Genomic DNA, 106,234 nt, shown 5'->3' on the forward strand with positions numbered 1-106,234 from the left:
ATCAGAGGGCAGCACACGGTGCGATCGCGCGACCCTGCCCGTGAGCAATCTCCCAACTCATCTCTGGCGGTAATTCAGTTGCCTTCTTTTTCATTGTCCAAGGGGCATGTAACGCTTCTAATTTGTTCAAAGCTTCAAAAAACACGTAATACACTTTTAGTTTGTGCATATTTGTCCCATATGACACGCATTAGTTTCACAAACCACGTAATGTAGCAAAGCAAACTCTGCATGAGTTTCGTTGCGAGGTCCGACTAAAGTAGTTCCGTGAGTCGTCGCAAGATGGCGTCGGATGGCGCTCACACCTGCCACCTGGGTTCACCTGAGCCTGCCCAACCCCACCACTTCCATCGGGCCCGTTGCCCCTCTCCTGTCTCGTGCTACGTAGTTCAGAAATTCCAAGAGCGCCGTGCGGACGGTCTAGAAGTTTAACTGTCACCTGCGAGGAGTATCTATCGTCGTCCAGGAGTACCCGAAATTCCGGAATCGCGAGCGGGCGGGAGAAGGATATCTATAGTGGGCGGGTCACGAGGTCGAGAGAGACACCCTTAACCCCCGAGCAGCGGTAGTCGAGATCGGAGCGCAGGACGCGAAGGTGAGTCGGGGACTCGGGCCCAAGTTGTGGGTCGTCATCGACGCCCTCGAAGATGCTCCTATAATGGAAGTCGCTTTTATTTGAGTTAAATCGTCCGAAGATGTTGAGGAATCTCGGAGTTCGAGGTTAGACAGGGGGTGCGGACCTCGTGCGGCCCAAAGAAATGGTCTGCATGGCGTCGGCAGACGTCCTGGGCACGCGACGCGGGCCACCCTGCAGGTTCGGAGGATCCTCGGTAGTGGGCGTGCGCGTTCCCAATTACTACATCTCCATCCGTATTCCTCGATTCGGAATTCATCGGGCAGTATTCAGTAAATCGCATGACTCCGTTGCATTAATAATTACGATTCAATCCTGAGCGTTTCAACGCTTAAATTTCAGATTTGCTGGATTTGGATACGATAAATACCGGATTTCAAGGGCGATGGAGATGTCCCTGGGGACTGAGGAAAGAGACTCCGGAATGGGGAATTGTGCATCGAATATGGGATATATAAAATAATTCTCTTTCGGAGAATTAAATCTTATGAGCTTGAAGACCGCCATTGAGATGTTCATAATCACGCGTTGAAGTTTCAAATTGTTCGATGCATCCGGTTTAGAGATAACTTTCATCATTATTTTGATTTTTTCATACGCATCTATGACACTTTCGTAACACCTTAAAGTCAGTAGTGGGCGTGCGCGTTCCCAATTACTACATCTCCATCCGTATTCCTCGATCCGGAATTCATCGGGCAGGATTCAGTAAATCGCTTGACTCCGTTGCATCAATAATTACGAATCAATCCTGAGCGTCTTGATACTTAAATTTCGGATTTGCTGGATTTGGATCCGATAAATACCGGATTTCGAGGGCGATGGATATATCCCTGGGGACTGAGGAAAGAGACTCCGGAATGGGGAATTGTGCATCGAATGTGGGATATATAAAATATCAAATCAATTACTACATCTCCATCCGTATTCCTCAATCCGGAATTCATCGGGCAGGATTCAGTAAATCACATGACTCCGTTGCACCAATAATTACGATTCATTCCTGAGCGTCTTGATACTTAAATTTCGGATTTGCTGGATTTGGATCCTATAAATACCGGATTTCGAGAACGATGGAGATGTCCCTGGGGACTGAGGAAAGAAACTCCGGAATGGGGAATCGTGAATCGAATGTGGGATAAATAAAATAATTCTCTTTTGAAAAATAAAATCTTGTGAACTTGAAGACCGTCATCGGGACGTTCATAATCACGAATTGAAAGTGTAAATTGTTCGGTGCATCCAGTTTGGAGATAACTTTCATCATTATTTCTACTTTTTCATATGCATGTATGACACTTTCGTAAGCCCTTAAAGTCGGATGTGGGCGTGCGTATCCGTTTCAAAGGTCCCTGGGGACTGAGATAAATGAAAAGTCTGGGATAAATACTGGAATAAATAAAACATCTTATTTCGAGAAATGTAATTTCACGATATTCAAGACCTTCTTCCTTGAATGATATAATATATTCTTTCCACAAAAATGATATCATGTAGGCATTATCATCAGGCATTATTCTAAATAATCGTTCTCTTTTAATTATTTAAAGACCTTGTCTCGGTGTAGGAGTGTTCGACGTAACAACAAATTATGGTGTTCGGAACCTTTTTATGGGACCGTTCCGTTATGGGCCCAAGGCCCACGGCAAAGGTCGCCGGATTGGAAACGATCGAGGCCGATTGTGTAGAAGACCTTAAGTTTATTGGCCAGGACTAATAACTTAACTGACCAGTAGTAAATGTTACGGATAATAACGCTGACACTTAAATTTTACACAATCACGGGAATAAATAAAAGAGAGCCGAGAGTAAATCGCAAAGTGGGCACATGCAGGATAAAAAATTTATTCCCTGAAAAAAATCGCTTGATTGACAGCATTAAATTAATTGCAAATAACGTTCTGGCTGTGAATCGAATTTTCACTTAAATTCGTTTCCTTCGATCCGCTTAAGTGTTTTCGCTAAATCGTTTTGCTAATTTCAGAGTAATTTTCAATTTCTTTGAACGGAAGAAAAATTTCTTTATTTCTCGGTGCAGCAAATTATCTTTTCCTATATTGCTGCGATGATGTGCATACCTATGCATAATTATGCGACTAATTAATGCAAATCTATAATATCTGAGGCGAAGTGGGTTAATCAGTTCGACTGTAATTTCAATTAAGAAAAAAGGGATGGGCAGTCATTTCGGTAAAGAAACGAATGCATAGATATTTGTATAAACATAACTTCTAGATCGAAATGTAATAAATATTTGTTAAGTTGCAGACATGTGCTTGCACTTCGTTGTCATGCAAATAAGACTTCTAAATCTGATGTGATGGTATTGATCGGGTACTCATTTGCATAGCGTAAGTGCGTAACAATGGATGCATACCTACGTCTACATTATATTAACTATTGTAGATTTTTATAAAGACCACCCAGATACTTGGGCGGATAATTATTGATAACGTGTATTACATACGTTTAGATTAATACAAATCAGCACGAGTTACTCTTCTTCGTGATACAATAACGACGTGATGATAACCAGCCCGGAAGAGCACCGATTCGACGTTTGTTTAGAAACAAATTAATATATGCAACAATTATCGTCGGTGGATGCTGTATATTTCAGTATTAAAAAATGGTGCAAATGTAAGGCAGCGAAAGTTTGTAAGATCGAATTACAATCGCGGTTGGTCGAAGAGGGACTAGAGGTAAAGGTAGACGTAGATAATACGTAGATTAGATAAGTAGATACGTATATAAAAATATAGATGCTCGAGTAGATGGATATTTCAAGTCTGTGTTCAACCTTCGGGTTAAACCTCGTTTTTTATCCCGCCTTGACACAAGAACGGACGGATATGTCTGCGGACAAGAATAAAAAAAAAATATTATTCTTTCGATAAATTAAATCTCACGAGCAGCACGTGCTTCCTTAGAGCCTCCATAACCACGTGTCAAAGTTTCCGACGGTTCGGTTCAATACTCCTTAAAGGAAAAAAAAAAAAAAGTATCTTATCCGGGACTGTGGGCGGTTTCACTTCACCTTAACCGACTTTATGACGGAGTCTGATAGGGAAATGCTGCCGACTTTTGTCGCACTTCGTACCGGTCATACCACTGTATTAAAAAATGAAAAACCTGACGTCGCGCTTTTTCGAGGAGATTCGCTGACCGACCTCCACAGATTGGCAGATATGAGAAGGATATACACAGCAAAGTGTGGCGTGATAATACGGGAAGAAAGAGGAGAAAAATAATTCCAAATTTAATGGACTATTGTAATAAATAAGGTTAATGAAAAGGGAAAGGAATTCATTTTCAGCGGCTTGAATTTAACGGGAAAAAATTAAAAAAAGAGAGATATAACGATTCCATCTTATACTTATTTTATGTATACTTTGTTTGTATTGAATGTTATGTATGTCACCAGTCATATCATTGTATAAAAATATGAAAAACCTGACGTCGTACTTTTTCGAGGTGGCAGATATGAGAAGGCCATACACAGCAAAATATGGCATGATAATACGGGAAGAAAGAGTAAGAAAATAATTCCAAATTGAATGGACTGTCGTAAAAAATAAGGTTAATGAAAAGGGAAAGGAATTCATTTTCAGCGGCTTGAATTTAACGGGAAAAATTTAAAAAAGGGAGATATAACGATTCCAACTTATACTTATTTTATGTATACTTGGTTTGTATTGAATGTCATGTATGTCACCAGTCATACCATTGTATAAAAAAATGAAAAACCTGACGTCGTGCTTTTTCGAGGTGGCAGATATGAGAAGGCTATACACAGCAAAATATGGCGTGATAATACGGGAAGAAAGAGGAGAAAAATAATTCCAAATTTAATGGACTGTCGTAAAAAATAAGATTAATGAAAAGGGATCGTAAGGAAAAGGAATTTATTTTCAGCTGCTTGAATTTAACGCGAAAAGATGGAAAAAAAAGGGAGATATGTTATAACGATTCCATCTTATACTTATTTTATTTATACTTTGTTTGTATTGCATGTCATGTATACTTTGTCTTGTAAATCTGTAGTCAAATAATTCTGTTAACAACTGGGATGCAAATGAGAAACATAAATCGTGTTTAGGACGAGAATCCTATCGCAACCTTTTATCCGTCACGGTGCAAATGTTATTACTTAAACAGTACTTCTTTTATTAGTTAATGTTAAATAACAATCGGTTCCATGATAGTAATTAATGGAAAAGCAACGAAGTCTTCGCTCGCGGCTACCTTCGATGACATAATGTTAATAACATTGCACAATTTTTCTGCAACGTTGCAAGTGATAAGTGTGACAATTGCAGGCTTGCTGTCGCATTTCGAAAGATTACAGATTCACCGTCATTTTGATTAACAACGAAAGGACTACCTGAACATATTTTTTACTGAAATTCATATACGAATTACTTATCTATATACAATTATTTATCTATACACTTTATTTATCTAGTGCGGAGTATCTCGACTTTTAAGGAAATGCTAAAAACTTTCGTATCAAAGACCCTTTTTTAAAGATGACGTCAAATGGTCTTTCTATATATCAGAACGTTAAAGTATTCATAAAACTTTTCTCCGAACTGAGTGCGTCGAATCATTTGAAATTTCATTTTTCGAAAAAGAAATTTTTTTTATTTATCCTGAAGTAGAACCAAGATCACAGTTTTTTAGTGAAAAATGAACTTTCACGAGCATCGCGCTCTTCCTTAGGGCCTTCATAATCACATGTTAAAATTTCAAATAATTCGGTGTACCCAATTTGGAGAAAAGATTTATAAATATTTTAACGTTTCATATATATAGAATGACCCTTTCATATCACCTTAAAGGGAACGAAAAATAAGAGAAAGAAAATATCGTAGATTGTCGAATTCGTTAACCTCATAAAAGGACGCGATAAAAAATGTGTTCGTAGGAGTATTCATAACTTTAAATTCCCCCAAAAATATGATTTTGAAAAAATCTGCCAACGACTATATCGATTCTTGCTAATGAAATCTCATGAAATTTTTCAATGTATCCTTAAAAATGACGGAGATGATATGGCCAGTCAAGTTAATGGAAGTTGCCTGTGTGCTCCGGCAAAAGTAGAAAATAACCGGAGCTCCTCTCCAAGAGATGCAGAGTAAGCCCCGAAAGATCGTCGGAGGATTCGAGACAAAACAAATATGCTAGGATGGCGCGAACGGCAAATATCGATAAGCGTGATAAGAGGAGACAGCCTTATCTGAACGATAAAGGGACGCGTCGCGAAAGATACGGGGAATGTCGCTTTATAAGGACACCATCAAGAGCAGCGTTAGGGTTGTCGAAATCGCATGAATTGGGCTTCAAAATGGCACATATATCGCTCATCGATTTTGGGACGATGTCTCCCGATTATTTAAAACGACCATACTTCATTTTACCAGTTGACATATTAACTGGTTTATTTTATTCTAATTTATTTTAATTTTCTCAACGTCTTAACGCGGTTACTGGAACAATAATTCTCTTGGTGAAATTTAGGAATTCTCCCATGTTGCACGAGCGGTATTTAATTTTCATAAAAGTCGCTTGATTCGTGTTAATTACACATATCCTTGCCAGATAAAATAAAAATCGACACATTGAAGTGTACCGGAAACGTTATTTGGGTGTATCGAGTTGCGTGGGGTCGAGGTGAGAACATCCCACGTGGATCGTCCTAACCTCACATTCGTTCTACCGGCGTGGAGTGATGAGAAAAATCGGTATAAGTCTTGCAGACTTGGTTTTGGTCTTGCGCTTTTATAATAACTATGGTGGTCTTGGTCTTGGTCTCGCGTTTTTTTTGCAAAAACCATGGTTTTGCAACGTATACAAAGATCTGTTCTTTTTTGTAAAAGAACACTAAGACCTGGCTATTGTTGCAAAATGAAGACCAAGACCTGTTCATTGTTGCAAAATGAAGACCAAGACCTGTTCATTGTTGGAAAATGAAGACCAAGACCTATTCATTGTTGCAAAATGAAGACCAAGACCTGTTCATCGTTGCAAAATGAAGACCAAGACCTGTTCATCGTTGCAAAATGAAGACCAAGACCTGTTCATTGTTGCAAAATGAAGACCAAGACCTGGCCAAAATTGCAAAATAAAAATCAAAACCTGGCAAAAATTGCAAGATGAAGACCAAGACCTGGCCAAAATCAAAACCTGGCAAAAATTGCAAGATGAAGACCAAGACCCGGCCAAAATTGCAAGATGAAGACCAAGACCTGGCCAAAAGTGCAGAAGAAAAACCAAAACCTGGCAAAAATTGCAAGATGAAGACCAAGACCCGGCCAAAATTGCAAGATGAAGGCCAAGACCTGGCCAAAATTGCAAAATAAAAACCAAAACCTGGCAAAAATTGCAAGATGAAGACCAAGACCATAGCCATGGTAGACCATGGTACTCTTGCATTTGCTCGTCACTACCAGCGGGAGTCACTTTCCCCAAACACCCATCGAGGCAGAAATTTGGGTCCCTTGGATCCCAGATCGCAGAAGGTGCACAGTAGGGCCCTTATTTTCGGAACCCACCTGCCGGTCCGAGTAACTTTACCTGGCCTGCGGCCAGGTAAGGCCAGTGGAGATTTACCAGGGAACAAAGGGCCCACTTGGGTCCTCTTGGGTCCTCTTGGGTCCGGTGGGTCCAGTGGACTCTCGCGGGGCCCAGGTGGTCCCCGTGAATACCGACCCCCCTCCTTCTTATGAGCACGGAACACGGAATAAGCACGATCGCAAGGCCCACCGACGCATTCCTGGCTTTCCAAAATGAGGTACCTACTTGGGTTTTCGGAAAATCACTAGGACCCATTACTTGGGTCCCAACGTCCTCGGATACCGAGCGAAAAATTCATTTTCTGGGTGACATTAAGGTGATGTGAAAGAGCCAGCCTATATATGTCTGTGAAGTCAAATCGTTGGGGAAAGTATTCTCCGAATTGTATGTACCGATTCGTTTTAAATTTTACCTCGGGAATATGGAGGCCCTGAAGTACGCCCTAAAACTCAGGAAATTTAATTTTTCATCAAAAATGCATTTATTTTATTTATTTCATTAACGTGCTAAAATTTCACATCTTCAGGGTAAGGGCCTTTTGGGACCTTCTTGTCTATCCTAGTTCCAGGGGTGGGCTTGAAATGCCGGCGAAAAAAAAATTTAATTGCTACTTTTTAATATTATTGAAAATTTCACGTCTTCAGAGTAAAAGCCTACTCTTAGGACCTTCCTATCTATCCTAGTTCCAGTGGTGGGCTTGAAATGCCTGGCGAATCGGAATTTTAATTGCTACTTTTTAATATTATTAATAATTTCACATCTTCAGGGTCTTTATCCTGAAGGCCTACTCTTGGGACCTTCTTGTCTGTCCTAGTTCCAGACGTGGGCTTGGAATGCCTAGCGAATCGAAATAGAAACGACGGTGCAACAGGTTGCGAATCGCTATGTGCTGCCCTGTTTTGCAATGTAGATAACGATAGAGGAATTGTCAGAGGTATAGATCGTTGCTGCTTGAAGGCGATTAATGCGCGAAATAGAACCCGGAGACGCATAAAAGTAGAAAGTCTGATTAAAAGAGAATAATTTCTTTGAATGATGCTCTTTTGGATCAAATAATAGAATTATAGAATTATCATAATAGAATCAAATAATAGAATAATAGAATTATAGAAAATAATAGAAGCTGATTCGAATCAACGTTTAAATTCCAAAACAGTTTGCAACTTTTTGCAAATCCTGCAGCCGGTCTCGCGTCACTTCAGCGAATCGACATTTAAATTCCAAAGAAATTTGCACATTTTTGCAAATCCGGCAACTTGTCTCGCGCCACATCAGCGAATCAAGGTTTAATTTGCAAAGAAATTTGCACCTTTTTTTGCAAATCCTACAGCTGGTCTCGCATCAGTTTCAGCGAACCGACACCAAATTTCTGCAAATCTTGCAGCTGGTCTCGCGTCATTTAATCGAAACGACGTTTAAATTCGAGACAAATTTGCAAATTTCTGGAAATTCTGCATCTGATCTCGCGTCATTTCAGCGAATCGACGTTTATAATTCCGAAGAAATTTGCATTTCTGCAAATTCTGCATCTGATCTCGCGTCATTTCAGCGAATCGACGTTTATAATTTCGAAGAAATTTGCGAATTTTTGCAAATCCTGCATCTGATTTCGCGTCATTTCAGCAAATCGACGTTTATAATTCCGAAGAAATTTGCGAATTTCTGCAAATCCTGCATCTGGTCTCGCATCAGTTTCAGCGAACCGACACTAAATTTGGGACAAGTCTGCAAATATCTGCGAGTCCTGCAGCTGTCTCCGCGTCATTTTCAGAGAATCGAAATCCAGCCGGCGGTGCAACAGGCTACAGATCTGCATACGGTGCCCTGTTTTGCAATGTAGATACTGTTGACGGAGTGACGAAAGCGACGAATGTGGACTGAAACGAACACCGAGATACCGAACCAAGCAGATCATGGGGCAAACCGTTTCCCCACGTCACGACTTTAAGCCATTTTCTTATCGAAATTGCAATAAATATAGGACAAAGAATGGTCCCCTTCCACTAATCAGATTTGACGATACCCAGTACCGAGACTAAGCATTCCAACCGATTAATCAGAAGATTTAAAAAGTGCGTTAGAAGAAAATTCATACCACAAGAAATCGCGGCCATGTTGGAAAGTTCTGTCAGCCTACAAAGCGATCAATTTAGCACTCGTGAGACGCACAATTTGACAAGGAACTGCGAATACATACTCCTCGAATGATCTTCTCTTTGGTTCTCAAAATGTTTAACACTTTTTCACTTTTAATAGTTTAAACATCCGAAGTTGTTACAGTCTTTCCAGAGACGCAGGATGTCGAGACGAAGACTTTTGGCCTTTACTCGTCTTTCTCGGGGTTTTACATAAATGTTACAGTGTTTCTTAGAAATGTTTATATGCCGGAGTTATTTACAAATGATAATAGACGTTGGAAATGTTTTGCAATGAGGACGCCGACGGAGGCGCGTTTACTCGTTCTCATGACGCGTCGCGTCATTTACATTCAGCGACGGGTACGGTTGGTTGACTCGAATCAATTGAAAGTAGGGATGACGAACTCTGAAAATAATCATTATCGATACTTCATCGAGATCAGTATTATATACATACATAGAAAAAAAATGCACGCACTGCATGTACAGTTTGGATCGTAACATATGTCGAATGAATGACTAGAAATAATTAGTAATGACAATATCGAGGCACATATGTAAATGTATAAATATGTATGTATTTTAAAAATATATGTATTATGTTTATGGTATATACTTTGAGTGATAAAGAATTATATCGAACAGGCTTTTAGGCGTGATAGCAGTTACGCAAGTGATATCAAGTTAAGCGTTGCTGGTCTTTGTCAGGACTCGGATGGGTGACCTGGGTAATTGTTTAGGAATCTTCTAGGAACATTTTCCCGAGGCTTCGGTTTGCGTGGATGAAAATTGTGGTTTTAATTGGAACTGAATATTTACACGTGAGCTGGTATAATGAGTAGTAATGAATACTGGACGATGTTTCTCCGTGAAGAATGATTTCCACTTAAACGTTGTTTTCGCTTTTGTAGACGTCATTGGATAAATAAATGTTGAGATCATTCGAATCTGAAAATAATCTGCAATATGTTAGGGGGGTGATGAAGCTTCTCCGAAATTTTCCGTACCTGAAAAGAGAAGCGAACTTCAATTGAGACGAACAAATCTCGAGGATCGTATTACTTGCAATGAGGCGATTTTTCTCCATGAAGAATGATTTCTACTTAAACGTTGTTTTCATGTTTGTAGACGTCATTGGATAAGAAAATGTTCATATCATTCGAATCTGAAAATAATCTGCAATATGTTAGGGGGGTGATGAAGCTTCTCCGAAATTTTCCGTACCTGAAAAGTGAAGCGAACTTCAATTGAGACGAACAAATCTCGAGGATCGTATTACTTGCAATGAGGCGATTTTTTTCTTTGAAGAATGATTTCCACTTAAACGTTGTTTTCATTTTTGTAGACGTCATTGGATAAGAAAATTTTCAGATCGTTCGAATCTGAAAAAAATCTGCAATATGTTAGGGAGGTAATGAAACTTCTCCAAAATTTTCCGTACCTGAAAAGTGAAGCGAACTTCATTCGAGATGAATAAATCTCGGATCGTATTACTTGCGGTCGCCCCTCTCTCATTCTATCTTTCTCTCTTTCTCTTTCTCTACCTTCTCTCTCGTTCTCTCTTCGTGGTCGCGTACCAGCTTGGCGGGCGTAACCGATTCCTCCGATGGCAGATGCTCAACTGCGATCACGCGACGGTACAGACGCTGGGTACATTCCAATTTGCGCTTTCAGTGCCTCCACCGTTGACATTGAGTTTCAGTTTTTCATTATCAGTGATCTGCAACCGAGTTTCAGTTCCATGACGTCATAAAACCTCTCCCACCTCTAAACCGTGGAGGTAAGGCGTTTGCACGGTAACCGGTGCGTGGTTTCCATTCTAAACTTTTTTTTTAATTTAGCCTACATTGTCATTTTAATCAACATTTTTAATGAATGGAGACGTCTCTTAAACACTCACGAGTCGTGTGATAATATTTCAGCTAGCTCGGTGGAATATTGTCTGAAAGATGTGTCTTATTTCTCATACGCACGGTAACCGGTGCGTGGTTTCTATTCTAAACATTTTTTTTAATTTAGCCTACATTATCATTTTAATCGAAATTTTGAATGAATGGAGACGTCTCTTATATACTCATAAGTCATGGGATAATATTTCAGCTAGCTCGGTGGAATATTGTCTGAAAGATGTGTCTTATTTCTCATACGCACGGTAACCGGTGCGTGGTTTCCATTCTAAACATTTTTTTGAATTTAGCCTACGTTATCATTTTAATCAAAATATTGAATGAATGGGGATGTCCCTTATACACTCACAAGTCATGGGATAATATTTCACCTAGCTCGGTGGAATATTGTCTGAAATATGTGTCTTATTTTTTATGCGTTATTTCTATTCTAATCATTTTTTTGAATTTAGTCTACATTATCATTTTAATCAAAATATTGAATGAATGGGGATGTCCCTTAAACACTCACGAGTCGTGTGATAATATTTCAGCTATTGTGTTGGCAACTAAATGATTGCGAATTTTGTAGATAGGTGGTATCAAAAATGGATTTGACTTTTTGTTTTCAGGACGGGAGACCAGAGAGCGACCACGATGGGCAAGGCCATTTTGCTCCTGACGGTCCTCCTGGGGACAGGGATTTCCGTAAATTCGGCGGAAGTCGAAACTACGACGCAAATTGCCCAACCAACCACCCCGGAAGTCGAACCGAAAGCAATTAATAGAGTCGGATATTCACCCCAACAGCAGCCATCGAACGCTACGACGACCACATCGACCACTACGACCACCGAAAGACCATCGAAAGATGTCGTCAATGAGTTGATATCTGCAGGTGATTCCCAGATTAGAGGGGAAATCTATCAGTATCGGGGGAAATGTCTAAAGATACGGCCATGAATGAGTTGAACTACTTAGGGCAATAGAAAGACATGCAGAAGGATTAACCATTTGAATACGAAGCCATTTCGACATACGGGCGAAATTCGTCTGACCGTGCAGGCAATATTGGACCGAACGTCGGGCGCCTTTAGGCGCTCTCAGCAGCCAAAGGATTAAGGCGATGTAAAAGTGGCATCCGAAAGGTTAATCGTTCATGAAACTTTTCGTTTCTTTAGTGGGTGTACCGAATTGTTTCCAACTTTGCAAAATGAATACCGAGGCCTTAAGGTAGGTCCTGAAACTCATAGAATTTCATTTTTTTTTTAATTTTGAAAACGTGTGTAAACAAATATTTGAAAAATTGAAATTTTATGAGTGTCAGGACCTTCTTTATGGCTTTCATATTCACATTGTCAAGTTTGAAACGGTTCGGTGCACCCTGTTCGGAGAAAAGTTTCATAAACGAGACTTCTTCATGCCACTTTCATATCGCCTTAATTAAATATATTTAAAGGAACATGATTGGTCGGACATGGAGTGACTCTGCTGTCGGATGAACTCAAATATATATATTAAATATATTTAAATATTATATGTTACAATTAAATATGTATATATAAAGGAACATGATTGATCAGAAGGAGCGACTAGTATTAGATGAAATTTTTTAAGGCGTTATGAAAGAGCCATTCTATATATATCAAAACGTCAAAATATCTGTCAAACAATTCTCAAAACCAAATCAATTCAAATGATTTCCGTCCAGTTTGGCGAAAAATTTTATAAATATTTTAACGTTTTGATATATATAGAATGAACCTTTCGTAAGACCTTAAATGTCTGAAAATTACTCCTGCACTGAATTAATTTTTATTTATTTTGCTGGGACGTGGTAAATGAAATGCGCCGGGTCTGAAGTTTTGTACTAAAGAGTGTTCTTGTTATTTTCTAGAAAAATAATCATCTCAGTCGTTGAGATCTATCGTGTCCTCGAATTACAATGCTTGCTGCCCACGCGCATTTTCCTTTTTCTGTCGTACGGCACACGTAATGGGTTATTTTATAGTCCATTACTCCTTGTATAACATTTCGCGTTTATTATTATTATTTTTTTTCTTTATAGCGTACATGAAGCCTATTTTCAATCCCAAGGATATCCTTCTGCAAGAGATTCGATCTCTCGATGAGGAGGCCTCCAGCGAAAAGGTGAAGTTTCCTACTTTTTTGGGTGGACATAATTGTGCACAATGGCGTCCTCGTTTTCGATTTGCGTGATTCCTTATTTGTTTATGTAAATTTAGGCGGCGGGAGATAGAAAGGGTTGCAATGTAGGGTAATTATTAGTTTCCACCTTCAAGGTAAGAACCTGAAAAAAATTCCTATCTCTATTAATATCATATTTCTGTTAATTTTACTCGGGGAGATGAATTGCTGTTGATAAAATCCAATTCTTGGAGGTCGATGTAGGTTGATGATATCGGAAATTCGGCGATTCTCGGAAATACAAACTCACTGGCTCGATAAGATTTGACAAACGTGACAGAGCTTTTCCAAGTTCATCGCTGAACTATTTAATTACATGTTTGTGTAATTAGATTTCAGTCATGAGTACCTATTTATTAAATGAAACGTTTCGATACATATTAAAGAACATTTAAATAATACCAATTCCGGTGACAATGAAGATGTCAAAATCATTAAAGACCCACCGACGATAATGCGATGACGACAATATACACTGAACTTCCGCATGTGAAATCGACAATTTCGTATGACATACAAATGTTGACTAAGGACTTCACAACAATGTAAAATTTTGTCATCGGGGAGCCGATTCTCAAGAATATACGAATTTTTCTCATGTACGTATAGATTCGCAAAAAAAAATGTTGCATTGTTACGAAGACGGGAAATTGATCAACGTTTTAAAGTCGCACGCGAAATTGACAATTTCGCGTACAATTATAAAACATTGACTAATGACGCGACTTCGCAACAATGCAACATTTTTTTTGTGCAAATCTCATCGTATGTGAAGAAAATATCGATTGTTGCATAGTCGCGTAATTAGTCAACATTTGAAAGTCGCACGCGAAATTGACAATTTCGCGTACAATAATAAAACGTTGACTAATGACGCGACTTCGCAACAATGCAACATTTTTTTTGTGCAAATCTCATCGTATGTGAAGAAAATATCGATTGTCGCGAAGTCGTCAACATTTGAAAGTCGCACGCGAAATTGACAATTTCGCGTACAATAATAAAACGTTGACTAATGACGCGACTTCGCAACAATGCAACATTTTTTTTTGTTCAAATCTCATCGTATGTGAAGAAAATATCGATTGTTGCATAGTCGCGTAATTGGTCAACATTTGAAAGTCGCAAAATTGATGACGTTGACCAATGTATAAATTGGAGAATCGGGTCCTTGGAGTCATTCCGGGGACTAAAATGTCCCGTAGTTGGTTGCAGCCGGAAACGAGGAAGCATTGTGCACGTTTGTCCGAATTCTTAATCGTTTGTGGTTAACGGTTAACGATATCGCAGATTCAGGAGGAAATGGCGGAGGCCATAAAGGCGGAGGCGCAAAAGTTCAAGTACCACCGACCGAGTACTTCGGCGAACTCTAATTCGCCGAAGGGAAAGTCCCGAGGAAATTCGACGTTCCTGACGTCTACTTCGTTCACCACGTCCGAAAGCCATGCCTTGAAGGAACTGTTGAAGGCTGAGGACGCCACCTTGAACGACGGCCCCACCGAAGCCGGCGACGCCGACGACGAAGACGCCGACGACGAGGATGACGAGGACGACGAATATAACGACGACGACGAAGATGAAGACGAGGACGAGGACGAAGAGGACGAGATGGACGACGAGGAAGACGTTATGACCCAGTGTCCCGATTACTGCAGATGCTCCGGACTGTTCGCCGCTGCAACCACTGCGAAGTATGCAACTTTCTACGCTAATAAGGTGGCGAAGGTCAGCTACTCTCTCGCAGGGCAATTTCGCAACTCAAGATTAGTTCTTCATTTGCAACATCTCGTCCGTTAACTCGATCAGCTGTGTCTAGGGTATTCGATTCGCCAGAAGTTGGATTAATAATTATTAAAAATTGCTAGGGATTATTCGCTCAGGAAATCATGTACCTTGTTACTTGATATTAGGTCGTTTCCCCGCGTATCGGCAAAGACAATGTAACTTTTATTTTTCTGCCAAGAACAATGTAAATTTCATTTATTTCATTATTCAGCTGTATATCGCTGAAAATCGTGGGAAATCATCGAAACATTGTCACAATATTAAAATCTACTTGGTAATCTAAGGTCACTTGTTATCAAGTCGCATAAAATCAAATCGGCTCTCATAGTAGGAAAACGTCATTGAAAGGAGTTAATAAAAAAATGAAACGTCTAGTTTGGATTTCATACTTTACTATTTTAATGTAAAGTACATGATCGATGCAATGCATAAGATATTTCGGCATTTCCTAGCGGCCATATTTCTTTGATTTTATGCTACAGTTTCTTTAACTCCATTAAATGAAATAATATCCTGGAAACGAAGAGGATTTCTTCTCAGGGTTTGTGATGTTTCATTGTTCGATGGTTTGTCCAGGTGCAGCAGGCTCGTCGAGGGGCAGAATTTCGGCCCCGGGATCGCCCATTTGAGGGTGGAAAATGCCGCAGAAGTTCGGCTTGGACCTCATGCCTTCCAGGAACGTGATCTTCAACAGCTGGAGTCCATCTTGTTCGTCGACACCAGGATATCCGAGTTGGATCGCACGTCCTTCGACGGCTTGCGTTACCTCTTTGCGGTGAACATGACGAGGAACGCTCTTCTGGATCTGCATCCCGATACCTTCCAAAACAACACCGAGTTAAGCTTCCTGACCATCTCTGGGAACCCCCTGAGGTACTTCCAGATCAAAGGCAAGGACTACTTGCTGGATGCCCCAAGAGTTGCCGAGCTGGACTTCTCCAACAATGGACTGCCCCGACTCCGCCGAACCGCATTTGTCAAAATGCCGAACCTGGTGTACATCAATCTGAGGAACAATCAGATCAAAACCGTGGAGAAGGCGATATTCGATCCGCTGGACTCCCTGATGGAGCTGGACCTTTCGGATAATCAACTTAGCGTCATTCCTCCTGATTTATTCGAGGACAAGGGGGTGCAGACTCTCAAAGTCGCTGGTAAGGTCCTGCAAATCAATTAAAATTAGTTATACATTGTATAGTTAGTATATCATAGTTATATATTGTCTTTGATAGAATTAAGGTGATATGAAAGTAACGTCAGAGTTCACGTTCATGAAACTTTTCTCCAAACTGGGTGTACCGAATCGATTTTACAATATAAATATGGAGGGTATAAGGAAGGTCTTAAAACTCTCGAAATTTCAATTTTTTAAAAATTTGTTCATGGATATTTTTTTAATTTGTTATAATAATGAAGTTTCATGAGGGTCAGAACCTTCCTTATAGCTTCCATATTGACGTTGTAAATTTTGAAACGATTCGGTATACCAAATTTGGAGAAAAGTGTCATGACCGATTGACCTCTCGGATGCCACTTTCAAATTCCCTTAAGATATCGCGTTAGTCACTTAATATAGACCACAAAAAAAGTACCACACTCCGAGAAAAAAAATAAAAAACTGTCGGAATTATGGATGACTCCTGTGATAATACTTGGTCCTTAACGTGATCTTATGAGCTTGTCCTTTACATTATTGCAGGAAAAGAATTCTGAACACGTATCGACGTTTTATGACTTAAGTTTCCGGGTTGATTTCCTGTACTCCTTTTATGCCGAATGTACTTAAACAGTCAATTTTCAGGCAACAACTTGACGACCCTGGCCACCATAAGAGCGACGAAGTTGACGACCCTGGACGCAGCGAGGAACAGGATCAAGGTCCTTGCCAAAGAAGACCTTATAGGAGTTCCATCCCTGGACCAACTGATCCTGGCGTCCAATGGACTCAAGAGAATCCATCAACATGCCTTCGTCGACCTCAGTCAGCTGACTTATCTGGATGTCAGCGATAACAAACTCACGTCCTTAATGGAGCATCATCTGAGAGCGAATCCTAGACTGCAGATTCTGTTGATGAACGACAATCCTGGGTTGGAATCCTTGCCCGTCTTCAGGACGACGGCTCAAGAATACGAGACCTTCAGGTTGGTATCCTTTGGATCGCCTATCGAAACGAGATTCTGAAGGTTGCGCCACAGAATTACATTTTTAGCCAATTTTAAAACAGTCAATCCTTAAGGCGGCGCGAAAGCGGCTTCAAAGATCTCTCGTTTATGAAACTTTTTGCCGAAACTGGTGTACCGAATCGTTTCAAACTTAACAACGTGAATATGGAGGCTATAAGGAAGGTCCTGACGCCCATAGAATTTCAATTTATTTTTAATTTGTTTATTAATACTTTGAAAATTTTTGATAAAAAATTTAATTTCATGAGGATCAGGACCTTCTTTAGGGATTCAACGTTCACGATGTAAAGTTTGAGACTGTTCGTTGTACCCAGTTAGGAGAAAACCAGCTGTTTTTTTTTTTTTTTTCTACTAAAGTATCTTGACGCTCTCTATTGTTTCAACTCGTGTTTATGTTTGCACTTTGAACGTCAATTTTCATGGGTGAAAAGTGATGGGGTAGGATTATAAATAAGAAATATGGATCGAGATGTTACTTGAAAGTCCCTCTTCATCTGATCGATGACGACAAAGGATGAGGAATTATTTCACCTTGTACCTTCTTTCAGCGTTTATCGTTTGGAATGTTCGAATTGCGGTCTCTACTCCCTTAAAGAGGGTACCTTCAACGCCATGCCAGCTCTGACTCGCCTCATCTTGTCGAAGAATCGTCTGTCGAGTCTTCCCAAGGGACTCCTGGAGCCATTATCGTCTCTTCGGGAACTTGACCTATCCGATAACGCCATCAGGGTTTTGGCTACCGACACTTTCCGGGGAGCAACCAGCTTGTCGAAGCTGAATCTCGCAGGAAACGCCCTGGTGACTCTTCAAGTTTCTCCGTTCCTGTTTACTCCTGGTCTGTCCAGACTGGATGTAAGCAGGTGTTCCCTCGAGAGAGTATGGAGCGAGGCCAGGGTGCCCCTGAGGAGCCTTCGGTAAGGACCTGGTTGACGAATTGTCCTGTCAATGTGACTTTTCACCTGCTACTCTGCTCCAAAATGCACCGATTGGCTCGCAATTCTTTTTCTGTCATCCGTGATGACTTTCAAGCAATCGAAGCATTTTGTTGCATGAAATATTGCCCCAACATCGTAAGGTGACTTTTCACTTGCTGTTCTGCTACAAAGTGCTTCGATTAGCTCGCAATTCTTTTTCTGTCATCCGTGATGGCTATCTCTCGACTTTCAAGCAATCGAAGCATTTTGTTGCATGCAATATTGCAACAACATCGTAAGATGATTTTCCACTTGCTGCTCTGCTGCAAAGTGCACCGACTTACTCGCAATTCTTTTTCTGTCATCCATAAGGACTATCTATTTTCTACCAATCGAAGCACTTTACTGCATAAAATATAGTAACAATGCAGCAAGTGAAAAGGTACCTTAACGAGTAACATTGCACCATTCCTGACTGATCCTATCATTGGACCTTAATCGAAGAAATCCTGTCATCCACTATGTCCATCTGTCTACTTTCTACCAATCGAAGCATTTTACTGCATAAAATATAGTGACAATGCAGCAAGTGAAAAGGTACCTTAACGAGTAACATTGCACCATTCCTGACTGATCCTATCTTTGGACCTTAATCGAAGAAATCCTCATATGAACTCGCTGTTTGTTTAAGATTCTTATCCGTTCGCGGAAATCGACTCCGTCGATTCACCGTAGAGGAGTTGCGAGCAACTCCGAAGTTGTCCGGGTTGGACATGTCGCACAATCCGTTCAACTGCGACGAGGACTTCAACCAGGCCATCGAATGGCTGATGGAACACAACGTCACACCAGCCGAGTCCGTGAAATACGCGAACGACTTCGGAAATGCTGATGACTATTCCGAGGGAGAAGGCATCAACCAATGGAGCGACCTTGCCAAGATGGTCTGCGAGAACGCGGATGCTGGACCACCTCCAAGACCAATTCCACACAAGACAAAGGACTTCCCCCACATCGTCGTGGACTTCGATATATCCAGGCAATCGAATCAACTTCTCGAAGACGATATCGATGGGAGCCAGGTACATAGGAAAGAAAAGATAAGGGGCGGAGTTATCACCGGGAACTCTTAGATCTCGTCGTAAATCCTTCACTCGGTACATCGTGAATCAGAAACGTTTCCAAGACACTTATTCCATTGCGGTGGGAATGTTTCATCGCTTAAGGCGATGTGAAAGTGACGTTTCATTTATATGACTTTTCCCCGGATTGGATATACCATATCGTCTGAAAATTGATCACGTAAATAGGGAGGTCCTAAATTTGTTAATATTTTGAAAGTTCTGTGTAAAACAAAAAGAAATGGAATTTCAAGGGTGTCGAGACCTTCTTTAGAGTCTCTACATTAGTGTGGTAAAATTTCATTTTGTTTCCATTACGGTTGAGATGTTTCATCGCTTAAGGCGATGTGAAAGTGACGTTTCATTTATGACTTTTCCCCGGACTGGGTGTACCATATCGTCTGAAAATTGATCACGGAAATAGGGAGGTTCTAAACTTGTTAATATTTTTAAAGTTCCGTATAAAACAAAAAAATGAAATTCCATTGTGATAAAAATGAAATTTCATTGTGATAAAAAATGAAATTTCATTTTTCATCACAAATTGTTTAAGATATCTATGAAGAAATTTGAAAAAAATGAAATTTCATGAGTTTCAGGACCTTGCTTATACCCTTCATATTTGTATTGTAAAGTTTGAATCGATTCAGTTTAGAGAAAAGTTTCATGAACGAGAATCCCTTGACGGCACTTTTGCATCGCCTTAAGACCTACTATAACTTCTCATAGGAACTTAGACATATGAATATGTCTTGTTTACTGGAAAATGAGTAGAATTGTCGTTAATGCCGGATTTTTTATGCTTTTGACGCTACTTTCACTTTACCTTAAGACCTACTATAACCTCTCATAGGAACTTAGACGTCTGAATATGTCTTGTCTGCTGGAAAATGAGAAGAATTGTCGTTAATGCCGAATTTTTTTATGCTCTTTCAGCTGGACCATGGTCAAGGCCACGACGACGAGGCCGAAGGTGCGTGGACTGCCGAGGATCAGAAGGAATATGAAGATTACTCCACCCTGGGACCTACTGAAGAGTACCGACCTTGGTACGGAGGTGCCATGTGGTCGGTAATCACCGTAATTCTGATTACTTTGGCGGTTCTGTTAATGGCATCCCATATAGCTGTGCGCATGGCCAGACGTAAAGGTCGTGGGCCAGTGATCCGCACCCCGATGATCCTCCGCCAAGGTCTTATCGATAACAAGAACTGCGGATTGGTCTACAAACCTCTTCAGGAGGAAATCCCGACCCCTCGCATGCCCAAGAGGGGCAGCTTCTATTCGGTGGGCACCTTCCATTATGATAAGATCGTGCCCGAGAGCGTGTAATCGGCATATCATTATCGCTACTTACGATACAATACGAACGCATCGGTGATGCCTTAACATCTTAGATTTTAATGGGAGTAACCTATGATCGTTACTACGCGGATTAAGGGGGTATGAAAGTGGCGTCTAAGAGGTTTTGTTTATAAAACATTTCTCTCGACTCGGTTTACCGAATAGTTCGACAAACCTTACAACGTGAATAGGGAGACTATAAGGAAGGTCCTGAAACTCATGAAATTTCAATTCTTTTCAAATTTGTTTATACGTATTTTAAAAATAGTTTATAAAAAAGCGAAATTTCCCGAGTTTCAGGACCTACCTTAGGGTCTCTATATTCACGTTTTAAAGTATGAAACGATTCGAGACATGCAGTTAGTAGAAAAGCTTTACGAAAGATTGAGCTTTCGGATGCCACTTTCACATCCTCTTAAGGGGGTATGAAAGTGGCGTCTAAGAGTCATTTATGAAACTTATCCCGGAATCGGGTGTACCAAATCGTCTGAAATTTCACCAGTTTATTTGTTAAGCCCTGGGGAAGGTCCCTACACCCATGGGACGGCATTTCTTTTAAAATTTGTTATAAACATTTTTTATGTTTCTGTACTGAAGTTAATTCCATGGAAGTCGAGACCTTCCTTAAGGGTTTCATGTTTGCGTGGTGAAGTTTTCAATGATTTTTGGTTACACTTAGGTCGGAGGAATGTTTTGTTAACGATTGACTCCTCGGATGCCAATTTCATATCACCTTAATGGATTCGCTCGGAGTGAGGACAGTTAACAGCACCCTTAAGGTGGTATCAAAGGCCATAAACTGCTTTCATAGAGGACCGATCGAATGCTTTTCGCTCCTGACTTGTCCTGAACTGAACTTCCCTAGATCGCGACACTTCACTGCGAGCATGAACGAAGAGGCGGTATTCTGGAAATGGGTGGGATATTTATGCATAGGAACAAACCATTTTGGGATTTGTCGATGATTCATTCTTGGTGGAATTCCTTTACAAAGTCCTAGGTACTCTGATGGACACGAAGGCTTTTCTTGCGGATATATTAGGTCGAGGAATAAATTCCCGCCGTTTTAAGGTGACATGAAAGGGTTATATATCTATCTACACACATATACCGTATAAATATTAAAAAACACTTTTCTCCAAACTAGGTGCGCCGAATCATTTGAAACTTCAACACGTGATTATAGAGGCCCTAAGAAAGAACTCGATGCTCTTGAAATTCCACTTTTCACAAAAACAAAAAAATGTAATCTTAATTCCAGTCTAGGACAGATAAACAATTTTTTTTTGGAGAAAAATTAAATTTCACGAGCATCGCGTTCTTCCTTACAGCTTTCATAATCACGTGGTGAAGTTTCAAATGATTCGGTGCACCCAATTTGAAGAAAAGTTTGATTAATATTTTCACTTTTGAGATATACTCGTATATGACACTTTCATAACACCTTAATTACGTTACGTTACGTTAAACATGGCGAGAATTTATTCCTCAACCTAATTGTGACGTGTATGACGGGAATTCATGTCCATCGGCATACCAAGACCTTAAGGAATGGTATTAGATCAACCGGAACTTGGATTGTTAATTCTTTGGAAAATAATTGGAGGACTTGAAATACAGTGGGGAGGAACGACTTGCAAATTCGTGGTCATTTATTAATGCCTAATTGTATATTCCTGACGCACTTCAGATTTGTAGATTATTCCGTTCTGAATAGACTTCGCGTCCAAGTTTCGGGCGATTGATTTAAGGCGGGGTGAAAGTGGCGTCAAAGAGGTCTCATTTATGAAACTTCTCCAAACTGGGTGTACCGAATCGTTTCACACTTTACAAAATGAATTCGAAGGCTACTTAGAAGGTCCCGAAACCCACCTTTCAATTTTTTTTATTTTAATATTTGTTTATATATACTAAAAAAAATTGTATAAAAAATGAAATTTCATGGGCGTCAGGGTCTTCTTTATAGCCTTTGTATTCACGTTGTAAAGTTTGAAACGATTCGGTACACCATGTTCGGAGATATTTTGTAAGCGAGATTTCTTTGATGCCACTTTCACACCGCCTTAATTACTTAAGGCGGGGAAATAGTTTGAATCGTTGTTGGTTCTAAGTGGCGGCATTTCGTCTTTTGAATTACCTTAAGATTGACTAGGGATCCTTGGTTGACAAGGGTGTAGCTCTTAGAGAGGTGCCGAATAGTCGCACCTGACAATCTTATATGGAGACATGTAACTATGTAACGATGTTAAGCGATTCGTGCACTGAGAAATATGTCCTCTATATTTAAACCAATCATCTGGAATTTGGATGGGGAGTTTTTTTTTTTTTCAGTGTTTTGTCATCCCCGTCGACGATTGATGGGTCCGAATTGCTAATTTAAAGGGTTAGGACGAAATGAAACGTTTGTCGATGTTCAAACGCCCTGTATGCAGTCACATAATACCTATAAGTACATGCTGTAAATAATGTAAAACGCCTTAATAAAGCCTTCTCTATTTAGAAATGGGCACCAAAACATTTGGTTAACCTCTGAGATATGTAACAATGTAGCAAGGCAGCAGGAAGGTAATTTGAAAGTGGCGTCAATGAGTTCTCGTTCATGAAACTTTTCTTCAAACTGGGTGTACTGAATCGATTCAAACTTTATAATATAAATATGGAGGGTATAAGGAAGGTCCTAAAATTCACGAAATTTCAATTTTTTTTTTAATTTGTTCATAGATATTTTTTAATTTGTTATGAAAAATGAAATTTCATGAGTGTCAGAACCTTCCTTATTCTAATGCTTATTTATCATTACAGTTTCTTATCGGCAAATGTACGTCTGAAGTGCAGCAAACAAAAATGACGTTTCTGCAAATGAAGGCGCGAACAAGCGCTCGTTCTCGTTTTCTCTCCCATTTCTCACACCACGTCGATATTGTTATTCAGAAAAATTATCGAACGTGTTTAGCGTCATTCGTGACGTGGCTTGATATTTAATTCAGAATTCAAATGCTTATTTATCATTACAATTTCTTATCGACAAATGTATGTCTGAAGTGCAGCAAACAAAAATGGCGTTTCTGCAAATCAAACCGCAAACGCTCGTTCTCGTTTTCTTTCCCATTTCTCACACCACGTCGATATTGTTACGCACAAAAGTTATCGAACGTGTTTGGCGTCATTCGTGACGTGGCTTGATATTTAATTCAGAATTCCAATGCTTATTTATCATTACAACTTCTTATCCACATATGTACGTCTGAAGTGCAGCAAACAAAAATGGCGTTTCTGCAAATGAAGGCGCGAACAAACGCTCGTTCTCTTTTTCTCTCCCATTTCTCACACCACGTCGATATTGTTATTCAGAAAAATTATCGAACGTGCTTAGCGTCATTCGTGACGTGGCTTGAGATATAATTCAGAATTCTAATGCTTATTTATCATTACAATTTCTTATCGGCAAATGTACGTCTGAGGTGCAGCAAACAAAAATGGCGTTTCTGCAAATCAAACCGCAAACAAGCGCTCGTTCTCGTTTTCTCTCCCATTTCTCACACCACGTCGATATTGTTACGCACAAAAGTTATCGAACATGTTTGGCGGCATTCGTGACGTGGCTTGATAGCAAAAGAAGAGGGGATCGAGGTCGTCCAGAGTCTGTTCATGTTAAAGCAAGCCAAACTCTGTGGCTCTGTAGTAGGAAGTCAGTCCACACCAGTCGGACCATAAATTGACTATACTCTCTAAGGGACCATTTCTAAACACATCTTTTCGAGTATTTTTAGTTGCTTTTAGTCCTACGGTGATAAGGATGTTGCCGAGAAATCGAGTGGTAGACCTTCTACGAGTCATCTCGTCGCAGTCGTAAGTTGTTTCTTCATTTTTTTTTTTTGGAGTGAAACTTCTTATAGCGTGGTATCACGTACAAGTTCGACACTTATGAAAGCAGCCGCAAAAGCATAATTAAGAATTATTAATAACGCCGAATAATTCTCTTTGATTTTGAAGTGTCACTTCCAGCGCCATGATTTTTTTCATTACATGTAGTACTTACTTTCATGATTTTTTTCATTACATGCAGAATTTAATTTCTTGACTTTATCACTATGTGTGATATTTAATTTCATAATTTCTCTTGTTAATCGTTTCTTGTAGAGTACTTGGAGTTATTCGTGTACAGCTTTTGGTTGTACAGCGTTGAATACATAAATTTCTATTTTTATGTAGATGCAAATGTCCTGCCCATGGAAATCCTGGAATAAATTCGAATCATGTTCACGGTAGAGTTAACGTCACAACTGCGAGTCCGTCGACGTCCAAAGATTACGCGTTTGAGGTAAAAATCTTTATTTTCCATCCTTCGGTATGAAGCATCGCTTATTTACTTATTTACTTACCAAGAATGCAAGAAATATTGTGACGCTATTTCGGTCAACTTTAAAAAAATTCCGATGCTAAAATTCCACCCTGAGAAGCAGAAGAATTCATGAACCAAAGAAATATTTTTATCGTTCAAGGAATAAATTATTTGACTGAAATAAATTGTCAGAATTCCCAAAAAACAGGTTGCACCCAATGCGAGTTAATTTGTGTCAAATGATTATTCTATCAATTAACCCTTCGGCTACTAAGAGCGCCTAAAGGCGCCCCACGTTTGGTCCAATATTGCCTGCACGGTCAGACGAATTTCGACCGTATGTCGAAAAGACTCCGTGTTCAAAGGGTTAATAGAATGTTTCATTGGTACTATTCAAAGAAATATCTCTTTGGTTCAGCGATCTTGTTTTTCTCAGGGTAGTTCCTGATCTTTCTTCCGAATTTTTAGAGTTTCTCATGCATGCCTCTTTTCAGATGGCTTGTTCAACCATAAGGTATGGAATCGGAGTGACAAAAGAACTTGGGATGGATTTAAACAATATGGGCGCGAAAAAAGTGTGCGTAATGACCGACCCGAATCTTTCGAAATTGGCAGCCATGAAGGACGCCATGGACAGTCTGTCAAAGTATGGTGTCAATTTTGAAGTCTATGACAGGGTCAGGGTGGAACCAACCGAGGAGAGCCTCCAGGATGCCATTGCATTTGTCAAAAGAGGACAATTTGACGCTTATGTCGCGGTAGGCGCAAACACGTGCGTGTCAAAAGTGCTTAAGCTGATATGAAAGGGTCATTCAATACATATAAAACGTCAAAATATTAAAATTTTCTCCAAACTAGGTCCACCGAATCATATGAAACTTCAGCATGTAATTATGGAAGCCCTAAAGAAGAACGCGATGGTTGTGAAATTAAATTTTACAAAAAAAAATTCTTCATTTATCCCAGACTAGAACCAAGGACACACATTTCTTTTTGGGAAAAGTGAAATTTCATAAACCTTGCGTTCTTCCTTAGCACCTCCACAATCATGTTCTTGTCCGAGATAAGTAGGAAATTTAAAAAAAAAAGAAGGAAGAAATTTTACGAGCAGCGCGTTATTCCTTAGGGCCTCCATAACCACGTGTCAAAGTATCAGCTGATCGGATGTAGGTGCAGCTACTTTGTAGAAAAGTTTTATAAACACTTTGACTTTTTGTTATGTATACATCACACTTTCATATCACCTTAAAGGATCGTTAACGAAGTTCCTTTTCCCAGGTCGGAGGTGGGTCCACGATGGACACCTGCAAAGCCGCTAATCTATACGCGAGCGACCCAGAAGCCGACTTCCTGGACTACGTTAACCCACCGATCGGCAAAGGGAAGCCAGTCCGAATCGGTCTGAAACCATTGATAGCAGTCCCGACAACTTCCGGTACGGGTTCCGAGACTACCGGAGTCTCGATTTTCGATTACAAGCCATTAAAGGCGAAGACGGGGATCGCGAACAGAGCCCTGAGGCCGACTCTTGGCATCGTGGATCCGAAACACACTCTCTCGTTGCCGGAAAGAGTCTGCGCCTTTTCGGGGTTTGATGTCCTTTGCCACGCGTTGGAGTCCTTTACGGCTATTCCCTATACGGAGAGGACCCCATGTCCCACGGACCCGATCTTGAGACCGGCTTATCAAGGCAGTAACCCCATAAGCGATGTGTGGGCACGCCATTCCTTGGACGTCATGAGGAGGTACTTCGAAAGGGCTGTTTATGATCCCGAAGACTTGGAAGCCAGGAGCAACATGCATCTGGCCAGCACTATGGCTGGTGTTGGCTTTGGAAACGCTGGGGTGCATCTCTGCCATGGATTGTCCTATTCCATTAGTGGAAATGCACGAACTTTTCAGCCTAAGGTGAGTTTTATGAACGTTTAACCGAACGATCTTCTGAACACGCCTGTAGCAACGAATGTGAATGTCGGTCCAAATATCTCATTCGGGATTTGTTACGTATTTTTTATTTTTATATCCATTTCATGAACATTTACCTGAATGATCTTCTGAACACACCTGTGGCAACGAATGTGAATGTCGGTCCAAATATCTCATTCGGGATTTGTTACGTATTTTCATTTTTATATCCATTTCATTAACTTTTACCTGAACGATCTCCTGAACACGCCTATGGCAATGGATATGAATGTCCTTTCAAATGTCTCATTCGGGATTCGTTACGTATTTTTTATTTTTATATTCATTTCATGAACATTTGCCCGAACGATCTTTTGAACACGCCTGTGGCAATGGGTATGAATGTCATTCCAAATGTCTCATTCGACATTCATTACGTATTTTTATTTTTATATTCATTTCATCTCGCATGGATTCATAATTTCGGGTTCTGCTTGTCATTAAATAACGTTCGTTACGTATTATTATTTTTATATTCATTTCATCTCGCATGGATTCACAATTTCAAGTTCTGCCTGTCATTGAATTACGTTCATTACGTATTATTATCATCTCGCATGGATTCAGAATGTCATGTTCTTCCTTATAATTAAATTATATTCCTTGTTAACTTGATTTCATGTTTCAGGGATACAGCGACCATCACCCTATAATTCCCCATGGTCTTTCGGTGGTAATATCCGCACCAGCAGTTTTCGCATTTACGGGAAATGCATGTCCAGAGAGGCACCTTGAAGCTGCAAAGCTTCTCGGCACGGATGTTTCCAATGCGAAGAAAAATGACGCCGGGAAGATCTTGGCAGATACGGTGCGGAAATATATGCAAACGATGAAAATTGAAAACGGGCTCCAGGAGCTCGGCTTCCAGAAAGAGGACATCCCGACATTAGTCAAGGGTACCTTACCTCAAGTGAGTACTTTATATTCGAGCGAAAAAAAAAGCGAAAAATCAATTGCGCCTTCCGATTCAAGATTGCGGAATAATTTATCGCTATCTACTTCTTGGTAGATTAGAAAATATTTCTACGTCCCGATAATCGTTCTCTTATCAATTTTGTGCAGCACCGCATCACCAGATTGGCTCCACGAGAGCAATCGGAAGAAGACTTGGCGAAACTCTTCGAGGACACCTTCAGGGTTTATTAACCGAATTAATTCGTCAGCAAGCGATCTACGGTATCATTCGTTCTTTTGTCATCGAAAGAATTTATTGTTTTTCAATCTTGATAAATTATGGAATATGGAATACGTTGGCTCGACGACAGCAATCGGAAGAAGACTTGGCGAAACTCTTTGAGAACACCTTTAGGGTTTATTAATCGAATTAATTCGTCGGCAAGCGATCTATGGTATCATTTGTTCTTCCGTCATCAGAAGAATTTATTGTTTTTTAATCTTGATAAATTATGGAACATGAAATACGTTGGCTCGACGAGAACAATCGGAAGAAGACTTGGCAAAACTCTTTGAGGACACCTTCAGGGTTTATTAATCGAATTAATTCGTCACCAAGCGTTCTATGGTATCATTTGTTCTTCCGTCATCGGAAGAGTTTATTATTTTTTTAATCTCGATAAATTATGGAATAATTTTATCTCATGATAATTATTTTTCTTCCATTTGAAGCATCATCACCAGGCTGATTTTCAGGAGTCTATTCAAGATCTTCCTTAAGCGTTTATTAATCTAACAAAAATGTCATTTAGTCATCAATGGCGCTATTGATCTTTCCATCTTACACGAAGAATTCATCCTCCAGTTCTTGGCAAATTATGAAAGTCCTGTGATAATGGAGATAATTTGGTAAGCATCATCGGGTTGATTATGAGTCCGTGGAAAACTCACCGAGGCTCTTCAGGGTTTATTATTCGAATAAATACGCCAACGAGCATTAGGTAGTATCACTCCTTTCGTCGTACTTTATCGCCACATAAAAACATGTTGCGCAACCTGAAATACAAAGATACGTTATCAGCCGTCAACTGAGGCCGTATCATTAATCCGAATCCTAAGGCAAACCTAGAGAAGTGCAGGACTTAATGTCTTGGTTGGAAAGAGCAAACGATATGCAAATCATGAACATACATCAGGAAACATCGTTGAATCTGAACACGTGGTCGTATTTTTTATCCGAATCTTTCAAGATGCACGCGAGCTGTAAGATAATGCTCGCCGTTATCATAGAGCTTCCAAAAGGACTAAACAGGAAAAATTGTTAACGAGCCAGAAATTATTGCCAAATGTCTCGGTAATCATATTGGGCATATCGCATTTTGAAATGATCTGGATTATCTTACGCTGTGTGGAAACAAGGCACGGTTCATCACAGAAACATCTTTTATTTTTTAAAATTATGTAAATAACAAATAACGCAAACAATCATGCAATCGCCAGATAATACGAACACGCGGCCAAACATTCGGAGGAAAAATTTAACAACTTAGATAACAAATTCGGGAATACGGTCGGTCATTTACAGAGATGTTCTGCTCTTAAATCGAATAATTGCAATTGATTGTTATGTTAAAAAGCGTGCCGATGCAAATTGTCTGGCACACTGTGTATAGCAACTTTTTAAGATATACAAAATTTAAACAAGACGACACATCAGTTTTGATAATCCATCATTGTATCGACTAATCATATGTTAATATCTCAGTTTATAAATTTTCCCAATAGAAGTATAATGTCGATGTGAAGAGAAACGTAAACAATTTTTCTTAAATTATTAATTAGCAAGAGTTCGAAAGAAGAGAAAGGAACTAACAGAGGTTCTTTCCCGAAAACACATAACAGATAACATTCCCTTTCTTGCAATTATTTCCTGTCAATTCGATAATAACAAATTACGAACTTACGCTAATAATGTTAAAAATCCTTAATCTATACATAATACACAATATAAACCTTTTCAAAAGACATAAACAGAACTATAAAAAAACTAGACAACAAATTTCCATCAGAATATCTACTAATAACTAAAAACCACTTCCTAACAATCATAACAAATTGGTCTTAACGACGTAATTATTAATTCATTCATGACTCTCTTTCACTTATCAACATTCAAACGTTATCCTTCCCTCTAATTATCTTTCAGTACATTCTATATATAACGATATAATTTATTCTTCGGTTTCGTAAGGATTTGGATTATCTTCCGATTTCAACATTCGAATTGTATTTAGTCGCAATAAATTTATCGCTTTTTTGCGACCAGTTTTGCTCCAAAGCACGTGGGCGGACGAACATCCGGAAACCATTCGAGCTTCCCTGGAAAATAAAAAGAATATATATATAAAAATAAAATGTATACTGCGATTACTTTTTACTTAAACACTTTAAGTGAATACTTAATCTTAAACATATAGAAAAAGTTATGTTAACATTTGAAATAATTTGTAGTCCGTGCTCATATTTTTGCCAGTGAATGCCGTGAAAAAGTCAATCAATCTATAAGCGCTCTTCATTTCCTTGAAAGTTGACCTGCAACTTATGCTTTTTATCCAGCTGTTAAATCCAAGCAAAGTGTTGAACTGATTAGGATGACACATTAATGAAATATTTGCTAATGGCGGAATCGTACAAAGGGTGATGGTCGACTTAGAGAAGCCGAATCTATCAATACAAAGTTCCAATAACGATTCCATGTCGGATATCAGTTGTTCCCTGCTGCGTTTCTACAAAGAAAAGCAATTGTTTCATAAATTAAATGACAATACGGCTTCGGTTAATATTTAAAATAAAATGCCGAATGTGGGACGCAAGACTTAATAAGAGGCACACTTTTAATTTCTCTTTTCATTCACTATTTCTCTGACTCATTTTTATAAGTATATGGAATTAATTTAAGGAGCAATCCTTTCTCCTTGAGTTGTTCATACATATTTCAGAATTTTTAATCGTGTGAAATAATTATAAATATATGTAGATGGAAACTATGGGGATTAATTATAAAAGCGTGCATGGAGATTATGGATTTTTTAAAAGTTAACTTTCCTTCTAATTGAATTATTGGTTATGTCCGAACGGGTTTATTTAATTTTGCTATTTTAACACTAACCATGTAAATATCAACAGCTCCGAGAAGAATAGTTATTCTATTTGTTAAGGATTTCACTTTCTTCAATTTTTCAATACATCCTGCAATTGTTTGTCCAGATATACAGAGACCGCTATGAATCGGAGATCGATCTGAAAATTGATCACAATGTTTATATGAAAATGAATTAACCAAAGTATATATAAAATAAGGCTTAATTACAAACGTTAATAAAGTATCGAGTATTGGAATTTCATTGTCTACTACTTACTATCTTCTCTTATTATTTGGGCATCTGGAATATTTCGAATTGTTAATTGCAGGAAGAAGTCATCGCCAATTAATTGTTGGCCGTAAACAACAGGTTCGAAAATCCGATTCTAGAGAAATAATTAATTACTCAAATTTCTCTGTACCTACTGTAGTGTACTTAAATCCATCAGGGTTTTCTCGTTTGATTAATCCTACCATTTTCATTGAATTTCTCTAATTGGCTAATTAAATTCTTACCAAATCGAGGATTTTTTCAGCGATCACAACCGGATAGCTGCATTCGTAAACATCGATTTCATAATCTATCAAACTCTCGCCATGTTCATAGCTTTGCAACTCGGACTGCTCTGAATCCCATAAAGAATTGAAATCACCAAACTCTATGGAAAAAAAAAAAAAAAATGCATATCGCATTTTACCTTTTCCTCTACATATTACAAAAATCTATTTCCTCACCTTTCTCATAATTTCGTCGGCGTCCTAGGCTTCTCATTCTGTTTTGACTTCTGATTTCATTGTTCACGTCTCTTGTCTTTCTTCGCCGTTGAGAATTTCGGTCTTCGCTAGAATTGCGCCACCTCGAGCTTAAAAATTCATCTCTTTTTTTATTTCCGCTTTTCTTTCTTCCGGCCTGCAAGAAAACAGTATCAAATAATATCCACTATCGAGCGAGCCTCTATTTATTATTAACAAAAAATAATTTACAGCAAAGGCGGATTCTTTTCGGATCTACCTCGACTTTTCTAACTGAATGATCAAGTCTGCAGTTTCCCGAATTTTACATGATTATCATTCAAAGGATTCACTTTAACGTAATATAAGTCATTACACTAAATTGTGTAACATATCGATTAACAATCTCAGTAAACTTTTAGGAAAGCAATTCTACATTTAACTGAATGAAACTGAGTGAATAGAAATACTGTATACATTTTGGGACATTGGATGAAATACTGATATTTCTAAGAAACGAATCAATGAAGGACATTTTTTTACCACATGGGTAAATAAACTAATAAATAGTAAAATATGTGATCATTGTCTCAGGCAGTTAGTCACCTCTTGCGCAAATCGAACGCTCTCCGCACTCCTTTGTTTATTAACAAGATGTTGAATATGTGCCGTAGCCGAATCCACGACTTGAAAGAAATGCTCGTCTTTTTCATTGCGTTTCGTGTAAATGTCCGGAATATTTCGCAGCAGGTCGAACAGAGAAGTAAATCCAAGTTTCATGTACGGTATTGATCGTCCAACAAGTTTTTCATATTCACCTTAAATGAAAAAGTGTCAGTCCAGCAGGTAAATGAAATAAATTAATTTAAATCGAAAAACGTGCAGAAGGGACCACAAACAATACACGAGAAAATTTCCCGCATTTCCACATTTGTTCAATTTTTTTTTTTTTTAATTCATTGTTATATCGTAACACTGAATATCAATTATAGCTTACTATTTATTTCTTCTAAGGGTACTCCTCCTTTTCTGGAAATAATGCATGCTTTCAAAGACGCCACCGTGTCTTCGAACGACATTGTTGCAACGCCGTAATAGTTAATAATATTGACAATTCGCAAATAAATAACGTCCTAAAATTTTACATACACATTACCAAGAGTCTGCGATTTAAATTAAATTAAATGAAAATTAAATCAATCGTTAAATTAAATCCATTTGCAATTCCGGACGGACCTCTAAAATTACGATTTTTGCCGATATGAAACTTTAATGTTACAATTCTTACAGTCTCGTGTAATAGAAATTACTATCCGACTAGATTTATTTATCACACTATACGGTATAAAAATTAAATTAACAATACATATTACGTGAAATGTTAGCGACTTCGAGTCGTTTCTGTGACTGAGAGTTAAATTACTATTTCATGAAACTCAATCGATGGACTGTCAATTTGTCAATATACTGTCACAATACGGTCAATATAACTTATGCGTATTCGGTGGTAAATATGAGCGTAGATTTCCACGAAAATGTCGATTCGAGGCACTAATATTCAAATTTGATTTACGATAAGCTATCAAGACACGCGATGTGTTCGGTTCTTGCGGCCTAACGAAATTCTAGTAAATTAAGACGATATGAAAGGATTAAGACGATATATATAATTATATATAAAATAATATAAATAATTATAAAACTTTCCTCCAAGCTGCGTACACCGAATTATTTGAAGCTTCGGGGATGCTTTAAAAAAAATTGTTTATTTATCCCTGACTTATGGAGGTCCTAAAGAAGAACGTGGTGCTCATGAAATTTGATTTTTCAAAAAAATATGTATTCTTGGTTCTTGTCTGGAATAATTATAAAAATGTTGTATTAAAAATGGAATTTCATTAGCATTGCGTTCTTCCTTAGGGCCTCCGTAATCACATGCTGAAATTTGAAATGATTTTGGTCCAGTTTGGCGAAAAGTTTTATCAATATTTTGACGTTTCATATATATATTATTCATATTCATATATATATATATAATGACCTTTTCATATCGTTAAGTGAATTTCTTCACGATTAGTCCGAAGTTGCGATTATTTCTTGCCTTAATTGCGACAGTACAATTACGAAAAGAACCCTGTACAAAAATTGACTTCTTCAGCTCCTTCTTCTGTCTCTAGACTGAAAATGTTTGCCAGTTCACGTAAAAAAGTGACAAGGCGTTCCTGTCACTTTTCTATGTCATTTTCGGTGTCATTGATTGGGTTATCAAGGAATGGCGACCATAGGAATCAACGGATTTGGCAGGATTGGTCGGATGTGCTTGCGAGCTTGTATTGAAAATGAGTTGGACGTATGCCTAAAAACCATGAAAAACAAGATTTTATTGTATTCTTTAACCCTTTGAGCGCTGTCGACGCATATGTGCGTCCGACGTTTGGCCCAAGATCGCGGGCACGGTCTAAGGAAATTCGCCCGTATGTCGAAAGTGCTTAGCGCTCAAAGGGTTAATCTAATACTTTATGCCTTAAACGCTTTTCTCATTCACAATGTATTTGGCTCAAAACATTGTTTATTAACCCTAGAGATGAATTCCCAGAGAAAATTGGAAATTTTTTAATATTTTCCAAATTTTTATATTTAGGTGAGGCACATAAACGACCCATTCGTGCCATCCGATTACATGGTGTACCTCTTCAAGTACGATTCAACCCATGGTCGTTTTCCTGGTGACATAGAATGCGACGATGGGGCCTTAGTGATAGGGGGACCGGAAGGTAACACATTGGTTAATTAACAATACCATACTCTAATAATAATCCGCTATCTGTAGATTAATTCCTACGTAATCGATATCTTCAATCCATATCTTTAAGGGAAGAAGATAACAACCTCCCAGGAAAAGGATCCCTCGAAGATAAGATGGAAGGATGCTGGAGTGGTCTTCGTGATAGAGGCGACAGGTGTCTTCACCACCTTGGAAAAAGCCAGTGTTGGTATTACAAAACATTGTTACGCACTCCATAATGTTTTTTTAATACCGAATACTCTACGTAAACACATATGAACTGCCTCGATTAAATTAAATACAAATGAGTTTAAAAGACAGTAATTTATAAACACCTTTCTAACGAAGGGAAGAAACTCACTTGTTCTAACATTCTTCATATATGCCCATAATTATGAAAGTGGTCTAAGTCATATATTTTTTGTTTCGAAATTACATTGAATTAATTTCGTTTGAAATAACGTGGCGTGAAATAACTGATAAACTCATTTTTTTTCAATTTTGACTTAGACCGCTTTCATAATTATGGGCACATATAGTCTGAACAAAGGATATGTACAATTTTCATTACTAATTATTTTCACTTGGAGTCTGGATTTCCAGTTTGTACAATTATGTCGAATTATTGTTAAGTAATTTCTCCTTGTTACTTCTTAGCTGCACATAGATGGAGGCGCCAAAAGGGTTGTGATTACAGCGCCCTCGGTGGACGCTCCGATGTACGTCTTCGGGGTCAATCACAAATGCTACAAATCATCAAAGAATGCCGTTGTGTCGGCAGCTTCTTGTACAACTAATTGTGCAGCTCCTCTCGTCAAAGTGATGCACGACAATTTCGAAGTCATCGAGGCGATGATCACTTCCGTGCATGCCATAACAGCTACTCAGAAGACGTTAGATGGTCCTACTGGAAAGGTACTTCTTTCATCGAACGATCTCCACCCCCCATTTATTACGCGAAATGGTTATTAGACGATCCGAACAAAAAATATAATTTGACCAACTGACAAATCCCTCGTTTCAATTTAATTACCTTGTCTTATTTTGTTTTTATCCTTTTTAGTTATGGCGGGATGGTAGGGGATGCAGCCAAAACATCATACCAACATCGACCGGCGCAGCAAAGGCACTTTGCAAAGTAATTCCAGAAATGAAGGACAAAATCTCTGCAATCGCCTTTCGTGTACCTGTTGCGAATGTCTCACTCTGTGACGTCACCTTCAGGTAAATCCCAATTAATCCTAAAAATCGCGAGTAATTAATAACAAATAAGAAATTACTTATTGTTAGTCAAAAGTAGAAGGGGTTCCTAAGAGGTCGGACATTGCAAATTAATAATTCCTCTCGATTTAGAAATACAAATTTTAGAAATCTTAATTTAGGATTGACTTTGTTTTCTTTTTTTTTTCGTTTAAAGAGTTCAAAAACCAACAACATATGAAGAGGTAAAAACGGCAATGAGAGAAGCTTCTGAAAAAGGTGCGTTAAAAGACATACTGGCATATACCGAAGATGACTGTGTGTCTTCGGATTTCAATCATACAACGTACTCTTGTATTTTCGACGCAAAAGCTGGAATACCGCAAACCAGTACTTTCATCAAAGTTGTCGCTTGGTAAGTATTCCTAAATGTCATAATTAATGGAAAGAGAATATATTTTGTATAATTTTGTTGTAATGGGATATGAATACATCTACTTTGTATAGGAACTGTTTTAAGGATAGAATATACTGAAGCATAATTTCAAATATGTATTAAACAGGTATGACAATGAATACGGTTATTCTCACCGAATCACAGATCTTATCCAGCATATGTATAAAGTTGACCAGGGTCAAGTGGATGACACCGAAGATAATGACGATGAGTGAAGATGAATAATTAGATTTTACAGTGATATTTTTGTACATAAACTTCCTTTTTTGTACTGCTTATTGTCTTCGTCAGTCTTTATTAGCGATATTTATCTCATATCAAACTGCGCGCGCATCACCGCCGCGCCATCTCTGAGAACTCTTCAGAACTACCTCAAGAATATTGTTAGTCACTGAGAAGTGTAGCACACCAAATTAATTGAAATTTGAAATGTTAGATGGATTAATATGTTTAAACTTCGTTAAAGTCCCAAAACAGTTTGATGCGACCTCCCCTTGTGAGAAGTATGCACGTGCTACGTTTTAATATATTGTACTATTATCAACATTTTAGGCTATTTAGAGTGCTGGTTACGGCATTTTCTCTTTACAAACGTATTTTATTTCTGTGGATGCCGTGGCGGCCTTTCTGCATTCCTAAAATAACGCTTCAAACTCTTAATACAATTCAGAGATGGGCTACGGTGCGATGCATTAAGTACTCTGTATAACTGGCAGATGGCGCCACATCACTGTCCCATTCCTGAAACGATGGTTCAAGTAATCAGTTTGAATCAGAGATGGGGCTTCATCCTTCGTTCTATATTTGAAACCAGAGATCTCTGATACACCTCTCCGAGTTTGAGGTTAGGGACTCGAGGCCGGCATCCCTCGGCGCCAAGTCTGCGTAGGTACCGAGAAATTCTACAATACCGACACCGTGGATTCTCCGACACCTATTCAAACCAGGGACAATCTTTCGTTTAGACGTTCAAAATGAGCCCTGCGACTAATATCACGAAATAAATCTGATTTCTCGGCGCCTAGGGTCGTTTATTTTCCCTTATATGATGCAACAAAGGAATACCTTGCATAGATGCACCGCGTGCATCCTTCTTTCGCGTTCTCCCATTTACATGCGTTATCGATGAAGAAATATCGATATGTCGTGCCGCACGTCTTGTTTAGTTTCTATAGCAACCTCTGGGCGTCGGTTTGCCGAGATCCGTGACTACCTTTGTCCTGATATCTGGGTTACGTCCACGATAAGGCCGGTCCCCTTTCGCGTTCCCTTCCTTCGATCGAAGTCCTCCGCGTCGTTTCGGGAATTCTTTACGTCTTTATCCCGCGTCCGCGAATCTAAAAGTGTCCCGAGATATATAAAAAAAATGGCAACGAAGACGAGCCAGCAGTGTCAAATGTGCAACCAAGGAATGAGGCCCTACAATATCCCATCCGGGGGCCCGGAAAAATCGGAGACCTATACTTTCGTGAAAAGTCCCAGGGCCATTCTTCACATTCAAAAGAAGTACCGAAACCCGCCGCTGTTGGTATCAGTTTACACGAAATTTAATATTCCCCTTTATTTCCTTCCGCAATGTAGTAAATTAAGACCAACGCACAAGGCATCGAGGAACTTATTGACATTGTTGAAAAGCGGGAATAAATTCAAATTGTCACCTAGCTTTTAATGTTTGTCTTAGGTCCGAGGTAGCAGATAATCTTGTACATGGAGCATACGCGAAACGAAGTGTGCTGTGACATTAGAGAAAATGAAAATGAAAATTTCACCTGGGATTTTAATGGAATTAATGTTGTGCTACATTTGGCAAAGATAATTGAGCTTTCCACGGGGTAGCAATCTGAGATACTTTTGCAATTGAGGAAGCATAAATGTCTTTGGCTACATTTTTCCACACCGAAGGGGTGTTTCGAGGGGGTAATTATTTACAGGACCCTCCATACACGTGCTGCCTAATTTTATCTATAATCTCTGATAAAATTGCGCAACATTCGAGGGGAGGATAAATCTACAGGCTATTTTGACGGTGCACTGATAAAAGTCTATCGAAGTTTACAGCCACTTCTTGCAGAACTTCCGAACTTAAGTTGCACGTGATAAAAATAAAATGGAGGAATTACGGAATAGACAGGGTATAAATACACCTGACACGTTGAATGTGATATTACGGAGGGATTTTCTCGCGGCATTGAAATAACCAACGATCTAGTATGCAAATTAACAGGGCCATTTTTATGAGCGTGCATTCAGGAATACAAAATGGCGCACCGAGGCTTTGGAACGTTCCACTTTAGTCGGGAGGGAATAACCTCCTACGACTGATTTTTATCCGACAGAAATACAGGACACGAAGTCGTGTGTTCCAATTACGGCTCGATATTCCAATAAATCGATTGCCCACGTGTTTCCGATCAATCGCGAGCGAAACTAGACCGTGTATTTTTACCAGAGAGGTAATCATCGGGATTACAGAAATTAGGGTTAATGAGCCTAGCGCGGTCGCTTGTAAACAGAAGCTTATTTAAACACAAGAAGAAACCACTTAAGGGGTTATGCCACTTTGAAATGTTCACAAAATGAAACAAATTTTTACGCGTTCATTTTACGCGTTTATACTTTAAAGGCGTTTTTCTTAAAACTGCATTTTAAAAATCGGTGGGCACTCTAGCTCCGCCAATTTTCAATCAATCGTCTTGAGTCTTTTTTATTTTATTCCTGATAAGTTTATCTAGCGAAATACGTATGGTTTTTTTCAATGTATTGATATTCGCGCTTTTTATGCAACATTAATTAACGAAATTTAGGGTAAAATACGTATCTTTCCTTCAAATCGATGCCATTTTGTGAAAAATCCATACTTTTGAAAACGGCTACGTACTTCGCTAGCTTTTGGGCTACAGAAACTAATTCTTTATCGTTCATTGATCTACCTTAAACCTGGACTGAGTTATCGTGCCCACCGCACGATCATCGATTTTCGCAGCGCTCCGGTAAATCGCCTATCAAGCCGCCATTTTGGTAAATAAAAAAAATACAAAAAGAATATTTTGCCGTTTAATAGTTGTATAATACCTTACTGTACTTTAATTCGGATAAAAACGTTTTAATTCTTAAAAAAAAATTCTTGAAAAACCGTAAATTCTGGGTGGGTCAAAGCGGTGTAACCCCTTAACGAAAGGCCTCGAGCAGTAATTCCTCCCAAAGTCGCGTAGAATTTCTTTCGCACGGCTCCGAGCACGCGAATACTCGGGCAAAGTAATCCAATAGGTTCTTGCACCCAGTAAATTGCCCCTGCATTAACACCTGTGTAACGGGTGCAACCGCAATATACGTCAAGGTGTTTCTACACGGAGGCATCCATAAAGGTCCCGTCCACCCAGCGACCTCCACCGTCGAGCTGGCGATAATTTTCCAGAAACAGTAGCGACTGTATAACCCAATTCGAATTTAGCACGCTCTGCAATTTCCCAGGGCCGGTTTAAAGGACTACGAGGGAAAAGTAAGAAATTGAAAACTCGGTATACCTGCTTAAATGCGTAATTTGAATGCGATTTATCCCGAAAGAAAGGATTATAAATGTTAACTAGCATTTCTCTGGAGTATGGATTTTCCAAGATGGCGGCGGCCGCTTCCTCGCGGCTCGAGGGGAGCTCGCTTCAAGGGCAATATCCTACACCCCGAAGACGCGCCCCCAGGTATTGGGTACTTCACCTTGAAGTGTTGCTAAGGGTTGTAACCTCTCGCCGAGGTTGTGACCTCGTCTTCTAGGCATGCGCGGCATGGCCACTGGTCAGTGGTATTGAGTTGCCGGCTATCAGAAATATATATCTACCCCAGGTCCGCGGCATACAGGGAGAGGTACAGGACATTGTCCAGTGCTCGGTGAGAGGCCTGCCGGTGAACGTCGACCTCGAGGACAGGAAGCACCCCCGGGTCACGAGGAAGACCAAGAAGAGAGGAGTCCACGCTCCCCTAGGAGTCTCTCCAAGAAGTATGAAGAAATTTCCGCAGACATAAAACATAAGACTGCAAAGACATGCAAAGACATAAGTAAAGGATAAGGAAAGGAGAAAAGAACCTCGGTAGAGTACCGCGCCAAATACATATCCAAGTGATATGACTGAATAAGAGGTATCGGGAAGTTCCCCGAAGATGGGGTCCAAAGATCCCAGTCGGCGTGGGCGACGATCTTGGTGACCTCCAAGAGTTGAGCTGCGAGTCCTCGATCCAGGACCTCGAGGAAGAGGTGACCAGAAGTGACCATGCCGGCCGGAGTGTCGACCCTGGCCATGAGCGAGGGCATCAGCTTCGACCCGAAGGGGAAGGCCTTCGCGATCCTGCGAAAGGACCTGGACTCCTCTCTGCCGCTGCTCCACGTCGACCAGGACGACTCGCAGAGTCCTAAGGACGACCTGGAGAAGCCGGAGGTGCGTCGCAGTCGACTCGGCGAGTCGAACGAGCACCTCGTCCTGGCGAGCCTGCAGGGGCACAGGACGAGCCCCCTGACGAAGGAGCGCAGCAGGAGCCAGGGGAACCTCTCCAAGGAGAGGGCCGAGTCGAAGCCCGTGTCCTTCTCGACGGAGGACCTTAACGAGGCCCTGAACGCGAAGCTCGGCAGGATACAGGAGGAAAGAAGGAACGAGAGGCTCCAGGGCGGGTCCTTCATCGGCAGGAAGCCCTTCGTCACGACCGTGAAGACTGGGGAGTTCTTGATGCCGCCCCCGGAAGTGGCGGCTCTCCTCGGCATCGCGCCCTACGCCAACGGCGACGAGGTCCCCAGGTCGAGGTTCAAGCCTTTGGCCTCCCTGAAGAGGCCGGAAGTTCGTCATCAGAGCCACGTCTCCAGGTGCAGGGCCGCCCTCAAGGCCACCGCCGATTTCGGGATCAAGCTGGTCGACGCCATCGGCACCAGGTCCTCGGTTGAGACTCTGCCGTGAGTTCTGGCAGACTCCTGAAACGAATCCTCCGTTGATCCATCGATTTGACGACCCCAACTCTGTTAACCCAGCGATTAGAAAAATCGGCAACGAGCAAAACTCCCTGTACAATTTTCTGCAACCCCCGCGCTCGCAAAAGAAAAAGAATTCGCAGTCGTAACAAAAGATTTTGCACGTTAACTATTAAACAATGGGTTCGCACAATTCCTTTCCAAAATCATTTTTGATTTTTGATAATGATGTTACATAAATTCCATTCCGAGTTGGGATATTCCTCTATAGATCAATTGTTGTGACTACAATGTTTCAATATTAGCGATTGTTCCTGCAGTATAACTTAATTTTTTTTTATATATATGTAGATATAAAAGTGCAATTGTATTTTTTTTTTCCCGCGTTTCGCTCGTTGCCGCTCTCGGGGTCGGATCGGTTAGCCTCCTCGGAGACTGCGCGAGGTCGTACCTCCAGGAACTCGCTTGTAAGCCCGGGGAATTGTTCTTCTAGCCGAGTTCCTTGGACACCCCGGGGGTTCCCGAAAAAGTTGGAACCGATCGGTGCCTTGGCATGCACGCCGCCTGACCGGTAATTGGAACACATTCAACGACATCCCTCTTTGATGCCGTGAGAAGTCTCTCTTCCTCTGCGACCCCTCGAGTCGATCGCGGTAGAGCTTCCCCGAGAGCCGATTTTGGTAGCCGGTCTTCGAGGCCGTTTCGCGGCACCGAAGAGGGGATCAACGTCCCAAAGCTTCGAAGCCCTTCGGAACGTTTGTCGATGCCTTCCTATGCCGCCTAGACGGGGAATTACCGACCAGTTCTCTCGTTTTCCAGCTCCGACCAGCCCCCATCTTTCGGGAACATCATGCACGATCGGAGGGTCGTCCGGGGTAGCACCTTCGCCTCGGCTCCGATCCTGGTGAGCCTTTTAAAAAATCGAAAAAAATCATTAGCACGCCTTCGGAAGCTTCATTCTTAAAGACGAAGTAAACGAATTACATTTAAAGCTTAGAACGCGACTGTGGAGGTTATAAGGAAGGTCCTGAAGTGAAACTTCAATTCTTCAATAAATTTCTTCATGGGTATTTTGTTAAATTTTCCGGTAGCACCTTCGCCTCGGCTCCAATCCTGGTGAGCCTTTTAAAAAATCGGAACAAATCATTAGCACGCCTTCGGAACTACGATCCTGGTGAGCCTTTAAAAAAATCGGAACAAATCATTAGCACGCCTTCGGAAGCTTCATTCTTAAAGACGAAGTAAGCGAATTACTTTTAAGGCTTACACCGCGATTGTGGAGATTACAAGGAAGGTCCTAAAGCCCGTGAAACTTCAATTTTTCAATAAATTTCTTCATGGGTATTTTGTTAAATTTTCTGAAGGAAATGACATTTCATGAGTGTCGGGACCTCGTTTATAGACTCCATATTCACGTTATAAAATTTAAAACCATTCGGTACACCCAATTCAGCGAAAAGCTTCATGAGCGATCCTTCACATGCCACTTTCATGGCCTTACGAAAGGAGTTTCATTTGTAAAACTTATCTCGGAACGGGATAATCCGAATTATTTTAAATTCTGCCGCGTGTACGTGGAGGCGCCAAAATTTCAAATTTTTCAAACATTGTCTACATACATTTTTTACTTTCGTATCACCTTAAAGTCTAAATAAATTGAACGAGCTCTAACTGGTCTCTCCTTTGCAGATAGATCCTGATCGATCATACGCAGATGCGAAAAGGAAGCACATGGCGAGAAAACGAGCCCAATCCCAGGCTGCGAGGTCTTCGGCGATGAGGCTGGGATCTCCACCTCCTGTTCCTGGCCGGAAACATGAGCCCATCCAGACCGAGATGTTCCTCGAGGAGGTACCACGAGTTATCCTCGGTTCCCTAAACAAGGATGAGTTAAAGTCAGATTGGTCGTTTCGGTAATCTGGTGACAACTTTCAAGAAGAACTGACCTACGATTCCAGCTCTTCGAGAAGCCGATCGAGCTGGACGTCTCGACCCAGACGGACTACTTCCTGGACAGGCCTGCGACGCCTCGGTATTGTCCTGCCAAGGTGGGCCAGGATGCCAGCACCCAGATATGTCCTGGGGACGTTAGTAATTTCCTAACACCTTTAGAATTAATCTCCGCTTCCTGGGGGAACTCCAACGTGCATTTCCGCAGCTCTTCGACTACGACGTCGAGGTCCAGCCCATCCTTGAAGTGATGGTGGGGAAGACCATAGAGCAGGCGCTGGTGGAGGTCCTGGAGGAGGAGGAGCTATCAGCGTTGAAGGAGCAGCAGAGGAGATTCCTGGAGCTGCGAGCCGCGGAGAAGGCCGAGCAGCAGAGGCTCGAGGAACAGGAAAGACGTCTGCGGGATGAGAAGGTAACGCTTACCTTAGGCACCCTTTTAACAACTTAGATCGAAACTTCTCACCCTTGAAGAACCGACGTCTTCGGCAACACGAGGAGGCGGCAAAGACCCAGCAGGAAACGGAAGACAGAGTGGCCGCTGCGGTTCTTCTCACAGGATACATTGCGGAACTCCTGCCATCCGTCCTGGAGGGCCTCAAGATGTCCGGCTTCCTCCTGGATGAAATCAAGGCCGGTTAGTAGATTATCAACCAAGATAACAATTTTTATTAAACAACAATTCCTCAGAGTATCGAATTTTCCCAGACGTCGAGGAAGGGTTCATGCCTTGGCTGATGAAGGAGGTCAAGAAGGAGATGGGCACCATGGTGGAGAGCAGGGAGATCCTCATGGGTAAACTTAACATTAATAACACTTAAACCTCCCTCCGAGACTGTTAATAATTATCAATTATGGGAGAGGATCGATCGAATACGCAAATGTCCATCGAGCCTACACGTAGAAAACTCGTTCGACTTTTCTTTCAGACATCGTGCAGGAGATCCTGGAGAACAGGGCGGAAACGTACAAAAGACTGGGGGAGGAATACGACGCCTCGAGGGAGGCGAGGACGCCGAGGGTGGAGGCGCAAGAAGAGGGTGGACGTCGCGACGTCGATTTCCTTAATTACGAGCCACCCCTTATGGAGGGCGAGCATGTGTAGCGAGGTATCGAGAACCGATTCTCCAGATTTGCGATTTGCGATACTTCGACTAGTTTCGATGGGTCGAAAGATCCCCGGGTTAACTCTGGACCAGCGTCGGGACTTGGACCAGCTATGGACGCCGTCGCGGCGCCGTCGCGCTAAGCAGTGTACACAGCTGCGAAACAAATCCATTCATCCTATTTCCACCCCTGGGGAGGATCCCTAGGACAAACATAACTCCCCGGCCTGGTGGTGGACTATTAAAAATTAATTATCGATTTTCTAGCCAGAATTCGCGCAGAAAAGTCGAGGCTCTTCCATCCGGATTTCTCGAACACGTTCATGCCTTCGTTATGATGGATGGAGTTCACGTCTTTATCATCATGGATGTTCATGGATGGTGTTCGTATCTTAAAAATCATGGGTGGAGTTCATATCTTCACAATCATGAATGGAGTTCATATCTTCATAATCATGGATAGAGGTCATGTCTTCGTCATCATGGATGAAGTTCACGTCTTAATCATCACGGATATTCCTGGATGGAGTTCATATCTTCAAAATCATGGGTGGAGTTCATATCTTCATAATCATGGATAGAATCATGTCTTCGGCACCATGGATGGAGTTCACGTCTTTATTATCATGGATGTTCATGGGTGGAGTTCATATCTTCACAATAATGGATGGAGTTCATATCTTCATAATCATGGATAGAGTTCATGTCTTCGTCATCATGAATGAAGTTCACGTCTTAATCATCACGGATATTCCTGGATGGAGTTCATATCTTCACAATCATGGATGGAGTTCATATCTTCATAATCATGGATGGAGTTCATATCTTCATAATCGTGGATAGAATTCATGTTCTCGTTATCATGGACGGAGTTCACGTCTTTATCATCATGGATGTTCATGGATGGTGATCGGATCTTCACAATCATGGATGGAGTTCATATCTTCATAATCATGGATAGAATTCATGTCTTCGTCATCATGGATGGAGCTCACATCTTTATCATCATAGATGTTCACGGATGGAGTTCATGTCTTCATCACCATGGACGTTCATGGATGGAGTTCACATCTTCAAAATCATGGATGGAGTTCATATCTTCACAATCATGGATGGAGTTCATGAATGGATGCAAGATTCCTGTACGCTATCTCCTCAAAGAAAAAATCGAACGAAAGAAGACCTCGAAAGAATCGCGATTAATTCCCGATTAATCTCCGATTAATCCAGGGCTAATTCCCTCCTCATGGCGAGCCTGTGGACGTGCAATAAATGACCATTACCGGGTCTCAGTGCACCCCAGGAAATAGTACTCGTGCCTCGCCTGCTCCTCGGCGGAGGCAACGTAGCATTAAGTGAACTTAACCATTAAGGAAGTAACCTGACGAGGAAGGAGGAGCCCCGAAACGACGGAGAGGCCTCCTTCTTTCGCACTCGTGCCCGTTAATTGGTCGGTATCGAGGGCGTCCGATCTTTACGAGGGAACGAGCCACGAAACGATAAAGCCTTCCCAGGACAAAGCGTCCTTCCCCGAGGAGGCGCCTTTACGACCCACCCGATCAGGGTCGGCGATCTCCCCGACCTCGATCCACCATGTCCTAATTACATTTCGGGCAAATCGGCCGGTCGCGACCGCGAGCTCGGTCAGGTTGGCTTCCCAGAAGAGGACCCCGAAGAGCGCGTCCGGTACCGGGGGCAGGTTGCCCGAAATCCTGTTAATCCTGCCGAACTTCCTTAACAATCCCCCAGGACATTAGGACCCGCTTCCTCGGCGGGCCTTCCGATCTCCGGAATAGACCTGGAATTATTTCACATAATTAAAAAATATAGTGAAAAAATATTAAGGCGACATTAAAGTAAAGCCAATCGTCACTAAGTCGTTTTTCAAGCATTCCCCTGGACCGAGTGCACCGAATCCTTTCGAAATTCAATATGGGGATGTGGAGGATACGAGGAAGATCCTGACCCCCGTGAAAATTTCTGTTCTTTAAGGTGATGTGAAAGTAGCGTCGAAGAGGTTTGGTTTATGAAACTTTTCTCCCAACTCGGTTTATCTAATAGCTTGAAACTTTACAACGTGAACAGAGAGACTATAAGGGAGGTCCTGAAAATCATGAAATTTCAATTCTTTTCAAATATGTTTATAAGTATTTTTCCCGAGTTTCAGGATCTACCTTAGGATATCCATATTCACGTTTTAAAGTACGAAACAATTTGAGACACCCAGTTCATGAAATTTCAATTCATTTCAAATTTGTTTATAAATGTTTTAAAAATAGTTTATAAAAAATAAAATTTCCCGAGTTTCAGGACCTACCTTAGGGTCTCCATATTCGCGATTTAAAGTATGAAACAATTTGAGACACCTAGTTCGTGGAAAAGTTTTATGAACGATTGAGCTTTCGGATGCCACTTTCACATCCCCTTAAGCCTGCTTTGATCAGGACTTTTCAGGATTTCAGATTGTCAGTCGTTATGGGGGATTTTTTTAGGGAAGACATCGCATCGGTACTCTTCTCTCCGGACGCGTTGGGGACGCCTGGAAACCTGTCCGATCCAATCCACGTCGGTCCGTAATGGGATGAGGTTTCACGGTGAATTGAAATCGGTACAGTTTTAAAAAGCCACCCCTTTACCCGGGACCGCGGACATATTGTGTTGGATTAAATTAAGCGGCGGGGAGCGGACGAGGGCCATTATGGACGAACTCGTGTGCCAAGTGAGTCGTGCCACGGTGGACGAGGGCGAGGGTGCGAGCTTTATTTTGTCATGTGACCCGTGTCACCTGCACCACATGAGATCGTAATCCCGAAGGAGGACGATCTGGGGTACCGGGAAAAAATTCTCGCATCTCGGTACCCGAATGGAAATAAAATAATAAAACAAGAGGAAATAAAGGTAAACCCCGAGGAAGTGGCCATGCCATTTGGCTACGATTACCTAATGAGGTAAGGACGATCAGGGATGCCTCAAAAAATCTCTCCGAATTCATTTCTTCTATAATATGTTATAGTATACTAAAAACTAAGCGACACGTATTTTTTTTTTCATCTGCCATTAAACACTTTAAGGGGGTGAAACCACCATCCAAAGTAAGGCATGTCAAGGGGCGATTTGGCAAGAGCATAATATTTTTTAACCAATCCACCTGGAAAAGCTTGCTCGTAACGAGAAATGAAAAATATAATTTTCTCAATTAAACAAAAAAAAACTTAAGGGGTGAGCCACCCCTCACAGTGGTGGGCGTTCGGGGGTACTTGCCCCGGCTATTATTTCTTTTTCAGGAAAATCCATAAACACGTCGTATTTCCTTCGTGATCATGCACAACATATATTTTTTCCAGATTTTTATACTTGAATTTGATCATTTTTTTCATAAATGTAATCATATTTAGGGGTGGCTCGCCCCTTAATTTTTTTTTGTTTAATTGAGGAAATGATATTTTTCATTTGTCGCTATGAGAAAGCGTTTCCAAGTGGATTGGTTAAAAAATATTATGTTCTTGCCAAATCGCCCCTTGACATGCCTTACTTTGGATGGTGGTTTCACCCCCTTAAAGTGTTTAATGGCAGATAAAAAAAAATACGTGTCGCTTAGTTTTTAGTCTATTATAACATATTATAAAAGAAATTAAATCGGAGAGATCAACCCGGGATACCTTCCTTGTTAGATAAGAACGAAGGTACGATCCGACCTCCTCACTCGCTCAGATAGGAGAAATAGTTTAGAGATCGACTCTGAAACTCGAGCAAACATATCCTAATGGTCAAACACACCCCCGGGGATGGGGTAGGGTGAAAAGTCTAACGCGTGCCCTGGGGATGGCCCTGGTCGCGTGTCGCGTTACAAACCCATGAGTTTCCATGGTGGGATGACGATACGCCATCGCCACGTGGCCAGCGTGTGCTGTCAAATTCCGGAGAGCCAAACATCCGGAAATATTCCGTACAATTGTTTCCGGAAATACGCAAAGTGTACGCAAAAGTCCCTCGACATACGATGAATTGTATCGCTTGTTCGCATTGTTCCTCGATATCTTGACATTTGCCCGGGGTGTGATAAGATTTAAGGTGAAGTGAAACCCCCTTCAAATCAGTCGATTCGAGTACAACACTTTTTTTTAAAGGTATTAGACCAAACTGTCCGAAACTTTGACACGTCACTCCTGATCATCTAAGAATTGTCCTGACACACTCAAAATTTGTATTTATTTCTTTAATTTTTTAACTCAGCCCAAATGAGTAAAAGCATGAATCCGGAGGATTTCTGGAGTTTTACTTCGATTTCTTTGTAATTATTGTAGGAAAACGACAGGTGGAGTATGCCATTTGGTACAATACCCAATATAATTCTACCCAGCTGTCAATATAAAAACGAACGTCGGCAACGTGGGCATTTAGAAAAATCTTCTTCGTCGACGTCGATCAAGTTCCTCGACGTGTTTCACTTCACCTTAAGAAAGAGCTACTCGTCGATTTCCCTTCCCTCGAGGAAGCCTCTTTTAACGAGCAGAGGGAAGAGGCCTTTCGGAGCGTTCGGAGCAAATCTCATTGTCGGGCACCCCCGAAAACGCCGCATGCGGGGAGCCGCAACCATAAAGGCGATTCGTCTCGGTCATGCAAGTGTCAAAAGTTGTTTCGAATGGCCCCACGTGGCCGGTCTTCCGCTAACATCCACCACCGAGACGGGAGCACGATACGTCATCGATAGCCCTCTTACATTATTAGAAATAAAAGTAGCCCTTGAAGAGGAAGAAGAATAAAAACCCCATTTAAAAGATCGGAAGTAAAAGCATCCCCGCAAGAGAATCAAGAGTAAATCCATCCTAACATCCTCCATCGACCCGGGAGCACGATACATCACCGATAGCCCTCTTTCATTATTATAAATAAAAGTAGCCCTTGAAGAGGAAGAAGAATAAAAGCCCTATTTAAAAGATCGGAATTAAAAGCATCCTCGCAAGACAATCAAGAGTAAATCCATCCCTCTTAACACATTCGCGAGCGGCAAATTTTTTCCCTTTCAAATACTGAGTACCAACGAAAATAATGAAATTCTGAAACTGGTTGCCGCAAACTTATATCGTGTATCGTTATGGACGTGATTCACGTCAGCGGCAATCAGGAATAGAATTTAAAATGACGTTAATTAACGTCAGCGGTCGCGAATGTGTTAAGGGGATGTGAAAGTGGCACATAAAGAGTCAATCGTTCATGAAACTTTTCTCCGAACTGGGTGTACCGAAATGTTTCGAATTTTTCAACAGGAATATGAAGTCTATAAAGAAGGTCCTGACACTCATGAAATTTCATTTTTTATGCAAAATTTTAAAAATACGTATAAACAAATTTTAAATACGTATAAACAAATTTTAAATACGTATAAACAAAGATTAAATCCACTCCTTTTAAAACTATTAGGATTTATCCCGTTCAAATGCGAGTTTATCGATTATATATCGATATACCAGAGTGTTCTAAATTGTCGTAAAATTGTCCCGACCCTTTTGTTTCTCATATCAGAGCCTTCAATAATTGTATATTGATCGGAATATGAGAGCGCGACGCCATTTTGGTTCTGGTCTGGACTAAGTTAAGATTAATTTTTTTCCAAAAATCCAAATTTTAAATGTGTCAGGACAATGCTTAGATGATCACGAGTCACGTGTCAAAGTATCGGACAGTTTGGTCCAATACTTTTTAAAAAAAGTGTGGTATTCGAATCGACTAATTTGAGAGGGGTTTCACTTCACCTTAAGAGGGAAAGAGGAGGGAGGTAAAGATCCAATACCCTTAAAAAAAAGTGTGGTATTCGAATCGACTAATTTGAGGGGGTTTCACTCCACCTTAAGAGGGAAAGAGGAGGGAGGTAAAGGAAACACGAGGGGCAGCACGTGTAGTTCTCGGAGGGGAGTCTGGTGACGCCGGTCCATTCGGACCACCCCGTGATCCCGGCTCTCGGGGGCCCCGATAATACGCAGATGATAATCGCGATATTAATATCGCATTGGGAAGCGCACACATGCGTGCAAGCCCGAATTGGCCACGGCGGAACACTTGCCGGCTTGCTGGCCCGCGGTTTGCCGTGTTCTCTGAATGCACCCTGATTTCCAGGGGTGGCCGCCCCTCGTGGAAGGCCTCTCTGCGTCCATCTCTGTCTCGCTTTGGACATTTAAAAAGGTACCCACAAACGGAGGAAATTAATTTAATCAGCGTATTGTTAAAACACGAGTCGATTAAAATCAGAGATTAAGGGGCATCCGAAAGCTCAATCGTTAATAAAACTTTTCCACGAACTGGGTGTCTCAAATTGTTTCATACTTTAAAACGTGAATATCGAGACGCTAAGGTAGGTCCTAAAACTCGGGAAATCTCATTTTTTATAAACTATTTTTAAAATACCTATAAACAAATTTGAAATAATTGAAATTTCATGAGTTTCAGGACCTTCCTTATAGTCTCCCTGTTCACGTTGTAAAGTTTCAAACTATTCGGTAAACCGAGTTGGGAGAAAAGTTTTATAAACAAAACCTCTTTGACGGCAGTTTCACATCACCTTAATAGATAGTATTAAACAGATAAGGGATGACGTCGGACAACCGATGCGGTTTTGGTTGAACTTCTCGGTGTTTGGTCCAACACTTAAATAGTGGACGCCCTTTATCGAGGGATGAGCAAAGAGCGGAAGATGGAGGTGGTGAACAGGAGGCCCTGGCACTCGTGCTCGAGTTTCGAGGGGCCAAGGATGGTTTGGGGATGGTTCAGCTTGTGAACACCCGTGTCATTCCCTGGTCCCGGTCGTGGGGTGAATCACGGCCCGTGGAAAATCCCGCCACGAAGCCACCCTTCGCATCCACCTCGCCTAGCTCGTTCCTTGCTCTTCGACACCTCCAGGCGCAGGTGCACCCCGAAGAGACGTCGAAACCTGGGAAGAGTGGAATGAAAGACAATTAAAACGGCGCCTCGGTCTCGCCTCTACTTTTATAAGACAAAATCACGTAATACCCCGTTGAACCCGCTTGCAAATGTTTCATGACACTTTATAGATCTTCTGAGACATCTTGCAAAAATGGCGGTGCACAGGTGCATCCTTGTTTCATGCTCTTCGACATCTCCAGGCGCAGGTGCACCCCGAAGAGACGTCGAAACCTGGGAAGAATGAAATGAAAGACAATTAAATCGGCGCCTCGGTCTCGCCTCTACTTTTACAAGAGAAAATCACGTAATACCCCGTTAAACCCGCTTGCAAATGTTTCATGACACTTTATAGATCTTCTGGGACATCTTGCAAAAATGACGGTGCATAGGTGCATCCTTGTTTCATGCTCTTCGACATCTCCAGGCGCAGGTGCACTCCGAAGAGACGTCGAAACCTGGGAAGAATGGAATGAAAGACAATTAAATCGGCGCCTCGGTCTCGCCTCTACATTTACAAGAGAAAATCACGTAATACCGCGTTTCATGCTCTTCGACATCTCCAGGCGCAGGTGCACCCCGAAGAGACATCGAAACCTGGGAAGAATGAAATGAAAGACAATTAAATCGGCGCCTCGGTCTCGCCTCTACTTTTACAAGACAAAATCACGTAATATCTCGTTGAACCCGCTTGCAAATGTTTCATGACACTTTATAGATCTTCTGGGACATCTTGCAAAAATGACGGTGCATAGGTGCATCCGCGTTTCATGCTCTTCGACACCTCCAGGCGCAGGTGCACCCCGAAGAGACATCGAAACCTGGGAAGAATGAAATGAAAGACAATTAAAACGGCGCCTCGGTCTCGCCTCTACTTTTATAAGACAAAATCACGTAATACCCCGTTGAACCCGCTTGCAAATGTTTCATGACACTTTATAGATCTTCTGGGACATCTTGCAAAAACGACGGTGCACAGGTGCATCCGCGTTTCATAGATTTATTGTGGATCTTTAGAGCGGTGTCTTTCATTTAGGAGGTCATTTCAGGCGCCCTGAAGGAGGACCTCAAATCCGATTCCTTCTCTGTTGTGGCCCCGTAATTAAGGACTTCCGGTAGGTGCGAAGAAGCAGGAACGGTCTCGCAATGGGATGCGTCAACGTAGTTTTAGGAAGGCCTGATCCGCAGTTCCGAAACTCGAAGACCGGCCGGGTCAATGGGACGAACAGTCGTTAACGTCCGTACCTGGCGGCCTAGTACTACAAGGGGAAATGAATGGGCGAGTTTACGAGAGGTACCGTAAGGACAACCGGCCCAATTAGCAAGCACTGGATACCTGCCGGGTACTACCAAGTACCAGGAAGCGATACCGATATTCCTCGCACCGATACTACGTCGCGGCAGGGGCGACGCGCCGAGCGTTCCTCAAGATAATCCGAAATTTCCCTGCGGAATAGAAATAAAATCCATCGTCATCCCTTGAAATATTATTTAAAGATTGATTTCTGTATACATCCATACCTCAGATCGAGTTTTTACGGAGTTTCTCCCGGATTTTCGGCACCGCGTCCCTGAGAGAGCGTGGGCGTCCAAGATGGCGGCGCGCCCTTATCGGGAAACCTCGCGATCTATCGGTGGTTTTCTCGATCTACCTATCAGGACGGGGAGAAGAATGAGCCATTTAATTTCCTAATCAATCGTTGATTCAGATGCACCTTTCGAGTATGCCGATAGATCCCCGAGCTCGATTGGACGCGCGTCGGGCCGCAGCTGAGCCAAACAATGTCCTTTCACATGGGGCTTTTATGGCCCCACTGGACGTCGGAATCACGTGTCCCGACAAATCGGCGTTCCCTGGATATCCCTCTCTGGATGATGCCCTCTCCCTTTGGTTAATGAAAATCTCGAGGAAAGCGGAATCGGCTCTGGCGTTCCGCGGCGACTCGTGGAACTAAACGGCATGTATTTCTTTCGATCTTAATGGCGTCGGGGGAAACTACGAAATGTTTATGAAAATAAATACCGAAGCCAGTACTCCCGAAATCGAAGACTCGCCGGTTTATGAATGGCGAGTAATGGCCGTCGCTAGGAGTACAACTTCCATTGACAATAAGACCGGGTGTCGCTTACTCCGCTCATTGTCCGTCCTTCCGGCCTCGGAATGCGCCGAGATATGTTTCCCTCTGACCTGAAACACCATTAAGACACTTGACTTACCCTCCAACCTTACGTTTCACCTAATAGGCGTCTTCCGCGAATCGCCACCCCCGACCGGTAGGAAGTGCCTTCCTTCCCTAATTACCGGCCAATAGAAACCACTGTCAAAAAAGACCGCAATAAATCCCCCCAGGGTCCTTACACTGCAAAACTTCTTCAAATCCATCGTCTATTTACCGTGTAATTTTCATTTAACTTCCCATCCTCATTACTGATTATAATAAATTAACAGGTAATTTTAACAGTGTACACATAAGGATAGGAAATTAAAAAAAAGCGAGCGAAATCGACCAACCATTTTTCCCGATCGAGACGCAAGGGTCCTTACACTTCAAACTTCTTCAAACCATCGTCTATTTACCGTGTAATTTTAATTTAACTTCCCATCCTCATTACTGATTATAATAAATTAACAGGTAATTTTAACAGTGTACACATAAGGATAGGAAATTAAAAAAAAGCGAGCGAAATCGACCAACCATTTTTCCCGATCGAGACGCAAGGGTCCTTACACTTCAAACTTCTTCAAACCATCGTCTATTTACCGTGTAATTTTAATTTAACTTCCCATCCTCCTTACTGATTACAGTAAATTAACAGGTACTTTTAACAGCGTACACATAAGGGTAGGAAATTAAAAAACGGGCAAAGTCGATCGACGATTTTTCCCTGTAGAAACGCTAACGAGCACTTCCCTCGGCCAGGAGGAAACTCGGAGATGGATCATTTCCCTCGGCATGGTATTAACGTTAACATCAATCGGCGATTAGGGACCCCCCCTCTGGTGATACGACCGGTGCACCGCATCCCTTGCACCTTGCGGCGGCACGGGGGCTGCATCATCCCCTTTCATCGGCTGCCACCCCTGGGCAGGGCCAGGGCGCTCGCAGGGGGTCCAAGGGCAAGCCGTGTTGGCTCCCTGAGCACGATTACACATACAGAGGCGCCACGAGGGTGGTGCCTACCATGAAGACACCATAAACCAGGAGAAGGGGTGCACGGTCAAAACCGAAACGCCCCCTGGCCGAATATTTAAGCCACGTGCACCGTGCAGGTCGCAGTCAGTGTACAAGTTATTACCAGGTCGTCGCAAGTGCCGAAGAGTGTCCTAGTCGACCTGGACCCTCGGTCTTGAATGAACTAGGAGTTCGCAACAGCCGAGCTTGGACGTCAAGTCTTCAGGACAGGTCCTGAGCGGTCCTCCGGGGTCTTCAAGGGACGACTCGGAGGATCCTCTAGGAGGGTGTTGATCGGTGATAAGAGTGCAATCTCCGAGTTATGCATCCGATCATTCCTGAGACCGCTTTGATCATGAGCATCAAGGCCTTGGAGATGGCGACCATCTCGCGAGGAGCGCGGCCGCTGGTCAGGGCTGCGACTCTTCTGGGTCAGGACTCCTCTACGGAGATCATCGACGTCAACAGGCTCTCGCAGAAATCCCCGTCGATTATCCAATACGTAAGCTAATTTGTATATTGTATATTAATATGTATTATAATTATTGGAAGGTGATATAAATACTAATGATGTACTTTGCGTACTAACGACTGGTGGTGGATTTAACTCTGTACGGGGATGGCGTCTTCCACCTCGTGGAGGAGTTCTCATTATCGATGCGACTTCCAGGTGGAGGTCGCCGACGCCGACGGTCGACTGTACTGCGTGGACGGGATGGTCAGCGCGTCTTGCTGGGTGAAAATCGTCACCCTGGCGAAGGACTGCCAGAGCTGCAACGTCCTGCTGATGACGACGGAAAAGGGCGTCGTCCTGCGCGCCATCAGGAGCATCACTCCGGGAGAGCCGCTCCTGATGTGGTTCACGGAGAACACCCTGGCCTTGATGAACATGCCCTTCCTGACGCCGTCGAACATCCAAGGTGAGGACCACTGTCTCCCACTCCACCCTGAGGAGAGATATCAAGGTATTAACGCGGTGAACTCGTTCCAGGGCAAAATCGTTACATCTGCCACATCTGCAACGACCACTTCGAGTACCCGAACCCTCTGAAGATCCACCTGGCCCTGAAGTGCAACCGGCTGGACAGGAACCACCTGTGGAGCGTCCTGGCGCAGGAGTTCAGCGTGATCCCCCGGGAAGTCCACGCCATGGGGCTGTTCCCTCCGAAGGTGAGCTCCTTCAAGTTCGAGCTGAGCTCGCCGACCAGGTCGCCTCCGGTCGTCTCCCCTCCCAGGATCTCGCCGATTCTGGTGGAGACGAAGACGGACCCCCTGCTGGACTCGGGCATCTCGTTGACGGTGACCTCGCCGCTCTCCTCGACCCAGAACTCGCCCACCTCGTCCGCCCAGGTGTCGCCCAGCTCCTCCACCCAGGTCTCACCGGTGCGAAGAGGCCTCGGCCACGGGCACTCGGCGTTCAAGCCCTACGTCAACGTGCCCAAGGTCCTCCCAACGGTCCTGGACGGTCACCGGGAGACCTTGATAAGCCAGAACCCTTATCACGTCCCGCAGTCTTCGGCGAGGACGGACGTCCACGCGGCACAGATGGAGACCATCGTCAGCAACCTCGGGAAGTCCAAGCAAGGACACCTCTGCATATACTGCGGCAAGGTCTACTCCAGGAAGTACGGCCTGAAGATCCACATCAGGTAGGTTGCGCTTATCCTACGGTGATAAGAAACCACGGAAATTTACAGTCAATCTTAACGCAGTAATCTCACCGCACTCCTTCGCCGCGTCGAAGTAACCATTTCCCACCAAACACGGTTACATAACAATAACATAACGTTTGTAACATGTAATGTAACAGACATGTAATATATAGGTCAGATTTTTATTACTATATCCTCCGCGGGTATGTAAAACTGTTATGAAACGATTAATGTAACATATACCCATTTAACACCAAACCTAACAGTTACATAACATCGATACATATGCCTAACAATTATATAACAATGTTCATTGGGTATATTACATACCGGTAACATGTTATATATTATATTAACATTATTATACAGATTTGTTATATAATACCTAACTATTGCCAAGTGCCAGAAAATACTACAAAATAAAAAATATACATCTTTTTTTTCATATAATTACATTATTTTCTTACTAAACGTTTGTAAAATATTATTTTAAGCTAACTGAACTTATAACATTAATATAACATGTTACCTTATTCCGTGGGAAATAATAACAAACATCTAACTTCCATGTTACTTATATGCTACATAACGCGTTAGCTTCGAAACCATAACATATACCTAACAGTTATATAACAGTGTTCATAGGATATATTACATATCGGTAACATGTTATATGTTAATATTTTATAATTGCAATGCTAAAGAAATTAGTAACAATCTTACCGAACGGTAATAATTCGACGTTATACGATATTAATGTATCTTTTGAACATTCGACATGTATCATGTTAATCCAGTAACTGTAATATAATGTCTAGCGGGTTGTTATTCGAAGATGTTGAATGTTCACTTTCATTGGTACACCGACACCCTGAAGACGGTGGTTCACGTCTCTCTTCTTCGTTTCAGGACGCACACGGGATACAAACCGCTTAAGTGCAAGTTCTGCCTGCGGCCTTTCGGCGACCCCAGTAATTTGAACAAGCACGTGCGACTCCACGCCGATGGGGACACTCCTTACAGGTGCGAGCTCTGCGGCAAAGTCCTGGTGAGAAGAAGGGACCTCGAGCGGCACATCCGCTCCAGGCACCAGAACGGAGTCGACCAGGTCTCGGACACCTCCTCCGATGGCATGGACGTCTGACTCTGGTCCAAACTCCTCGTGTACTCTGTAGACGAAGACATTATTTATTCTTTACGATCGGTTAAGGTGAAGTTAAACCCCCCTCAAATCAGTCGATACAACACTTTTTTTTTAAGGGTATTAGACCAAACTGTCCGAAACCTTGAGACATGACGATCTAAAAATTGTCCTGACACGTTCAACATTTGGATTTTTGGAAAAAGAATTTTTAACTCAGCCGCGACCAGAATCAAAATGGCGTCGAGCTCTCATATTTCGATCAATGTACAATTATTAAAGGCTCTGATATGAGAAACGAAAGGGTCAGGACAATTTTACGGTAATTTAGAACACTCTGGTAATCGATAAACTCGCATTTGAAGGGGATAAAGGCAAAAAAGTGTCTTATGCGCTTATATGCTAAAACGATGGTAATACGAGGTCTCGGAGTGAAAATTTAAGTCACCTGAAAATCACAGATGGCGCAGGGGGTCCCTCTGCAGTCAATAGGGCTCCAGAAAGCATGAATCCAGAGGATTTCTGGAGTTTCACTTCGATTTCTTGATAATTATTGTAGGAGAACGACAGGTGGAGTGTGCCATTTGGTACAATACCCGATATAATTCGACCCAGCTGTCGATATAAAAACGAACGTCGATAACGTAGGTATTTAGAAGAAATTTCTTCATCGACGTCGATCAAGTTCCTCGGCTTGTTTCACTTCACCTTAAAAAGAGAGCGTTTACCTCGAGTACCTGGCCGACGAAGGGGTCAATAGTTCGTGAATCTTTTCGCGCGCTCCATTAGGCATAATTAGGACTAGACATGCGAGAAATACTTTGTTGACATAGTTTGTATACCGACATTTAAATAAAACTGTTATCGAAACGTTCTTCGGGTTGTTGTGCTCATGGGCACCTCAGCAACGAAGACTCCATGGATTCTCTCATTGCTTGACTTCCCTGGGAACTGATTCTTCAATTTCCTACGATTAAGGTGATATGAAAGTGCCATATATACATATACTTACCAAAAAGTCAAAATATTTATAAAACTCTTCTCCAAACAAGGTGCACCGAATCATTATAAACTTCATCACGAGATTATGGAGGCCCCAAGGAAGAAAGCGATGCTCGTGAAATTTAATTTAAAAAAGAATTTTCTTTTTCATTCAGCCTAGACTAGAACCAAAGTCACATTTTATCTTCTTTCTTGTGAAAAATCAAATTTCACGAGCATCGCTTTATTCCTTAGGGTGTTCATAATCACATGTTAAAGTTTCAGATAATTCGCAGTTTTTCACTATTAATACCCAGTTTGGAGAAAAGTTTTATAAATACTTTCACATTTTTATATATGTACATATATATAGTCGTACATGATATTATATATATGTTTCAAGTGTTGACCAATGACGCGACTTCGCAAAAATGGCAATATATTTCACGCCATATATTTGTGTGTGATAAAAAGAAGAAAAGTCTTCATTAACTCGAGATTTCACATTTTTATATATATACATATATCCTGCTCATCTCTGCATATATATATTCGTTCATGATATTATATATATTTCAAGTGTAGACCAATGACGCGCCTTCGCAAAAATGGCAAAATATTTCACGCCATCTATTCGTGTTTTATAAAAAGAAGAAAAGTCTTCATTAACTCGAGAATCGGGTCCCAGATCGTCAACTTGTCCCGAGGTCGTAGGATGTCGCGCTAGGAAAGATGAAGAGGTAGAATTTCTCTCGAAATTCCTCGAGTTAGGTATAGAGGGATTTAGAGTGATACTCTCGCAGATACCAGGCACCATGATAGACCTGGAGAACTTCAACCAGCAGTGCATGATAGTCATGCTGACGTTGCACACGCTCCTCTGCCTGAATCTAATCTACACGAAGGCCTCCACATAGGTTAAGGTCAACATCGAGGGATTCTCCAGGTCCTTAGATAAGCCATAATTCATAATCGACAAATGTCAAGATCGCTCTAATCGGCGGTAACTCTAGTTCATCAGAGATGGATCTGAAATTCTTCTCTGGGAGAGAGAAAACGGAGAACGAGGAAAAGGACGAGGAACCGAGCGAGATAGCGGCGACTAACGTGAACAACGAGGAGAGCCTGAAACCGAGGAGCGATCCAGTGCCGATATCAAACGAAGCCGCTATCGAGTCCCCAGACATGGGAAAGGATGATAAGAAGGAACCAAGTCCGTGCGACGAGGAAGCCTTCGTCGTCCAATTCTTCAAGAAACTGACCGGTACCAGGCAGTCTCTAATTTCGGAGTACACCAGAGAGAGCCCAGCAGAAAGGACGGATAACGCAAAAGGAGGCCCGTGAACGATAACGGCCTTAACGTGCTTAAAACGGAGACTTTATTTCCAGGCACGGCATACTCAAACTCGTCAGCGGCACAATCAATAAATCCCCAGTACGACAACGCTGTCCTTTATTTTGGAAAGCCGGTTAAAACTCCCAGGAAGAGTTTCCACTCATCTCCAGTTTCCGCGGGGGGGTGGCCTAAAATATGCGAAACGAATCAAGAAACCAAAACATCGTAAAGCGCACCATTAACGATCATCTACGTCTAAGAAGCGCGAGCCATGCTCGTTGCGAACAGAACCGTCTCCTTGGCCCTCTTCTTCTTCTTCCCGCCGCCCTTGGTTTCCCCTTTCGCACCTGAAATGGATACATGTAAGTCAGGGGGCAATTCGAATCTCCAGTGACATTATTATTACTCTAACCAATGGAATAAAGTTAACTCGGATCCTTCGGTAGTTCTGGAATAGTTAATATTGACCTGTGTCGAGTATCAGGGACTGCTCCAAGGCCTGGGTCAACGCATCGTTGAAGCTCTGCCTGTAAGAGGGAGCCGCGACGTACTCCTCCGCTTCATTGTCTTCGTTCCCCGTAGTAGGTTCATTCTCTATCCGCATATGACTGGGCTGTAAGGACTTCATGTTCCTGGCGGAAGGTCGGGTCGATCCGCTGGACGCGTTGCCAGGATTGCGCAGCATTTGTGCGAAAGAAGGGCCCAGGTCGTTCGACGAGGAAACCGCGCAGTTTTGGGAAAGCCCCAGCGCAGGTTCCGCCTCTTCGAATGCACTCAGAGAGGGACTGCTGGCAACGCTCGAATTCGCCACGGACTCCGAAGGAGAGGGTATATTAATTCTGGAAGGATTGAACGCACATCTCGGGGTCATTATCCACGTATATCGAGTTTCGGCACTTATATTCTAGGGATCCCTTACTCGGCCGATTGCTGTTCCGGTTGCCATTGCGGGAAATGTTGGTCCGATTCGATGTACACTCGGGGCGAGGGGTACTTCCCCATCTGCTTGTTCTCCTCTTCCCGTATCTTCTTCTCCCTCTTCCTCTCCTCGCGTTCTCTCCGCTGACGTCTCCTCTGGCGCGTCTCCAGTTGGTCTGGTAATTCGTGACGCGTTACTCGCAAAAGCGGATCTCAGATGTAATCCTCGGTGTTAAATGTAATTATGCGTACCGCGAAAGTAGTCGAGCACTTCCTCGGATATGGTGGGCGGTGTTATCTCGATCTCGGCGATCTCGAATTGACAAGTTACCGGCAAGTGACGCAAGTATCTAAGGCGACGCCTTAAGTCTTCCGAGAAGCTTCCCACTTCCTTTTCCAGGAGTTTACCGGTGATCGTGCGAGGGCAGTTTTCCAAGCTACCGTATTGCACTTCCAACATCCGAATGTTCATTGCATGAAGGTAAATATGTTGGCCATCCTCGACTGTTGAAAGACAATGGAAAATTCAAGCAACGATCCGAACAAATTTTACTATGTAAATGTACCGCTGAAAGGTAATATATAATAAAAGCCACGTATTAATATTAACACTTGTCTTGCCTTGGTAAAAGTAGAAATATTTGTTAGAAGCAGAGCAGTCCGAAGAGTTGTCGATGCCATTATCCATATCTTTTTCAACGTCAGCCTCCAAGTGGTAGTTTGGTAGATCTTTGCTGTTCTCAATTTTCTCTTCTTCCTCTTTCTCGAAGCCAGAATTCTCTTCAATAGTTGATTCTTTATGTTCGTCGGTGTCCTTCGATACTTCTTCCTGGACTTTGAGATCAGGAGTATCATCGGGCTGGGAAACTTGATCGGAAGTGGGTAGTTTATCTTCTTCCTAGTGGAGAAACATGTGTTAATATTTGTCTTAGTTTAAAATTAATAATTAAATTAATACTTCACCTGTTGAAACAGTTGTTTTTCTCTTGACATTAGTTCGCCGAGGGCTTGCTCGATGAAACAGTTTTCCGGTGACTGTGGGTTCTCCATTAATTCAACACTCAATTGTGCGCGTTCGCACTCGATGATGTCCATTATCTGCACATGTATTACAATACTAATAAGTATTACCACAGGATACATTTAAATCATAACAAATCAAACTTACATCTCCACTAGCCCCCAGTAGGAGTTTGGAGTAAATCTGGCTGTGTATGTTTCTGGAAAATGGAACGACCGTATTCGGTGTACAAGCATCCAATTCGTCAACAGGCACAGGAAGCAGAGAGTCACGCTCCCGGCGCATCAACCTCAGATTCACAACATCTCCGATGTTATGCACTTTTGAAGTCACCTCGACCACGCTACAAATAATCACTAGTTACAACTTTGGAATTTTTCGTACATTTTCTGGATGATGTAAAAACAAAAATTGCCAAGATCCAATGAACAATAAATGTTTAAGGACACAAAGAACTTTTCACGCCACCTTTTCAGATCTGCCTTGTGGATGGACTCGTAGCAGATGGGACACTTGCGCCACGATTTGTCAGAAAGAGCCAGATAATGAAGAATGCATGGCCAGCAGAATACATGACCACAGCGTGTCATCTTTGCAGCAATTGGAGAATATAGACAGATGGGACAAGATAGATTCTCGGTGGTATGAACTCTCTGCGGAAATAAATCACCCACTGTATAACACCATTTAATCCTAATGTCATTTCCTATCTTATTACGATACGAACTAAATGAACGATAGTACCACCACTTTACTATTGCTTTCATCGCACTTACAATCTGTTCTATCAGACTCCAATCGACTAAAATGTCAGGATCGGCGAGATAAGCGGTGTAATCCCCTTTTGCAGTCACGACGAACTGGCAACTGAAAAAGACATTAATTAAGAATACAAATTATCCTAAGGCGGTCAAGTCTAGGAGAAATACATACTTAGCCTGCAGGAATTGTTCTTTATTGTACTTATGACGTTGGACAGGTGGAAGCCAACGATTACTATTGCGACTGTAGCCTGCGACCATTTTCGAATAATTCGAGTTCCACGTTCCTGAACCTCCTCGACCATCGCGTGGTGCATAATGAAAATTCAGCAGATGATTCAAATTCTGCTTCTTACTTCCTTGAGCCACAACTGAGCCGTGCTCAGCGGATGCATTTTCCACTACCTAATTGAATTCAAGGTAAGACGTATAACTAACTAAACGTTACAGGAATCCATGCATACATAAAAGCAATTCAACCATCAGCGCACAGAATAAATGTTTACCTTGGTATCCTCCGTTGAACGGCCATGATACTGTCCTTTAGGTTTCGGTCTCTTATCAATACTTTTTGCTTTCTGTACGCCGGACTTTCTCGATTGTTCATACTTGGGAACATTATTGGTACTAGCTGGTTCTCGTTTACGTGAGGTCCTCGGCAGGAGTTTAGTACTAGCAACATCTGCGACATAAGACCATATACATTGACATCGAGCAAGATCGCAGTTTCAACGGCAGGATCGTATCAGTGGTTTGATTACGCCCAAGAGCAGAAAATCTCGGATTTAAAATAGAGTCGTCAAACAAGGAAATTGCACGGACGGTGACGTCAGTGAATGACTTCCCAGAACAACAGGACGAACCTTGATTTTTTTTGGCGTCAGCAGTGGCCCCCTTAGCAGAGGTCTGCTGAAATTTGACCTTTTTGTCCATAATTTCCTCGGCCGTGTCCGCCGAAGTCGTTAAAGCAGTTAGAGACGAAGTGTCCTCCGTATGGAGAAACGATATCTTCCTGCAGACCCTTCATCTTTTCAGTAAGCCATCTTCGACAATTTCAAAGTGAGAAAATTTCCTTCCGGGAACTTTCTTACGATCCAGCTGAGCTAGAGCGGCTTCCAAAACTCTCCAACTAATTCTCCTTCCAGGGAGAAGTCGTCTCCCTGGCGCGGTAAACCAAGATTTTAATCCGACCCACCTCAACCGCGATCTTCGTCGCTGTAATGGCGACGACACTCTGACCGGAAGGGCCTGCGACCGGAACCACGCCGGAAGTCAATCAGAGTACTCTTATTAATACTCTCTACTGTACTCGAATTTCCAATCCGATCAGTCACTAATTCTAATATTCATTTCCCGATTTTGCGAAAGTAGTTGCTAACGTTAACCTCTATGAAATAAATTTCCATGCAGGTTTAAATATTACTGACTCTACATAACCAAACATAACCTAACCAGTTCCGAACCGAATACGAGTCACGCGCAGTCACGCGTTAGCTCTGTGTTTGCAAATAGCTCTAACATTAAAATTAGCATGGCACAAGGTAAACTCAAGGTAAAATCGAAGCTACCACCCTCGTCAAAGACGAAGTCGAATAAAAAAGCAAAGGGTCCACCGGTTCACCGAAGAGATAGTAAGCTTTGATTTTTAATGCATTCGTACCACTTATTTACTATGTACATCATTTCGTAAAAATGTTTCTAGATGCGCCCGTCAAAGCGAAGAAAACAAAGCTTCAAGAAGCGCACAAGTTGAAACAAATGATTTCAAAGAATGTTAATAAATCAGTGGAGACTGAACTTCGACAGAGGGCTTTAAATGGGAAGCAATCATTGACGAAGAAAGACGCTAAGCCGACGACGGAAAAACGACATACCAAGTGATTTCTGTAACAAACTCATCGTGAGTATATTTCTCTATGATTGTGCAATTAAAACGGATACTGGCTATAAAAATATTATCACTTCCCATTGTGTATTTAAAAGTTTTAAGTGAGTTTCATTTGTATCCCTTAAAGAGTTGTGACTAAGCTAAGCTTTCTAATATTGTTCACTGATTGTATTAGTTCTGGCAGCAATGTCAGTAATTTATTATCTTTTTACAAATTCTTTTGGTACAGTTGTTGCATATAAGATACTTGTACCATTAGTATTAAAAATATTTTGATGCTCTGCTGACAATTTTACATTATTACTAGCGATGTCATTGCATCGAGATAATGGCACGTTAAACCACATGTTGATTTGTAGTAAAGAATTGATACGCAGGAAGGGAATTCATTGTACAGAGACAAAATTCAAGAATAGCATGTAAAAAATCTAAAACAGTGTTTTGGTAAAATAGGTCTCGATTTGTGCAATTAACATCCTCCCGGAAGTTAAAAGATCGACAAGCCCTTTCCTAACTCCGATAGTGCATCTCTTTCTGCTGCTTAAACATGTACAATTTATAACCCTAACATCGCACAATGTACACGACTAAGGCACACGCCATTTGATGTACTGCTTAAGTACAATTACTTAACAATATATTAATTCTTCTTAATACTCTTCTTCGCTAAATCACATCGTTGTGGCTCACTCGGTAACGGTGCTCGCACCCCCGAGAACACTGCCAAGAGTAAATTAATTTACCCTTCCCTTCGATTTTACGGAGAAGCGACCTGAAACCAGGCAATTGTTTACAAAAATATTCCACAGGTTCCTAAATACGATCGACCTACCACAAGAAGGTGGCCATTTTGTCTGCTCTTGCTGATCGCAGGGTTAGGGCCTCTTTTAAATTCAATCGTTCCTTCCTTCCCGCTGACTAGCTTATGTGAAACTCTGACAAAGAGAATACATTTACATGAAAAGAGTCAACGATACCACCAAATCCAAAAGAGGATTCAGTTAATCCAGACATGACGCATCCCAATTAATTCTCAATTTGAACTTACGATTCGTTGTTGACGATGTTAAGGATTTTAGGATTCTGCGTAATATCGATCGCTTTAGTCAGCGCTTCAATGATGTGAGGCACCTCGAGAATCAGATCGCCCTAATTTCGTAAATAAACAGTCAAGATTAAAGAGCCGATGATCCCGAAGTATTGACTATGCTGCGAAAGCCATCGATCCTACCTTGTCCTTCTTAAGTTCCGGAGGTATCCTCATAATCAGCAGGTTATCCGATTCCCCGGTGACAACCAGCTCTTCTATCGACTTGTAAGGCAACCGGTGTTTCGACTTGAAAGTTTTAGTGTCCAATATGTAGACCGCCTTCTCCGTAAGAATCAAGGCTCTCTCACGAGGTTTGTATCCGTGTCTATCATATTTGATAACAGGAGTAGCGTACTGGAACGCAATTAACCTCGTTAACCCCACTCAACATACACAACCACCCACAATCCTTACCTTTATCCTCTCACCGTTGGGAAGTATATTATTAATGAAGCTTTGTTTAAGCGCCATATAATCCTCGCCCAACCGGTCGATACGGAATCTGGGGCCTAAACTTCTCTCATAAGATTTCTTCTTCCCCTTGAAGAGACTTTCCGCCAGGATTTTCAATTCAAAATGCTCCTTCTCCTCCTTCGAGAGACCTAACCTATACTTCCTCGCTTTCCACCTCCTGTGCATCTGGCGCAAAAGCTCGGAGGCCTGAGAAGATAATCAAACATTTCGTCTCTTCTAGCCAAGGAGAAGAAAAACTCATCGAACCAGGATTTACCTGCTGACAGGAGTGAGGACAGGGTGGCCAGTTGTTGTTTAAAACACCCTGCGGAAGACTTCTCGATAGCCTTAGAAGCCACTGAGCCTTCGCTAGCTCGATAAACGCCACGTTCTCCTCATTAGGCGGCCCATTTCGCGTGATAAATCCCTTGATGAACCTGTGACAATTAAAACACTCTAAGAAAACGGACACCCTCACAATCTTTGATTAAAAATAAAAAAATAAAACAAAACCACAGAAAGTAAAGCTTGCCAAATAAAAATCTTAAATGAAATAATCAGAATTTTTCGCACCTTCTGATCGCGATTACCGCTCTTCTCCTCTGTGCAGCTTCTCGTCGAGCCTTCCATCCACGAAGATACCTCTGCAGGGTGATCGTCGCCGCCCTCGTCTTCAGGTATTTCTGCCTCTGCACGTACCCCTTCCACCTGCTCTGTATTATCGCCGCGATATCGTGCTGCCTTATCTGGAAGGCGTCCTCGGTCTCGAAGAGCGTCTTCGCGGACCTTATGAATATCTTCGTGCTGGGGATAAAGGAGATATCGGGGTAAGACTCAGCGTTCCTGGGGCGATCGCGATCCTCGGGAATCCGGTGGAGACTCACTTGCCCATCTTGTAGTCCTCAGGGTCGTATCCAAGGTGGCATACCAACACCTGGACGCCGTCCTTGATCGAGCCACGATACGAGGGCCAGGTCTGCGGACACAATGCCTTGTATCGCTGTAGGAACTGCTCGTAGGGCTTCCTGTAAGCAAACCCGGCTCGCCTCACCCGCAAGTTCTCCATAAGGCCTAAGTACTTGACCTGGTGCTGAACGATCTTCTCGTCAAATCGACCTGAAAATTGTCACCGCTACATCCACGCCCTCGGCATCTCTTCTCTTATACAAGAATGTATTTACCATGAAAACTTGGCCAAAGTCTTAATATCACCTTAACGCCAACTGGATAATTGTTAATCCACGATCAATTTAATTTAAATGGAATAAAAAAAGCAATGTTTACTGGTGGACACGTGCTCGTAAGGAGAGATAAGAAAATCTATGCCTCCTGGTGAGACCTTTGGCGAAGTCGAGTTGCGGCCGAGTTTTTAATAGTAAATACTGATATCAATGCCGAGAACTCTTTTTACCCAGCATCTTGAAGTCGTTCGGCTTGATGCACCTGATGTACGAAGGCTCCTTGCCCATCAGGATCTCCATCAGGTTGTTCAGGCTGTTCTTGAACTGGGTTACCGCGGTCTCCGGGCGTCTCTTGCTCGACAGGTCTTTCACGTGGAACACGGCCTTTAAAACGGAGCAAAGGACAATTAGAATAATTGCATCGAAGGTATATATATATTCACATATGTACCAGGTCGGCGTTACCTTCGTGATGGAGTTCGTGGTGTTCGACATGGCCTCGCGCAGGTCCCTGAAGAGGAGGTCATTGTTCTTCTCGAGGAATCCGCGCACGTTGTACGTCACGTCTCCGGCGTAATGGATCAGCCTGAATTCCTGAGAAAAAGGAAAAGGGGGTACGACGGATTTATTTATATACTCAGGGGAATAAACATTGAATTAATTGACAGAGTGGGTCTTACGTCGCGACCCAGGGTCTTCTGGGTCTGAAGATCGGCCTTCATGTGGCTGATGTAGTGCTGGTGTCCGAGCAGATTCGAGTTCATCTTGTCCAGGAAACTGATGTCGGTCGGATCACCAGGTCTCAGGCACTCCTCGTCCATCAGCGATATTATCCCTGGACCGAGGTCAGGGTAGTTGAAGAGATCAAAGGCGGACCGGGTAGAAGAAGAAGAGGGATGCCGGGAGTTTACCTTTGTACTTTTCCTCGATCAGGTCGCAGATGACCTTGTTGTTGAAGTAGGACACGTTCTCCCAGGTGATGCCCTCTCTGAGGTACTCCTCCTGCTCGGACTTGAGCGTCAGCTGGATGAAGAGCTGTTGGAGCTTCTCGTTGCAGAAGTTAATGCAGAACTGCTCGAAACTACCGGGATTAATTTTAAGGTCGCGTTAATGTATATATATATATATATCTCACCGATGAAGGTCCTGGGGAGGGGCTCGGGCCTTACCTGTTCCTCTGGAAGATCTCGAACCCGTAGATGTCGAGGATCCCCATGACCACTTTGCGATGCCGGTACTTAGGCTGAAGGGACTTGTTCAGTCTGCTCACCAGCCAGGTGAAGAGCCTGTCGTAGACGGCCTTCGCCAGGGCGTCTCGGGCGTAGATCGCGAGTTCTCGGTTCAGGGGGGAGACCACTACGTCACCGTGGGCATCTATCGTGCGATGAGTAAAGGCCTTGGCCAGGCTCTTCGTGTCGCAACCCAGGAGCTGCAAAGGAAACGTCCAGTTAGAGGGATACTCGGCCCTGCCTCCGATTCGCCGTTTCCAAACTCCTAGACACGTCAACCCGACGGGGAATCATTCGCTCAGGAAGTCATCTACTTTAACCCTTTGAACACGGAGCCATTTCGACATATGGGCGAAATTCGTCTGACCGTGCAGGCAATATTGGACCATATGTCGGGTGCCTTTAGGCGCTCTTAGTAGCCAAAGGGTTAATCAAAATCGCAAGACCACTGGTAACCGGTGTTAATCACCGAAACATTGTTACAATCTCAAGGCCGAGCGTCACTTGTTACCAAATTCTGTTACCATTTGTGCCCATAATTATGAAAATGGTCTAAGTCATATATTTTTTGTTTCGAAATTACATTGAATTAATTTCGTTTGAAATAATATGGCGTGAAATAACTGATAAACTAATTTTTTTTTTTAATTTTGACTTAGACCACTTTCATAATTATGGGCACATATAACAGTGTTCACTGTGTACCGAGTGAACATCCCTTCTTGTATCTACCTTGGAGACGGCGTCCACCGACCCCGGCTTAAGGATCTTGGCGACACCCTCTTCCTCGGTGAACCCGACGTTCCCCATGTGCAGGACCGACGCGACGATGGCGAACAGGTCGTCCTGTTCCTGCTGGGTCATCTCTACGGTCTTCATGGCTTCGATCACGGACCTGTACTGCTTGGCATCGTCGATGGTGTCCACGGTACCCTTGGTCTGCTCTCATCGTAAACAAATTAATGAAGGAAATTGATCGGTCAAGACTCAAATCGACCTAATAAACCCGAGGAGAGAGAGATATTCGTCACTTACGCCGCTACTTAAATAGTAATACGTGTCCAAATTGCGCTTCAGGAACAGCTTTCGGAGTGCCTCTTCACTAGCCCCCGCCAAGAGTTGGTAGAAGATGTGGAAGTTCCTCTCCCCGACCGTCTGGTTGACCACCCGAGACTTCTCCAGCAGGTAATTCAGGATGTTCCCGCCTATAGGGTCGCCCTGGCGAATTTCGAAAAATAAATAAATAAATAAATGGACTCATAACCGCCCTCGATTTTCCCTTTCCAGGGTACAACTTACGTGGAAATTGAACTGGATGTCCATGTACTTCCCGAATCGCGAGGAATTGTCGTTGCGGTTCGTCTTGGCGTTGCCGAAAGCCTCGAGGACGGGATTACTGCCTATGAGCTTGACGTTGACCTCTTCGACCTGCTTCTTGTGTCCGGTCGCCGCAGCAATGTACTCGAGCACCTTCTTCGAGGCCTCCGTCTTCCCGGATCCGGACTCTCCTGCAACGATTAGGGGCCATGTAATACCTGGTGCCCGATGTACATATGCAATACATGGTACCTGGGTAATACCTGAAATCAGGATACACTGGTCCCGGTTCTCATGGGCGAGAGACTGGTACGCCGTGTCGGTGAGAGCGAAGCTGAAATCTCGACATAGTCAGTCCCCAAAATGCCCGACAAGGCGGTAAAAAAGATAGACTTGATCAAGAGGGGAAGAAGAAAGAAATGTGTATCACCACTCACATGTGCGGCGGGGCGTCGAAGAAGTGCCTCTTCCGGTAATACTGAATCGTCTCGTGGTTGTAAATGGGCAGCTTCTTGTACGGATTGACGGACACCAGAACCTGGCCTATGTAGGTCTGAAATGCGAGGGGAGGAGGAATAAAGAAAAAGAATGGCAAAATTAGAAATTGATGAGCCAGCGAGTGTGAGAAAGTGCAGTCGGCACTTCCTGGGCCGAGCCAAGGCCGATGGAAATGCGACGTCGAGGCGAGAGGGAGAGAAAAAAAGGGGGAAAAAAAATAGGGGAGGACATCCTGACAATCGAGGACCGTTCGATTATAAATTTTTGGGCTCACGTAGATCAGGTCTTCTTTGAAGCGCTTCTTCAGGTTCTCGATGAAGGCGGCGATGCTCTCGAAGTCCTCCAGGAGGACGCAGTCCTGGACGCCGACGCGGTCCCTGTCGTGAAGTCCCCTCTCCATGGTCGTAGGAAGTTCCAGGGGAAGCTCTCGAGGTTCCTCGTTCCCCTCCTGGCTGGACCAGGACTCTGCACCAGCCCCCTTCTCTCTGAAAAAAACCGGAACGGGTATATTTTAACTGGGACCAGCCTTCCTTCCTCGCCCTTTCGAGGCTTTCGCCATTTTTCATTGCTCCGCCGGTTTCTGCACCTCTCCTGCGAGGAGTCGACGTTCTTAGCTGAGAGAGAAAAATAAAAATAGGGATTCCCTTCAACCGGAGGAATAAATGCGTATATGATATCGAGGGCCTAGCGAAGGCCAAATTATCCTCCTAATATGTTGGATCGAATTCTTTTGTTTATTAAAGAAAGGTTTTCGCCCTTTTTCCTTGCTCCGCCGGTTTCTGCACCTCTCCTGCGAGGAGTCGACGTTCTTAGCTGAGAGAGAAAAATAAAAAAGGGATTCTCTACAACCGGAGGAATAAATGCGTATATGATATCGAGGGCCTAGCGAAGGCCAAATTATCCTCCTAATATGTTGGATCGAATTCTTTTGTAACCTAACCTAACCTAACTTGGACCGAATTCTTTTGTTTATTGAAGAAATTAATTTTAAGACGCATTAAGGTGATATGAATGTGGCGTCGAAGAGGTTTTGTTTATAAAACTTTTCTCCCAACTGGATTTAACCGAATAGTTTGAAACTTTACAACGTGAATAAACAGACTATAAGGAAGGTCCTGAAACTCATGAAATTTCAATTCTTTGCAAATTTTTTTATAGGTATTTTAAAAATAGTTTAGAAAAAATGAAATTTCCCGAGTTCCAGGACCTACCTTAGGGTCTCCATATTCACGTTTTAAAATATGACACGATTTGAGACACCCAGTTCATAGAAAAGTTTTATGAACGATTGAGCTTTCAGATGCCACTTTCACATCCCCTTAACACATTCACGACCGCTGACGTGAATTCACGTCATTTTAAATTCTATTCCCGATTGCCGCTGACGTGAATCACGTCCGTAACGATACACGATACAAGTTTACGGCAACCAGTATAAGAATTTCATTATATTCGCCGGTACTCAGTATTTGAAACGGAAGAAAATTTGCCGGTCGCGAATGTGTTAATATGGGTGTAAATAAACAAATTATACTACTGCTACCGATTCTCGTCCGATCACCGAAGTTAAGGGACGTTGGGCGGGGTCAGTAATCTTCGCGGTACCGAATAAGTACTTTGTCAATTTCTTTCATTTCCCTCGGCGTAGATTTCCAGCTTCGAGGGCGGGGAAGGACTCGGAAGGACTCTCGGGATTTCGCGAGGATTCTCGATTTCGGAAAGCGAGGTATCGATCCACCAGCGCGAATCGAGGCTTAGCCTTCTAGGTCGCCACGATAAGGCCCCGATTAGATATCGAAAACGCTCGATCGGTTTGGAAGAATTCCGGCGATAAGACGTCGCAAGAATCCACGTAGCATGGCCGAGAGTACGTCCCTCTTCCTCTCGCGAAAAAATTGTCGCAATCCTGTCGCTAAGTCCAGAACTTGGCGGACCATCTAGTACGCCCATTCGTGAATCGCGTCGATGTAATGATCAGTATCGAATTAAAAAATATCGAATCAATAATTAATAGTATCAAACTAATTAATTAATAGTATCGAATGAATTAATTAACAGTATCGAATTAAAAGGAAATCTCCCCAAAAGTTTGTCGGGCTAACAAGTACGCCCACTCGTAAGACAAATCGATGTAAGGATTGGAGGATAAAATTAAAGAACCTGTCTCGCAAAAATCTCGCCCTGGCAATTTAAACGACCGCGTACTTATTCCAAGTGGCTTGTCTGGATACCTGCTAAAGAAGAGAAAAAAAAAAATCCGACTAGGAGACCCTGCAAAAATTCGAGCCTCGCTACTTAAACGACCGCACATACTCTAAATTCGTTGTCTCAATGTCGAGCGAAAAGGAAAAAAAAAAAACACGTGACTCACGATAAACGACCGCGCACTTACTCCAAACTGCTGATTGCGATATCTGCTAGGAACAAGAAAAATAACAATAATAATTTGAGACAGGAGAAAATTCGCAAAAGAAAAATTAAAAATAAAACAGAAATTCAATTCCATCCTGCAATCCCTACATCGAAAAATCGCAGGAACAAGAAAAACAATAATAATAATAATAATTTGGGACGAGAGAAAATTCGCAAATGTCCGAACCTTGCGATCTAAACGACCGTGCGCTTACTCCAGATTAGTTATCGCGATGTCGCGTTGAAAAAAAAAAATAAAAAAATGTGTGACCCGCGATTTAATCGGCCACGCACTCCCTCGCATCTTGGACGTCCTCCCGCAGTGTTTCGCGTACTCACCCCATAACGCGATCGTCACTGTAACCTGAGGAGGTACCGGTCCTCTCTCTCCGGACAACTGGGGACAATTGTGGAGTCTCGGCTCTCCTCGACCGGACCCCGAGATAAGATAGCGGAGCTTCGCACTAAGAGAAGGACTCCCTCCCCCTGGAGATCGTGGGGATAATCCGCGATCGACCCCGAGATCCCCAGAGGTACACCTGTCGCTTCCCAGGGCCACCTCTCGGGGGGCCACGTGGCACCCGACGACGGCGACGACGCCGACGACGCGAGGGAAGGTCGCGGTCGCTCCGAAAATCCCATTTCCTACATAAATTCCCGCCGAGCGATCGACCTTATCGCTAACGAGTGTAAAGTTCGAGCCGCGAGCTCCGTCTCTCTTATCATCGTTCGTGCCGCTCGTGCCCCCCCTCCCATTTATTATGCCACGGCATAAAGAAACAATGCCGATTCCCAGAGAAATATGTTCCGAAGGAAAATGAAGAAGGGAGAGAGAGAGAAAACAAAAGAAAAATCGAACACCCGGGTATTATGTACAGTGGGGGACATGAATGCCTTCCCTGCAGATATGGTGTGCCGATGCAAGGTGGAAAGGCATTCATGTACATCAGTGTACGTACCCTCGATTTTCTTCCAGGAGGAGAGAAAGGAAAGGAGAAGAACCGAGGGGCCATTTTTATACAAACCCTCCCTTTACAAGAGTTCGATATTAAAGGATTAGAGGATTTCTGGAGTTTCATTTCGATTTCTTGATAATGATTGTAGGAAAACGACAGGTGGAGCATGCCATTTGGTACAATACCCAATATAATTCTACCCGGCTGTCGATATAAAAACGAACGTCGGCAACGTAGGTATCTAGAAAAGTCTTCTCCGTCGACGTCGATCAAGTTCCTCGGCGTGTTTCACTTCACCTTAAATGGTGCAGTTCCAAGGACTCCTCGAAATGGGGAAACGACTCGGCGGAATCGGCGCTTCGTCATCGCGTCGTTAATCCTCGCTCCAATAGTTATTCTTTCGTATGACGCAAAGAGTGACGCGACGCGCGAACGTGCGGCGATACATCGTAAACAGAGGGAAAGCGCGGCTCGTCGCTTGCGCATCCCGCGCCCGTATCGGTTTCGACCAATCAGAAGCGAGCGCGCCCGCATCGACCAATCAGAAGCTCGCGCGCCCGCATCGACCAATCAGAACCGCGCTCGCCGGCGTCGACCAATCAGGTGCGAGCTCGCCCGCATCGACCAATCAGGACAGCGCGCGCCGGCGTCGACCAATCAGAAGCGAGCGCGGCCCGCATCGACCAATCAGGACCGTGCACGCACCTAGCGGCGACCGTCTTCCCTCGTTTGGAATTAGGGTCAGCCGCGGCGGCGTTCGCGGCGATGATTCACGTCCCGCTGACTCAGGGATGCCGACGCCTCCCCGCCGTAGCCGTTCAACGGGCTTAACCTTCTTAGCGCCTCTGCTTCTCTCCGATCGACCTGTCCCCGGCGAGGCTCGCTCCTCTCAGACTCCCCGGCGAGGCGCAGGTGAACAGCTGACCGGTGAGCCACCTGGCCCCCGATGCGCGCGCCTCCGCCTCTGCGCCGCGTTTCCGTCGCGGCTATCGGCAGGGCCCGTTATCTCTCCTATATCAGCGGGGCTCGATATCGTCCCCGGCAGCGGTTTCCCGCCTCGCCGAGAGTCGGTCGACTCCACCTTCCTCTAACGGCGACGAGCAACGGTAACCGCGCGTCCGGGACTTTCCCTCCCAGGACGTGGCCATCGCCAAGGTCGACCCTGGGAACGTTATTCGGCATCTTCTCGACTCTTCCCCTAATTTTTTTTTTAGCTATTCCCCGCACCCTCGTTCCAAGGGGAGCCGGTTAGAGCCAGGGTCTTCCCCGATACCCTCGCAAACCATCCCGACAACTCTGCACCGAGGGGCATGAAAGAAAGGCATGCACGTCCACCATTAGTGCGCCAGCGAAGCGAGGTCTTCGGCGAAGACCAAACTTCGCCTTCGGGAGGGGCCTTTGTTACGACTGGTCGCCGCTAGCCGTTGGTAAATTTCCTACGTTTAGAGTACACTAGGTCAGGGTTGGGTAATTTCGCGTTTTTTTTTTTTTTTCTCTCCAGGTTTCTTACGTACATCACGTTAACCATGTAGTTACACCGTGGAAAATCAGTAAACTACGTTTCCCAATGTGAAGGATGCCGCAGACGCACGATATATGTATACGCTAGGTTTATAAACGTCTTTTAGCGCACGTAACGTTTTCTACGCTTTTCTTAGACGATCACGAGTCACGTGTCAAAGTTTCGGACAGTTGGGTCCGATACCCTTGAAAAAAAAAAAGTGTATTCTAATCGACCGATTTGAAGGGGGTTTCACTTCACCTTAAGCAAAGGTGGATCTTCCAGTTTCACCTGGCCATTCTTCCTCGCCGTCTCCAGGTAGGGCCGAGGTCTCCGAATCCGAAGCGATGGCGGCCAACCGGTTTTTCGAACGAGACAAAAGCGATTTTTTCGCGCGCGCCCCCCCTCTCCTCTCGGAACCCCCCACCCGACGCGCGAAGGCCAAGTCGGTAAGGTAGGCGTCGACCTTCGTATACCGAAACGGTCCGAGGCTCCTTGCCCCCCTCTCCTCGAGTTTTTGCGCCTCGACGGCGACGTCGGCTCGCGAAAACCTCGCCCTGCCTTTTCTCTCTTCCTTTCCATTTCTACCCCGGCCCTACCGGGCCGCCTCGAAAGATTTCTTCGCGTTGACTGCACTTTTTATACTCGAAGGTAACAAGGGTACTACACTTTTCTTGAAAAGTGCAGAAGGGTAGATACACTATCGTCGACGTCCCGAACGCCAGCAGCCTCACGAATGACCGATTATAGAAAATTTTCCCGAAATTTTCCCTCCGAGACCTCGTATTCCCATCGTTTTAGCAAAGAAGCGCACAACACTTTTCTTGCCTTTATCCCGTTAAAATGCGAGTTTATCGATTACCAGAGTGTTCTAAATTGTCGTAAAATTCTCCTGACCCTTTTGTATCGCATATCAGAGCCTTCGATAATTGTATATCGATCGAAATATGAAAGCTCGACGCCGTTTTGCTTCTGGTCTGGGCTGAGTTAAACAATTTTTTTTTTAAATCCAAATTTTGAATGTGTCAGGACAATTCTTAGATGATCAGGAATGATGTGTCAAAGTTTTGGACAGTTTGGTCTAATGCCCTTAAAGAAAAGTGTTGTATTCGAATCGACTGATTTGAAGGGGGTTTCACATCACCTTAATAGCCAATGAGAATCTCTCTTAGTGGTAAATAGGTGGACTCTCATTGGCTATTGACGACAATGCCAGCGTAGAAAACAAGGGACGTAGTATACGTATTACGTATACGTATATAGTTGTATGTACCTATATACGTATATAGTTGTAATATACATGTAGAAAACCACGTATACTACTTCACGTACCACACTTACACAACCCCGGTTCGATGCTCGATAAATAGTACTTTAGCCAACGGATGGCGGCGCTGTAATCGTCTCTCCGTCTCTCTCACTCTTACGGCGACATATAGGGAATTGCACTCTTTCTCTATCTAACCCCCACACTCGCCTCTCTATATGCGTCCCTCTTCCTCCCGCACATGAGATATCGTTGGCTAACACGTGCGATCTCCCTTTTACCCCCCACTTCTTTTTTGTCAGCCAACATTTAGAGCATCGAGCGTTAAAACATAGGACCTGGGCTTCTGTGAGGGACATCTGAATTCTTATCCGAAGCTAACCTCGAAATATGAAATTCGCGCTCCGTGAGTTCATCGCGGCCAAGGACCTGCGAGAAGGTGGGGGGGGGGGGGCTCTTCGGTTCGCGGAATCCCTTTAAAGTTTACGATCCACTTGTCGGCGATCTCGCGCGAGGGACGGAGGAGAAATCGGCCCCGAGGGACGGCGGGGATCAACGAAAGTGCGGCGAAAAGGAGAAATCGCTACGGGAAGAGGCGCGAGGCGGAAAACTTAGGGAAAAGGATCGGTATAGAAAAAAAAAAGAGAGGGAGAAGAAGAAAAAACAATCCATCCAGTTCGCGTTACATCTCGCGCGGGGGGGGGGCGGGCGGGCGGGAAGGGGGAGACGGCATTTCTCGCGGGAATCGGCGACGCAGGAAACCCGAGCCGGTTGTCGGGGAAAGGCGGCTCGCCGGCTCCGGGAGGAAGGCAAGGAGCCTACCTGGTCGTACCTGGCTGGAGACGCGAGGGTCGACAAACTCACCTGGGCGCAGACCTGCGACCTTGGCCGAGGGATAAAAGAAGGGCCGCCCCACCCTCTGGGGGAGGGAAATGTTGTCGAAGCTCCGCGCGATTACCTCCCCTTACGAGGTGTACCGGTCGAAGTTTCCACGTGATTCCCTCCCCCTTGCGAGGGATATTTAAGGGTGGGCAGGGAGGAGGAGAGATTATCGAAGTTTCACGCGAGGTATACTCCAGGGCGAGAGAGGGAGGAAGGACATCATCGTGGAAACTTCACGCGATTCCCTCCCTTAGAAAAGGATATTTTAGGGTGAACGCGGAAGAGGGAAGGTTATCGAGGTTTCAAGCGAGGAATATTCCAAAGCAAACGAGGGAGGAGGGAAAATCGTGGAAATTTCACGCGATGCCCTCCCCTTTGCGAAGGATATCTCAGGGTGAGCGGGGAGGAGGAAAGGTTATGAAAATTTCATGCGAGGTATATTCTAAAGCAAACGAGGGAGAAGGGAAAATAGTGGAAATTTCACGCGATTCCCTCCCTTTGCATAGGACATTCCAGAGCGAAAGAGGGAGGAGGGAAATCATCGTGGAAATTTCTCGCGATTCCCTCCCTTTGCATAGGACGTTCCAGGGCGAAATAGGGAGGAGGGAAATCATCGTGGAAATTTCACGCGATTCCCTCCGTTTGCAAAGGATATTCCAGGGTGAGCAGGGAAGAGGGAAGATTATTGAAATTTCGCGCGAGGAATAAAAATTGAGGAAATATCACTCGATTCCCTCCCTTTGCATAGGATGTTCCAGAGCGAGAAAGGAGGAAGGGAAATCATCGTGGAAACTTCACGCGATTCCCTCCCTTTGTATAGGATGTTCCAGAGCGAAAGAGGGAGGAGGGAAAATCGTGAAAATTTCACGCGATCCCCACCCCTTGTGAGGAATATTTCAGAGTGAGCGGGGAGGAGGAAAGATTCTAAAAGTTTCATGCAAGGAATATTCCAAATCAAACACGGGAGAAGGGAAAATCGAAGTTTCCCGCGATTCCCTCCCCCACGAAGGATATTCCAGGATGAGCGGGGAGGATGTAAGGTTATCGAAGTTTCAAGCGAGGAATATTCCAAAGCAAACAAGGGAGGAGGGAAAATCGTGGAAATTTCACACGATTCCCTCCCCTTTGCGAGGGAAATTTCAGAGTGAGCGGAGAGAAGGAAAGGTTATGAAAGTTTCATGCGAGGAATATTCCAAATCAAACAAGGGAGGAGGGAAAATCGAAGTTTCCCGCGGTTCCCTCCCCCACGAAGGATATTCCAGGATGAGCGGGGAGGATGTAAGGTTATCGAAGTTTCAACCGAGGAATATTCCAAAAGAAACAGGAGAAGAGGGAAAAATCGACGTTTCCCGCGAGAGATATTCCGGGGCGGGTTAGGGAGAAGCGAAGGTCGTCGAAGTTTCCCGCGAGGGATATTCCGGGGCGAGCTCGGGAGGTACCGAACGGGACTCGACACGAGTCGCGAGAGGTCCTTGCACCCGGACCGAGTAAACTCGTTCCTTCGGCCGGCGGTAGACGCAGGGAATAGGACGCGCACCCAGGTGGCTACCGCGTAGCGATAAATCGATTAAAGATGGATCGATAGATCCGCAATAACCTAAACTCGATTTAACACGGTCCGTGGGTTACGTGGCTTTGTGTCTTTATATGCTTACTCTCTCTTTCTCCGTTCAACGACCGACTCCCTATTTGGCCGGGCGCATTCCTCGTCCCCTTTCGGGCCGCCTCGGAGGTCGGACTCCTCCTTTCGGGTTGGGTTAACAGTTCCTCACGACCTTACCGAACGCAGCCGGGACCGTTGAAACTGATGGTCGTTTCCAACGTACCTCGGCACCCTGGTCACGAGCGACAGGTGGATCGCCGAGCGAAGACCGCGTGGCCCGCGCGCCGTCTCGACTCGACAGAGCAACCGCACCGTACGCCGCGCGTCGCGATCGGTCGCGAACTGAGCGGCTCGGAGCGGCTGCGCGCGCCTCGCCGCGCTCGGGGCCCGCCGGCGGGCCCGAGTCCGCCCGACCGCTTCCGAACCCGCCCGAGCCCTCCCGACCGACGCGCTCCGACCCGCCGCGCGGCCGATTTTGCATTCTTTCACCACGAAAAGCGATATTCTTCTTTTCCTTCCAAAGTTATCAACCAAGGTCAGGTATTCCAATCCGAGCGCGTAACCTGCTACCGATGAGGTCTACGGTAAGTGCGAGTCTTCGCGGAGGTGCTGCTCGAATTTTTCTAGGGGTAGTAAGCGTTTTTTTATATCCACCGCGTGGACTCCGCCGGGCGCAATAATATTACTCATCTTGTTTAACGAGCGTTATTGCATCTCGTAAATTTTCAGGGTCGTCTCGGACGAGCAGGTGTGGAAATTCCTAGGTTAACCCGCTGTGGGAGTGTGAGGTGGGTCGAGGGACGCGACCTGGGTTTAGATTTGTCCTAGAGAAGCGTCGTGTCTAAAGAGGACAACGCGGGAAGCCAAAATGTGCTCTAGGAGTACGATTCGGTCATCGATCGGACGTTAAGCCGGATTCGCTGTCCATAAATCTTCCCATAAGATAGGCACTGTGTTCCACGTCTCGTTAGATACTTCTCGAGGTGGGCGATTTGCAGAAGGCGTTAACTCGAAGTCGTAGAAACGTAATATTAAAGCCTCTCTGTGATATAATAAAAATAGCCTCTCTGTGATATAAAAAAAAAATTACAGAAGGCGTTAACTCCAAGTCGTAGAAACGTAATATTAACCCTTTGCGGACGAGACTTTTCCATTATAAAAGCTTTTGGGCGGCTATTTGCCGACATTCGTCCGCAAAGGGTTAAAGCCTCTCTATGATATAAAAAAAAATTGCCGAAGACGTTAACCCGAAGTCGTAGAAACGTAATATTAAAGCCTCTCTGTGATATAATAAAAATAGCCTCTCTGTGATATAATAAAAATAGCCTCTCTGTGATATAAAAAAAAATTGCCGAAGGCGTTAACCCGAAGTCGTAGAAACGTAATATTAAAGCCTCTCTGTGATATAATAAAAATAGACGTGGACGAGATCCAGAACATTGTAGACGGGAAGGAGTACGGAAAGGACGACTCTTTCTCGTAAAAACTTATAATGGGATGTATACCTAAAAATGCTTGTAAGTTTCTTGATATTTTGCATACGAGTAACAGCGAAAGTTTTCGGAATTTAATTTCGGTTTCTTTATCAGGTGCAAGGCGAAGAAGGTGGGGCAGATGATAGGGAAGGTATGCCAGAGCGTCACAACGAGGAAAAAAATGGAAATCTATTAAAAGTAGTCTATTTCAGGAGGAAAACTCGACGTCTGAAAGGGAGCGAACGAAGAACTTATTACCGAGGAAGACACGAGTTCACTTGGCCGACCAATGGGCGAAAAGCTCCCCTTGATGTTCAGCTCTCAGTGTGAGTGCTTTCTAGTCAGTATGCGATGTCCATGATTTATCCATAAGTCCATAATCCTGCGTCGGTGGTGCCACAAATCCGATCGGAAGGCCGAGGTGGGTTAATCGGTCACGGAGAATCGTCACGCGAGGCGCCGCGTCGAATGCCAAGTTTACTTGGCCAAACAATGGGTATAAAGCACCCCTTTTGTCAGTCTTTCAATTTAGTGGCCTCCTCCCCAGCGGACGATATTCCTGATTTGTCGAAAAATCCATACCTCCTTAGCAATGGTACAGACTGACGGTGCCAAAAATCCGGCTGCCAGGTCGCCGCAAAGCGTCACGTTGACTTCCAAATTCACATGGACGGCCAATAGGAAGCGACCAGAAAGAAAGCGTCCCTTACAAAGGGTCTTAATGCAGTCATCTTATCATTAGATATGCACGATTTGTCTAAAAGTCCTTATCTCCTTTATCAATGATCCAGGCATACTAGCAAGCCAGGGTTAATCGGTCGCCGCAAAGCAACACGCGAGAAAGCGTAGCGTCGAATGCCAAGTTCACCTGGACGGCCAATAGGAAGCTACCAGAAAGAAAGCGTCCCTTACAAGGGTGTCAATGCAGTCATCTTATCATCAGATATGCACGATTTGTCTAAAAGTCCTTATCTCCTTTATCAATGATCCAGGCATACTAGCAAGCCAGGGTTAATCGGTCGCCGCAAAACAACACGCGAGAAAGCGTTGCGTCGAATGCCAAGTTTATCTGGACGGCCAATAGGAAGCTACCAAAAAGAAAGCATCCCTCACGAAGGGTCTCAATGCAGTCATCTTATCATCAGATATGCACGATTTGTCTAAAAGACCTTATCTCCTTTATCAATGATCCGGACATACTAGCAAGCCAGGGTTAATCAATCGGTCGCCGCAAAGCAATACGCGAGGAAGCGTAGCGTCGAATGCCAAGTTCACCTGGACGGCCAATAGGAAGCGAGCTCGTGGTCGACCAGAAAGAAAGCGTCCCTTACGAGGGTGTCGATGCAGTTTCCTCGTTATCAGATATGCACGATTTGTCCAGAAGTCTTTATCAATGGTCCTGACCGATGTTACCACAAGTCCAGCCAGCAAGTCGGGGGTTAATCGGTCGCCGCAAAGCGGCACGCGAGGAAGCGGAATGCCAAGTTCACCTGGCCGGCCAATGGGCGGCAGGCTCGGGGCCATCCCGGCGATCGAATCGAGTAGCCACCCCCGAGCCATCGGCCACTCGGCCAGTCGGCCGCTCGTCCGCAGCCCGACACGTCGCGGCCCCGCTCGCCCTGCCGATCACCGACCACGCGACGACCCACGTCGAGGGTCACGTCGAGAATGCCACCTAATGTGCACCGCGGGTCAACCGACGCGTAGATCGCCGCAGGTCGAGGGATGGTCCTGCCGAGGAGCACGACGCCCCCGCGGGGCGAGACCCCCCGCAAAGAGGCGCCCAAGCCCGGTCGCAAGTCGCGCGGGAACAGCCCCGAGAAACCCGTCGTCGTGTCCAAGAGCAAGATCCCCGGCTCCCTGGCGAGGTCCGGAGGAAGCGAGTGAGTGTCCATCGACGATTTCGAGCTCCACCCTGAAGACGGTCGACTCCGGAGCGACAGGTGCTGGGGACCTTCCAATCGGGTCGATTCGAAATCGAATCGAATCTACCCTCGGTAGCGATCAAAGTGGGCACCCCCCTACGTGGAAGCGTCTCCAAGCGTCCAACGATCCTCTTTGCGCTAAGAAAAGAAAAATTGTACAAATTACCGGTATAATTATATAAAATAGGCGCCAGTACCTGCGAGTGGTAGGACACTATAGAATAGCAATAACGTTGCAAATTGTATTTTTTCTATGATTGCATTTTATCCGCCTGGGTAGAAAAGTTGGGTGTCGTGTCCCTTGCAGGGAGTGGCGCCTATTTCCGGAGTATTTCTTTTTTTTTTGCCATTTGCCGTCTCCAAGCGTCCAACGATCCGCTTTGCGCTAAGAAAAGAAAAATTGTACAAATTACCGGCATAATTATATAAAATAGGCGCCAGTACCTGCGAGTGGTAGGACACTATAGAATAGCAATAACGTTGCAAATTGTATTTTTTCTATGATTGTATTTTATCCGCCTGGGTGGATGAGTTGGGTGTCGTGTCCCTTGCAGGGAGTGGCGCCTATTTCCGGAGTATTTCTTTTTTTTTTGTCAGGGTGGACCAGCTTGTACCTGGACGCGTCGATCTACACCCTCGATACTCTATTCGACGGCGATATCGATCGAGCTAGACCTTGTTAGGTCGTCTCCCGTTGTCTCTCGTCTCCTCGCGATGTCACGGGGCGCTCGATATTCCGATAACCACCCTTGCACGCGCGACTCGTATCTTTTCCCACCCTCTCCTCGTTCTACGTAACCGAGGGAGGTTCTTCGAGTATCCCCCAGCCGAAGCCATTAGCGAAGGCGAAATAAACGAGTGCCGATTGTTGCGACGATTACTCTAGGGAACCGCAAAACGGGGTTTGGTCTCGGCTGATGGGCTGCGCCGGCTCGTCAATTATTAAACGGCCGAGAAGCGATTAGTCGGCACCGATTGACGGGTGACCTCGATGCGGCGATTTCCCGCAAGCGCGGAATTTTCCCCCCGTAATTTCTTAACCGGTTGGAAAGTCGAAAGGGAAAAAAGGGACCTTCGGCGGAGGAGACGAGGAGGGAACCCCCTAATGCGTCATCCTTGACACCTGTCGCTCTTCAGAGGACCCGGAACGATCCTCTCGAAGATGCTCTCCTCTTAGGACTGATTGATTCATTTTCATCCCCAGGACAGGTAGCATCGAGCGATTAGGGGATGGAGACAAAAAGGTGATAGCATCGCGCCATATTCTTCCCGAAGACAGCATTAATGTCGTCGTCAGGTACTCCGCACGTTGTCTTATAATCCTGAAAAGAAAGAGAGAAGGTGTAATCTCTTTAAGGTGATGCGAAAGTGGCGTCGAAAAGGTTTCTTTTATAAAACTTTTCTCTCAATTCGATTAACCGAATAGTTTGAAACTTTACTACGTGAATAGGGAGACTATAAGGAAGGTCCTGAAACTCATGAATTTTCAATTCTTTTCAAATTTCTTTATAGGTATTTTAAAAATAGTTTAGAAAAATTGAAATTCCCCGAGTTTCAGGACGTACCTTAGGGTCTCCATATTCACGTTTTAAGGTATTAAACGATTTGAGTCACCCACTTTGTAGAAGAGTTTTATGAACAATTGACCTTTCGGATGCCGCTTTCACATCCCCTTAAGGTGATGCGAAAGCGGTGTCAAAGAAGTCTCTTTCATGAAACTCTTTACCGAATAGTTTCAAGCTTTGCAACGTGAATGTGGAAGCAATAAAAATGGTTTTGACAACTCTGAAATATCAATTTTTTTTTCTAATCTACTTACAGACGTTTCAAAAATCTTGTATAAAAAATGAAATTTCATGGGTGAGTCTGGTGAAGTCCTCTCGTTTGGCCTTTATATTTACATTGCAAAACGAGACCGATTTGACGTCGCTTTCAGGATCACCTTAAAAGAGGGCTTCTGTAGACGGATTTTCTTTTTTCTTTTTTTCAGAGTGAGACCTCTGAGCGACAAAGAGGCGAAGGCCGGCGACGACATGGCCGTCCAGTTCCCTGGGGAAGGGCAGATATACGTGAGTATCGGCCTTGCTGGGCAAAATGCATGCTAGGAGTGTAAAAGTACGAGGTAAGGGTGAAGGAATGATCTTGAGCGTTGTCTTGGCCAGTGCGAGGTTCCGGCCAGCGGTGGGACCGACAAAAGAGCGAAGGTCTTTTCTTACAACGTCGTCTTCGAGCCAGCAGCCACGCAGGAGGACGTTCTCCAGTATTCGGGCATAAAGAAGCTCATCGAAATGGCGACCGAGGGCTTCGGCTGCACCGTCTTCTGCTACGGCCAGACCGGAAGCGGAAAAACCCACACCTTAACTGGACCCCCCGGCCTGGTACGTCGATCCCCGATTTTCTTATTTCTTTTCTTATCTTTATATTTTTTTACATGGGGAAAATCTGCTGACCAGACACCCCCGCTAAATTCCCAAGGACGGAAACACTGCCCCAGCCCAGGGGCCCGATTCTCGAGTTCATATGTGCCCAAAATTATGAAAGTGGTCTAAGTCAAAATTAAAAAAAAAATGTGTTTATCAGTTATTTCGCGCCATATTATTTCAAACGAAATTAATTCAATATAATTTCGAAACAAAAAATATATGACTTAGACCACTTTCATAATCATGGGTACATATGGATTTTTTTCGCATAGGAATAGATTCGCATGAAAAATTTCATATACGAGGGGTAAGACCAACTCTTGAGGGCTCTTCTACAATCAGACCTGTTTTTGTGCGGTAGATAGGGCCCGCAGGAAAAAAAAAATATTCAGAAACTTCATAAATAGCTAGAAGAAATAATTTTTCAGAACATATTAGAGAGAATTTTTTTTATGCAGTGAAGAGGGACCGCAAAAAAAAAGTCGATAAAAAAAGATATCGAGATCGACCTTGGCTAGGCCGAAGCTCGAGCTTCGATTTTTACCCGGCTCCTATTAATGGCCGTTTACCGCGCAGTTGGGTCGATATATAGCTATTTCCGCCAACGGACAGGCCGCTGAAGACGATCTCCATGCTCTCCATTAAGAGCTTTCGCGTCCCTAATTACACCTCGAATGGGTCGAGTCGAGTTGACCGCGAATCGACGCATCGACCATTAATGGAACTCACAAATGGGAACGTCCACGCACGGCTTCCTACCAAATGATCCATGTGCCCCTTTATCGAGCGTTTCGATTATTCCGCGTGATTTCTCCGAGACCTAGAGCGATTCGATTAATTCCTTGTGATTCTTGCGTGACTTCTTTGTAATTTCGTCACTTGGAGCGGTGAAATGGCATTTTTAATATTTCATAAAATTCATGACTGATCCGTTTAGCCCCTCTATTTTTTTAATCGAGTCGAATTGACCGCGAATCGACGTATCGATCATTAATGGAACTCACAAATGGGAACGTCCACGCACGGTTTCCTACCAAATGATCCATGTGCCCCTTTATCGAGCGATTCGATTAATTCCTTGTGATTCTTGCGTGCCTTCTTTATAATTTCGTCACTTGGAGCGGTGAAATGGCATTTTGAATATTTTACAAAGTTCATGACTGATCCGTTTATCCCCCCTATTTTTTTTAGTCGAGTCGAATTGACCGCGAATCGACGCATCGACCATTAATGGAACTCACAAATGGGAACGTCCACGCAAGGCTTCCTACCAAATGATCCATGTGCCCCTTTATCGAGCGTTTCGATTAATTCTTTGTAATTCCGCGTGATTTCTCCAAAACTTTGAGCGATTTCATTCACTCTTTGTAATTCCCGCGTGATTTCTCCGAGACCTAGAGCGATTCGATTAATTCCTTGTGATTCTTGCGTGACTTCTTTGTAACTCTGCCACTTGGAGCGGTGAAATGGCATTTTTAATATTTCATAAAATTCATGACTGACCCGTTTAGCCCCTCTATTTTTTTAGTCGAGTCGAATTGACCGCGAATCGACGCATCCATCATTACTGGAACTCACAAATGGGAACGTCCACGCAAGGATTCCTACCAAATGATCCATGTGCCCCTTTATCGAGCGTTTCGATTAATTCTTTGTAATTCCGCGTGATTTCTCCGAGACCTAGAGCGATTCGATCAATTCTTTATAATTCCCGCGTGATTTCTCCGAGACCTAGAGCGATTCGATCAATTCTTTATAATTCCCGCGTGATTTTTCCAGGACCTAGAGCGATTGGATTAATTCCTTGTGACTCTTGCGTGACTTCTTTGTAACTCCGCCACTTGGAGCAGCGAAATGGCATTTTTAATATTTCATAAAATTCATGACTGACCCGTTTAGCCCCTCTATTTTTTTAGTCGAGTCGAATTGACCGCGAATCGACGCATCGATCATTAATGGAACTCACAAATGGGAACGTCGCCGCATGGCTTCCTACCAAATGATCCATGTGCCCCTTTATCAAGCGTTTCGATTAATTCTTTGTAATTCCGCGTGATTTCTCCAAAACTTTGAGCAATTCGATTAATTCTTTATAATTCCCGCGTGATTTCTCCGAGACCTCAAGCGATTCGATTAATTCCTTGTGATTCTTGCGTGACTTCTTTGTAACTCCGCCACTTGGAGCAGCGAAATGGCATTTTGAATATTTAGCAAAATTCATGACTGACCCCCCTTTTCTTTTCAGTTCGAGAGGATGAATCCCTACTCCGAGGACCACGGTCTGGTGTTCCGGTCGTTCGTTCATCTCTTCAAGATTCTTCAAGAACGGCGGGATTGTAATTTCGTGCTGAAGGCGTCCTTTTTGGAGATCTACAACGAGAAGGTGAGCGAGTCGGAAAAGTCGGTTTCGAGGGAGTTTTATCAAGGTTACGGGGGGTTTTATTCCAGGTCATAGACCTCCTGAATCCAGGGGCCTCCAGGAAGCCCTTGCCCGTCAGGTGGAGCAAGAAAATCCGCGGATTCTTCGTGGAGAACCTCTTCACGGTAGAGTGCGAGGAACTCGACGACCTCCTTGCGGTTCTCGAAGAAGGTACCCTGCCTTTCCTTTCTAGATCCATTGTCTGGAAGAGGAGAAAGGGAGTTTATTTTCATTCGTCACCTTTCCTGCCTACCCGGAAATCCTCGAAAAGGGGCTCGACGTAAATATTGGGCTGCTTTCAGGAATGAGAAACAGATCCGTGGGCGTGCACAACATGAACGATTACTCCAGCAGAAGTCACACTATACTCACCGTTCACATCACCTCGGAACAGCAGGTGAGTCATCTCGTTTGTCATCGATTCGCTCGATTCGACCTCACATCCAGGAAAGAGCGTTCCTTCGCCTCGCCTTTGGTGCCACCTCATCCGTTTATTCATTTTTCCCCGTTTCCTCTTCCATCCTCTGATCTTCCTTTCCCCGCACTGTGAAGAAAGAAAGATCAGTTGACCTATACAAATATATATATCGTAGCCTAAGGCAAAGTGAAACCTTCAAATCAGTCGATTCGAATACAACACTTTTTTTTAAGGGTATTGGACCCAACTGTCCGAAACTTTGACACATGACGTTCAAAATTTGGATTTTTTTCAAGCTCTCATATTTCGATCAATATACAATTATCGAAGGCTCTGATATGAGAATCGAAAGGGTCAGGACACTTTTACGACAATTTAGAACACTCTGGTAATCGATAAACTCGCATTTGAACGGGATAAAGGCAAAAAAAGTGTTTTATGCGCTTCTATGCCAAAACGATGGTAACACGAGGTGTCGGAGTGAAAATTTAATTCACCTGGAAATCACAGATGGCGCAGGGGGTCCCTCTGCAATCAATTAGGGCCTCAGAAAGCATGAATCCAGAGGATTTCTGGAGTTTTACTTCGATTTTATCAACGTCAATCGAGTTCCTCGACGTGTTTCACATCACCCTAAATCCTATGCAATTACAAAGACCAATTATTTCGTTGAGAAGAAAAATCTGACATCGATTTAAACCAATTATTACCGTCTTAGAATAATTTCCTCTACTCGGACATTCCTTTGGGCACATTTGTAATTTGTTAAAATGGACTTTCTTTCAATGCATATTCCTCCCAGTCTAAGACCTCTTTTTATTCTCAACGTGATTCTCCATTTCCGCATGTTTTGTTCCAGATGGAAAACGGTGTGTTTATCACGAAACAAGGAAAAATCAATTTCGTCGATCTTGCGGGCAGCGAGATGACCAAGAAGACTCAGAGTGAGGGGAAGACCCTTGAAGAGGCCAACAACATAAATAAGAGTCTCATGGTGTTAGGTAAGCAATCGTTTCGCCATGTTAGATTTTTTTTTTTAGAATTTCACTCGGTCGTTTATTGGATTACGTTCGGGGCCGCTGCCAAACGACTGTGGAAGCACATTAAACGTTAAGGGCATTTAATTTCAGGGTACTGTATCTCGTCATTAAGCGATGGCAAACGTAAAAGTGGACACATCCCCTACCGGGACAGCCAGCTGACTAAACTGTTGGCGGACAGCCTGGCGGGAAATGGAGTCACTCTTATGGTGAGCAACCCCCGTAAAAAAGAGCGCTAATCGTTTGTCGCAATCTCGTTACGTGGTGTACATGCCTGGACTTTCAGATCGCGTGCGTTTCACCTGCACGTTCGAACGCCTCTGAGACATTGAACACCTTGAGGTACGCGGCCCGAGCTAAGAAAATACGAACCAAGCCGATCGTCGTAATGGTGAGTGACTAAGTAGCCATTTATCGGCTGGAAGCTCGAAGAACGCTCGTTAAATAAGTATACATAAACATGAATAAGCGTTCAAGAGGTATTAATTGAACTTCACGTAATTTTCTTATCCCACAGGACCCAAGAGAGGCTCTGATCCTGAGCCTGAAGAGAGAGGTGGGAGCTCTTCAAACGGAAAACGACCACCTGAGGACGGCGTTTCACCTCGGCGGCGACCCATACCTGCTGCGAAGCGAATCGAAAGGTGAATTTTCTGTTCACCGAGCTCATTTTGCATACATTTACCGAGAGACATGCGAAAAAGCGACCTGGAGGACGGCTAGTCGTCGGTCCCACTTCCTAGAAATGGCTCCCGACGCGAAAGTCCGCGGTTTCAGTTCAATCGAGCCTCGGGTCCGTTGGGTTATTAGTATCTGGGTTTTTATTCTAATTCGGATAAGAAAAAGAAAAAACTCAGTGCCGTGAAAATCCATGCATGACGCGTGCTCGTAGGAGAAAGGCGAGTACCGGTTACACCACCGCAAGTGGACCTGGACAAATTGGCAGAGCTGGGAGGCCCAGAATTGAGCCAGCTGATCCGGGCTTACGTTACCGAGAACGAGGCTCTTAGGCGGGAAAATGCAGAGCTCTACTCCACCCGGGAACAGGTCATGAGAGACCAGGAAGTCGTCTGCAAGGAGAACGAGAGGCTGCTCAAAAAGCTGGAAGACGTCAACTCGTAAGTCTCCTGGAAGATGCTCTCATCCAGGTCAATCTAGCGAGCGCTGAGACCCGACTTTCGCGTTGGGTCTAACAAGTCGTCATTGCGCAATCCGCAACCCGCACCTTCCGTCACGGTTTTGTCGCAGAGTTTGCTGCCGATCGCCGATTATTCCGGCGAGGCCAACGTACTCTGCAGAGCTGTTGAACGGCACAAGGAACGAGGACGGACCTGGAGCCACCAACGTGTGGACCAACCCCGAGGTAGACGCATCTCGACCGGCGTTCTCCACGTCAAAGGTACCCAGGCTTAAGAAATTCTAGGCTCTTTCGCCAGATACGTTGAAGCCAAGTGTTCCGATTCCCTCTCAGAACCCAAGCAACGGACGAACGTCCAGGATGAGCGGTGGGATGCCGGAGAAGGTGCTCAAGGAGCTGGACAAGCGACGAATCGTCGGGAGTTCCAGTAATATCGTCGAGGCCTACAGAGATAAGAGCCACCACCGTCGAAATCATTCCTGGGACAACGGGAACGGACCCCCGGACAGTCCGGACCTGGTGCCATCTCCTGCTCACGGGAATCAGTAAGAACGTAGTCCTAAGACCAGAAGTCCTGGTAGCCTCTGACCCGGGTCCGGCAGTTCGGATCTAGGCTCTCGTGGGCGTTTCTAAAACTATGTCTCCATTGGTTGCACAATCTAGGAGCAAGAAGACCGCTCCACGACGCACGGCCACCCTCCCAGAGGGGAAGAACTGGGATAAAGTGAACGAGATCCTGGGCGGGCCGGTACTTCCACCAGGACACTCCTTAAACGGGACGCCGGATTCGATGCTGAGTGGACCCTTGGCCATGGATTCCCCCTCGGCGCCAGATACAGGAGATTCCGTTGCACCCACTGTTCCTTTTCCTGCCGTTTCTCGAGCCTCCTCGCCGTTCACATCGTCTGAACCCGAAGACGGTGGAGATAATGCCACGGACCCCAGAGATTCCCGAAGGAGCAGGGGACTTCCCCCCGGCAGGAAGGACGATCGCACCGCTCGCCGGGTTTTCGGCAGCCTCGTCTCCCTAGACGATGAAGACCTGCGATTTTAATCTACCTCGGTACCATTTTAATCGCGGTTCAATCCAGTACCAAAATGCGCTTTCTCTGATAGATGTAATCCTGGGATTCCCCTTCGAAAGTCCACCCCTGTACTCTGAAGTTCGATCAACGCTCGCTTAGCAATAGAGCCACTCGGAGTAGATACTAAAGCCCGCATTTTGGTACTTTTTGAATAGTCGGGAGACTATTCAAGAATCGATCAAGACTTCGGCCTACGTTAGGCTTACCTCGCGTCTCGTCGCAGACTTTAAAATGGATATAACAACTGGGGACGCGTGATTCTTAAGGTGGCCTACGTGGCGCGGCTTGCCTTCCTCCTGTATAGAGTTAGTTTTGAAAGCCTGCGTGTGATGTAGAATTTCGTCTAGTACGGATTACTAGGGTTTTATACTAGCGAATGGATGGCACGAGTCGACCTTGTAAGACTACCATTTGTAAGTTGCACAGTACAGTGTGCAGGAATTAATATCCATTATGATTAAAGTAATGTGTCACCTAGGTCAAGTGAATCTCATTCACTCTTAGCAACGACTATTTCCTTTCAACAATAATGCTCTCTAATATTTCTACCGAGGCTTTAAGTTTACGAGTTCTTTTCTATTCCGATTTTAGCGAGCAAGGTGAAAGAAATTTGTCGATGATACTAGCGCCATCTGTTCAACGAGACAGGAACTTTTAGGTCTGTTTATCGATTGGGGTCTCTAGGTTTCCGAAGACAGCGCTTGTTTGTAGGAACTATTTTAGGAATTCGTATTCTTAATTGATTGAAGCCTCTCTATCGACGTCTAAATTCAACGACGTAGGTTTTCCAATTGTATACGGCTGTGTGGCTAAATTACTAATTGGATTCCAGGGAATCCGTCGAGAAGACGAGGAATCGTCGCGGTGGTCGAGACGTGAGCGGAAATGCGGTGGCAATCATGCGTTTAAAAGGAAAAAATAACACCAAGTCGTTTCATAGCGTCTACAAGGTGCTCTCCAGCATATGTCGTAAGTTCCCTGATTGTTGAGAGCTCGTTTGACAGCTGACTCTGTTGTCCATATTAAATGTGAATTTTTTAGGAGTGTGCGTCATGAAACCAACGTAAGGATTCATTGCAATTGATGGCAAAGAATTCGGAGGAATGCGAAGAATCGTTTGATGCTCAATAATTAGTGTGTTAGACAACTGACGGCGCCGCTGTATTCATCTCTTTGTCTCTCTTGCTCTTATAGTTATACGTAGTGGGTTACGTGCGCTCTATGTCTTACTCATGGTATTGGTTATTCAACCCACGTCTCCGTAATGTGAGATGTTGGAATAATCATGCAATCTCCTTTTTACCACCGCTCTTGATTTGGCAGTCAATTCAGTGAGCATCGAACACTAACGTAGGACGTGGTCTTCTACGGAGACCTCTGAATTCTTTGGCAGTGACGTCCATCGTTCCATTAAATATGGATGAACGTTATCTCGTGTGCATTTAATGTAACTCTATTTTTAATCATTTCAATGTTTAAACGCTTATATAGGTGTTGTAGATAAAGGACAACTTGATGGTTTCATGGCCGATGGTGCGGTGCCTCCACTAAAAGGTGGTCACAATTCTAAGAACATGGGATTTGCTGCACAACCGATCAGACAAACTTCCGACACCTCTACTACTGTCTATGCGGCGGGACAGTATGCACCGAAGGTTTTAAAGAATTTAAATATCCAGAGATTAAAGAATCAATTCAGTGATGTGGGACTGGTTGCCGATGGAGTTGTAATCCGAGCTCATCGCTCTGTGCTGGCTGCTGGCAGTGCGTACTTCAATGCCATGTTCACCGGTGGACTTGTCGAAGGGCAACAGGAATTGGTGGAGATACACTCGATATCGGCCAAGATTCTGTCGCTTCTGGTTGATTTTATTTATGCCGGTAATGTTAATATTACTCAAGACAATGTTCAAGAGTTATTCGCTGCTGCTGACATGTTGGAAATAGATGAAGTAGTTTCTGGATGTATTGAATACCTGCAACAACAGCTTCACTACTCAAATGCCCTTGGAATTTATAGGTGATCAAAGTGTTTTTAATTTCACACGCTAATTGGATTGTTCTATTGATGTTCTTACGTTCCTATCTTTTGCAGATTTGCGGAAGCCCATAACAGGATGGATCTGATGAAGACTGCCCAACGTTTTATCGAAGTCAATTTTCCTCAAGTGTCACAGGAAGAAGAGTTTTTGGATCTGCCAAAAGAGCATCTCGTTGGCTTTCTTAGTAGCGAGTATATTCACGTTGACACCGAGTTCCAGGTAGGTTCTGTATGAGTGTATCCGTACTTAGATTAACGTAACTATTTGGAATCGTATCAAACAATTTATGCTTCGGCAGGCCTTCGAAGCTGCATACAACTGGATCATTCATGACATTCCAGCAAGAAGATGCTATGTGTTCGAAATATTAAGTCACATAAGGCTGCGTCTGTGTTCTTTGGCTCGACTAGAACGAATTATTCTTGAATCAAAGGATGCCAGCCTTAATGTTGCCTTGCGATCCATCCAAAAGGACTTGGTTTCCAACAAAGGATGCCTAGTACCTTTGCACGTACAACCGAGACTTTGTGCTAAAACAAATATATTAGTAATCGGTGGATCGAAGAGGGAGCCGTCCGCTGACAACTGGGCTAGGGCTGCGGAAAGCACTTACGAGACAATTCAGAAATACGATACATTCACTGGGTACGATATCATAATTGCTATTAGAAGAATCCTCATTGTTTAACATAAACATACATACGTTTAATATACGATTAAATATATTACTCTCCTTTGCTCTTGTAGGAAATGGAGCGAAGTGGCACCAATAGGAATTGGCCGCATACTACCAGGCGTAGCACTTCTAAATGGCAAGGTGTACGCAGTCGGTGGGGAACTGGAATCTTGCATCATTGCCAATGGGGAATGTTACGATCCCCGAGAGAACGTGTGGACGTCGATTGCTTGCATGGTGGAACCTAGATGTGAATTTGGACTTTGTGCCTTGGATAATAGCCTGTATGCCTTCGGTGGTTGGATCGGAGAAGACATTGGGGGGTCTATCGAAGTCTACGATCCAACTACAAATACGTGGAGACTGGATGGAGAGCTCATCGAGCCACGTTTCAGCATGGGCGTCGTAGCTCACGAGGGTAAAACAACTAAATATAGAGGTTATGCGTCCAATGATTACTCCTCACCGATGATTAAATCATTCCATTCGATTCGATCAGGATTGATATACATAGTGGGTGGCTGCACGAACCAGAGCAGACATCGGCAAGATCTCATGAGTTACAATCCTGTAACGAGGGAGTGGAATTATCTTGCTCCGATGCTGACCCCTCGTTCACAGATGGGAATAACCATTCTAGACGGATATATCTACGTTGTCGGAGGTGCCGACAAGAATTTAGACGTTTTAGCGTCGGTAGAGAGATATTCCTTCGACAAGGTAACGTTCTCCAAGTTTTGATGTTAAGATATTAATTTCTATAGGTCTGACGAGGTGTTTATTGTCATTTCCCAGAACAAGTGGAGCACGGTGGCACCGATGAGCGTCGCCAGGTCATATCCTGCAGTTGCTGCTGCCGATGGCCGACTCTACGTGATAGGAGGCGATCAGTCTCGGGAAATAAACTTTTACCGTACTCAGATTACCATTTCCACGGTGGAGTGTTACAATCCAGTCATGAACGAATGGCACGAATGTACTTCTTTACCGACCAGTCGAGGAGAGGCTGCGGCCATCATAGCGCCCTTTTGATTATGATCGTCAAGCTTTAATAACGGTCTCCTACGAGTACTGGATACCTTTTGAAATTACGTCTTTCTGGTCGGATACTCAGCTTCTCCGGGGATCGCCGACTCGCGGGGAACTCGTTTAAATCGATGACGCCTCTCCGGAACTTTCTGCGAGTCAATGCAAAGAAACATCGGTACTAGTTTTACTCATAAGACGCACTTACCCCCTACGACATTCTACGGAACGGTACTGGTTTTTAATGAGACTCTTCATTAGTACCATCCACTAATGTAAACAGGCAAAACGGTCAACAAACGATTTTCTAAACGTTCTAACATGGGAGACACTCAAATTACGCGAAATCCTGTCTACGGGTCATGTCGAAAACCCAAGTCTCATTTCGCGCCACTTCTAAGTGTAACGCCGCACATGTAATTTACCGTTTCATTTGTAAATTTGATATAAAAAGGAAAAGGGGGGAAAGGAGAAGCACTAAGGTGTTAATTAAGAGGCACCGATTTCTTGTTACTCGGACAATCGCACAGTTCGGAATTAATGGCGATTCGAGAATGGAGGAGCGCTTAATATTACGTCCGCATTTTGGTGTGGCGCTAGTGTCGTTCCGATGCCTAATGGCTGTCTCTAAAATCCAATCTCCTTATAGAGCGACAGTTCGTCTGAGAGAGCAATTATTATTACCATTAATTACTGTTATCGTTTGTACACGGTGAATGTATGGTAGTAATATGTAATAGACTGCTGCTGTGCTTATTTTATTACTTCATGGAGATATTTACCAATATTTGTATATATGTGTACCTGTGCGTAACTCGTCGAGCCGGTGGACGAGCCTGGACTTGCTACTCCCTCTTTATCGTTATCCAAAGACTAAACAAGGGCTGAATGAGATATCTATTAGTAGAGGATAACTTGGAATACAGGCATGAACACATTTGCGGACGAATATTCTCGCCGATCTTGATTATACCTTCCCTTTAAAAGTTTTACGCTTGCGTCGATCGGTTGACGACTTTTCCAAGATGGCGGAATAACTCAAACGCGTTCATGTCTGTAAAGAGGGCCAATCGAGCGAGATTGTAAGTCTCTAACCACGAGATTTCCCATTCGCGGTGTAGCCTTATCGATAAGTTACTCGTCTCTCTGTAATTATCATGTAATACCTTCGCAATTACTTTTGCACGGCTGTTTCTACCGTCCTTTCCCGGCGCGTGTTTTAATCGTGGACGACCCTCGCAAAGATTAAGACCGAGAGACTCGACATAATTAATGCCGATTATGCTTTATATTTTATACTTAGAGTAATATTAATTAACTGATAGTCTCGACATACTGCCTCGCCATTGGACAAACTATTCGCTTGACCTTTTATTATATTCTGCGGGGATGCGGTCCCTAGAAGACGTCGGTTTCTTCTTCTTCTTCTTCTTTTTTTTTCTCTCCAGTCTTCTGTAATACCAAAGCAATACGCGAGTAGCTTTAATTTATAATGTTAATTCCACCGATTAGCCGTTTAATTGTCGAGTTTTTGTTTACCTCGAGTACAAGTGGCGTTTTTTAAAATTCCTAGCCTTAAGGTGAAGTTAAACACGTCGAGGAACTTGATCGACGTCGATGAAGATTTTTCTAAATGCCTACGTTGCCGACGTTCGTTTTTATATTGACAGCTGGGTAGAATTATATTCGGTATTGTACCAAATGGCATACTCCACCTGTCGTTTTCGTACAATAATTGTAAACAAATCGAAGTAAAACTCCAGAAATCCTCCGGATTCGTGCTTTCTGGGGCCCTGGTTGATTGCAGAGGGGCCCCCTGCGCCATCTGTGATTTCCAGGTGAATTAAATTTTCACTCCGAGACCTCGTATTACCATCGTTTTGGCATAGAAGCGCATACAACACTTTTTTTTGCCTTTATCCCGTTCAAATGCGAGTTTATCGATTACCAGAGTGTTCTAAATTGTCGTAAAATTGTCCTGACCCTTTCGATTCTCATATCAGAGCCTTCGATAATTGTATATTGATCGAAATATGAGAGTACGACGCCATTTTGATTCTAGTCTGGACTGAGTTAAAAAATTTTTTTTAAAAATCCAAATTTTGAATGTGTCAGGACAATTCTTAGATGATCAGGAGTGACGTGTCAACATTTCGGACAGTTTGGTCCAATACCCTTAAAAAAAAAGTGTTGTATTCGAATCGACTGATTTGAAGGGGGTTTCACTTCACCTTAAGCTATGAACTCATTCCTCATAAATAGGAATCCATGTTAATCGCAGAAGTATACTTCTAAATACGAACAGTCTTAATTAAACGGTTAATGTCGGCGTTGCCTTCGGAGTATTTCTAACGGCCTTTACAAATATTAGTTACTTTAAAGGTTTAAATCGTATCCTCGAAGAGCTTAACTCATGATAGGTTTCTAAGATCTATCGAAGTAACGTTTACTTGCTACTGTCGTCCGACATGGACGGAATGGAATTGCACTTAATTTGCATACGTGAACACATTGTAGAATTTTTCCATATACTTGTACTAAGTATGCCCCTCGTCGAGCTATAATTCGCTGACGAGTCGCAATCGACGGAACCGTGAGAATATTAATTATTGAAAATGTTAGCAATGTTCAAGCTGTTTTTTATACGACGACGGTGATTCTATAAATGTTCGCAAGCATTTCGCGAGATATTTAAACCCGTCAAAGCAGAAATTAGCGAGTCCCACCCTAAGAGAAATTATTATTGTTACTGCTGCTGGTTGAAAATTTATACATATATATATATATTTTTTGTTAATGTCTAATTGTCTATATTAACGAAGAGACGGACGCGTCCTACCGGACCGATGACCAAAGGGTTTTTATTATAACAAATTCTCCTCTATGATACGTTATGTCATGTAATTATGTATTTGCAAGATTATGTTGCATATATTTGTTACCAAGGTTTCATGTCATTATTATATCGAATTAATTCAACGTGGTATATATAGTGATAGCGTAGCGTAAATTGAATTTCGTTAAGTGGACTCGCATTTCTGCTGCGACCGACTCCTTTACACTTGCATGGAAAGCAAACGCGAGTGCAGTACTCGGAATACTTAATGAAATTATATCGTATTATTAATCTCCTAGGTGTAAGCATAAACCAAAATCAAAAAGTCATGGGCGTTTTACACAGTATACACAAAACGTTGAACACTGTCATTCCTGACTCGAGGAAATACTGATTAATAAAACTTTTTCCAAAAGCGACGAGTGAATCCGTGTTCTTGTTTTCTTGTCGTTGCACGTTAAGAGTTTGTTTAGCGAAAAGTTGATTTGGTGCACCCAGTTTGGAGAAAAGTTTTATACATATTTTCACATTTTATGTATACAGAATTACTTTTTCATATCACCTTATGGAGTTACACCACTTTGAAATTTTCCAAAAATCCCAAAAAATTTTACGCGTTTATACTTTAAACGCGTTTCTTTTTTAAACTGCATTTTAAAAATCGGTGGGCACTCTAGCGAAATACGTGTGGTTTTTTCAATGTATTGATATTCGCGTTTTTTATGCAACATTAATTAACGAAATTTAGGGCAAAATACGTATCTTTCCTTTCTAATCGATGCCATTTTGTGAAAAATGCATATTTTTGAAAACGACTGCGTATTTCGCTAGCTTTTGGGCTACAGAAACTAATTCTTTTTCGTTCATTGATCTAGCTTAAACCTGGACTGAGTTATCGTGCCCACCGCACGATCATCGATTTTCGCAGCGCTCCGGTAAATCGGCTTTCAAGCCGCCATTTTTGTAAATAAAAAACATACAAAAAAAATATTTTGTCGTTTAATAGTAGTATAATACCTTACTATACTTTAATTTGGATAAAAACGTTTTAATTCTTAGAAAAAAAATTCTTGAAAAACCGTCATTTTTGGGTGGGTCAAAGTGGTGTAACCCCTTAAAAGCGTGTTTCAGCATCTCTTCGCAGTGAATACTAATTTCTTTTGTTTCGTTTCATTGGTCCTTAGTGTAGGGTAAAAATACAGGATGAAAGAGCCATCGAGTAGTTGTCAAGAGTCGGTATAGAGACAACGTCAAAGCCGGGAAAGCCCTGAGAAGAAACTGCTGCATCCGATGAGAAACCGAAGGCTGGACTTCCATCTGATTCCTCAGGAAGTTGAGCAGCCCCGTAGGAGAGTCCTCGAAGTCGCCGTCAATCCTCATATAAGGGAACTGAGCTCGAAGAGCCGAAAGCTGAAAGAAGGGAAATATATAAAACGGAGGGAGAGGAATTACGGGAAGAGATTAAGTGCCCCCGAAGAATCCAAGGCCCATCAAGTGCACCTAGGATACCCTTTTTCTTTTTTTAAATAATTTTCAAGATTTCTCTGGGTCTGCCCCGGGATTTATATCCTATGAACATGATTTACATATTCATGGGTCGAGTTGTGATAATGGTGCGCTTATCACAACTCGACCTATGAATATCTAAATCATGATCATAGGATATAAATCCCGGGGCAGACCCAGAGAAATCTTGGGAATTATTTAAAAAAAGAAAAAGGGTATCCTAGGTGCACTTGATTTGGACGTTCCGGGTGGGAGATAGCGAGATAGAGCTCACCCAGTTGCCTTTGACCTGGCCGAAAAGAGGTTTTGTCTCTAGATCCTTGTGGAAGGTGTCCAGAGAAAGGGGTAAACGTGCCCCGTTTACCGTCACACCCGCGCATGCCAGGAGGAAGGACCACTTCTTGTCAGACTCCCAGAAGAAGACGTGCCTGTTTGAGACGGTGAGATAATAGAATATGATACAGGGCATGACACGGATTATGTTAACGTGATCTCTCTAATGAAGCTCCTTACGTTAAGACCTGCTCGATGGAGGGCCTCTCCAGAGGATCGTACAGCAGCATCCAGGAGACGAGATCAACGACTTCGCAGCCCTGATTCTGGACCCTAGGGCACCCACGGACGATGTTCTCCAGAATGTCTTCGGATTGGGTGCCGTAAGGGTGCAATCCCCCGGTGAGTATGAAATGTACGACCATCCCAGCGACCTGGACGTCGGTCGCGCGGGTGCAGATTAATACTTGGTCTTCCTTATATGCCCTGTAGCTCTCGCGAGCGAACCAGATCATGGAGGAGCTTGGAGGTCTCCCATTGCGATAGAGCGCCTTCCAGAGCCCGAATTCGGCGAGTTTCAAGGTTCCCGAGGCATCGATCATCAAGTTCGAGGGTTTGATGTTCCCATGGACGACGGCCTCCTCGCCACCCGTGTGCAAAAATCGCAGCCCTGTGAAGAGAGGATTTTTAAATTCCCAGCAAAAGTTTACATAGAAGTGGAGTCGCCGAGTACCTGGAGAAGACGGGGGGGTACTCGCCTGAAAGGAACTGCAGGACCAGCGACCGAGCTCTCTCCTCCAGCCTCTTGCTCATCTTCAGGTACATCAAGTACTCGCCTAGGTTGTACTCGCAGAGTGGAGTAGCCAGGACCACTTCGGAGCCGACGTTTGTGCAAGCGATGAAGGGCAGCAGGTTTTCGTGCCGGAGCCCTAGAAGAGGTTGCAGAAGAGAGAAGACCGGCACCCCCAGCTCCTTGAGCATCCTCCGGATGGCCAAAGGCCTTCCATCGGCCTGTAATCCTAATTCCACGGAGCCGAAATTCCCTCCGGGGGAGATGACGAAGAACTTCCTCTGCTCCGGACTGCAGAGGGTCAGGGTGCTCTCTCTCGGCTTGCTTTTCTCGCCCTGAGACCTGAGACTCTTCACCAGAGCGTCCCATCTGCTGACGTAGCTCGTCGGTGCAGGCTCGTTGGGGTTGTTGAAGCGATTAACGTAATTACTCTCGTTAACGGGAGCGAGGGACGACTTTTGAGGCGGACCCTCGACCACCTGTTGCTCCCTAGAGGACCAGGATGCCCCGGATCGATCGGGCCTCACCAACTCGGGGAGAGGACACGAAGAGTTCATCGTGATCCTCGTCCGAAGGGCTTCCTCCATCTCTGCCGTGCAGACCACTCCTCCAGAACCTCCGGACGCATCTTCTGCTGGTACCCTCTCCCTTTCGAAGATCCCCTGGTAAATCATATAAATTATGTTTAAAAAATACACCCAGGATGAGCTCTTCAAGAATATCCGATTGTTTCAGGGTTACCCAGTGTCCTCCTGCATGACGTTCAGGGTCACTTGGAGACCTTAAGGGACAGCGATCTTTCTGGGAGATCTCCAGGACTTTCGCTCTTCGTTCGCTGGAATGGCTTCCCTCGGAGATGGAATTCTCCCTGTGCATCAGGTGACTCCTTGCCGGCGTCCTTGACTCCAGCCGGGACCCTGGAAGCTCTTCGAGTGTACCTTTACAGTCCATGGCGCCGTCCCCGATGGTACCCGGGTTTTTCCTCTGCTCGGAAAGCCTCTCTAAGTTCCCGTCAGGATCCTCCCCCGAAGAATTGTGGTGTGTCACCAGTTGTACCCGAAGAGAGGCCGCGATGCCCCGGAAGATCCTCGGGTCTCGACTGCCGGTCTGTCGCATCTTCTCTGTCAAAGAAGACCAGCCGTCCCTCAACTTCTTCATGTAGGAGTTCTCCAGCTTGGGGAGGATCGCGTTCAGCCTCGCTATCTCTTCCTGCCGGATCTTCCTCTCTTCTTCGGAGGATCCTGCAGGATCTCCCTGGCCGTCTCTGTACCCAGGGTACCCCAGCTCCCGATCTCTCTGCCAGTCTCGACGGTAGCAGCGGACTATCTCCTCGAAGAGGGTCGACAGGTACAGAATCGTCTCCTCCACGTCGTCCGACGTCATCTGGAAGACGTAACGCATCTTCAAGAACAATAATCCTCCACCATAACTCAGTACACGAAGTGATGAGGTTTTCAGGGTATTACCTCGATGTGAGTCTCGGATTGGTCCTTGTCTTCTTTGAAGACCCTTCTTCGAGGTACTACCTCCGCATTTTTTTCCAGGGTGCCGGCTATGGAGCCGAAGGAGGCATGGTTTTTACTGCTGGACGGCTTTGCTGGGTCCTCTGCAGCATCTTCCACCGTCTCAGGTCCTATGGCGAGATGAGAAAGCGCGTCTTCAGCGTCCTCCAAGCTGCCTCCTCCGGCTTCCTTTCGTAGGAGCTCCACCAGGACGTCCCACTGACGTTTGACGGCGTAATGCAGGATCGTGTTGCCTCGGATGTTGGTGTGGCCAGGGTCGATCTTGCGATGGATGCTGTTCCAGAAGTCCAGGAAGTCCGTCTCGCTCCAGGAGGGCGACTGGATGGCGATCAGCGCGATATTGTCGCGATTTTTGTCGACCAGCGTTAGGTCGGCGCCGTGCTCCACCAGGAGATTAATCATCTCCAGGTTCTTGTTGCTCACCGCCCACATTAACGGCGTCTTCTTGTCCTCTGTGCAGGAATTAATGGGGTATCCGTCCTTCAGGAGCTTCTTTACGACGTCCAACTTGCCGAGGATTATGGCACCCAGGAGCAGAGGCGTGTTCGACTGTGGAGGAGACGCGCTTTAATTAGACTCCATATTTAACGAGGCTCTACAACGTTCCACCTACGATACTCAACACGTCGTAAAATCAGTAAATCCGAGGAAACACGTTGCATTAGACGTAAGGGAACTTACAGTGATAGGACCATTCTATATATCAATGCATGAAATTATTTATCACACTTTTCTCTAAACCGGGTGCACCGAATCGCTTCAATCTTCACGACGTGAATGTCGAGGGTATAAGAAAGGTCCTGACACCCATGATATTACATTTATCTCTAAGGGAACAATACCTTTTCATTTTTAAATCGTTTAACCTGCCTCTGCTTATTGTCTATCTCTTATCACACTTTTCTCTAAACCGGGTGCACCGAATCGCTTCAAACTTCACACCGTGAATGTCGAGGGTATAAGGAAGGTCCTGACACCCATGATATTACATTTATCTCTAAGAGAACAATACCTTTTCATTTTTTAAATCGATAAACCTGCCTCTGCTTATTGTCTATTTCTTATCTATGCTTTCCCTTCTAGGGATTTTTCCTAGGGACGCTACTTGGGCCCACCAGGTCGGATTTCTGAAGGACTTTCCGCAGCCTCTGCAGCTCATCGCCCTTGAAGAAGTTCGTCAATCCGGTACCAAGGTGCCGCTGCTTCTTTGCCGTCCGGGGCTGCCGGTATACGGAGACGTCACATCCGCAGCTATTCGATGGGGATTTTGCAGACTGTCCTGCAGATTCTCCACCGCAAAGCCATGGTCTAATCACCGCCGATTTGCTGCCACCTGTGAAGTACCTAAGTCTTACCCAAGGTATGGTATAGGCGAAAAGTTCTCATATTTTCCCGGGCTTACGTGGAAATTACTTAGGTTAAATCGGTTGTTAGGAAACAAGGTGGATGTTCCTTTTCACCTGGAAGTCCGTGGCGGATCGGCAGGCTGCCGATTTCCTCCTTCACCCGGAGGGAAGCCATCGTCGGCTGTTCGCGCAGTTTCGTCTTCTTCTTCGCCTTTCTCCCTCGAGACATCTTGGGGAATCAACATCTCACAATTTAAAGGTTAAAAGGATCGATCGGACGATCGGTTCCTTCTGCTCGGATGTTTTCATCAGATCTCGAGCGGGCATTCTCTCGTAATTGTGACCCTTCCACTTGGAGACCCACCTGAAATCGAAATTAATGCGCAAGTTATTCCGCAAATTTATAATTTAATCCGCAAACTTATAATCTATCACGCAAACTTATAATTTAACCCTTTGCGGTCGCATTTTCCCAAGATCAAGAGAATTTTGGTGGCTGAGAGTAGGCATACGACCGCAAAGGGTTAATCCGCAAATTTATAGTTTATTGCGCAAATTTATAATTTAATCTGCAAACTTATAATCTATCACGCAAATTTATAATTTATTACGCAAATTTATAATTTATTACGCAGTCCAACGCAATCGAGGGAAATCCTTGCGTGTACCTGAAGTGCAAGAGTACCTTCGATGCATCGTTACCTCGATTACGAGAATCATTCCTACATATCCCCCGCTGGTTTTTATCGATGAGTTTTATCAGCAGTTTTAATTCCTGGCGAGGAAGTGCTCCCCGAGCGGCTCATATTCTGTCATAAGCTAAAATAACACCGATTCGCATTGATGATCTATTTCTGGGCTTTATGGAACGAACTGATTATCGGCGCAAGGACGAGCAAGCAATGCGATCCGCACTCTTAATAACTCTTGTAAATTTCCCCTGCGACTTGCAAGGTCGCTTTGAGAGGACAAATTTTCTTATTCTAGACAATTGGGGAAAAAGAAAAAATGCGCCTTGCACCTCTCGACCTGAGTCATTGAGGATTGAAAAATAAGGATAAGGATTCAGAACGTTATGTAATCCCGAGGCAGTCAACAGCTCCTCCTCAATGGTTTAACGCGTGCGAGAGAATTCTTATTATTCTTTTTTTCTTCTTCTTCTTTTCTTGTTATTTTTTTTTTTCCCTCTTCCGGAACACGTATGCGAGGAAATTTATTCCAACGATTCGACGCAAGAAGTGAAAAATCGTTTCCCGCTTATGGAGGAAGTATAATAAATGTATAGTTAATAATGCGAGGCTTCCACTATCGTCTTTAACGATTCCTGCGTAGATCTGAACGGATCCTCGAGGAATAAATTATTCACAGTCGTAACGTCTTCTGAACAACTTCCTTCTGAATCTATTCACGCTTTGCTTGGAAGTCCCCTCGAGTCGCAAAACGGAATTCGGCACTCCCAGCCTCGTTATTAAAAATAAAGAAAAATTTATAACCATTCGCGAATCCTTTATCGCAGGTCGCAGCCATTTTACGTCTACGTAGCGTGCTTACTTAAATCGTCATGAAATGTCACATTTTCTCGGAATACTTAGGTGCGAATCGTTGGAAAAGGTGATGCAAGTGTGCCTTTGTGCGGTTGAAAAATCATGAAGTTGACTTCCGGACGCGACATCGAAGGTCGTCAAAAGTTTAGTTCGAAGAATCGGATAAGCGGATAATGATACCAGACAGTCATTCAGACTTTTTTGCGACGCACTATGTCGATGTAAAGGGGGTTTATCTGTCGATTATAAGGAGCTGATTTAGCCCGGCGGATTTATTTCAGCGTAATGTCGGGTATTAAGAGTCATTACCGCCGATTAAGGAGGCCTTCCTTAACAAAAAGAAGTGCAAACACTGCACTCTTTATTTAACAATCAGGCTCAATGAATCTCCACCGAGACGCCACGCAATGACACCGACGTTAATACTAGGTTTACAGGACCCGTCAATTTGACGGAATTCAAACTTCAACATTCAAAAGAAATACCGAAACAACCATAGCATTAATTTTAACCATTTTTTTATCGTCAATTAATCATTTCATCGAAAGAATTTGTACACAAAATTATTTTTTCCCAAGCCTTCGTCGAAAAGAAATACCGAAAAAACCATAGCATTAATTTTAACCATTTTTGTATCGTCAATTAATCATTTCATCGAAAGAATTTGTACACAGAATTATTTTTTCCTAAGCCTTCTAATTATTAAAATCTGTATACAGTATACCTATCTATACGAAATGATAATTTTTAAAAAAGGACTTTTTACTTATTAATCATTTATTTAAACGTAAAGCCTAGTGTTCTCTAATTCAGACTTCATTTGAATGAATCGATTTTTTAAAGAGAATCCGTATTTTCGTTTACCCGTCAATTTGACGGGTGCTCGTAGAAATAGATATATAAAAAACGCCCGTAAACCTAGTGTTAATCATCGTATCAAAAGCGTTTTCCTTTAATAGATCATTGGATACCGAGAGTGCAAGGATATTTGTAACAGTACCCATATGGTGTACAAGGTGATCCTACATATATGCGTTTTAGTTCGGGCGAAGGATTCTTACATAAAGAAGAGATTGGTATTCCTACCAGCGCGTGTCCTGCTCACGTGTGAACGATCCAGATGGAATAATTCATCAACGGTATCGTAAACGTGACGGTACGTTCACGTGAGCAATCCGAGCGAACTATTTATACATCGTTTTGTGTCAACTAAGCGCACACACTATACGTGCATTGTCCGAGGCTAATGACGTTTAAAAGAGAGGTCCGTTAACGGCGATAACGCAAACGGTAATGATAAATGCCAGCCAACCCTCCTCCCTAGTCTACGCGCACCTGTCTATGGACATTTAAACAATTTTTTTTTATAAAAAATGAAATCTCTCGAGAGGCAAGACCTTCCTTATAGCCTTCATATTCACGTTCTACGGTTACAAAGGATTCGGTACACCCAGTCCGGAGAAAAGTTGCATCGATTGAGCTTTCGGATGCCATTTTCGCATCCCTTAAGGTGAAGTCGATTCGGATACAACACTTTTTTTTAAGGGTATTAGACCAAACTGCCCGAAACTTTGACACATGACCATCTAAAAATTGTCCTGACACGTTCAAATTTTGGATATTTGGAAAAAGAATTTTTAACTCAGCCCAGACCTAAATCAAAATGGCGTCGTGCTCTCATATTTCAATCAATATACAATTATCGAAGGCTCTGATATGAGAAACGGAAGGGTCAGGACAATTTTACGACAATTTAGAACACTCTGGCAATCGATAAACTCGCATTTGAACGGGATAAAGGCAGAAAAAGTGTTGTATGCGCTTCTATGCCAAAACGATGGGATTACGAGGTCTCGGAGTGAAAATTTAATCGACCTGGAAATCACAGATGGCGCAGGGGGTCCCTCTGTAGTCAATTAGGGCCCCAGAAAGTATGAATCCAGAGGATTTCTGGAGTCTTACTTCGATTTCTGTATAATTATTGTACGGAAACGACAGGTGGAGTATGCCATTTGGTACAATACCCAATATAATTCTACCCAGCTGTCAATATAGAAACGAACGTCAGCAACGTAGGCATTTAGAAAAATCATCTTTATCGACGTCGATCGAGTTCCTCGGCGTGTTTCACTTCACCTTAAGACTGGATCGAAACCCCTGGTATCACGACTCCGGTGCACGAGTCGGCGCGAACGGGTTGCGGGAGGAAGGGCTAACTTATGTGACACTTGACACACTCCTACAGGCGGTAACGAGCCACCCAG

At 43.6% G+C, this 106,234-nt stretch overlaps 12 protein-coding genes and 2 long non-coding RNA genes across 20 annotated transcripts; 9 read left to right on the forward strand and 5 right to left on the reverse strand.

Annotated features, from left to right (window-relative positions):
• Positions 1–386: 386 nt before the first annotated feature.
• Positions 387–20,983, forward strand: LOC105696791. 3 transcript variants are annotated; one of them, XM_012419518.2, is made up of 9 exons: positions 387–595; positions 11,867–12,132; positions 13,303–13,385; positions 14,733–15,133; positions 15,804–16,381; positions 17,029–17,371; positions 17,962–18,327; positions 19,019–19,409; positions 20,385–20,983. In XM_012419518.2, exons 2-9 carry the CDS (start codon positions 11,892–11,894, stop codon positions 20,778–20,780), a joined length of 2,799 nt encoding a protein of 932 aa, XP_012274941.1. In that variant the 5' UTR covers positions 387–595; positions 11,867–11,891; the 3' UTR covers positions 20,781–20,983. The 3 variants fall into 3 exon arrangements, with proteins under 3 accessions (XP_012274941.1, XP_012274943.1, XP_012274942.1); XM_012419520.2 differs by having other exon boundaries at positions 14,739–15,133; XM_012419519.1 differs by lacking the exon at positions 387–595 and adding an exon at positions 11,004–11,128.
• LOC105696792 lies at positions 9,440–10,274 on the reverse strand. The gene is made up of 2 exons (XR_001103747.2): positions 10,168–10,274; positions 9,440–9,754 (listed from the first exon to the last, which is right to left on the reverse strand). It is a non-coding gene; the product is annotated as an uncharacterized LOC105696792 (long non-coding RNA).
• A 2,562-nt stretch (positions 20,984–23,545) lies between the features above and the next one.
• Positions 23,546–30,430, forward strand: LOC105696793 (hydroxyacid-oxoacid transhydrogenase, mitochondrial). The gene is made up of 6 exons (XM_012419522.2): positions 23,546–24,641; positions 25,005–25,113; positions 25,629–25,892; positions 26,413–27,042; positions 27,728–28,009; positions 28,162–30,430. The coding sequence occupies exons 1-6, from the start codon at positions 24,589–24,591 to the stop codon at positions 28,243–28,245; spliced, it is 1,422 nt and encodes a 473-aa protein (XP_012274945.1). The 5' UTR covers positions 23,546–24,588; the 3' UTR covers positions 28,246–30,430.
• LOC105696794 (maternal effect protein oskar) lies at positions 30,193–33,565 on the reverse strand. Its single transcript, XM_023434814.1, has 8 exons — positions 32,865–33,565; positions 32,474–32,685; positions 31,871–32,045; positions 31,652–31,794; positions 31,413–31,521; positions 31,163–31,293; positions 30,487–30,779; positions 30,193–30,372 (listed from the first exon to the last, which is right to left on the reverse strand). Exons 1-8 carry the CDS (start codon positions 32,944–32,946, stop codon positions 30,225–30,227), a joined length of 1,293 nt encoding a protein of 430 aa, XP_023290582.1. The 5' UTR covers positions 32,947–33,565; the 3' UTR covers positions 30,193–30,224.
• A 279-nt stretch (positions 33,566–33,844) lies between these two features.
• On the forward strand, positions 33,845–36,585 carry LOC105696795 (glyceraldehyde-3-phosphate dehydrogenase). Its single transcript, XM_012419524.1, has 7 exons — positions 33,845–34,217; positions 34,509–34,641; positions 34,741–34,856; positions 35,310–35,567; positions 35,716–35,876; positions 36,070–36,267; positions 36,416–36,585. The coding sequence occupies exons 1-7, from the start codon at positions 34,140–34,142 to the stop codon at positions 36,522–36,524; spliced, it is 1,053 nt and encodes a 350-aa protein (XP_012274947.1). The 5' UTR covers positions 33,845–34,139; the 3' UTR covers positions 36,525–36,585.
• A 3,986-nt stretch (positions 36,586–40,571) lies between these two features.
• Positions 40,572–44,309, forward strand: LOC105696718 (radial spoke head protein 3 homolog B). Its single transcript, XM_012419415.2, has 8 exons — positions 40,572–41,242; positions 42,077–42,161; positions 42,947–43,108; positions 43,216–43,344; positions 43,416–43,619; positions 43,679–43,841; positions 43,913–43,999; positions 44,134–44,309. The coding sequence occupies exons 1-8, from the start codon at positions 40,572–40,574 to the stop codon at positions 44,307–44,309; spliced, it is 1,677 nt and encodes a 558-aa protein (XP_012274838.1).
• Positions 44,310–54,720: 10,411 nt separating this feature from the next.
• On the forward strand, positions 54,721–57,199 carry LOC105696719 (PR domain zinc finger protein 13). Its single transcript, XM_012419416.1, has 4 exons — positions 54,721–54,900; positions 55,069–55,318; positions 55,390–56,047; positions 56,960–57,199. The coding sequence occupies exons 1-4, from the start codon at positions 54,721–54,723 to the stop codon at positions 57,192–57,194; spliced, it is 1,323 nt and encodes a 440-aa protein (XP_012274839.1). The 3' UTR covers positions 57,195–57,199.
• Positions 57,200–59,534: 2,335 nt separating this feature from the next.
• On the reverse strand, positions 59,535–63,447 carry LOC105696807 (RING finger protein 10). Its single transcript, XM_012419542.2, has 12 exons — positions 63,072–63,447; positions 62,715–62,890; positions 62,381–62,613; positions 62,224–62,314; positions 61,916–62,100; positions 61,595–61,790; positions 61,390–61,524; positions 61,048–61,324; positions 60,679–60,930; positions 60,428–60,602; positions 59,977–60,347; positions 59,535–59,855 (listed from the first exon to the last, which is right to left on the reverse strand). The coding sequence occupies exons 1-12, from the start codon at positions 63,139–63,141 to the stop codon at positions 59,764–59,766; spliced, it is 2,253 nt and encodes a 750-aa protein (XP_012274965.1). The 5' UTR covers positions 63,142–63,447; the 3' UTR covers positions 59,535–59,763.
• Positions 63,448–63,516: 69 nt separating this feature from the next.
• LOC105696809 lies at positions 63,517–66,366 on the forward strand. Of its 3 annotated transcripts, none has more exons than XM_012419544.2 (3): positions 63,517–63,839; positions 63,911–64,108; positions 66,250–66,366. In XM_012419544.2, exons 1-2 carry the CDS (start codon positions 63,740–63,742, stop codon positions 64,087–64,089), a joined length of 279 nt encoding a protein of 92 aa, XP_012274967.1. In that variant the 5' UTR covers positions 63,517–63,739; the 3' UTR covers positions 64,090–64,108; positions 66,250–66,366. The 3 variants fall into 3 exon arrangements, with proteins under 3 accessions (XP_012274967.1, XP_012274968.1, XP_012274966.1); XM_012419545.2 differs by lacking the exon at positions 66,250–66,366 and adding an exon at positions 64,906–65,008; XM_012419543.2 differs by lacking the exon at positions 66,250–66,366 and adding an exon at positions 65,881–66,193 and having other exon boundaries at positions 63,521–63,839.
• LOC105696806 (myosin-IB) lies at positions 64,263–78,811 on the reverse strand. Of its 3 annotated transcripts, none has more exons than XM_012419541.1 (20): positions 78,709–78,811; positions 70,139–70,349; positions 69,804–69,919; positions 69,630–69,700; positions 69,349–69,557; positions 69,085–69,267; positions 68,782–68,988; positions 67,990–68,249; positions 67,732–67,901; positions 67,501–67,655; positions 67,286–67,414; positions 67,051–67,204; positions 66,524–66,755; positions 66,213–66,443; positions 65,917–66,076; positions 65,601–65,846; positions 65,328–65,540; positions 65,145–65,245; positions 64,929–65,031; positions 64,263–64,868 (listed from the first exon to the last, which is right to left on the reverse strand). In XM_012419541.1, exons 2-20 carry the CDS (start codon positions 70,262–70,264, stop codon positions 64,854–64,856), a joined length of 3,081 nt encoding a protein of 1,026 aa, XP_012274964.1. In that variant the 5' UTR covers positions 70,265–70,349; positions 78,709–78,811; the 3' UTR covers positions 64,263–64,853. The 3 variants fall into 3 exon arrangements, with proteins under 3 accessions (XP_012274964.1, XP_012274963.1, XP_012274962.1); XM_012419540.1 differs by having other exon boundaries at positions 78,538–78,811; XM_012419539.1 differs by lacking the exon at positions 78,709–78,811 and adding an exon at positions 72,616–72,727.
• Positions 74,032–74,864, forward strand: LOC105696810. The gene is made up of 3 exons (XR_001103748.2): positions 74,032–74,338; positions 74,447–74,659; positions 74,734–74,864. It is a non-coding gene; the product is annotated as an uncharacterized LOC105696810 (long non-coding RNA).
• Positions 78,812–79,996: 1,185 nt separating the features above from the next.
• On the forward strand, positions 79,997–90,885 carry LOC105696720 (kinesin-like protein KIF12). Its single transcript, XM_023434815.1, has 16 exons — positions 79,997–80,002; positions 80,075–80,286; positions 83,090–83,182; positions 83,876–83,954; positions 84,054–84,263; positions 86,554–86,691; positions 86,757–86,898; positions 87,030–87,124; positions 88,005–88,146; positions 88,276–88,394; positions 88,472–88,576; positions 88,703–88,829; positions 89,078–89,303; positions 89,434–89,584; positions 89,657–89,868; positions 89,987–90,885. The coding sequence occupies exons 1-16, from the start codon at positions 79,997–79,999 to the stop codon at positions 90,375–90,377; spliced, it is 2,448 nt and encodes an 815-aa protein (XP_023290583.1). The 3' UTR covers positions 90,378–90,885.
• Positions 90,886–91,199: 314 nt separating this feature from the next.
• LOC105696811 (actin-binding protein IPP) lies at positions 91,200–95,101 on the forward strand. Its single transcript, XM_012419547.2, has 7 exons — positions 91,200–91,377; positions 91,900–92,428; positions 92,504–92,669; positions 92,749–93,095; positions 93,198–93,544; positions 93,626–93,846; positions 93,922–95,101. Exons 1-7 carry the CDS (start codon positions 91,308–91,310, stop codon positions 94,156–94,158), a joined length of 1,917 nt encoding a protein of 638 aa, XP_012274970.1. The 5' UTR covers positions 91,200–91,307; the 3' UTR covers positions 94,159–95,101.
• Positions 95,102–98,095: 2,994 nt separating this feature from the next.
• Positions 98,096–102,908, reverse strand: LOC105696721. The gene is made up of 8 exons (XM_012419419.1): positions 102,541–102,908; positions 102,196–102,413; positions 101,024–101,629; positions 100,299–100,940; positions 99,526–100,219; positions 99,008–99,437; positions 98,769–98,922; positions 98,096–98,398 (listed from the first exon to the last, which is right to left on the reverse strand). The coding sequence occupies exons 1-8, from the start codon at positions 102,653–102,655 to the stop codon at positions 98,159–98,161; spliced, it is 3,099 nt and encodes a 1,032-aa protein (XP_012274842.1). The 5' UTR covers positions 102,656–102,908; the 3' UTR covers positions 98,096–98,158.
• Positions 102,909–106,234: the final 3,326 nt, after the last annotated feature.

Source organism: Orussus abietinus, unplaced genomic scaffold, assembly GCF_000612105.2.
Source record: "Orussus abietinus isolate OABI.00-Male unplaced genomic scaffold, Oabi_2.0 scaffold75, whole genome shotgun sequence".
NCBI classification, from domain to species: domain Eukaryota; kingdom Metazoa; phylum Arthropoda; class Insecta; order Hymenoptera; family Orussidae; genus Orussus; species Orussus abietinus.

Bases quoted from the DNA above. Each gene is read 5' to 3' on its own strand.
- LOC105696791 (XM_012419518.2), top strand. From the start codon at position 11,892: ATGGGCAAGGCCATTTTGCTCCTGACGGTCCTCCTGGGGACAGGGATT. The intron at 16,382-17,028 runs GTAAGGTCCTGC...GTCAATTTTCAG, and splicing joins GCAGACTCTCAAAGTCGCTG to GCAACAACTTGACGACCCTG. The intron at 18,328-19,018 runs GTAAGGACCTGG...TGTTTGTTTAAG, and splicing joins GTGCCCCTGAGGAGCCTTCG to ATTCTTATCCGTTCGCGGAA.
- LOC105696793 (XM_012419522.2), top strand. From the start codon at position 24,589: ATGTTGCCGAGAAATCGAGTGGTAGACCTTCTACGAGTCATCTCGTCG. The intron at 24,642-25,004 runs GTAAGTTGTTTC...ATTTTTATGTAG, and splicing joins CGAGTCATCTCGTCGCAGTC to ATGCAAATGTCCTGCCCATG. The intron at 28,010-28,161 runs GTGAGTACTTTA...AATTTTGTGCAG, and splicing joins TCAAGGGTACCTTACCTCAA to CACCGCATCACCAGATTGGC.
- LOC105696794 (XM_023434814.1), bottom strand. From the start codon at position 32,946: ATGTCGTTCGAAGACACGGTGGCGTCTTTGAAAGCATGCATTATTTCC. The intron at 31,294-31,412 runs GTAAGTAGTAGA...ATCAATTTTCAG, and splicing joins CCAAATAATAAGAGAAGATA to ATCGATCTCCGATTCATAGC. The intron at 30,780-31,162 runs GTTAGTGTTAAA...TTTTCTTTGTAG, and splicing joins GAGCTGTTGATATTTACATG to AAACGCAGCAGGGAACAACT.
- LOC105696795 (XM_012419524.1), top strand. From the start codon at position 34,140: ATGGCGACCATAGGAATCAACGGATTTGGCAGGATTGGTCGGATGTGC. The intron at 34,642-34,740 runs GTAACACATTGG...CATATCTTTAAG, and splicing joins AGTGATAGGGGGACCGGAAG to GGAAGAAGATAACAACCTCC. The intron at 34,857-35,309 runs GTTGGTATTACA...GTTACTTCTTAG, and splicing joins CCACCTTGGAAAAAGCCAGT to CTGCACATAGATGGAGGCGC.
- LOC105696718 (XM_012419415.2), top strand. From the start codon at position 40,572: ATGCCGGCCGGAGTGTCGACCCTGGCCATGAGCGAGGGCATCAGCTTC. The intron at 41,243-42,076 runs GTGAGTTCTGGC...CTCGTTTTCCAG, and splicing joins TCCTCGGTTGAGACTCTGCC to CTCCGACCAGCCCCCATCTT. The intron at 43,345-43,415 runs GTTAGTAATTTC...GCATTTCCGCAG, and splicing joins CCCAGATATGTCCTGGGGAC to CTCTTCGACTACGACGTCGA.
- LOC105696719 (XM_012419416.1), top strand. From the start codon at position 54,721: ATGCATCCGATCATTCCTGAGACCGCTTTGATCATGAGCATCAAGGCC. The intron at 54,901-55,068 runs GTAAGCTAATTT...TGCGACTTCCAG, and splicing joins CCCCGTCGATTATCCAATAC to GTGGAGGTCGCCGACGCCGA. The intron at 55,319-55,389 runs GTGAGGACCACT...AACTCGTTCCAG, and splicing joins GACGCCGTCGAACATCCAAG to GGCAAAATCGTTACATCTGC.
- LOC105696807 (XM_012419542.2), bottom strand. From the start codon at position 63,141: ATGGACAAAAAGGTCAAATTTCAGCAGACCTCTGCTAAGGGGGCCACT. The intron at 62,315-62,380 runs GTATGTATTTCT...TGTCTTTTTCAG, and splicing joins GAACAATTCCTGCAGGCTAA to TTGCCAGTTCGTCGTGACTG. The intron at 60,931-61,047 runs GCAAGACAAGTG...GTCTTTCAACAG, and splicing joins ATATTTCTACTTTTACCAAG to TCGAGGATGGCCAACATATT.
- LOC105696809 (XM_012419544.2), top strand. From the start codon at position 63,740: ATGGCACAAGGTAAACTCAAGGTAAAATCGAAGCTACCACCCTCGTCA. The intron at 63,840-63,910 runs GTAAGCTTTGAT...AAATGTTTCTAG, and splicing joins ACCGGTTCACCGAAGAGATA to ATGCGCCCGTCAAAGCGAAG.
- LOC105696806 (XM_012419539.1), bottom strand. The intron at 69,920-70,138 runs GTGAGCCCAAAA...CTCGCATTTCAG, and splicing joins TCAAAGAAGACCTGATCTAC to ACCTACATAGGCCAGGTTCT. The intron at 65,541-65,600 runs GTAAGGATTGTG...ATTGCGTTCCAG, and splicing joins CCAACGGTGAGAGGATAAAG to TACGCTACTCCTGTTATCAA.
- LOC105696720 (XM_023434815.1), top strand. The intron at 84,264-86,553 runs GTACGTCGATCC...TTTTCTTTTCAG, and splicing joins TAACTGGACCCCCCGGCCTG to TTCGAGAGGATGAATCCCTA. The intron at 88,395-88,471 runs GTGAGCAACCCC...CTGGACTTTCAG, and splicing joins GAAATGGAGTCACTCTTATG to ATCGCGTGCGTTTCACCTGC.
- LOC105696811 (XM_012419547.2), top strand. From the start codon at position 91,308: ATGCGTTTAAAAGGAAAAAATAACACCAAGTCGTTTCATAGCGTCTAC. The intron at 92,670-92,748 runs GTAGGTTCTGTA...ATGCTTCGGCAG, and splicing joins ACGTTGACACCGAGTTCCAG to GCCTTCGAAGCTGCATACAA. The intron at 93,847-93,921 runs GTAACGTTCTCC...GTCATTTCCCAG, and splicing joins AGAGATATTCCTTCGACAAG to AACAAGTGGAGCACGGTGGC.
- LOC105696721 (XM_012419419.1), bottom strand. From the start codon at position 102,655: ATGTCTCGAGGGAGAAAGGCGAAGAAGAAGACGAAACTGCGCGAACAG. The intron at 100,220-100,298 runs GTAACCCTGAAA...ATGATTTACCAG, and splicing joins GTCATGCAGGAGGACACTGG to GGGATCTTCGAAAGGGAGAG. The intron at 98,399-98,768 runs GTGAGCTCTATC...CCCTTCTTTCAG, and splicing joins GCCAGGTCAAAGGCAACTGG to CTTTCGGCTCTTCGAGCTCA.